Below are 144,179 nucleotides of genomic sequence, written 5' to 3'. Positions count from 1 at the left end.
AGTTATGGACTGAGATCGTAAAATAGACACTTAAAAGAAAAACCAAATAGGACCCCTGACCCTTCTCAAGAGAAAACCTATGGATTTCTAACAAGTTTTAACGCACACCAGTATTAAAAATCAAGTTCGCTTACGGTCACCCAATTGTTTACAATTTAGTTCCTTTATACGAAATCCTACCTTACAGCGCGGAAATCAAAGGCAATTTAATATATCGAATTGATTCAATAGACAATAATTAAATAATCAAACCTAGACGGACTCCTTACGAAGAACTAAATCTAGCAAGATCAAATAATAAAGATCTATCGATAACCTAGCACCTTACAGCTATTTAGGTTAGCAGCACACTTGGGTTTATATGATTAAATAGTATTATTCCTATGATCTTATTCGAAATCAATCACAAAATAATCAAAAACACAAAGTAATTGACCTAATAGCAACCTATCATAATGACAAACAATAATCAAGGCAACTATGGAATAATAACAATTAATCCTAAATATCCATACACATCAATTTAATATAAGTAAACCTTTTACTAAACCATAAAAACCATAACGCAAATAAATTCCAAATCAAACAAACGTCAACAAAGGTTCATCATAAGCCTAGGTAATCTATAATGTTTAGCCTAGCATCTTAAAATCAAACAAAACAATAATAGACGAAATCATGACGAAAATAAATAAGAACGGAAGATTAAAGGCGATAAAACCCGTGGTCTTCGTTCTTGAATGATAAGCACTTCGCCGGCTGATTCGTAGCCTTCAAACCCTCGGAAATATCCTCTCTTGAGCTCTCAAATTCGTCCAAATCGACCAGGGTATTCAGGTTATCTTTAAGGTTGAGTTTAGAGGTGTTTAAATAGGTTTTCTGGGCCCAAAACAGGTAAAAATTGAAGTTTCTGGACTCAAATCGCCAATGCGCCGCACGACGGGGAGCCTAATGTTGGCCACGCAGCGCTTTGGCAAAGTAGGAGGGGCCGGTCTGACCAGTTCGGTTCAATTCTGATGCGGTGCGGTTCAATTCTCATGCTCCGGTTCACCGGTTTGGCTTGTTTTAGCTCTTTTTTCGCCCTTTTTAACCATGAACAAGTCTCGAAACCTAAATTATTCAAGTATGTTAGTAATATACAAATTCTAATAAAAACCAAACAGAAACTAATAAAATATTATATTAAATATACAAGGGATTTATATATATTAAGCATTATATCAATATTAGAAACCATATCCTTCATTTTATGCAATTCCCTGGCTATCTCTGGGGATATCCCCTTATCCTGCATAGATCCACGGTTAGCGAATAAATTTGCATTAGATATATTGTTACCGAGATCATGGTTAAGCCTTTGGTATCCTGAGCATTGACGACTAGTGTCTCCGTTGAGGGTATCCTCAGGATAAGGTGATGCCTACATAGGGATATCATCCCCGATGTGCACTTTAGAGGATACCATGGGAGATCCTGACGAGACTATGCCGGCTGGCATGGTTGAATGAGGCTGCATGTTGATGAAGTCTGGCCTCGTAGGTTTGGGTAACTCCGAGGATACCGGAGGGTAGGTTCCCCAGTATCCTGACTGCTGCAGAGACGGAATCCTTGCTGATTGTGTCCCCAAGGATCCGGGATTCTAAAGGAAGGATGATCCTGGAGAATCATAATCAAGGACCCTGGGCATGATTGGAGTAGCGTCCTGCCCGGGTTTCTTCTTGATCCCTTCAATCTCCTTAAATAGCCTTGAGTTGTTCTTCTCTTGCTGCTCCATGTGAGTTTTAACCTGTTTTATCAATGCAAAAATATCACTGCTAGAAATAACCAGATCTACCCGTGTAAAGTTTCCCTGGTGTTGGGACCAGGATCTTTGATCCTCGAAATTCAAGTATCGTTGGCAACTGTTAGCAGGACTAAGGATCCTCAGTGGTTCAAGGATCCTCAACAGTCAATTTCAGTCATATTCTAATCTATTTTTTGCAGGTATAACACGTGCTTACCAGAATACCTATTATTACGGACGAAGTATTTTACCCAGTCTTCCCTTCTCGTCCACGCTCCTGAAACGTTCAAGTTGAAGAAGTAAACAAACGTGGCCGAGATTATAGCATTATTAGTTACTAGCCGTTATACTTACTTGTATATAAATATCGAATACTAGCTGATTAACACACAACACTTTAGCATTGAGAATTCATAGCAAACACTTGTACTCACGATCAGCTATTATTCCACCATTTGTAACCTTTTAAAGCTTAATATAATTGGTAGTGATAGTTTTCACTACCCGAGGTTTTTGTGCCGGCGGGATACTAGTTACCAAGGGCTTTTCCTCGTATAAATCTTTGTGTTCATCGTTTATAACTGTTACTTTCATCACATTAATCCATATTAGCACCAATCCTCACTTACGAATTTGGTTCATTGATCCTTAGACCGATTTTTAACCAAAACAAATTTGGCGCCCACCGTGGGGCCATTGGTGCTTTAATCACAAAATCCCTTACCTCTATTTGATCCTTACTTTCACTCACTCAATGGCCTCTCAAGGAAAAGCTATTCCCACAACTACTGCTTCAAGTGTCCCGGCTCAAATGACTTTGCCACCGCTACCCGGTTCGACGAAGCCACAAAAGCCTATAACTATTGCTCAGAAGAAGGAGACTGCTGTTTTCTCCGGACCAAAATCCACTACCATCTCCCAACCGGTAACTGCTAACAATGATGTTTCTGTTTTGTGTTCACAGATGAAGAGCTATATGGAGCAGCAGAACAAGACCAACCAAAGGATCCTCCATGAGATCGAGGAAATTAGGAGAACTAAAAAGACTGTTGAAGACGCAAGCCCCATCATGCCGAAAATGCTTGACTTTGGCACTCCGGATTTCCCAGGCCAGAGGTATCCAACATCCTCTTACCCTCAACAAGGATCCTCGGACCTCTTATAGAAAAAATACTTTGACCAGTACTCTCAAGGATCATCTATCCTTCAACAAGGATCATTAGGTCAACCCTTGAGATCCTCCAATCACCATTCGCAAGGATCCTCAGCCTTCTAATCCGGACCCTCTGGATTTCACCAAGGATCCTTCATCCACCAGCTCCAAGGATCCTCAATCTTTCAACCAGGATCCTTGGGTTTTCAAACAGAATCCATCATCCATCGGCATCCAGACTCCTACTATCCTTATCGGAAAGAACCCCGATCCAGACCATTGGAGGTCCATGAAGGCGATTTCATACCCATGCAAACTACTGCTCCTACTAGACCAACTGCTGATGCCGAAACAATATATACCGGACGCAGCTATGGAGCTAGATCTTTTAATCACGTAAAAGGTAACATTTATGATAATCCGTCTTTTGGCACTAACCATGCTAGTATGCAGGATACTGGGATCAACCAAACCGTAGCCCGTGAGCTACAAAAGCTCAAGGATATGATATCGAGTGTGCCTGGAGTCATCAAACCTATTCCCGAAGTACCTGCAGGAAGCCACAACATATCCAGGTTTGCTCCACCGATTTGCGATGCCGAGATACCAAAGCGCTTCATTGCTCCTAGTGTGAAACTATACGATGGATCCATGGATCCTGAGGAACATGTGGCCTTATATCGTGAGAGAATGGAAATCAACCCGATTCTAGAAAGATTGAAGGAGGTTTGCTTGTGTAAGGGCTTTGGCTCAACCCTCACTGGATCCGCCCTTAAATGGCTGCTAAGTCTTCCTCCTTATTCTATTACCTCATTTTCTCATTTAATCAATCTATTTAATAGTCAATTTTCATGCAGTAGATCTTTCGAAAAATTAACTAGTGATTTATATAGAGTTCTCCAACCTCGTGGGGAACCCCTTAGGCAGTTCCTTACAAGGTTCGGAAGAGAGGCCTTGGAAATTCCAAATTTGGCTGTCTCGACAGCTGTTGAGGCATTCAAAATGGGGTTACAAAAGGACTATCCATTTTATCAAGATCTTGTGATGACCCCTTGCAGGAACTTAGATGAAGTCCGAAACAGAGCTTTAAGATTCATTAGGTTGGAGGAGGATCAAAGAATACAAGATCAATTGAGCACTCCGGTGAAAAATGAATCTCAAGACAAGAAACAAGGATCCTACTTTAGGAACAGCAACTCTAAGCCATACAATAAACCAAATGGCCAGAAGATCAATGTTGTAGAACAGGAGGAGGACGATGAAGATTGTCCAAGAATATCTGATTATTGCTTTTCCGTAGATATGGGAGGAGTGATGCTTGCTGTTAGGAACTTGGGCGACAAAGCAAGATGGCCAAGAAAAAATGAGAAGGCACCGCTCCCCAAAGACAAAACGAAATGGTGTGCCTTTCACGAAGATTTCGGCCACAGAAGATTGCATAGCCTTGAGAAAGGAGATAAGCTACCTCCTCAGCAAGGGTCACCTTAAGGAGCTGTTTGGAAGAAAAAAGCCCAGAAACCAGGATCCTGAACCAGTTCCGGAAAAGGCTGCTCCACCTCCCCCAGACACTCAAGTTATCAACTTGATCTTTGGAGGATCCGATATATGCGGAACCTCTTACTCGGCTGCAAAGAAGTACGCCAAAGAATGCAAACTGGAGAATGGTGAAAGGCCAATCAAGACTTCTACAACAGCCGAGCAAAGAATTATCTCCTTTGATGAGGATGATCGAGTCAATGTTCAGGATCCTCATCATGACGGTTTAGTCATTACTTTATTTATTTCTAACCATTATGTACGCAGGATACTCATTGATGGAGGAAGTTCAGTTAACATTATCCAACTAGAAGTACTTCGAAGGATGAATATCCCGGAGTCAGAAATTGTCCCGCGATCCTCAGTTCTTGTAGGGTTCAGTGGGGAAACGAAGAATACATTAGGGGACATCAAACTACCTATATATATAGAGGGAGTAAATTCTATTCAAAAATTTTGTGTTATCGATTCCTAGTCTTGTTGCAATGTTACTCTTGGCAGGCCATGGATACACAAGATGAAGGCGGTCCCCTCCACTTATCATCAATGCGTGAAGCTACCTACCCCATGGGGGATAGCGAAGATCGAAAGTGATCAGCAAGATGCTAAGGATTGCTACACTTCCTCAATGAAGTCTACAAAAAGTTGAGGGAAGCGTAGCAATTACAGTAAACACGGAGAAATGTCATGGAGACTAGGGAACAAGACTCTAAGGAAGTGGTCTTGCATCCTGAGGATCCTGATGGTAAAGTCCTAAAAGGTGTAGAAATACAAGAGTCCATTGAGAAGGATATTATATCCTCCTTACAACGAAGAAAGTCAACCTTTGCATGGAAGCACGAAGATATGACAGGTATTTCTAAATATGTTATAACACATAAACTTGGAATTGATCCTTCTTTCAGGCCCATTCATCAAAAAAGAAGGAAATTTGCCCCAGAAAGAAATGCGATCATCCAAGAAGAGGTACAGAAACTACTAAAGGCAGGTATGATTAGAGAAGTAAAATATCCAAAATGGTTAGCCAATGTGGTTGTAGTTCAAAAGAAAAATGGAAAGTGGAGGGTATGTGTCGATTTTACTGACTTAAATAAGGTATGTCCCAAGGATCCTTTCCCTCTTCCCCACATTGACTCCATGGTGGATGCTACCGCAGGGCATGAAATGTTGACCTTTATGGATGCTTCCTCAGGATTTGAACAAATCCAGAATGAACCATCTGATCAAGAGGATACAGCGTTTATAACCCCTACGGGCATATATTGTTATATTGCTATGCCGTTTGGTCTTAGAAATGCAGGTGCTACATATCAAAGACTAGTCAATATGATGTTCAAGGAACAGTTGGGAGATACCATGGAAGTCTACATCGATGAAATGGTGGTGAAATCAAAGAAGGCAGAGGATCACCTTAAGGATCTGGAAGTAGCATTTGACATCCTCGACAAATACAACATGAAGATAAATCCTGCTAAATGTGTATTTGGTGTCAAAGCCGGAAAATTCCTAGGCTATTTGGTAACCAAAAGGGGGATAGAGGCCAGTCCAGAGCAAATCCAAGCCATCTTAAATCTCAAGTCTCCAACAAACGTCAAAGAGGTACAAAGATTAACAAGAAGGGTGGCAGCACTTAACAGGTTCATATCAAAATCCTCGGAAAGATGTAAAGATTTTTATGACATCCTGAGGAAAAACAAAAAATTCGAGTGGACGGAGAAACATGAAGCTGTTCTCACCGCTCTGAAGGATTATTTATCCTCAGCCCCCGCTTTGATGAAACCTATTGATGGAGAATCATTGATCCTCTATCTAGCCGTCTCCCTCACTGCCTTGAGCACGATCTTGGTAAAAGATCACGAAGGTAATCAACATCCAATTTACTATGTAAGTAAAAGTCTCCTCGATGCCGAATCCAGGTACTCTCAGCTAGAAAAACTTATTCTTGCTCTAATTATGGCTTCAACTAAGTTAAGACATTATTTCGAAACTCATACTATCGTTGTAAAAGCTAATTATCCCATAAAAAATGTCCTTAGAAAACCAGAAATGTCGGGTAGAATGGCCAAATGGGCTGTAAAATTGAGTGCATATGATATTAAATATGAGCCTAGGAATGCAATTAAGTCACAGGCACTAGCGGACTTTGTGGCTGATTTCAGTAGCGGTTTAGAAGAACAAGCCAATCTTGAAATTCAACAACTTGAAGAAACCAAGGATCCTTGGACACTCTTCACTGATGGAGCCTCAAATGTCAAAGGAACAGGATTGGGAGTACTACTGAAATCGCCACAGGGGGACATACTACCTCATTCGATAGCTTGTGAATTCCAAGCCACTAACAACGAGGCAGATTATGAGGCACTTATCGCAGGTATACAACTAGCCAAAGGTATGAAAATCAGGTATCTTCAAATATTTGTAGATTCATTATTAATTGCTAATCACTTTAATGGCTCATACGTAGTCAAACGTGAGAAACTAAGTAAATATTTAGATTTAGTAAAGGATCTTGCAGGATCCTTCGATTATTTTACAATTACGCAGGTACTAAGAGAAGAAAATGCTAGGGCCGACGCCTTAGCAAACCTAGCTTCAGCTTTAAAGCTCCCAGAGAATATAAAAATCCCTATCATCCATGCCCTATCCCCTGCAATTGAGGAATGCCAAGCAATGGAAATAGATGGGAGTCAGGACACGGATCCTAAGGATCGTTCACTCGATCGTTCATCCTGGATCCTTCCAATAATGAAGTATATTCAATATGGAGAAATCCCAAAAGAAGAGAACCCCAAAGCTTTTAGGGCCAAGGTATCACAATATACTATTGTACATAATATGCTATATAAGAAATCCCTTGCATGCCCATATTTAAGATGCATCAAAGGATCCGAGATCCAAGAAGTACTGAAGGATTTCCATGAGGAGATTGTGGCAACCATACAAGGGGTAGAGCATTATTCTCAAGGATTCTAAGAACCGGATACTGCTGGCCTACAATGAAGAAGGATGCTATGGAATATTCCAGGAAGTGTGATGCTTGTCAGAGGCACGGCAACATTCTCCATCAACCGGCAGAACCCTTATATCCTATTGTCTCTTCGTGGCCATTCATGAAATGGGGAATGGACATAGTGGGTAAACTTCCCACAGCTCCAGGAGGAAAAGTCTTCATGTTAGCAATGACAGACTATTTCTCTAAATGGATTGAAGCTGAGGCTTTCCCTCAAGTTAGGGAAAAGGAAGTTATATCCTTTATCAAACATAACATTATAACTAGATTTGGAATTCCTTCTGAAATTATTTGTGATAATGGTTCCCAATTTATTGGGAAAAGAACTACTAACTTTTGTGACAGTTGGGGAATCAAAATGATCACTTTAACACCAGTCCATCCACAAGCAAACGGCCAAGCAGAATCAAGCAACAAAGTCATCTTCAACAACCTTAAGAAAAATCTTGGAGCAAAGAAAGGCAAATGGGTTGAGGAACTACCCTATGTGCTCTGGGCAAATAGGACAAATCCAAAGAATGCCACGGTACAGACGCCGTTCTCATTAGTCTTTGGAGCTGAGCCAGTGATCCCCACTGAAATGGTGTACCCAACACCCAGAACAAGCATCCGTGATCCTCAGACAAATGACGAGAATTTTGTCCAAGATCTAGATACTGTGGAAGAACTCAGAGATCAAGCAAGATTTAGGATGGTAGCCTACCAACAAAATATGGCTGGCACATGCAACAAGAATATCAGAATTAGAAGATTTAAAGTTGGAGACTTAGTCCTTCGAAAGGCGTTCCAAAACACAACTAATCCCGCCGACGGGAAGCTGGCACCCAAATGGGAGGGTCCTTATCTGATTGAAGCCGAAGCAGGAAAGGGGGGCATATCGTTTAATGAATATGCAAGGTGACATGCTCCCAAGGGCTTGGAATGCAATCCATCTAAAAAAGTATTTTTGTTGATCAGGATCCTGGATCCTAATCAATTGCTCCAGTCCGATACTTGGTAAAATATTACTTTATGTTTATATTTTCACATTATATTCTTGTTTTGTCAAATGTGTCAAGTTGCAGAAATGCCGAGTAATAGGGCCCTCAAGTGGAAAAAACGGGTTGGCCATCTCTCTCCAAAGTTTAATCGGCCTTGTCGCCAGGTTTATAAGGTCTTCACATTATCTCCCGAATTAGGGTTTCTACACCCTCGCCTGGAGCGCACGATTATCCGGGTATAATTGGAGGCTGTGGGACCAGTGCACTAAACGTGGCTGACAATTTCATGGCTAAAAATTATATCTTGGATCCTACGAATTAAATGGTAGACGTACCATATACACAAGTTAAGGTCAACGCCGAGTTAGGCTCGTCACCGCGTACAATTGGGCCAACGCCAAGGATCGGCTCGTCGCTCGTATTTATTGGGCTTGTACCCACGTTTTATTGGGCTTGTCCCCGCGATTTGTTGGGCTTGTCCCCAAGATAGTTGGAATTTAATCCAGCTTTTCTAACAATTATATCCTCTTTTGATGATTTGTTTTGCCAGGAAAAAGTTCTATGGATTGAGAATCCTCTATCCTAGTGACACAGGTTATAAAGCAGAAATCAAAAGAATTATATTATAATATGCAAGATAAAAAGGCGATCCGGGCTTCACCAGCAAAACGTGGACCATCCACCCGAATCAAACTACGTCAAAGTTCATGCAGAAATTTAAAAGATAAAGGCGGTTAAGGCTTCATCCCCATAAAGCTAAGGATCCCTCCACCCTAACCACCTTTGAAAATTGTCTTATGGATCACAGATCCTAAGGATTGCCACTACCATTGTCCATACAAACCATAAACAAAAACCATTAAAACATCATAAAAAATGGGCTCCGACCTTGTCTTCATATCCATCATCGCCCATTGCACCAGCTACTCCTTAGCCACATCACCTTCACCATCACCCGCCTCCTTGACCTCCAATGCGTCATCCTTGATCCCGCTCGTCCCAGCATCCTCGATCCTTCTCTCAGCCCGTGCATCCTCACTCTCTTCACCGAAACCAGCCAAGGCCTTCTCCCACATAGCCACATTCCATATGGACCTGTCGAAGTTGGGATCTTCAGATTCGGCAGCCATCTTGATTCTGGCTGTGAGCACCGCTTTACCGGCCCATACCTTGGCTTGCTCTGTGACCTCAACCACCTGCTCTTGAGCCCGGATATCCACGAGGGCCAGCTTGTTCTCCAACACCTCCTTCTCTGCCTGAAGTGCTGTGTTGAGCTTATCTTTCAGGTTGATACCAACGCGGTATTTGGCCAGTTCCCTTTCCGTGTTGGTAACATTCTCATCATATAGGCTCTTGAAGCTGTCCACGGCCTAAAGAAAGAAGGAGAATTAATAAAGTAGTCAAACTACCTGTACCTATGGATAAAGGGTCCTTACCTCCGAAAGCTGATCAAACACATCCTGGGCACTGTGGATCTCCACGTCAGGATCTCTTTTCCTTTTCATGCTGGCCTTGGAATGGGTGGTCATGGTCTTTGGCAGCGCGAGGATAGAGCTCTTCATGGGCTTCTTCTCAGAGGAGCGAGAAGAGATGAGGCTATCAACATCCTCCAACTGGAACTGACCCAACAAGTTTTTGGACGGCTTAGATGAGGACTTCTGTGCACCTGCCCGAAAAAAGATAAGTTATTATCTGTTATCTTTTCCTATTTAGTAAATTTACAATTAAATGATGGATTCTAACTTACTTGACATTGTTTCCGAGGAGCTGGAGGTCTTCTTGTCTGAATCCTCTGCTTCTTCAATGATAGCTTTGAAGGTCCTATCAAAAGGATCCAGAAACAGGAACACCTTTGCCTTTTCAATACCTTCCAGGTCAGCGGCAAGATAAGAAAAATTGGATACTGCACAAAAAACAACTAACCCACAGTTAGCCAATTAGTAGAACAAGCATCACCTATCCTCTGGTTCCACTATCCTACCCTTCAGGATCCAACGAGACGGTAAGGAATTCCCTTTGGGGATACTATCTCTTAAAACGAAAAAGAACTGGTTCTTCCAACTTTGGTCGTTATGAGTAGTCTTGTTGATTGGCAAAGGCTGGAAGGGTTTACTCTTGAAGAGAAATCTGCTAGAATAATGAGTTACGAGGCTGTACAAGTAAGAAAAGGCTGGAAGATTGAAGTCGAGATCCTGCTCTGCAATCAGTCTCTCGAAGGTATGCAAAGTCCTCCACATCATCGGCATAGCTTCAATAAAGCTAAGACCGGTGAAGGAAAAGAAGGTAGTTGTAAGGTCGGGAAACGGATACGAGAGGCCGAGAAAGATATAGGAGATAATAGAAAAAAGAAAGGAGGATACCTGGTGGTTATGCCGGAACTATGCTTATAATCCGATGAAGAAGGAAGATATAAGGGTTTGAGCCTATTAAGTAGGCGCAATTATTTGATGGCAGGCGACGGTCACATCCACTTTTAATCGACGGTTACGGTGCACTCTTCTCGGGATAAACATGACAGCTGTTCCCCTTTCAATCCTATCATGTTTGGGGGCAATTGTTGGGACCAGGATCTTTGATCCTCAAAATTCAAGTATCGTTGGCAACTGTTAGCAGAACTAAGGATCCTCAGTGGTTCAAGGATCCTCAACAATCAATTTCAGTTATATTCTAATTTATTTTTTGCAGGTATAACACGTGCTTACCAGAATTCCTATTATTACGGACGAAGTATTTTACCCAGTCTTCCCTTCTCGTCCACGCTCCTGAAACGTTCAAGTTGAAGAAGTAAACAAACGTGGCCGAGATTACAGCATAATTAGTTACTAGCCGTTATACTTACTTGTATATAAATATCGAATACTAGCTGATTAACACAGAACACTTTAGCATTGAGAGTTCATAGTAAACACTTGTACTCACGATCAACTAGTATTCCACCATTTGTAACCTTTTTAAGCTTAATATAATTGGTAGTGATAGTTTTCACTACCCAAGGTTTTTGTGCCGGCGGGATACTAGTTACCAAGGGCTTTTCCTCGTATAAATCTCTGTGTTCATCGTTTGTAACTGTTACTTTCATCACATTAATCCATACTAGCACCAATCCTCACTTACGAATTTGGTTCATTGATCCTTAGACCGATTTTTAACCAAAACACCTGGTATGGTGGAAGTTCTCCTCTGGGCTGAGTGTTCTTCTTCGGAACTGGTGGAGGTCCAGGGTTGGCACTTGAAGCAGTGGTGACCATCGGAGAAAAAACAGAATTGGTTTTTGGTTGTGAGGCCATAATGAAGGGATGAAGGTGATGAAATAAACGATTTTGAAGGATTATAGCACCGTTAGCCCACGGTGGGCGCCAAATTGTTTTGGTCAAAAATTAATAAAGGTGATTTTATAACCAAATTAGTAAATGGGACTAGGTGCTTGCTTAAATGAATGTGAAAATGCTAGAACACGGAGATTTGTTGCGAGGAAAAAATCCGTTATCCTAAGGATAACAAGAAAAAAAAACCCCGGATGATGAAAACTATCACCACCAGTTTATTAATAACGAAATCGATTACAAGTAGTGGAGCTCAAACTAGATCGTGATTACAGTGTGCGAGTACTATTAAGTCTCATGTGCTAAGTGTGTGTGTGTGTGTTATGATCTGAGTGTTGCTCTATTTATAACAAAAAGGAGCTAACAATAATGCCTATAATTTAGGAAATAAAAGACTAAATCCAATTAGCCGTTAATTCCCCCATTAAGCACGTTTTCCTTTTTGGCCACGTCCTATTAACAGCAAGTCTGATCTTGATTAGTCTCTTGACCTGGTAAACAAAGAAAGACAGCGGACAATAAATTAATTATACAATATATTTAGGATACCTGTTACCTTGGAGGATACCATATCCTGAAGTTATCCTAAACATAATGTTTGCTTAGGATACCGAAAATCCGAGCCCTAACATATATATATATATATATATATATATATATATATATATATATATATATATATATATATATATATATATATATATATATATATATCTTACGTATATGTTTTCTGGGTATGAATAAAAATGAATTAAAAGTCGCCCAACCATATATCTTTATGTGGAACATACTTGATTATCTTCTGAATATTAGTTATGATGGGAAGTATTTGATATCAGCAGTTGAATATTATTTTACTAGTGTTTCAGTATCAATGCGTTTAGATTACTTGTGGGTGTTACCTAGCACTTCTTGTTATTTAGCATATTATGATGCTATATGGATGATTTATTAACCACACCCGTAAATGTTGATGGGAAAGATTGCATATGCAAGGTTTATGAAAAATATTGTATAATCATTCTCGATAATTGCATATGTACATGAATATGTTGTTTGTAGGCAATATAATTTGTACATTTTGGATAAGTTGTTTAATATATGATATGATGCATATATGCGTGTTTGTATTATTTAATTTGCTGAGGTATGAGTTACCTTTTAACTAATGGTTTTATTGTATGAATTACCATTTCAAAGATCATGTGAATTCCATTATCCTCATTTAGCGGAAGATCAGTTATCTTCCCTTCCAACATAAATAAATAAATTAAAATTATTTATTAAGTTAAAATATTGATCACTAGTGTAAGGTTAAAACCCTATTTAAAAAATAATAATAATTTAGCCTTTATAGGCTTTTGAAACTTATGAGATTATTTTAAAATTAATAATTAATGTTAGTAATCATTTGGATAAGCTTTGACCATAAAATGTTAATATCAAATTTTCGATGAGCATCCCAATTCAAAAGAATCACCACATCTTCCGTCGTTTGACGGTTATATTTGGTGGTTTCAATTTTTTTTTATTTCATTTAAATTTATGTTTCGAATTTCATAAATTTTGGATTTCATTTTGATTTCTGTTATGATTTTCTTGTCATTAGAGAAGTGGCACAGACGTTTCTCTAAAATAGTTTTATAATTTCAACAATTGCGAATGACTGATTCTAAAATTTACTTTCTGACGTTATGATTTCGCTGCTGAATTTTCGTCACAAGGATGTGTTTGCTGTCTTTATTCCGTGCTTCTTGGATCGGAAAACTTCGAATTTGGTGATGTTGTGTATTAATGATCAGTAACAAAGTTTTGGATTTCGGTTTGAAGATATTAATTAAATGATTCAATCTTTCCTTAATTTTGATTTCAGATTGAAAACCAATATTTTTGTTTCTGTGATTGTTTGGATTTTGGTTCAAAATTAGGCAATTTTTCAAAATTTGCCATATGATTTGATATCTATTTGATTTTGTAATGGCATACTAATGTAGATAAACAAATAGTGTTTGATCTGTAGTACCCGGATTGAAGAACGTGATGATCTTGAGTGATATCGTGCTGATAACGTAAAATGAACCAGAGAATCTAGAGAGAATTTGTGTAGAATCTTATTTATGATCTAGTCATTCATACTAAACATAATGTACGCGTATATATACATGTAAAATATAAAACTAACCGTCAAATACATTTATGTGGGGTATTGTATATCTGGCATATAACAGAAACAAATTTATAATAAAGAAAATAAACGGGTAATGGGTATTACCAAACCCATATAACTTTTAAACCGGATTATAACATATCATTTATTTGTGAAACCATTTCATCATCAAAACTCAAGTATATTAATTATTAATTTTCTTATAATAAATAAAATTAAAATCCAAATATACATATATAAATATTAAAAACGAATAATGTACAGCAACCCCCGTAATACGGAGAATAAAATCTGGTGTAAGATGTGCCAATAAAGAAAAATTCTAAATGATCATTAATAATGAATTAATGTATACGCGTAGAGTAATGCTGCAAATTAATATATACACATAATAGTTTGTTAATTAATACAAATACAAATTCTATTTTCTTTAAGTAAAGAAGCTGCTTAGCACCATCGTAACTCTTATCACTCCTATATAACAACCACCATCTCTAGAGGCTTTTTCCCACTTCATTTCACCATGTTTACCCCTGGCGGCAACAAACGAAACTCAAACGCCATTCGCATCAAAGAAGAAGAAGAAAACACTGAAGAAATCCATTTGGAACAAACACCTGATCCTCTACTTACCGAAATTAACGGCCATGGATTTTAGCTGCCTCAACATCTAACGAATCATGACGCTTTAAGCCGTTAATTTCGGTAAGTAGAGCATCAGGTGTTTGTTTCATAATACTATTGTCAGCTTATTCTTTAACTACTTCTTCTACATTGTTGAAGTGGGGAGCTGTACGGATTTGTTCCGCAGTAGCTTTTTGGTCGATGATGGGTATTTGCTGCTTGTTGGATCATATTCCGGCTGGCCGGGAAAGGTTCCTAACGATTACAAGAATGGGATCGGTGTAAAGTGTGTGGTGTGAAGTATGTATTGTATGTTGTGAATGAATGAATACAAGTGTTATGCTTTCCCTATTTATAGACAAGAACATATATATACATGATCTTATGGTTTATTGCATCCGGCCAAGTCCTTTGGTCCGATCTTGTTTCCTGCGGGCCTTGCTTCCTTCGCAGATCTTTACCTCCTGGTTCTTGCCTCTTATCCCGGGACATGCGTGCCTCGGGCCACCAACCGGATCAGACGTGTTGCATGAGTTTCCCCCGTAAACCATCTTCCCTCCAAACCATCTTCTAGAACTTCTTATGTTATTGGGGTTGCCTTTATTGAGCCTTGCTTGGATTATTTGGCTAGGGGCCTGTCCATGAGCCCGTCTCATGGGTAGGCTCTTCACTGCTCCATATAATAATCAGCAGCTACTACTTGTTCTTGATCTTTGGTATCTTTGGTGGGTGTCATTTCTTCCATAATAATAATATTACTGTCACCCACTCACACCTTCCCGTGAGCAAACTTCACAGTCAGTTTTTTATTTGTTTTGAAACCCAGATCTGAACAAAAACACCCAAATCTTCCATCAATAAAAACCTAAATTAATCGGATATCAAAGGTAAATGTAGATTAGAAATTCTCTTACCGGCGTGCGTATGATGATCGGAATCGGTTTATGTGTTGCAACTGAAATCGGATCTGTATATGAAACTATGTTAATGAGTTTAGGATTCAACGGACGATCTAAATAAAGTTGTGCGTTCATTGTTGGTGGTGGTTTGGTTTGGTTTGGTTTGGTTTGGTGGTAATGGTTGGCTAGACTGTTAAATGTTAATTTATTTTTGAGAATGGAAGGAGAAGAGAGATGGAGAGATATAGAGACTTTTTATAATTTACTAGTGAGAGGTATGGGGTTTAAAACTCACTATCACCAATTTATATGGGAGATATAAGGGATGACCCTGGCTTGCAACGGTTCGAGTCCTGATCTCACCCGGTTTACCGGCTCCTCGCTGTCCTGCCGTTTGGCGGGCGTCGGGGTCGGGTTTTATCCGGGGAATCTCTCAATAGGTGGATCTCTATGGGCTCCATCCGTCCGGACTCGTGACCGGCTTGGGCTACCTTTAGCTAATGGGGGCCGCGTACGAAGCACCCGACGTTACTTAGTTGGTCGTTCCAAAAAAAAAAAAAAACCCGTGTGTGTATTACACGGGTTTGAAAAATCAAATCTTATTCATTATTTTATTATATGATTTTGGTTCTTCAAGTTGCAGTAAACATATACAAAAAAACACATCAAAAGTCTTGAAAAATCACAAGAGCTCAAAAATGCTAACAAACTGCTTCTAAGTATATTGTTGTGTTAGTTTCAATATATTTTGTATTGAACTAACAACTGCAAGAGTTTCTATTGGAAAAAGAAAATTTACCAAAGAATTCAAATTGAGGGTTTAATGATATTAAATTATTAACAATCCATAACCAATAAAAAAATAAACTTGTGTAGCTTACTTTATGTTTTTTTTATTTAATTCATGCCTTAGGTTATAAAATTAGAAGCAAGGGCAGTGCATATTTGGTAATATCGGTAAAAAAAGTGTAATACTAATAAAGTTATAGGCATTTTATTACAATATTTTTTTTGTTTCAAACATATCATCTTACTAAACGTTTAATTTTAGATGATCTTGACACATTTTGCTCAACTCTAACATACAAGAAACTAAACATTTATAGTGAGTTTTATATTTGTTTTAATTAATTATTAGATAAAATTTGTAAAATTACAAAACTATCTTTTTTGTGTTTTGCACATGATTAAATTTAACAAGAAAATTTAACTTGGGTATGATCAAAGAACATAACAAGATATGATTTTTAAACATAAAGGATGTTTTCTGTCATTAAGTTTTGTTAAAAGACAAGAATTAAAAAACATGTGCATACAAAAAGGGCTAGTTTTACTGTTTTGTCTATTTTAAAAGAACTTAAAGTGAATTAATGCTATGATATCTTGACATTGAAATTTATTTGCCAGACATCGTGATTGAAGACATTAGTTTTTTTTTTTTTGTTTTTTCTTTTTTACAACGATTTTATTAAAAAGTAAAGCAAAACAACAAGAAGCTACAAGCATAAGTCATCTAATACAAAGAAAGAAAGAAAGAAAGAAAGAAAGAAAGAAAGACACTTAAAAGAATATTTTACACCACTTGAAATAGCCTAAAGAGAGAAATTTACCTTATATTTAACCCATTAGTTGAAAACAGTAGTTGATTATTGCTTTTAGCGTGTCATTAATTGCTTTCATCGTTACCAATTTGTAAATCAAACAATATGATAAAGTATGATAAATGCAAAACACAAATATCCATAAATCAATGTTGTATGAGAGTTAACATAGAATTAATATAACTTTATTATTTTAGAAGTTAGAACAACGACTTTTTTATGTGCTAAACGTCTTACTTTTTAATTTGAAGAGTTCTGTTGGCTCACTATGGTAAAACTATATTGTCCTAACCAGGCCCACATTAGCTTCAGAGTTTGATTTGGACGTTCACTCGAGAAACTATATCGCAAACTACCACTTGACAGTCGTTTTGCCACAATAAGAGCATAACTCTTTGGCGTAACACACAGTTGAACTAAAACCCGGGTGGGCTCGGAATTCAAACTGACAACCTCACAAGGTCTGACTCAAATATTTCATCGCCAATATCCAAGATATAGCACGTCCCCTTTCTTTTTTACTATATGAAATCCACACTTTGACACCTGAGATTCCGTAACGAGTAGATACTTCCGCAGGAGCATAATCTATTTTCACAGGTGAGGATCAAACTTGGGTCTCTATTGAATATTATTATTAGATTTTTTTTAGAATGAAAGCAAAATATATAAATATTATTAAACAAAAAAACTTGAAAATATCTCTTAGTGCCAAGATCCTCTAAACATCCATGCCGGATCATTTTCCGGTTTATCTTCTTTTGACAAGTAATACCCATTGGGTTTCAGTAGCCAATAAACATGTGTGCTCGCCTAAAGATCATGACCAATAATTTTTCCTATTTTACTGTCAAAGACATGAAAATGCGCTAACTTAAGACCCATGAACAAAATCTCCTCCAAAAAGAGTAGTTCTAAAATAGTTTTGACAGAAACCAAAATTATAATCTTGATTAACTGTGAGGTTGTTATGCCCTAGATCATCATCTCTTGATCTCACATGAAGATCAATTATTGATCCACATGAAAGCAATTAAATATATGAACGGTATATAAAAGCAAGTTAATATAATGAAAATGAAAAGGAGGTTTTTTTGTTGCAAACATACTCATTTTCACGTTCCTTAAATAAGAATGTCTTTATGGCATGCATTTATATCAACAACCCAACCCAACCCAACCCAACCCAACCCAACATTTTAATAAAAAACTAATTTCTCTCTCTTTCATATACACAACCCAATCTAACCCAATTTTTCACTTTCATTCACAACTCAATCCAACCCAATTATTTTAATACAATCTTTATCAAAAAAATCTAACAAATCAATAGAGTGTGGACAAATGGCAATCAGATAAAATCATAATTATGTAAAAAAAACTTTAATTTTTACAAGTAACAAAAATAATTTTACATATAATAATATTATAAAAAAATACATGTTTTTAAAAGTGCTCCATTTTTAACAAAATTTATATCGAAATGTTCATAAAATTAAACTAAACAAGACTGGGTTTTTAAAATTTTTAATTAAGTTAAATAATATAATTATTAAAGAAAAGCAAATTATATAGAAACGATATTGTTTAAAAGAAAAGAAGAAAAAATGAATATTTAAGTAAAATGTGGGTTGTGACCCAGGTTGTTTGCCCAACCGGGTCGTGAAACTACAAGAATTTTTAATATTGTTTTTTTTTTTGTCTGAACAACGTAACCCTTATGTTGGTGATAAAAATGGTCTTATAGGCACACATCCGAAAGGATGCATATCTCATTAGGGGGGGCCTTGTAAAAGCATTAATTAATTAAAATCTTATTAATATATAAATTTATGATGTTTGATTTATTTATATTGAACATTAAATTTTCCTCTGTTTTAATTTAGTTACTCTCTCAATCCATCATATATATTTAAAAAAAACAAGAAAAGGAAAGAAAGAAATTAAATATACATCACCTATTTTGAAAGCAACTTAATTTTGATAGTGGTCAGCTTAATCACAAATCTTTGACCCAAAAACTACATATCTATATCTATGTATATATATACTAATAGGGACCCGTGTGATATGGCCGTGGCGACAATTTTACACGCAATATTAAGTTATGTTAGTTTATCAATTCCCTCTCGATATATTATATAACACATCTGTTACTTTTCTTATTCGTATAAACGGTGCAAAGAGTTAGTTGTTTTGAACATAACCACTTACCAAGCTACCCATTAACGTATCTTTTTTTTTAAACCAAAACATGTTACCAACACACACACAACACGAATAAAAACTGCATGAAATGACATCTTGCCGGGAAACTTAACATTTAACATCACTTTTTTTTTTGTAACCATATACAATCACAATCGAGTACACTCACACCAACACACCCGTTAAAATACTCCCATACTTATTTAATGCTCTCTACACAACCCTAAAGCTAGCATTACTAACATGATTATCTATCGCCTGTAAAAGACCACACCTAATAGTTATAAATTAACCTCATTCATGGCATGAACACACCTAATGAAGTAGAATATTTCAACAATCATCACATCTAAACTTTAAATTTACGGACCCAAACCAAATTAATAGTATTTTTGAAATGACTTATTTTGACCCGAATTGATTTCACACGGAACCCATTGAGTCAGGCGTGACCATTTTTAATAAAAGGTCAATCTGATTCAGGTTAGAACAGACCATTTTTAAAAAATTGTCAATTTGTTTGGGTCAATAGACCATTAAAAAAAGGTCAATTTGTTTGGGTTAGAAAGAATTTGAACCAAAATAAGTATGGGTTGAAATAATACAAATTGTAAACAGAATTTAATAACCTATAAACTAACAAATAACTTTAAAATGAATCTCCTTGGTTCTAGTCAAACGGGCCAAATAAAACTTTTTAGCCAATCAACTCAATTCAAACTTTTTAACCAAATGAGCCAAATTCAACTTTTTTTGCCAAACAGGTGGAATACAAGATTTGAAATGAGGCTTTTAAACATATTTAATTAAAGGAGTCAAGCTCAACTTAGATCAATCTAATTATACCTGTTATAAACACAAGATTGAGCAACATGCCAACTTAAAGGCATATTGGATTACAAAAGTACCTCGGCACCACTCTCGACAGTTGCAGTAAACATTTTATCAATCACACCACCACCATTGAAATAAAAGTGACATCAAAACACCATGTCACCATTCAAAAAAATATTACACCATATATCCGTAAAATTATTTTACTAGCTACAAAAAACCGCATAGCAGTACAAATGTTTCTTTCTAATGTAAAGTGGAATTCATTTACAAATGTTAAACTAAAACATTAAAAATGAAAAATACATCCAAATATTTTTATACACAAATCCTTCCCCTGTATAATATAAGTTTGACGTACATGAAACACATCCACACCTGATGGTTTCCCAATGTTAACAAAGTCAGCTCTCATACCACCCTTCCGAATGCTCCAACCTCCATCCATACAGGATTGCTCCACCGAAACGCCTTGGCACAATCCTTGCCAAATCACCTGGCAGACAGATCACCATGCACTTTCTCCACGAATGATCTATTGCGCTTGACTAAGCAGCATATCAAAGTCAAAGACACCCTAAGCTGGTAATAACCGAACATGGTTCCAGCAACATTCAATGTGTTCTTTACCCATTCTGCAAGTAACAAAAAGACATAAATAAATGTAACACAACACAAATCAATGTTTAAATATCTAAAAAGAAAACATATCTTTTTGAGCATTTGTCACCATTTATTCAAAATCATAAAAAATAAATTTAAAAAACATATATTAAAAAAATACAGTCATACTTGACTCTTTTTATCCCAAATCAATTACCGTAACTCAAGACTGAAGATAAAATATTTAAAAGTCGAAAAATGGCACATATTTCTGTTTGAAGGCAGTTTAACTCGTCATATTTTATAAAAACAGGTGACTGCATGATTTTTTAGCCACAATCTTGCTTGTATTGATATTTTCTGTTGATGATATAAAAATAAACTTCATGTTCTACAACTTGAAACAAAAATAAACTTTTTTTTTTGTTAAATTACATACCTACCTGTATTTTACCTACCAAAAGACATTGTCTCAATGCTGCAGAGTTCCAAGAACAATAACCTTCCATGTTTTCTTGGACCTGCTTCAACTTTGATCCTGAGAACCTATGACACAAATAACCATCCATGTTTACTTTTCACAACAAAACTTGACACAAAGAACCACCCATGTTTTCTTTTCACAACAAAACTAAAAACCTCAACACATTAGATCTATAGCCAAAGGCAAAGTCCTCTTAAGTTAAAGTTCATTATTAAAAAAAAGATAAAATTTGTAAAATTCCAAAACTGCCCTCTTGTTTCTTACGCATGATCAAATTTAATAAGAAAATTTAACTGGGATGTTTTCTGTCATTAAGTTTGCTAAAGGACAAGCATTGAAAAAACTAGGACTGTTTAAAGGGTAAGACCCTACCCTTTTACCTAATACCCTGTCCGGACCATTTACCCTTTTAGGAAGAAATGTGAACCCGAGACCCTACCCTCTAAACAATATAAGGGTCGGGTATAAATAAGGGTTTCAAGGGTCCAACCCTTTACCTTTTAAAGCAGTAATCGCAGCTTCTTTTCTGCATTTACTAGTCGCATATCTCATATATGACTTTAATATATGAATCCTAAAACAATTATACTTTCATTTAATAACACAGTAAACTCTAACTTCGAAAGTTTATCAACCATTTGAACCGATGCAAATAATATTCACATTCACAAATTACATGTAGAGAAAAATTCAATGATTTTCATACATATATGTTTCCAATTAGCAGTATGGCCTTTTATTTTTATTTTTCTTAGTAGTTGGGAAATTTATGATGAATCATATATAAAAATACAAGCCTCTCCTACATTTCAGATTAATCGCGAATCTGATGTATATCTATCTAGAAACTAGTAAACGAGTCAAGAGTTTGAAAAAGGGTCGGATCCTTGAAACCCTTTTACCCTTTAAGGTGAAATTTAAATACCGTTTACCCGACCCATATTATATATACGAGTCTATTTAAGGGTTTTACGAGTCAGGTAAAAGGGTTTCAGTGGTCTGACCCTTATCTTGCTCACCCCTAATATTTTGTTAAGTTTTAAGTTGCATTTTCTAAAACAAGTTTATAATCAATATATATTATCAAATTTATTAGCACGCACAAAAGGTTATAAATAGTCTATGTCATCACTATTTCTGTTGTTGTTCCTTTCATGCGGTTTCCTTTTCTAGCTGTTCTTAATTTCATTTGTGTTTCAAAAATCAAAATGGTAATGGACAACATGTGACTAATTTCAAAAACTCACTGTATTATTGAGCATCTTCTCTAAAATTAAAATGGTTCTATTTATAACAACTGACAACACTATAACACATAATGTATTTTTGTGTAAGATGAGTATCATCATTAATTATGAAAAGTTTCATTTAGTTAATTTACATATTATTTGACCATTATAATTTTTTCTACACCACTAATTAACACTACCAGTTGTTTTTTATTCATTTGCACGTATATTAACTAACCAACTTTAATCTAAACTTTAAATATAATAAGCTTTATAATTACAAGAACAAATAAAAGCTGCCTACATGTTAGGCAAGATATCTCTCACTTGTGGCCTAGTGATAAGAGGCTTGGGTTCTCCAGTGGATACTCAAGTTCGAATCCCACTTGTGTCATATTTGGGTGGATATTGGCAATGAAGGATTTGAGCTAGGCCTTGTTCAAAGGTTGTCAGTTTGAATCCTGAGCCTACCCGGGTTTTCGTCCCACCGTGTGTTACGCCAGAGAGTTCTGCTCTTGTGGTGGCACAACGGCTGTCAAGTGGCAGTCGGCGGTATGGTTTCCCAAGGGAACGCCCAAGCCAAACTCTGAAGCCAGCGTGGGCCCGGTTAAGACAACATAGTCTGGCCAGAGTGGGGTATCGGGGCTCTCCAAATTTGAAGAGCACAATATTCTAAATATAAGAAAGTCGCCGTTCTAAAAAAAAACATGTTGGCAAGATGAATGTGACACAAGCCATTTATCTAAACATTTAACATGAAACAAGTGCTTACACTTTGGCCAAATTTTCATCTTCTCACATTCACTAAATTCTCCTAGGCAAATAGGACAATCTGCTGCCGAACTTAATTTCATCTCCAACCGACGTACCACCCCCGGAATTTTACCCTGCTTTGGGACACTCGAGGCCATTCGGGATGCGGTTTTTCTATTAATAAATGCTCGGCTGCAACGCAGGAAAAATAATGAAGAATAACATGACCGGCTATAATGCTTGTCCTGACCCAGTCTCCCATGAGGCTCATGCCTTTAAAAAAAGGGGGGGGGGGGTTATCTCACAATTTAGTAACTAGTTTTCAGAAGCATCCCAATTAAATCGATAGTGTAAATTTTTGTTTGAATTATGTCACTTAACTTTTATTTTATATTTCAATCATAGGTATTTTACCTGAATAGCAGGTAGAGGTGATGAATTCATGGTTCTAAACTGCCAGAACTGAGGAACCGAACCCGAACCGTATTGTTGTATTTCGGGTTCGGTTCTAAAATTTGGGTGAAAATCGTTCCCGGTTCGGTTCTGGTTAAAGAACTTCTAGAACGGCAACACCATCTTACTACCTGCTAGTTTATTAACTTCTAGAACCGTATTAGATTAGTTTTTCAACTTTAGAAGATCTTCTTGCTTTCGGGCTTTGCTCTATTGATGGGTAATCCATCTTACTATCTGGGTCCGGGTGGTTAGATAATGGATCAAAACAGGTATTTTTTGTATGGGTGGAGTTGGGTTGACTCGAAATTTTGTTTATCTTCTTTAGATCTTTCACAAACAAATTTGTGTCAACATGATTAAGAAAAACAATGTTACTTTAATACTATTCTAGTATTTGAAAAAGGATTAAATAGGTTTCATGCATTAAATATTTTTTTTACTCATAAAAGATAAAACATAATCCAATTTTACTATATCCCGTATATTACTCTTTTATAGCTTTGTCCAAAAGTTTGAAAATTTCAATAAATAGTTTGGTTCAAAAAATTTAAAAGTAATATTTTTTCAACAAATTGTGATTTTTTTAATGAAATGTTGTAAAAGGTTTTATGCATTATAAAAAACTAGGTGACTTACCTGGCGCGTTGCGTCGAGTAATGATGTTTGGCTGTTTATATGCGCGTTGCGGCAGTAAGTCAATGTGAATTCGGTGAGTATAGTGTTACATAACCGGAACTAAACAAAAAAAATAATTCGTCAATACCTAGATACATCAAATTAACATATTAAAAAACACACACACACATGCGTTGTGGCGGAGATCCGACGTGAATATAGTATAATAGCGCACTCATATAGCTTATGATACTGAAAACAACATAATGTGGAACGGCTTTTAAGTGGTCAGTAAAGCACGAACGTTGCGGCAGCGAATCAACGCGAATTCGATATGTATCGAATAGACTCGTTATAGTATCGGAAATAAACATAGATAATAATTTAAAACAACAAATAAAATAAAAAATCCAAAAAATATTCAAAGAAAGGTCTCCACATAACCCAAAATAAATTATCAAAAAATTGCTAGAGATGTGTCTTGAACTTGCACACTCTCCTTCTAAATTTCTAAACACTAACAACTCAACAACAATCAGCATGCCAAGTTATAAGAATTGGTTAAATGACAAAGTGATTTACATAAAAGTAAAACTAAACTAATAAAATATTAAAAAAACTTTTGTGTTACCAAACTTCTCAATTATACTAATTAGATAATTGCTCTTTCGACATGTTAGAAAGAAAATGATATTCATGTTTTATTACAAACTATGAATTGAGAAACAATGAAATTCTAATAAAGCATTTTTCTATGTATCTATTAATTTTTTCTTTATGTGCCAGATACGTAGCGATTGCATATTTCCCGGGCCGAAGACAAAAGGCGATAAAGTAAAAAGAACTGCTGGTAACTTAGCGCGTAAACCTGAAGAAGCAATTCAAAAAGATCTATTAGAGACGACCAAAAGTCTTGAAAATTATGTAAAGTCTTTGGGTAAGCCATATCAAGAAGTGGCTCAAAGCAAATTAGATGAACTTGTGATGATTCGAAATGAGCATACAAAAATGGAGGAAAGAATAAAAACATTACAGACTAATGTTCAAAATCTCCATTTGTCATCTTAATAGGTTGAAATTATAGTAACTTTATGACATGTATTTTTAGATCAACATATTGTATGATCAATTATTGTGTAATTTGAACTTTGGTATAGGTAATAATTTTGATTGATTTTTTGTAAGTGAAAATTGAAAATATGTTGGTTATAGACATATTTAAATATTTATGCCATTGATTAAAGTGCGAGAGAGCTTCCAGATTCCGATGCAATTGCTCGTACGTATGATGTCTTGCCTCGGCATTGTTACTTCTTAGCAACGTAACACCATATCTAGCTACGAAATGAACGGTTTTCTCATATAAAACTAGAAATTGCAAGGCCAACAGCCCATCCTCACTTCTTTGTTATGCCAGGTTTATAGTAAAGGATTACTTGCTAGATCGGTCCGGTCACATTGTCATACGGTTTTATAAGTGTCTTCATATCACAGTCAAAAATCACTCTTCTATCACTAACACAACAATTCCAACTTTTCTTTATCTTAATCTTGATTCCACCGTCTTATTTAGAAGATCTTTTCTCTCTCTTCTTTTTTTGTTCCTTCAACGTTGTGCCATTATTTTTGGTCTTGTATATGGCTTTAGCACGTACTTATATTGGTCACTTTGATGGAACATATTACGACTTCGACTATCCAAAACAATAAGTACTAGATATAGAACTCTCATTTTTATGCATTTTACATGTGCATTTTTTAAGTGGCTCGGGTTGTAGAACGTTCATCAAATTTTTAGTAGTTTTTTTTCATAAATAAATAAGTGTGTTTTCAGTTAGTACAATGTCATGTTTTTATATAACTATTATGTAATGATTAATTATTTTATAACAGTTAAAAGTTCTATTTTTTATTTAAAAAATAAAGATGGTGCAGATGATGCAGCAGTTTCACACGTATGAAGAGTGAAACTGTATCCTTACATGTGGTTCTATATGAAAGTAGTGGGAAATTTATTACAAGAAATATTTAACACCTCTATAATCATTTAATTATTTTAAAAGAACTTAAGCCAATTAATACTATGATATCTTGCCATTGAATTTTATTTGCCCGACATCGAGATTGAATACATTAGTTTTTCTTTTTACAACAATTTCATTAAAAGGTAAAGCAAAGTAGCAAGAAGCTACAAGCACAAGCCACCCAATACACAGAAAGAAAGACACTTAGGAAAAAAATTTACACCACTCAACCCATTTTAAAAGGCAATTTTACCCCTATATTTAACCCATAAGAAACTTAAGCTTTTTATGTCATTAGTTGATTATTGCTTTTAGCGTGTGTCAACGATTGCTTTCATCATTCTCCCATTTATAAATCAAACAATATGATAAGTATAATAAATGCAAAACACAAATAACCATAAATTAATGTTGTATGAGAGTTAACAAACATAGAATTAATATAACTTTATGTTATTAGAACGACGACTGTTTTTGTGTGTTAGGCCATCGTATCCTATAATTTTGAGAGCTCTGTTGTCTCACTATGTTGCCTCACTATGGCCAGGCTATATTATCTTAACTGGACTCACACTGGCTTCATAGCTTGTCTTGGACGTTCCCCCGAGAAACTATACCGCCGGCAGCCACTTGACAATCATTGTGACACCACAAGAGCATTATTCTTTGACGTAACACAAGGTAAGACTAAAACCCACCTGGGTGGGCTTGAGATTCAAACTGACAACCTCGCAAGGCCTAGCTCAAATATTTCATTGTCAATATCCACCAAAAATGATAGAAGTGCATATCGAACTTGAGTCTCCATTGAATATTATTATCAGATTTTTTTTATAATGGAAACAAAATATATAAAATATTATTAAATAGAAAACTTGAAAATATCTTTTACCGCCAAGATCCTCTAAACATCCTTGCCAGATCATTTTCCGATTTATTTTCTTTTGACAAGTAATAGCCATCGGGCTTTAATAGCCAATAAACATGTGTGCTTGCCTGAAGATCGTGACCAACAATTTTTCCTATTTTAATGTCAAAGACATGAAAATGCGCAGCTTCGATGCACCAAAACGCCGATGGAAGTGGAGTCCCCGTCCCGGGGACGCGCCTGGGACGGAAACGCCGGCGAAACGCCGCCGAAACGTTTCCCGGCCGTTTCCGTAAAAAGGGGACGGGAGGTAATACGATTTCGGGATTTGGGGACGGTATGTTCAGAGTTTCCAAAACGTTTCGTTATAAGATCTAGGGTTTTTTTTTATTAAACTGTTCAACTTCCAAAGATAATATTATAAATATTGAAGTTTGACGGCAGAAAACTTAAAACCCTTTCATTCTTTTTTATCAACTGTGACTTCCTTGTCGCAAAGAATATTATATCATCTTTATTCTTCACGTTGATGTTTTATTTTTTTTGGATATTGCACTTTATATAATATAAATCTCCTTTGGACTTTTTTTTAATATATTTGTAATTTTTTATATTTTTATTTGCCGTACCCGTATTTTGAATTTTTAATATTTTGCCGTTTCCCGTACCCGTAACGTCCCCGTATCCTGATCCCGTACCCGTTCCCGGGCTACATAGGTTAGTAGTACAGGGTGTGCAAGAAACCGAAAAATCAATCCGAAACCGAGAAAACAGGAAAAAACCGAACTGAAACAAAAAACGACGGTTTGGTTTTATATTTTTGTAAAAACCAAACCAACGGTTAGGTTTTGGTTTTGCATGTGATAAAAACCGAACAAATCGAACCGAATTTCTAGATTTTTGTTTTCTTGTCTTTTATTTTAAATTAAGTAATTTATAAGAATTTAATAAATATGTAACTTAAATACTTTTGGCCAAATGTATAATAGTGTATTAGTTAACAATTAACACAATTATTTATACCTAAGTTCATTATTTTCGGAACATTCTTTTCGAACTAAAATTTTCAAGCTCAAATGGCAAAAACCGAAACCGATCCGAAATCAAAACAAAAACCGAAACCGAACGGTTTCAAAAATCTAAAACCAAAGCTTTGGTTTTTGGTTTGGTTTCAACCTAAAACCGTACGACAAACACCATTAGTTATTACATATTAATTAATAAATTACATTTTCTTGACTTTTTGATATAATATTATTGCTAATGATATATTTGTGTAAACTAAGGATTGGGGAGTTATACTAAGACTTGCGTTCCAAAGTATCGGGGTGGTCTATGGGGACCTCGGGACATCACCATTGTACGTGTTCTCAAGCACCTTTACTAATGGGATCAAACACCAAGATGACATCTTGGGTGTTTTGTCTTTGATCTTCTACACCATCACACTAATTTCGGTTATTAAGTTTGTGACAATTGTTTTGCATGCCAATGATAAAGGTGACGGTAGGCATTTATTCTTGATTAATTCTGGTGTTTTTGTTGATGGTATCAAATTAGCACTTATTTGAATTGAAAATCGTGCAATTAATTTTGTGTTATTGTTGATAATATCAAATTAGCACTTAATGCTCTTTAATATTTACCTATGAATTTAGAAAACATCTCAAAGCATTCATTAAATAATATCTAAGCATTTAAAGCTCTTTAACCACTACTTGGTTATTAAGTATTGCTAGTTAATACAAATTTATATTTTGTTTAACGAGTATTAGTACACAATTATATGTATGTATCCAGAATTTGAGTTTTAAAATAAATAATTAGGCGTCATATTAAAGCCTACTAAGACGGTTTGTTGTGTGGACTAATAAGGCATTAAATAGGGTTTTCATTCAATTTTTTAATATATATTTAACCGGCATCATCACCATTCAATCCTTTAATCCATCAATATCAAAATCATATAAACACAAATTATAATAAAATATACCAGACAAAGAACAATTTTATAAATAGCTTAAAAGGCTAAATCATCCATATTGACCTATTGGTCTAAAGAATTCACTAACATACAAAAATTATCCAAACATTCACTTTAACCTAAATACAAACAACCATCCAAAAACCTTCCATGACTTCGTACAGCCTCCTTTATCCACCACAATAGACACAAGCTCTGAGGTTAACTAGAATCCTTTTGCCACTTATCAATACACATTAAAAAATTCTCAATTAGCTACCATTAAGCATTAAAATAAAGCAAAATCCACCTCTAGAATCATGGAGGAAATTTAAACTAGAATCAACATTAATACCTTTAGGGTGCGTTCATTTTACAGAATTCATAGGAATTAAAAGGAATTGGAAATAAAATCCAATGACATGACATGTTCGTTTCGTTGGAATTGGAATCTTAATTTCCTTTTGGTGCCTTCTGTTGTCAAGGAATTGGAATAGGAATTCAATTCCTTTAAATCAAGGGATTCTAAATCCTTCCAAAATGTGGAGGATTTCAAGTAAATTCGTTGGCATCTTTTCTCGAGGTTTTTTTTTTAACGAGAACAACGAATAAAACATTTTAGTTTTATTTTTTTTTGTTTTCGATATATATTTTGAGTTATGAATTTTTTATTATTATTTTTGAATATTTTTTTGAGGGGTTTTTATTTTTTATTATTATTTTTGAATATCTTTTTGAGGGGTTTTTAAAACCCCTCAAAAAATATTCAAAAGTAATAATAAAAAATTCATAACTCAAAACATAAATCGAAAACAAAAAAAATGAAAAACTAAAATGTTTTATTCGTTGTTCTCATTAAAAAAAACCGATTCCAATTCATTTGTCAAACGAACACATCAAGAAAAATCGTGCAATTAATTTTGTGTTACTGTTGATAATATCAAATTAGCACTTAATGCTCTTTAATATTTACCTATGAATTTAGAAAACATCTCAAAGCATTCATTAAATAATATCTAAGCATTTAAAGCTCTTTAACCACTACTTGGTTATTAAGTATTGCTAGTTAATACAAATTTATATTTTGTTTAACGAGTATTAGTACACAATTATATGTATGTATCCAGAATTTGAGTTTTAAAATAAATAATTAGGCTTCATATTAAAGCCTACTAAGACGGTTTGTTGTGTGGACTAATAAGGCATTAAATAGGGTTTTCATTCAATTTTTTAATATATATTTAACCGGCATCATCACCATTCAATCCTTTAATCCATCAATATCAAAATCATATAAACACAAATTATAATAAAATATACCAGACAAAGAACAATTTTATAAATAGCTTAAAAGGCTAAATCATCCATATTGACCTATTGGTCTAAAGAATTCACTAACATACAAAAATTATCCAAACATTCACTTTAACCCAAATACAAACAACCATCCAAAAACCTTTCATGACTTCGTACAGCCTCCTTTATCCACCACAATAGACACAATCTCTGAGGTTAACTAGAATCCTTTTGCCACTTATCAATACACATTGAAAAATTCTCAATTAGCTACCATTAAGCATTAAAATAAAGCAAAATCCACCTCTAGAATCATGGAGGAAATTTAAACTAGAATCAACATTAATACCTTTAGGGTGCGTTCATTTTACAGAATTCATAGGAATTAAAAGGAATTGGAAATAAAATCCAATGACATGACATGTTCGTTTCGTTGGAATTGGAATCTTAATTTCCTTTTGGTGCCTTCTGTTGTCAAAGAATTGGAATAGGAATTCAATTCCTTTAAATCAAGGGATTCTAAATCCTTCCAAAATGTGGAGGATTTCAAGTAAATTCGTTGGCATCTTTTCTCGAGGTTTTTTTTTTTAACGAGAACAACGAATAAAACATTTTAGTTTTATTTTTTTTTTTGTTTTCGATATATATTTTGAGTTATGAATTTTTTATTATTATTTTTGAATATTTTTTTGAGGGGTTTTAAAAACCCCTCAAAAATATTCAAAAGTAATAATAAAAAATTCATAACTCAAAACATAAATCGAAAACAAAAAAAATGAAAAACTAAAATGTTTTATTCGTTGTTCTCATTAAAAAAAACCGATTCCAATTCATTTGTCAAACGAACACATCAAGAAAAATCGTGCAATTAATTTTGTGTTACTGTTGATAATATCAAATTAGCACTTAATGCTCTTTAATATTTACCTATGAATTTAGAAAACATCTCAAAGCATTCATTAAATAATATCTAAGCATTTAAAGCTCTTTAACCACTACTTGGTTATTAAGTATTGCTAGTTAATACAAATTTATATTTTGTTTAACGAGTATTAGTACACAATTATATGTATGTATCCAGAATTTGAGTTTTAAAATAAATAATTAGGCGTCATATTAAAGCCTACTAAGACGGTTTGTTGTGTGGACTAATAAGGCATTAAATAGGGTTTTCATTCAATTTTTTAATATATATTTAACCGGTATCATCACCATTCAATCCTTTAATCCATCAATATCAAAATCATATAAACACAAATTATAATAAAATATACCAGACAAAGAACAATTTTATAAATAGCTTAAAAGGCTAAATCATCCATATTGACCTATTGGTCTAAAGAATTCACTAACATACAAAAATTATCCAAACATTCACTTTAACCCAAATACAAACAACCATCCAAAAACCTTCCATGACTTCGTACAGCCTCCTTTATCCACCACAATAGACACAAGCTCTGAGGTTAACTAGAATCCTTTTGCCACTTATCAATACACATTGAAAAATTCTCAATTAGCTACCATTAAGCATTAAAATAAAGCAAAATCCACCTCTAGAATCATGGAGGAAATTTAAACTAGAATCAACATTAATACCTTTAGGGTGCGTTCATTTTACAGAATTCATAGGAATTAAAAGGAATTGGAAATAAAATCCAATGACATGACATGTTCGTTTCGTTGGAATTGGAATCTTAATTTCCTTTTGGTGCCTTCTGTTGTCAAAGAATTGGAATAGGAATTCAATTCCTTTAAATCAAGGGATTCTAAATCCTTCCAAAATGTGGAGGATTTCAAGTAAATTCGTTGGCATCTTTTCTCGAGGTTTTTTTTTTAACGAGAACAACGAATAAAACATTTTAGTTTTATTTTTTTTTTGTTTTCGATATATATTTTGAGTTATGAATTTTTTATTATTATTTTTGAATATTTTTTTGAGGGGTTTTTATTTTTTATTATTATTTTTGAAAATCTTTTTGAGGGGTTTTTAAAACCCCTCAAAAAATATTCAAAAGTAATAATAAAAAATTCATAACTCAAAACATAAATCGAAAACAAAAAAAATGAAAAACTAAAATGTTTTATTCGTTGTTCTCATTAAAAAAAAACCGATTCCAATTCATTTGTCAAACGAACACATCAAGAAAAATCGTGCAATTAATTTTGTGTTACTGTTGATAATATCAAATTAGCACTTAATGCTCTTTAATATTTACCTATGAATTTAGAAAACATCTCAAAGCATTCATTAAATAATATCTAAGCATTTAAAGCTCTTTAACCACTACTTGGTTATTAAGTATTGCTAGTTAATACAAATTTATATTTTGTTTAACGAGTATTAGTACACAATTATATGTATGTATCCAGAATTTGAGTTTTAAAATAAATAATTAGGCTTCATATTAAAGCCTACTAAGACGGTTTGTTGTGTGGACTAATAAGGCATTAAATAGGGTTTTCATTCAATTTTTTAATATATATTTAACCGGCATCATCACCATTCAATCCTTTAATCCATCAATATCAAAATCATATAAACACAAATTATAATAAAATATACCAGACAAAGAACAATTTTATAAATAGCTTAAAAGGCTAAATCATCCATATTGACCTATTGGTCTAAAGAATTCACTAACATACAAAAATTATCCAAACATTCACTTTAACCCAAATACAAACAACCATCCAAAAACCTTCCATGACTTCGTACAGCCTCCTTTATCCACCACAATAGACACAATCTCTGAGGTTAACTAGAATCCTTTTGCCACTTATCAATACACATTGAAAAATTCTCAATTAGCTACCATTAAGCATTAAAATAAAGCAAAATCCACCTCTAGAATCATGGAGGAAATTTAAACTAGAATCAACATTAATACCTTTAGGGTGCGTTCATTTTACAGAATTCATAGGAATTAAAAGGAATTGGAAATAAAATCCAATGACATGACATGTTCGTTTCGTTGGAATTGGAATCTTAATTTCCTTTTGGTGCCTTCTGTTGTCAAAGAATTGGAATAGGAATTCAATTCCTTTAAATCAAGGGATTCTAAATCCTTCCAAAATGTGGAGGATTTCAAGTAAATTCATTGGCATCTTTTCTCGAGGTTTTTTTTTTTAACGAGAACAACGAATAAAACATTTTAGTTTTATTTTTTTTTTTGTTTTCGATATATATTTTGAGTTATGAATTTTTTATTATTATTTTTGAATATTTTTTTGAGGGGTTTTAAAAACCCCTCAAAAATATTCAAAAGTAATAATAAAAAATTCATAACTCAAAACATAAATCGAAAACAAAAAAAATGAAAAACTAAAATGTTTTATTCGTTGTTCTCATTAAAAAAACCGATTCCAATTCATTTGTCAAACGAACACATCAAGAAAAATCGTGCAATTAATTTTGTGTTACTGTTGATAATATCAAATTAGCACTTAATGCTCTTTAATATTTACCTATGAATTTAGAAAACATCTCAAAGCATTCATTAAATAATATCTAAGCATTTAAAGCTCTTTAACCACTACTTGGTTATTAAGTATTGCTAGTTAATACAAATTTATATTTTGTTTAACGAGTATTAGTACACAATTATATGTATGTATCCAGAATTTGAGTTTTAAAATAAATAATTAGGCGTCATATTAAAGCCTACTAAGACGGTTTGTTGTGTGGACTAATAAGGCATTAAATAGGGTTTTCATTCAATTTTTTAATATATATTTAACCGGTATCATCACCATTCAATCCTTTAATCCATCAATATCAAAATCATATAAACACAAATTATAATAAAATATACCAGACAAAGAACAATTTTATAAATAGCTTAAAAGGCTAAATCATCCATATTGACCTATTGGTCTAAAGAATTCACTAACATACAAAAATTATCCAAACATTCACTTTAACCCAAATACAAACAACCATCCAAAAACCTTCCATGACTTCGTACAGCCTCCTTTATCCACCACAATAGACACAAGCTCTGAGGTTAACTAGAATCCTTTTGCCACTTATCAATACACATTGAAAAATTCTCAATTAGCTACCATTAAGCATTAAAATAAAGCAAAATCCACCTCTAGAATCATGGAGGAAATTTAAACTAGAATCAACATTAATACCTTTAGGGTGCGTTCATTTTACAGAATTCATAGGAATTAAAAGGAATTGGAAATAAAATCCAATGACATGACATGTTCGTTTCGTTGGAATTGGAATCTTAATTTCCTTTTGGTGCCTTCTGTTGTCAAAGAATTGGAATAGGAATTCAATTCCTTTAAATCAAGGGATTCTAAATCCTTCCAAAATGTGGAGGATTTCAAGTAAATTCGTTGGCATCTTTTCTCGAGGTTTTTTTTTAACGAGAACAACGAATAAAACATTTTAGTTTTATTTTTTTTTTGTTTTCGATATATATTTTGAGTTATGAATTTTTTATTATTATTTTTGAATATTTTTTTGAGGGGTTTTTATTTTTTATTATTATTTTTGAATATCTTTTTGAGGGGTTTTTAAAACCCCTCAAAAAATATTCAAAAGTAATAATAAAAAATTCATAACTCAAAACATAAATCGAAAACAAAAAAAATGAAAAACTAAAATGTTTTATTCGTTATTCTCATTAAAAAAAACCGATTCCAATTCATTTGTCAAACGAACACATCAAGAAAAATCGTGCAATTAATTTTGTGTTACTGTTGATAATATCAAATTAGCACTTAATGCTCTTTAATATTTACCTATGAATTTAGAAAACATCTCAAAGCATTCATTAAATAATATCTAAGCATTTAAAGCTCTTTAACCACTACTTGGTTATTAAGTATTGCTAGTTAATACAAATTTATATTTTGTTTAACGAGTATTAGTACACAATTATATGTATGTATCCAGAATTTGAGTTTTAAAATAAATAATTAGGCGTCATATTAAAGCCTACTAAGACGGTTTGTTGTGTGGACTAATAAGGCATTAAATAGGGTTTTCATTCAATTTTTTAATATATATTTAACCGGCATCATCACCATTCAATCCTTTAATCCATCAATATCAAAATCATATAAACACAAATTATAATAAAATATACCAGACAAAGAACAATTTTATAAATAGCTTAAAAGGCTAAATCATCCATATTGACCTATTGGTCTAAAGAATTCACTAACATACAAAAATTATCCAAACATTCACTTTAACCTAAATACAAACAACCATCCAAAAACCTTCCATGACTTCGTACAGCCTCCTTTATCCACCACAATAGACACAAGCTCTGAGGTTAACTAGAATCCTTTTGCCACTTATCAATACACATTAAAAAATTCTCAATTAGCTACCATTAAGCATTAAAATAAAGCAAAATCCACCTCTAGAATCATGGAGGAAATTTAAACTAGAATCAACATTAATACCTTTAGGGTGCGTTCATTTTACAGAATTCATAGGAATTAAAAGGAATTGGAAATAAAATCCAATGACATGACATGTTCGTTTCGTTGGAATTGGAATCTTAATTTCCTTTTGGTGCCTTCTGTTGTCAAGGAATTGGAATAGGAATTCAATTCCTTTAAATCAAGGGATTCTAAATCCTTCCAAAATGTGGAGGATTTCAAGTAAATTCGTTGGCATCTTTTCTCGAGGTTTTTTTTTTAACGAGAACAACGAATAAAACATTTTAGTTTTATTTTTTTTTTGTTTTCGATATATATTTTGAGTTATGAATTTTTTATTATTATTTTTGAATATTTTTTTGAGGGGTTTTTATTTTTTATTATTATTTTTGAATATCTTTTTGAGGGGTTTTTAAAACCCCTCAAAAAATATTCAAAAGTAATAATAAAAAATTCATAACTCAAAACATAAATCGAAAACAAAAAAAATGAAAAACTAAAATGTTTTATTCGTTGTTCTCATTAAAAAAAACCGATTCCAATTCATTTGTCAAACGAACACATCAAGAATGTAATGGGATTTCAAATCCTTCAAATTCCAATTCCTATAGGAATGTTTAGATTCCAAATCCGATTCCTTCAAATTCCAAATCCTATACAAATTCCAATTCCATTCCATTCCGTGAAACGAACGCGCCCTTAGGTGTAACATCTCGGATTTTTCATATTTGTTTAAATCGATTCGAGAATGTAATTCGGATCTTTTGAAATGATTAAAACTTGTATTTAACTTATTTTATAATTCCATAACTTTCAATCATGCCAAATAATCCTTTGAAACTCTTAAAATTGCTTAAAACGGCTAAAAATCGCATTTTCGGGAACTAAATGGACTAATTTTGTCAATTCTTTCCTATTTTCGATTAAATTAACGAAACTTAAAATCCAAGAAATGTTATAGTTGGTCCAATTTTGTTTTCTTGGTGTCCAAGCCAAATTTTGTTAGTTATTGTACTAGATTTCCTCAATAAATAGTTTATTTTATTTCCTAATTTATTTTTAACATCCAAATCGCTTATTTTTGGCATAAATCAAGTAAATTAAGGTTCAAGAAAATGATTATAACTAAAATACAAGTCCATATTCATAATTGCTGATCATTCACGAAATCTACAACTTATTTCATTGATTTGGTCATTAATATCGTATCTAGCTACTTAAACGAGTAAATCTTCCAAATATGGTTCGTTTTTTTATATTCTTATAAAAACAAGACTCATAACCTCTGCCACAAACCTTTATCCAAACCCTATAAAGACCATCCAGTCGTCACCTACCTCCAACCTTCATCATCTTCTTCGGTTTTTGATTTATTGTTGAAGAAACAAGCTCGTTCGTTTAACTTTGCATGCGTGTGGACCGTTGACTCGTCATATCTCTTTGTTCTTTCGTTTTCCGGGTAAGTTGTAAACATAGGAATCATTCATATATATTCCCTAGTCAATAAACTTCAATCAATTTCGGTGGTTGAAGGGTGTTGACTGGTCAAATCGTTTAAAACCCGTTAAAGGGCAAAACAATCTCAAGTTTGACTTTACGTTTTCTCATACTTCTGTTCGGATTCAACGTTTGGTCCAGAAGATTTTTATTCCCGTAACATAATTTTAAGGCTACTGACCAAAATCCGACTTCCGAATCACTGTTTGGATTCTGGTCAGTACCAGCTCGCTTAAATCTTAAAATAAACATAACTTGAATTCTAAATGTCCGTTTGGATTGATTCCAGCGGCAACGAGTTCGTTTTTATTTATATTATCATATCCTAAATTCTCATATTCTGAATTGTCTATATCGTTTGACATGTAGTGGACGACTCGCTTATTCGTTAGCTCGCTTATTCGTATTTATATTCGTTTGTCGTTAATCTAAGGTGAGTTTGATCATTCCCCTTTTTAAACACTGTTTTCAAAATTTTTTGGGACATATGCGTACTTACTCATATTTTCTATCTTATATATATACACAAACTCGCAAACATAATCATTGTGTGAATATCAGTTGAATGCTATTTCCTAATTGCTACATGTTTAATTGTTTACTTGACAACATTTGGAGACGTTCAACATATCCCCTTGTTTAGGGTTCTCATTAGTATGATCATACGACCGTTTTAGTAACCGGAGCCCAATTCGCTTGGCGAAGGTAAAACGACAAACTTTAGTCATCGTAATCAATGCCCGATTCGCTTGGCCATGATTCATTGGCACACCAGCAAGTCTTGGGTTAGTCTTTGGTTGTGTTTATGGTTGATATATTTTTGTTATGATTTGATTGATTATTACCACATAGATTGGTTTGGGCTTTTAACACTTATCATTTATTATCTATTTACTATATAACTATTTGTTGTGTTAAAATTGGTGATCATCTCACTCAACATGTGTTGTTGACAAACTCCATTTTCTACGCATATGCAGGTTGCTTGTATTGAAGATTAAAGTTGGACACTTAGACAAGACCTTAGGATATAAACAATATAATCATTATTTGAGCTTACATTCATGTATTTAAATTGTTTGTTCTATTTGGATATTGTGTGTATTCTGTTGATAAAATAATTAATTAGATATTGTCACCTTTTATGTATGATAGTATCTTCGAGCTGTGAGAAATCGGATTATGCACCAGCATTTCCGCCTTAGGTTGGGGTGTGACTGATTGGTATCTGAGCCGAAGGTTATAAGATAGGTCGTTAGTAATTGTCCTAGACATATGCATAGGACCCTATACGTGCTTACCTAAATTGTCTTATGTGCTATTTAAATTGTTTACAGCTTAATTAGATTAATTATTTTATTATGCTTTGTCTTATCTATTTATTGCACACACATACAAATTCCGAGGCTATGCCTCACATTCAAAATATTTTCAAAATCTCTTATTTTGGTAGATTATTTTTTTTATTGTGAGAAATTGCTTAAGAATTCTCGTGTTTTGTTTTGCTCCTTCACCTTGAAGCATGGGGGTATGACAAATATCGTACAACTATAACTTTAAGTGGTACCCGTAATCGGCTAAACGGTTGCGTGGTAAACATAACCGGCTAAACGGTTACTTCCAAATTGTGTTTTTAAATTATTTTAAATGCTTAGTTGGGTGAAAAATCCATGGGCACTCCAATTATCCATTTTTAAACCATTTTCGATTTGATTTTTGGGTTGGAACATATCGTGCGGGGTGGTTCGCGAGATACACCAACTACTTATATTTGATTCGTTGATTCGATATTTAGTTGGGTCGGTTAAATACCGTGTAACGCTCATGGTCCGAACAACTCCATTGATTCGATAATTCGTTAATTAGTTGGGTCAGTTAAATGCCATGTACACGCTCATGGGCTGACCAACTCAATTGTTATTTACTCGTTATTTGAATTGGGTCAACAAATTGCCATGGAACGCTCATGGAAGGCCAATTCTCAAACTTTATGTTGCTTTATTTAGTTGGGCCATTCAAATTGCCTTGGAAAGCTCATGGGAGGTCAACTCGTTTGATATGCTTGGTTATTTTACTCTTGGGAAAATTTTATAAACATTATTCATTTACTTAAATGCTTCAAACTTATGCATATTATTTTAAATCCCGACTCTTCCTCGAGTCTTCACTAGCACTAAGTCATATACATACATATACGTATACATACGCATCCCTATTATTCCACATTGACTCATTCCCACAACTTACCCATCATCTTATAAAGCTTCATCTTTGGTCCTCATAGAATGTATTTCCTAAGCATCTATCATCGTAATCAATGTTGTTCACCTGCTACTTGTGATTGTTGTTCGACTACCAGAATCGACAATGAGTTTGCTGCTACTAGAATCGACAAGGAGTTTGCGACCACTAGAATCGACAAAGAGTTTGCTGATGTATTCCGTTAACCAAAACGACCACCTATCTCGATAAAACTAAAATACACCAAACAAGAAATCTTACACTAACTCATATCCGTTAAAATATTATTTAAACCATCTTGTTTATAAATTATCAAGTTATCAAGTTATTTTCAATCATTACCCTCCACTTTAAACTACAAATATTTTATTACCTCTTGTTTTTCCTCATGTTACTTTTCACAACTTACTTTCCATTTTATAAATCTTTATTATTAAAATTCAATTATGGTAAATTTTATTATTAGTAAACTAAATTTTGCATCCTTTAAATTTAATTCTCATATTTAAATTAAAAATCTATCATTAATTTATTTAACTTTCATCATTAAATTGACTTTTTGATTGAATCCTCATAGAAATCCATTTAGTAATTAAGTTTTGTTATTTAGTTGAAATTAAACGATGGTTCCTAAATACTTCAACTCCCCACTTTGATTTTTGATTTATTGAAAATTTTGAACGTTTTAATGATGAATTCGTAGTTGTTAGAATAGTTATGGTGGTTCATGCATTTCTAGCCTCGCGTTTGTCTTATATACTTCGCATCTTATTTTTTGGAATCACGGTTAATTTAAAATTTGTTATTTACTTGAATTTCCATTATAAAACATCCATAACTCAATTTACCTATTTCCTATTATTTATAACGATGTTGTAAAAAAATCCACAAATTCCCAATTTAATCTAATTACCTACTTTATATTTTATCTAATTTTAAAGATTTAATTGGAATAGGACTATCTCGCTGATTCGGGAATATCCGCTTTCGAGTTTAATCTATTAACAATTTAATTCTAATATGTATATTTTCGCATTATTATTAATATTTAAATTATTAATTACTAACTATTATAATATTTTAAGAATATCTTAATCGAATTAATCTAATCTCAAAATCACCAACTTGAAAAGCTATGACTTTATATTAACTTCTCTTTAATGTCATAAGTACTCAACTAATTAAACTCGACTCATCAAAAATTTTGTTAACTATGTTTAAACTTATACTCTCGATCTTAAGAACTTCATTCCTAAAAAATACGATCTTTAAAGATTCCGCATGCTATTAACTATTTAAAGATCTGTTATAAATTAACTTTTGTGCATTTTATCACCTGAATAAAATTCCTTTCATCAAGTTAGACTTACTAGAATCTTGTACCTCTACCTTAATTCCTTATTCTGGATCATCATAATTTATAATAACATCTATTCCAAGAAATTCGTTTCCTTTCAATCTCCAAGACTTGTCAAACATAAGCAAAAGATATTTTAGAACTTACATTATTTTAATCAAACTCGAATGTTTATTAAGTATCTCTTGAATTTATATTTAAAATTAACAAAATGTTTGTTCCTTTCAAAATGATTGTTTTAAATGTTTTATAACCCACATGATGAAACGAGTTATACGGACCATCCGACGATAAGAGTAATTATGATCCGGAACATAAATATTCAAGTCCTCGCATGGGAATCATAATACGTAAAATTGTGTGTCATGATTTAGAACCTAAGTTAGCTTGGATAACGGTACAAAGGATGAGATGATAAGGACATGGTGGATACGCCGCTGGTAGATCCTATATATAAGTGGCCTTATCGGATTGTCATTTAAAGCGTTGCTTCTGTAACATCTGTTATTTTTCAAACTCGATACCCGGCACATTTTGGAATCGGGTATTTTATGAATAAAAGATCTCGCACTCGTTTAAACTTTTTTATTATTTGTTTTTAAATTTAAATTGTTAACATCTATCAAGTATTACCAAAAACCCCCCGTGACTAAGTTTTACCCAATTACGCACCCAACCCAATTGTTTAGGACTAGTTTGCAAATAATAATTAACAAAAAAAAAATCCATCCTTTCCCTCCCCTTTCCCCACCGATGCCGACAGCCCCCCCTTCCTTGCTCCTCAATTCACGGATTAAACAAGGTAATTGACAATCCAAATCATTATTTGGTCACAAATGCGTCACAGCAACGCCTCAAACATGGAAATCATATCAATTGACAGCAAAAGAATTAAAATCTTGTATTAACACCCATTCACGGCTGAACCGTCCTCATTACGCTATAAATACAAGCTTATAATACAATTAAATGATACCACATGCTCCTTACAACATCAAGAATCAAAACCCTAACTTAATTTAACCTTCAAAGCCATCGCGATCTGTTTCGAGTTCGGGTTAGGACGCATGGTTCATCATTCTCTAGCTATTTGGCCTCCTAAGTGGTAATTGATTTACGATTTCAGTTCGTTTTTAACAAGTAATCGATAACCCCAAACTAATCTTGATTAACAGCGAACAAGTAAACCAAATCGGATTCTAGGGTTTACTTTTGATTTGGGGAAGACAAGACCATGTGTATTTATTAAACTCTTATCAGATTATAACCAAGTAAAGTTGCTGGCCTGATGGCCAGCGCATGTTATCGTAAAACTTAGAACCGGCCTGTGGCGCGGTTTCGAACCCCCAAGCCCGGTTTTGAATGTTTTATTTATTCTTTTTTAGCATTTTTTTGGTATTATATCCTCCAAGAAACTTTATTTTAACGAAACCGAACCTCGGATTTATGTTTTTCTTGTCTTGGACTCTTGTTTTCTTAATTAACTTTTAATATATATACACACACAGACACAAAATATAAGTCTTATACAAAATATATCTTACATAAATAAAAATGTTATAAATAAATATGCTAATAATATTTTACCATTCGCTTAACGAACCGAATTATCTTAGATGTCAATAATAATTTTTCTTTTAAACCTTCCCGTTAATATATATGCATGTGGTATACTTATCTACTTTTCAATAATTAATATTCTTATTTATAAATACCAAATAATAACACTATTAATAATAATAATAGTAATAGTAATAGTAATAATAATAATTATAATAATAATAATAACAATAATAAACCACTAAAAGTATAAAAGTATGATAAATAAACTAATAATATTCTATTATAAGTTACTTAATACCCGATCAAATCCCAAAGCGATCGTAAGTCTTGTTATTATTTCATCATAATTAATTAATATTATTGTTAACAATTAGGGACTTTTATCGACGTATCCTGAGGAACTCAAACGTTTTTATCTAAATTTCATCGTCATCTCATATTCATTAACCCACTTGTCAAGGTGAGTTTACATACCCCCCCCCCTTTCCATCTTTTATATTTTGAGGGTAGCATGTATACCTTATTAACTTACATATGTTTTATTTCCTCATCTATTCAAAACACAATTCGATTTATGTTTATGTGTGATTGTTGCATGCTTTATGATTATGCTCTATGTGCTTAAGTGTTTATTTTATGTTTGGTGGTTGGAATCTCATCCTCATCTATTCTCATCTAGTATGATCATACATTTACCCAAGTACATTGATTTTGTATCAATAGGAACGGGTCCACATCTATTTAGTTGTTTACATTTTCATAAGTGTTGTAATGCTCACCATTTACATATGAATTGTGATTACCTATATATATATACAACTAAAACTTACGTATTCTCACCAACATTCGTGTTGACAAACTCTATTTTTATACATGTTACAGGTTCAAGAATTTGATATATTCAAGATCGAAGATAGTTAGTTGACCTTAGGATATTTATTCAAATTACAAATTATGATGTATTTACTTATTGAATTTGTGTACTTGTTTAATGTTAATGAAGTTAAATAATTATTGTCGCTTTAATTAGTGTCTTTTGAGCTACGGTTCAATCAATACGATACGCCCCGGCAAATTCCGCCTTTGGCCGGGGTGTGACAGCTTCGGTTATTAGAAGTTCTATGTTATGATATTTTCCTTAAAAATTATAAATTATTTTCAAAACAATTATGTTTTATTTTTCTTTAATTTCGGGATGAAATTCCCTTAAGTAGGGGAGACTGTAACATCTCGGATTTTTTGTATTTGTTTAAACCGATTCGAGAATGTAATTCGGATCTTGTGAACTGATTAAAACTTGTATTTGACTTGGTTTAACTTATTTTATATTCCATAACTTTCAATCATGCCAAATAATTCTTAGAAACTCTTAAAATCGCTTAAAACGGCTAAAAATCGCATTTTCGGGAAATACAGGGACTAATTTTGTCAATTATTTCCTATTTTCGATTAAATTAACGAAACTTAAACTCAAGAAATGTTATAGCTGGTCCAATTTCATTTTTTCTTGGTGTCCAAGCCAAATTTTGTTAGTTATTGTACTAGATGTAACGCCCGTTAATTCCGGTTTCAAGAACTAAAGCTTTTAGAGTATGTATAACACTCGGGACTTAACCGACGTTTCTCGGGAGCCTGTACGTCATCCCCGCTACGTTAAAACACTTAACCTTCCTTACAAGTCGCCAAATCTTGCAAATTCTAGGGACTTGGATGAAACATATTTGTAATATATCAATAAACAAAAAAAAGAAACCCTAGCAGCTGCAGCAGGGATCGGCGCAAGAGACCAGCCCCCCCCTTCCTTGCTTCGACTTTTTGATCGCTTCCAAGCTCCTAGAAGTAGTTCAAGGTATGTACTACAATCCCCAACACTCTTTTTGTTCACCCCTAATGGTTTTGATGCTCAATTTTGCCGAAACTTTTCGTTGGACAGATTTTCGGCCAAGGTGTAATTGACCCACTTCCCGTGGATAAAAAATTAGAGTTTCCGGTGTAGAAAGATCCCCGGGTATGGCATTTACATCATATTAAAATTTCGTGGTCATTGGAGGTGTTTAGGTCGGTCAATCGATTTTAGTTCGAAAACTAGGGTTTATCGGGTGTAGATTTGCAAATTGTTGAGTTTGATGCGTTAATTGATCGGGTGACCGACCGAATCAGTTTGTACATCCCTAGGGGGGTTTAAGGTCTGTGGAAAAATTATTTTTTTGATGCTCGGGGCTGGTTTGGTTAGTGCTTCGTCAATCGAGTCGGCGGTGCGCGAATTTTCGTTTAAATGTTAAAGTGAGAGTTGTAAAAAGGAACCGTCAACCCCATCAACTCGGGTGACATAATCTTGATGAATGAAAAGATTTAAAATGGAATTTGGTCCATTTGGGGCTGATTCGTTAACAAATGGTTTTAAGGTTTATTACACGCGCATTCGACCCGATATGATTACCCTTGGGCCTTGGGCCAAGTTGCTGGGCCTTGGGCCAAAGTGTTGGTCTTGAACGGCCCATTAGGCAAGAGTGTTCTTACGGTCTAGTTTAGTAACGCATTGTGTATAATTTACAGGCCCTTGCTTGTGATTGTGCACTTAGGGATTTCCTAGCTCGTTGCAGGTGTTCGATTGATTTCAGGTGAGTTCTTGATGCCCCTTTTTTTAACTCTTTTCAAGTTTTGGGCTAGCATGCACACCTAAGTGTATTCTTACATGATGAAATGTTTTAAGCGATTTTATATAGGCTTGATAGTATATGGTAGGCCTTGGGATATTAAATATATATACATATATATACACTATTGCTTCGCCTATATTTGGCAATGTTGTAGTCGTTTCGACTACTGATGTTGTGTATGCCTACTTTGTGTTTGCATGCACTGATGTTACGTGTTTGGGTTGTACGTTTGCTCGACCCTGATGTTATACGTTGTAAGGCCCCGAATCCGGTGACCCTACTTTAGCGTCGGATTTACTCATAAACACAGTTCTTCAAATCAGAGTTTATTAAAACTTTTCGCGGAATATAAAACATCAATCATTTGTTACATAACATTAAATCTTTTCTTTGATACCATAACACAAAACTTTATATTTAAAACATCTTTACTTCTTTCTTCAGATGCCAGCCGTTCAATCCATGCCGTGTGTCATCCTCATGCTAACTCTATAATCAGCTCACCTGCGTGCATACTAAAAGTCAGCTACGCTGAGTGAGTTCTAGTTAATCGAACGCCATACAATACATACACATACATACATATCCGTAGATACATATCCATACTTCACTAGTTACCCTTCTGTTCTACATACATACTTGCTACCATACATACATACATATCTACAATCACTAACCTCAGTCTACCGAGAGTACTTTCATAGTTCACCGTCTATACCTGTACTCAAGGTCGTGAACACGTACAAGGTTCGCAGTCCTTACCTATGTTCACCATTTGTGGTACGTACAAGGATCGCGGTCCTTCCCTATACCATAGTACATTCACAACACGTACAAGGTTCACAGTCCTTCCCTATGTTGCAACCTAATTCATAGCACGTACGAGGTTCGCAGTCCTCCCCTATGCTACAAAATCAGCACGTATAAGGTTCACAGTCCTTTCCTATGCTGAAATACATCCACAACACGTACAAGGTTCGCAGTCCTTCCCTATGTTGCAACCTAATTCATAGCACGTACGAGGTTCGCAGTCCTCCCCTATGCTACAAAATCAGCACGCATAAGGTTCACAGTCCTTTCCTATGCTGAAATACATCCACAACACGTACAAGGTTCGCAGTCCTTCCCTATGTTGCAACCTAATTCATAGCACGTACGAGGTTCGCAGTCCTCCCCTATGCTACAAATACAGCACGTATAAGGTTCACAGTCCTTTCCTATGCTGACGCCTATCTACATTACGTATAAGGTTCGCAGTTCTTATCTACGTTTACATATATCATCTACTTCACGTATAAGGCTCGCAGTCCTTAACTACGCCATCACCAGCCGAGTCTATGTCCGACTGAAGCTAGAGGGATTTGCCATCCTAACTTACTATGTCGAACGTAGAACTCACATGCCATTCGTGTACCTATATACACATACTTACATTATAACATAAGAACACTCTAGGCATTCCTTACCACATTCATTTAACAACCATACCCCTTGACGTTACGTGCAATATCCGAAGATCGTTAACGCCCCGACAAGTATTCATTTGAAATATTCACACATCTTCGATATATAATATTCGTACCTTTATTTTTAACCTGACAGTACGCGTAATATCCGAAGATCGTTCGCGTACCGACAAACAATCATTCATATCTATCACACATATCACATATGACATACACTTATCACTTAAGATAAATGTATTAACAACACATCGAGTATGCACACAGCCCCGAAAACATAACAAAGAATGGGGCTAGAAACTCACCTGAACACGGTTACGTTCACCGTTAATCGTAATCCCTTTCTTCAGCTGTGCACGGCTGACTGTATAACAAGTACACGTATCAAACAACTATCACTACTCATATCATCTTTCCAGTCTTAACTACTACCCACAACGAACGGGGGTCCGGGGGCAGCGCCCCTGGCAGCGGGGTCTAGGGGCGGCAGCCCCTAGCAGGGTCCAAGGGGCAGAGCCCCTGGCTGGGGTCGAGCTGCAAGGTCAGCTTGGAAAAATTTTATTTACATTAACTGTCTTAACACATTTTCCATTAGGTTTTTAATTTATTTTCTAAGCGAACTTGGCTTTAGGCGAAGTTAAACCTTATGCAAACTTAGCTTTAGGCGAAGTTAAACCTTAGGCGAACTTAGCTTTAGGCGAAGTTGTCATCAGGCGAACTTGGCTTTAGGCGAAGTTGTCATCAGGCGAACTTGGCCTCAGGCGAAGTTATCATCAGGCGAACTTAGCTTGCAGGCGAAGTTCATCAGGCGAACTTAGCTTGCAGGCGAAGTTCGTTGCTTTGAAGGCGAAGTTGCCCAGATGAAGGCGAAGTTGCCCAGACAGCCGCTGTTTTAGCTTCTGATCGGCATTTCGAGCGATTTTAACACCCTTGCTATGGTTCAATATCACCCACTACGCTACCCGGCCATTTTCGGTCGTTTATACACTAAGAAGCTTGGATCTTTAAACTTCAAAGATCAAGAACCATACCTTTTTGGGCTTGTTTGGATCTCGTTTACTTGCTTAATCACAACCAACCGCTCTCTCTTTCTCGGACCTCGCTCCCCCTCTCCTCGGCTGCCGCCGGTGGTTGTAGGTGGTGTGTATGTTATGGAGTGTTTTTAGGAAAATGATGGAAATGAAGGTATTTTGGGGTTTTGGGGGTATTTATATCCCTGAAATCTCATTCTCATTTAACCCATCTCAATTAATCTAACACTAGCCCGACTCATACCAACTCCTACTCTATTATTTATTTCCCGAACCCGAGTCAACTTTCCCTCTATTATTAAGTAATATAATTAATATCATTTTGGAAATTTCGGGATGTTACATACGTGGATGTTTTATATATATATAATGTTATATATATATAGGGATGTAATTGAAAGGATGTTTACATATACATTTTGTATACGTATGTATGAGGATTTTTAGTTTTCGGTAATGATGATTTGATGGATGCACCCTTTTACTTTTTTTTAAACTTTCGGTATGACTATCATAATTATTACTACTGATATTATTTACTTAAAACTTGAACTCACTCAGCTCAAGCTGACTTTGTGTGCATGTTAGTGTGAGTTTCAGGTGAGGAGGAGGATGTCTTATCTCTTGTACATGCACGAAGCTACTTGGACGGTGAAGGGCATACTTGGATGGAAGATTTTATTTTTGAACATTTTATTTTAAAAAGCTTTATAAAGTACATTTAAATTGGTTTGGGCATAATTTCCCGGGGTTTAGGGAACTTATTTTATTATCTATGTTTTCCGTTGAATTATACTCTGAATTGGTTATTTTTACGAAATGAATTATTTCAAGTTTAAATATTTTTATAAGTGTTTTGTATGAATACCAACTGTAGGGTTCCCGGGATTCAGGGCCTTACAAGTTGGTATCAGAGCCTTGGTTCGAGGGATTCTAGCATCCCCGAATACTTGGACTCGAACTGTAAGAAAAGAGACCGTATGCCCACCGCGAATAGCTGCACGCCAAGAGGTAACTTTTAATTATTTAGTCATTCCTTTAAATTTAAAACTTCCCGGTATGTGATTAACTATTTAAGTGTTAGACGGAAGGCTAACGAGGTTAGGGGCAGGGGGTGGTTAGGACGGGCGGGTATAGTAAACGACGAATTACACTTAATCAACGTCATTAGCAGTTTACCCTTACCTTACATGTTCTAATTACCACTTGTACTTGACCATGTTAAAATTCTGTCTCTGTAGGGATAAGTCATGGTTAATACTCGAGCAGCTAAGAGAGGTGGTTCTAGTGTTCGTGGTCGTGGTCGTAAGCCACGTGCCGAAGCCGAGAGTGAGATTCCTACTTTCCAGCAGGACACCCCGATTCATGAGGGGGGGGGATAACCCCGCCTTAGATCCTGCTATGCGCGTGGCTATCGCGGATGAGGTATACCAGGTGCTCCATAGCGCCATTCCCGAGATCGTTGCTGAGGCCGTTAGGGCCATGGAGGAGTCGCTGGTTGGTAAAGGTTCGGATAAGGGAGGGAAGGGTAAGGAGGTGCAGGTAGAAGAGGAAGAGGAAGTGTATGTGCCGAGTGGGGATGAAGATAAGGTGCGGACTATTAGTGTATATACTCGGGGTTGCTCGTATGGTGACTTTAAGAAGTGTGACCCCCCTTCTTTCGATGGTACTAAAGATGCATTGGCAGCACATCAGTGGGTGAGAGAGATGGAGGCTATTCTGAGGGTTAGTAAGTGCAAGAGGGATGACATGGTGACTTATGCTACTACCTCGTTTCGTTCTGAGGCACTATGTTGGTGGGATAACTTGGCGCAAGTTATGGGTGATCGTTCGATTAGGAGGATGACGTGGGATGAGTTGAATAAATTGGTTCTCGATCAGTTTTCTCCTCCGCATGAATTGGATAAGATAGAACATGAATTCTTGACCTTGGAGGCTGGTACTATGTCGCATCGGGAGTATACCACCAAGTTTAACAAGATGGCTCGTTTATGCCCCGATTTGGTTACTCCCGAAACCAATAGGATTAAGAAGTACGTGAAGGGGTTTCCGGTGGATATTCGTAGGGGTGTGTTGACTACCGACATGAACTCTTTTCACTCGGTGGTCACTCTAGCAGGTACGCTGTATGATCAGAGGGAGAAGTTACCGCCCGCCTGAGAATAGGAAGGCATGGAACTCAAATTCGTACGATAAGCGGCCCGGGGGAAGCAATTTTAATCCGTTTGAGAAAAGGGTAAAGAATGAGACTTCTGAGTTTAAAAGGGGTGCGGAGTTCGGTAATTGCAAGAAGTGCGGGAAGCCGCACAAGAGGGAATGTAGGATTGGGTCTGGCACTTGTTTTCATTGTGATAAGGCAGGACACCCCCATTTCGAGTGTCCGACATTGACCTGTTTCCGCTGTAAGGGTTCGGGTAACTTGGCATCAAACTGTCCTTCCAGTAAGGCGGGGGGGTCCGGGCAGGGGACTTCCTCGAGGGGGAAGATGGATGAGAAGCCGAAGGCCAGGGCGAGGGCATTCAATATCTCCAAGAAGGAAGTGAAGGAGGATGCGGATGTCGTTTCATGTATTTTTCCTTATTTAGCTTTCATCCCACCGTTATAATTTCTTATTCCTTTGAAATCGTATGTGTTGATCGTGTAGCTAAGCAGTAGTATAATATTGTCCTAGGTACCTTTCTACTTGATGAATTACAGGCGTCATTCTTATTTGATTCGGGCGCCAGTAGAAGTTTCGTGTCTACCGCTTTCTGTTCCTCGTTGAATAAATCACCCGAGTGCATAGTCGATGTGTTTGAGGTTGAGGTCGTCGTAGGAAAATCCATGTCCGTGTCTAGGGCTATTCAGGGTTGTTCCATCGAGTTGTCTGGGTATAGATTTCCGGTGCGGTTGTATTTGATGCCGCCTGGCTGTTTCGATGTGGTGCTCGGGATGGATTGGCTCGCGAATGTTGATGCGCAGATCATTTGTGGTCAGAAACTCGTTCGTCTAAGGGCCTCGGATGGGACTCAAATCACGGTCTTCGGTGATCGGAATGTTGCGACGCCACATATTATATCCATGCTTAAGGCGGGAAAGTTGATGCAGTGGGGGTGCGGGGCGTATCTGGCGTATGCCATAAACGTAAATACCGAGGTGGCTACCGTCAGTGATGTTCCTATTGTTCAGGATTTCCCGGATGTATTTCCAGATGATTTGTCAGATGTGCCGCCGGATCGCGTGGTCGAGTCCAGATAGACCTTGTATCGGGCGCCAAACCCGTTGCCCGAGCTCCCTACCGCCTAACGCCGAATGAAATGAAGGAGCTTATGGCTCAGTTGGAAGACTTGCTCGATAAGGGCTTTATTCGACCGAGCATCTCGCCTTGGGGTGCCCCGGTCTTGTTCGTTAAGAAGAAGGACGGTAGCATGCGTATGTGCATTGACTACCGTGAGTTGAATAAGCTTACTGTTAAAAATCGGTACCCGCTCCCGAGGATCGACGACTTATTTGATCAGCTCTAAGGAGCTAGTTGGTTCTCGAATATCGACCTTAGGTCCGGGTATCATCAGTTGAAGATTCGGGAGGAAGATATTCCCAAGACTGCCTTCCGCGCTCGTTATGGACATTATGAATTTCTTGTGATGTCTTTCGGTCTGACCAACGCACCGGCTGCATTCATGGATCTTATGAACCGGGTGTGTAGGCCGATGCTCGATCGTTCGGTTATTGTGTTCATCGACGACATTCTTGTGTACTCTACAAGTGAATCCGATCACGCCGGTCATCTCAGGGAAGTGTTGGAGGCTCTGCGGAAGAACAAACTGTATGCGAAATTTTCTAAGTGTTCCTTCTGGTTGCGTGAGGTTCAATTCTTGGGTCATGTTATTAACCCGAGTGGTATTCTGGTTGACCCTGCAAAGGTGGAAGCCGTGAATGAATGGGAGTATCCTAAGTCTCCATCTGAAATCCGTAGCTTTCTGGGTTTGGCGGGGTATTACCGCCGCTTTATCCCCGATTTTTCGAAAATCGCTTCTTCACTGACCAGGTTGACTAAGAAGAGTGTTAAGTTCGTTTGGGGTACTGAGCAGGAGGAGGCCTTTCGCGAGTTGAAGAACAGGTTGACGCATGCCCCGATTTTAGCTTTACCTGACGGCACCGATGATTTGGTGGTGTATTCTGATGCCTCTTATCAGGGGCTTGGGTGTGTTTTGATGCAGCGAGGTTGGGTCATCACTTATGCCTCGCGGCAATTAAAGCCTCACGAGGCAAATTATCCTACCCACGATTTAGAACTGGCAGCGGTTGTGTTTGCGCTTAAGTTGTGGAGGCACTATTTGTACGGTGTTCCTTGCGTTATTTATACCGATCATAAGAGCTTAAAGTATTTCTTCGAGCAAAAAGAACTGAATATGCGGCAGCATCGATGGTTGGAATTGATTAAGGACTACGACCTGGAGATCATGTACCATCCGGGTAAGTCTAACGTGGTGGCCGACGCGTTAAGCCGGAAGGAGAGACCAAAACCTATTCATGTGAAATCCTACCAGCTTATTCTCAAACCTGACATTTTGAAACAAATAGCCAACGTCCAGAATGAAGCGTTGCAGGTGGAATGGATTATGTCAGAGCGTATTTGGGGTCAGGAAAAGTTGTTGGAAGACGTAAGTGATGGGGTGAAGTATAAGGATGGGCATTTATGGTTACCGAGGTATGGAGATTTCAGAGGTAAAATTTTAGATGAGGCGCACAAGTCGCACTATTCCATTCATCCGGACGCAACCAAGATGTACCAAGACTTGAAAAATAATTATTGTTGGCCTGCGATGAAGTTTGAGGTGGCTCAGTGTGTAAGTAAGTGTTTGACATGTCTGCAAGTTAAGGCAGAGCATCAGGAGCCGTTTGGGAAACTTCAGCCTTTGGAAATACCTGAGTGGAAATGGGAGCATCTTACTATGGATTTCATGACTAAACTGCCTCGTACTCCTAGGGGTAATTATGACACCATTTGGGTAGTCATGGATAGACTGACCAAGAGTGCTCACTTCTTGCCGATTCGAGAGAATTTTAATTCTGAGCAGCTGGCCGATGCGTTTATTCGTGAGATCGTCTCTAGGCACGGAGTTCCGGTATCTATTGTTTCGGATAGGGATACGCGTTTCACCTCCAGGTTTTGGAAAAGGTTTCACGAGGAGATGGGCACCAAACTCCTCATCAGTACTGCTTATCACCCGCAGACGGATGGTCAGTCCGAGAGGACCATTCAGACTCTCGAGGATATGTTGCGGGCTTGTGTTATAGACTTTGGTGGTAGTTGGGACCGTCACTTACCGTTGGTAGAGTTCTCCTATAATAACAGTTATCACGCTACGATTGGGATGCCACCGTTTGAGATGTTTTATGGTAGGAGGTGTAGGACTCCAGTCTGTTGGGGTTCCATTGGTCAGAAGCAGTTGGGTAGTTTGGAGGTGGTCGAGGCTACGACTGAGAAACTCGACAAGATTAAAGCATTTATGAAGGCCGCACAGGATAGTCAGAAGTCTTATGCAAATAAAAGGCGAATGCCTATTGTGTTTGAGGCTAGGGATCGGGTTATGATAAAAGTTTCTCCCTGGAAGGGCATTATTCGTTTTCGTAAGAGGGGGAAGCTCAGTCCGAGGTTTATTGGCCCGTTCCGTATATTGGCCCGAGTCGGTGAGGTAGCATATAGGCTGGAGTTGTCCGAGGAGCTCACGGAAATTCATCCTACTTTTCACGTGTCCCATCTGAGGAAATGCTTAGCGGATGAAGAGGCCCATGTGCCTCTCGATGATATTGAACTCGATAGTAAGCTGAACTACGTTGAACAACCGATTGCTAATCTTGACCGTCAGGAGAGGCGTTTGAGGAATAAGGTGGTTAGACAGGTGAAGGTGCAGTGGAAACACCGTAGGGGTTCCGATGCCACTTGGAAGACCGAAGACGAGATGATGAAGCATTATCCGCAGTTGTTCCTGTCGCATCGGGATTCCGGGACGAATCCCTTTGTAAGGGGGTGGACTTGTAACACCCGTTAATTCCGGTTTCAAGAACTAAAGCTTGTAGAGTATGTATAACTCTTGGGACTTAACCGACGTTTCTCGGGAGCCTGTACGTCATCCCCGCTACGTTAAAACACTTAACCTTCCGTACAAGTCGCCAAATCTTGCAAATTCGAGGGACTTGGATGAAACATATTTGTAATATATTAATAAACAAAAAAAAAAAGAAACCCTAGCAGCTGCAGCAGGGATCGGCGCAAGAGACCAGCCCCCCCTTCCTTGCTTCGACTTTTTGATCGCTTCCAAGCTCCTAGAAGTAGTTCAAGGTATGTATTACAATCCCCAACACTCTTTTTGTTCACCCCTAACCGTTTTGATGCTCAATTTTTCCGAAACTTTTCGTTGGACAGATTTTCGGCCAAGGTTTAATTGACCCACTACCCGTTGATAAAAATTAGAGTTTCCGGTGTAGAAATATCCCCGGGTATGGCATTTACATCATATTAAAATTTCGTGGTCATTGGAGGTGTTTAGGTCGGTCAATCGATTTTAGTTCGAAAACTATGGTTTATCGGGTGTAGATTTGCAAATTGTTGAGTTTGATGCGTTAATTGATCGGGTGACCGACCGAATCAGTTTGTACAGCCCTAGGGGGGTTTAAGGGTTGTGGAAAAATTATTTTTTTGATGCTCGGGGATGGTTTGGTTAGTGCTTCGTCAATCGAGTCGGCGGTGTGCGAATTTTCGTTTAAATGTTAAAGTGAGAGTTGTAAAAAGGAACCGTCAACCCCATCAACTCGGGTGACATAATCTTGATGAATGAAAAGATTTAAAATGGAATTTGGTCCATTTGGGACTGATTCGTTTAACAAATGGTTTCAAGGTTTATTACACGCGCATTCGACCCGATTTGATTACCCTTGGGCCTTGGGCCAAGTTGTTGGGCCTTGGGCCAAGTGTTGGGCCTTGAGCTAAGTTGTTGGGCCTTGGGCCAAGCGTTGGGCCTTAGGGCCAAGTTTTTGGGCCTTGGGCCAAGTGTTGGGCCTTGGGCCAAGTTCTTGGGCCTTGGGCCAAAGTGTTGGGCTTGAACGGCCCATTAGGCAAGAGTGTTCTTACGGTCTAGTTTAGTAACGCGTTGTGTATAATTTACAGGCCCTTGCTTGTGATTGTGCACTTAGGGATTTCCTAGCTCGTTGCAGGTGTTCGATTGATTTCAGGTGAGTTCATGATGCCCCTTTTTTTAACTTTTTTTTAGTTTTGGGCTAGCATGCACACCCAAGTGTTTTCTTACATGATGAAATGTTTTAAACGATTTTATATAGGCTTGCTAGTATATGGTAGGCCTTGGGATGTTAAATATATATACATATATATACACTATTGCTTAGCCTATATTTGGCGATGTTGTAGTCGTTTCGGCTACTGATGTTGTGTATGCCTACTTTGTGTTTGTATGCACTGATGTTACGTGTTTGGGTCGTACGTTTGCTCGACCCTGATATTATACGTGGATGTTATATATATATATATATATATATATAAACATCCTCATACATACATATACAAAATGTATATGTAATCATCCTTTCAATTACATCCCTATATATATAACAGCATATATATATATATATATATATATATGCTGTTATATATATAGGGATGTAATTGAAAGGATGATTACATATACATTTTGTATATGTATGTATGAGGATGTTTAGTTTTCGGTAATGATGATTTGATGGATGTACCCTTTTACTTTTTTTTAAACTTTTGGTATGACTATCATAATTGTTACTACTGAAATTATTTACTTAAAACTTGAACTCACTCAGCTCAAGCTGACTTTATGTGCATGTTAGTGTGAGTTTCAGGTTAGGAGGGGATGTCTTATCGCTTGGACATGCACGAAGCTACTTGGACGGTGAAGGGCATACGTGGATGGAAGATTTTATTTTGAACATTTTATTTTAAAAGGCTTTATAAAATACATTTAAATTGGTTTGTGCATAATTTCCCGAGGTTTAGGGAACTTATTTTATTAACTATGTTTTCCGCTGAATTATACTCTGAATTGGTTATTTTGACGAAATGAATTATTTCAAGTTTAAATATCTTTACAAGTGTCTTGTATGAATACCAACTGTAGGGTTCCCGGGGTTCGGGGCCTTACACTAGATTTCCTCATTAAATAACTTATTTTATTTCCTAATTTGTTTTTAGCATCCAAATCGCTTATTTTTGGCATAAATCGAGTAAATTAAGGTTCAAGAAAATGATTATAACTAAAATACAAGTCAATATTCATAATTGTTGATCATTCACGAAATCTACAACTTATTTCATTGATTTGGTCGTTAATATCGTATCTAGCTACTTAAACGAGTAAATCTTCCAAATATGGTTCATTTTTTATTTTCTTGTATAAACAATACTCATAATCTCTGCCACAAACCTTTATCCCAACCCTAGAAAGACCCTCCAGTCGTCACCTACCTCCAACCTTCATCATCTTCTTCGGTTTTTGATTTATTGTTGAAGATACAAGCTCGTTCGTTTGACTTTGCATGCGTGTGGACCGTTGACTCGTCATATCTCTTTGTTCTTTCGCTTTCCGGGTAAGTTGTAAACATAGGAATCATTCATATATAGTCCCTATTCAATAAACTTCAATCAATTTCGGTGGTTGAAGGGTGTTGACTGGTCAAATCATTTAAAACCCGTTAAAGGGCAAAACAGTCACAAGTTTGACTTTACGTTTTCTCATACTTCTGGTCGGATTCAACATTCGGTCCAGAAGACTTTTATTCTCGTAACGTAATTTTAAAGCTACTGACCAAAACCCGACTTCCGAATAGCTGTTTGGATTCTGGTCAGTACCAGCTCGCTTAAATCTTAAAATAAACATAACTTGAATTCTAAACGTCCGTTTGTATTGATTCCAGCGGCAACAAGTTCTTTTTTATTTATATTATCATATCCTAAAATATCATATTCTGAATTGTCTATTTCGTTTGAAATGTAGTGGACGACTCGCTTATTCGTTAGCTCGCTTATTCGTATTTATATTCGTTTTTCGTTAATCTAAGGTGAGTTTGATCATTCCCCTTTTTACACACTGTTTTCAAAAATTTTTGGGACATATGCGTACTTACTCATATTTTCTATCTTATATATTTACACAAACTCGCAAACATAATCATTGTGTGAATATCAGTTGAATGCTATTTGTTAATTGCCACATGTTTAATTGTTTACTTGACAACATTTGGAGAAGTCCAACATATCCCCTTGTTTAGGGTTGTCATTAGTATGATCATACGACCGCCTTAGTAACCGGAGCCCAATTCGCTTGGCGAAGGTAAAACGACAAACTTTAGTCATCGTAATTAATGCCCGATTCGCTTGGCCACGATTCATTGGCACACCAGCAAGTCTTGGGTTAGTCTTTGGTTGTGTTTATGGTTGATATATTTTTGTTATGATTTGATTGATTATTACCACATAAATTGGTTTGCGCTTTTAACACTTATCATTTATTATCTATTTACTATATAACTATTTGTTGTGTCAAAATTGGTGATCATCTCACTCAACATGTGTTGTTGACAAACTCCATTTTTTACGCATATGCAGGTTGCTTGTATTGAAGATTAAAGTTGGACACTTAGACAAGACCTTAGGATATAAACAATATAATCATTATTTGAGCTTACATTCATGTATTTAAATTGTTTGTTCTATTTGGATATTGTGTGTATTCTGTTGATAAAATAATTAATTAGATATTGTCACATTTTATGTATGATAGTATCTTCGAGCTGCGAGCAATCGAATCATGCACCAGCATTTCCGCCTTAGGTTGGGGTGCGACATTAGGACTCCTGGAAACACCTAACATTATATGTGATCTCTGTTGTTAAAAATCCCTTTAGAGCGCATAGGCCTGGGGTCAAATGGACGACATGTCAAAGTGGGCTAACGGGCCTAAATAACGCAGCCATCCGTGCAATGAACTCTCAATATAATGAATAAAAAGATTGTGTTCCGAGACTCACTCAATTGCTCTAAACAGTTATTTTAAAAAAACACAAAAACAAAAACAAAAACTATAAAAAGAGATAACATACTGACCTTCATTCATCCTCCTGATCCTCACAGTCGGCAAATAATGTTGGAAACACCTTTAAAGTACGCTTTACAAATTTATTAATTTCACCTTGACCAACCATTCTTGTATTATTTACCAGCTAAAACAAAAAGATATATACAAGTTTGATTACGTTTTAATATACACTATAGTTAAACATATATAAAATATAAATGGAAGTGTATAAAATATGCTTGCCCAGTTATCAACAATAATTAAAAATAAATAAACATGTGAGTTAACTGGTTAAAGTAGTGCGAGTCTCAATTTTTTTAGTAAGTAAATGCATTAATTGTTGGACAACTAAACACACTCATAAGAGGTTTTGTACATGAAGGACATGCATCTATATAAACTATTAAGACAATATGTTTTGCTTGTTTTCTATTGGTCCATTTGATTAACTTCCATATATACAATTCATACTTAGAATTTGTTGATAATAAAACAATTCAAACATAAATTACATTCAACATAACATAATTGAATTCTCTAGACTCTTTAAATTTAAAAAAAATGTTTGGCATTGATAACAATAATAATTACATAAATTATAGGTTTCAACTCTCACATTTTTATTGCATCTTTATGAAATCACTTTTACATTAAAAACCGTTTGACCATTAATTACAATATTAATTAGATTAATTATAGGTTTCAACTTTCCTATTTTTGTTGCATATTTCAAATTTCAAATTTATGTGCAAACCGGTTACCTTGAATGAAATTGAGAATAACATTTAGTTTTAAAGTAACTAACAAAAAATATTTATGTTATTACCCCTCTATATACTTTAGTTTTACACAAGAAATTTCTCATCACGTCTTTTCATCTATCAAATTCTGCAATTTTGCATTTCTTTGTAAGGTTCATTTGTATTACTCAAATTATTTCATTCATTCATATTATTGATACTATTTATATATTTTAATTATTATCAATTTACTACTTTGTTTGTATTCTTACTATTTTCTTACAAACAACACAATGGAGCTAAAAAAAACCATGTTTAATGAGTTGGATATGCTTAAGAATGATTGTTTTCTCAATGTTCGTATATTGAAGTTATTGCGTTAAAGGCCAATAACAAATCCGATGAATGTTGATGAAGGAGTGATGTTTGGCACATCAAAGGTTGATATGTGATGGACGTTGGTGGCTCAAAATAAATGCAACGTTTGAAATTTTTTTTTTTTGCCTTTCAGTTTGAGTGTTTTTTGTTTTCTAAGACAATTTCTTCATGTTTCCAATTTGATTTGATTTGTGTTGGATTTTTATATATCATATGAATTTATGGTTCGTTTTTTAATTTGGTATTTTATATTCTAAGGCAATATGTCAATATCTAAGTCGTTAGCATACCTGGTGTTTGGAAAGTAAATGTTTTTTTGAATTTGTTACACGTAATTGTTTTAATTCTCTTACTTTTTAAAGCATACTTTTATAACATTTGCATTTTGTTGTTTTTTTATGCGTTAAAAATTAGATCATTTACCCATGGTATATGATTTTCCAAATCATTAATAATATTAAACATTTTATTGAAGTTAATATAGTGATCACCTTGATAATTTATACTTAACATGTTATCTACTATATATTAATAATCAACAAAAAAAATTTTTATAATCACAAAAACCATGAGTAACGAAAATGAATTGTTTATCAACTATAAGGTGTGATGTTCATAACAATTTTTTAATTCATGTTGTCTATTGGGCCTTAGTCAATTTTCTTGTTAACCGTATCTTTGATTTCCTGATTAAATATGAATATGAACTTATGATAGACACATACCATTGCTTTACGCTAACTACACACTTATTTATTTATGAATTTTAAATTTTTAACTTTTAATAACGTTTCTAAACATTGTACTTTGTAGCTTATTTTGGTTTATTTTTATATTTGACAATTATTTATTTTCGTACCGGTATTATTTACAACTAAATATCATATTGTCGTCCCAGAAAACATATTACAAATTACAATATAATATAAAATTATATATGTTTGTTAGACGATTTCTATACGTCTTCCCGTGTCGTGCACGGGTCAATAACCTAGTGTATAACAAAGATAGTAAAAATTGAATAAAGCATGACTTACAGAATAGAAATTTTTGCGCGCTCACATTTGTCATCATAATGTAGCGAATATAAAATGCTTTTAATTTTTGATCAAGATTGATTTGCTATATATTTATCATATATCAATTGAATTCTTGGTCTTGTGCTACATCATGACATAGAATCAAAATCAACAAGATAAGAATGATCAGCAGCCTACAGTGTTATTCATGCCATGACATTATAGAACCTCAAAATTAGATCTTTTATGCAAATTCTACTATATTGCATAATAATAAAGTAAATGGCAGATGTTTATAGTTTAAGAAAATATTACATATTTCTAAAACAAATTAAACAACTGCTGTAACTAGTTTAAAAGGATTTCCATGAATAGTTGGGACTAATGGATGATCTTACAACTGAATTTTAAAGTTTTCATACATTAAGCACATTTTTGGGTCCTTAAGCACACTATCATATAACTAGAAATATATTTCAAGGCATTTGCAATGTTATCTTCCCAATAGCAGTGCATACTAGAAAAAAAATAGATAGTCCTTTGAAAATAAATACACCACACATAAACTTGAAAACAATATCCTAATGCTGAATCATAAAAACCTACCCACCCTATATATGGTCTAATGGAAACTTGAATTCCAAAACATTATTCAGTAATGAATTATCATAAAGACACGTGCTTCAAACCAATAGGTGTATTGTCCAGGGTCAGCGTGTCTTGAAAATATAACATACTATAAATCAAGCAAAGGTACTCGCAGTAGACATTTTCACAAACACATGGTGTGCAACATTATTAACGTTTTTGTGACATTCGTCATTTCTGATTCACACATGTACTTGTTTTTGTATTCTAAAACTGACCCGTTTTGGCTTTCGGATCATTGGATATTAATAAATCAATGAATTTTATGTTACAATCATGTTTCATACTTTTCGTTTCGTTCCAAAGTCTTTAGCAGTGTTTAAAACGTTTATTTCGTGCTCAAAACGACCTAAAACGAACTATAGGGACTAAAATTACCAAAAAGAAAACTACGGCCAAGAACCGCCTCACGTGACGTGTAAAGAGGGTCGCAACCTGCTGCTGTGCGCAGCAGCAGCAACCCGTAACAGTTTTTTTAACGTTTTCGGCTCGTTTAAGGCCCGAACTCGTGTTGTAACCATCCAAACCAACCAAGACTCAACCCATAATTATTCTAGAACCCTCCAAACTTGTTTTTATCCCTGGTCATAATTTATTCAAATCAAAACTCATTTTTAAATAAAGAATCGAAGTGTACCGGTTATCCATTGGATAAAGCTTTTACCCAATCCTTCAAACCCTAATCTTTCCCTATAAATACCCACCCATCTCAGCCATTTTTCCCTGCACATTTTCACTCTTCTCTCTCAAATTGTTTGAACTTCAAAGTTGTTCTAGCTAGTTTTGCTTAAGTTTGACTTTGAAAGTCAACGGAACCAAATCTTGCATTTCAAACCTTCTTGGGTATATGTTTATGATAATTTCAGTTTTTATAAGTTAATTTATGTTAAGAAAACCATTTTCATCTTTGTTTAAGGTTTTCGGACCTTCAAACACGTATTTATGCATTTTAGGCCCGCTTGGGTCGTTTTCGGGAAGTTTACTCATTTAACTTTCTTGTTTGAGTTTAGATCTGGAAATTTTACATTATTTTAGTTCTATGGTTTTGGATATGTGGTATCCATCCTCGCTCTCATACCGAGTCAAGGACCGAACCAAAACCGAACACTCGTTTAAGCACTTTAATTAACTTTTAAGCAACCATATTGCATCAAACACTTTAGATCTGAGTTTTTCTTCATATTTTAGTCATTATATGGTTGATATGGAAGTGTAGACAAAACTTGGCTTGAACCCAAGTTTCGGATAGAAACCGAGTAAAACCGAACGCTTGTTTTAACAAGTTAGTTAATGTTCAAACCACCAAAAGTTCAACTTATCTTTTTAGTTATGTTTTATTTTATATTACTCATGTTACTTAAGAACAAATCTTGGCTTAAACCAAGTTTTGGGTAAAAACCGAGTAAAAGTCAAACTACTCGTCTTAACGAGCTAGTCACCGTTCAAACCACCAAAAATGTTTCCAAACCTTTTTAACTCATGTTGCACTTTATATTATTTATATTTCTAATATTTTGGTGTGTTGGAACCAAACTTGGTTTTATACCAGGATCGGGCCGACTTACACTCGCTTAAACCCGAGTTTGGGACTTTAATTGATAAAAATCCTCAAACTTGTTTAAGCTACTGGTTTTATTGAAGTTATTCATATATTTAAAATGTTTGGTAAGTTGGATTTGGATTTGCTACTTTATTAAGTCCCGAACCGACTAAACCCAACAAATCTTAAAAGTCGGATCTTGATACTTACATTAGCGAGATCATGCACATTAGCACTAAACCAACTCCCCTATGTAAAACTTAACAAAGGTTGAGTAAAACTAAACATCAAAGACCCGGTTTCATGTAAAACCCATTTTATGCTATACTAAATTTATTTAACCGCATTTTGTAAAATATAACTTAAACTCCCGAAAACCCAAGCCTTGTCTTTATGCATTTTTATGTCATTTATACTCCATCTTCAAGACTCAATATTAACTCAAGATCTTTTAATCTAAGACATGCACGTTAAAGCGTCGGCTCGCTTTCTTGAAGATTATTATTATCATTCTAAATTTTCTTCATCGACATCACTATTTTCCAAGTGAGTAATTTCATCTCCGTTTTCGCTTTTATACTTTGGGGTAGCTTGCTTGCTTACTTAAACAAAAACGATTTAAGACTCGAATTCTCAAACCGCAAACTCTAGTTATGTGTTACTTAGAATAATTGTCCGATTATGTGTTATATGCCTCATATGATTATTTGGTAAATGTTTATTGCTTTCGTTGGTTGGCCTCATCCTCATCCTCAATAAGTATTTTCATACGCTCCTCCTTGTAATTTGGTAATTTTACCTACTAGAAAGGAGCCTCATTTATATATGATTTATATACCGTGGTTGTTGTTATTATTTACGGTTTTGCATAAGAGTTATGGATTTTGCCTCATACTATATATACACAAAAATCATGGAATTCCTCACCAACATTCGTGTTGAAAAAATATATTTTATGCAATGTTACAGGTTTGATTATTGGTTGATTGAAGATTGAAGACGTTATTTTCATTTTGGACCATTAGGATTATTAGTAAAATGAAAATTTTATTTTTCTTGTATTTGTATGAACAAGTTGCGTTGTGGTTGTTTAATGTTAAATGAAATGAATTTGTTGTTTAAATATTGACATTTTAATAGTGTCGTGTGCATTGAAACAATCTCGTCGCGCCCCGGCATGTTCTGCCGCTTTTGGTTGGGGTGTGACAGTTTTAAAGGAAAAACAATAAAATAAACATCAATTTCTATAGATTTTAGTGTGCAATAACAATAACAAATAACTAGAACTGAGATGACCTGCATATTGGAGTGCTGTGTGTGGCAAAGTTATTTTAAATATTTACTTATTATTATATTAAATAAAACTTACATAAATAATGAACTTAGAATTTATTGAGATAATTGTATTTCAACCCCCCTTTCAATTTTAATTCTGCCTAAATGCCTTCCCTCCATATATATATATATATATATATTATGTTATATGGAAAAAGTTAAAATACAAAAGGAGGGAGACAAAAATGAGAATTGTGATAATGATTTATGACCAAAAGAAAATAAAAAAAAATCGTAACTCAAAATATAAATAAAACGTTTCTCCTGTCATTCTCGTTCCAAAAAAACGGCGAAAAGCACAATGCCTAAATAAAATGACACAATAACGAAAATTAACAAAATACACAATTATAAATAAAAATGACAAAACAAATCACATAATATAACACAATACCGAACAAAATATAACATAATGCTGAGTCTTGTAATATTCGGTCATTCACACCACCAATATTGTCCACTCCGCTTTACCCACGAAGAGCTCATGGATTTGTTTTTGGTTACCCAAGTGGAGACTTCCCAGGAGGTCACTCATCTTGCTATTACTTCCACATGAGCACGCTTAACTATGGAGCTCTCCTCTCATCCACTATCATTAAGCCCAAAACGCGTTGATGATTTAAGAGGCGGTGTATTTATTTATCAACCAAGAATATCTCTTGTCCTCGGCCGATATAGGATTCGCCTAGGATGTTACACCCCCCCCCCCCAATTTGAACTCATCATCCTCAATGAGGTTTGCCCCACCATCCCACTCAGAATGTGAAATCAATACTTGATCTTTGCATATACAAATGCATTTAGGAGTGGATATTAGTAGTTGATTTGAACCATTTTGGGAATATCAAGAAATGATTTTCGGTCTCGAATATGTTATGTTCATAACAAAGACTGAATATCCGTCACATATACATTTGCACCATTAATCATTACAGGGGAATGCCTATGGGACTGAAATTTAGTCGCTAATAACTTTCACTTCAAAACGTTATATGGTGCACACATATTTGTGACTGAAATTTAGTCTTAAACAAGGTATGTGTATATTAGCGACTGATTATTAGTCGCCAAAATATGATGCGAAATATAGTCCATAATACTACATAGTTGAAAATAGTCCCGGATACTACGTATTTGAGATTGAAATATCAGTCCTTGAGTATTTAGTCCCTACTGTTCACTTATTATTATTTTTTTTTGTTAGTGAGAGTTTAAAATTAAGAAAACAAATTCAACGATTTCATTAATATATAATTAAACCCAATACTAATGGTAGAGCACTCACTTTACTAGTGAGAGATAGGGGGTTAAAACCTCACTATCACCAATTTATATGGGAGATATGAGGGATGACCCTGGCTTGTCAGGGTTCGAGTCCTTATCTCACCCGGTTTTACCGGCTCTTCGCTGTCCTGCCGTTTGGCGGGCGTGGGGGTCAGATTTTATCTGGGGAATACCTCAATAGGTGGACCGCTTGGGGCTCTGTCTGTCCGGACTCGTGGCCGGCTCGGGCTACCTTTATCCAATGGGGGCCACGTACGGAGTACCCGGCGTTACTTAGTTGGTCGTTCCAAAAAAAGAAACAAATTGCAATGCATCAAATACCGACGGCATGAGTAAATATTTATGAAAACAATGGACACCTTGGTCAACATCGAGGAGATGATTGAAAAAAATACAAATATCCATCAACATGTATCTAGCAAAAACCAATATATATATATATATATATATATATATATATATATATATAGGGGAGGGATCTTTTGAGAACCATGTTAAGTTTTAAGAACTTAAGAACTCCAATCTAGGCCACATATTTAATTAAATTGATTGGAATATATGGTTGAGATTAAATCTGACAAAAAAGTCAAAGTAGGAGAAAGAATAACTATGTATAGTGATTACACAACTTTAAACGTCCGTTACACATATGTAATAAGTAGACTCGGTGCCTAAAAAATTCTGTAACTTTTTTACGTATATGTAACCTACATATATTACGTATGTGTAAAAAAAATTCGAAAAAAAATTTTGTTACACTGAGTTCTTTCGGGTTCTTAAAACTCAAAAGGGGTTCTCATTTGAAATCTCCCATATATATATATACTAGATTTTATCACCCGTATTACGGGGGTTGTTTTACATTATTCGTTATATATATATATATAGAGAGCAAAATTATAATAAGAAGTAGATTTTTCCTAAGAAGTGTAGGAAATAACATTAACCATTGGATGAAAACTAACACATAGAAGTAGGATGGTCAAGAATGATTTTTTTTTAATTTAGAAATTAATTTATTTATTAATAGAGATCATACTTTTAGGAAATTGCTAAGTAATTTAATTATCCAGTGTATCATCACTCTTTGATATCCATGAGCTCTCTTCAAATAAGATCCATAAACTCTTTTCAAATCAAAATAAAAAAAACCCTAACTTCAATCCTCTTTCAATTTTGTTGAAACCATCTATGAACAGCCACCACCTTCGTTCAACAAGCCCACCGCCACCTGCCACCAAGCCGCTCCGGCACCAGCAACCACCACCCAACAACCGCCATCGCCACCTTGCCACCAAGCTGCTCCAGCACCAGCAACCGCCACCGCCACCAAGCCACTCCGGCACCAACAACCGCTACTCCTAATCACTTTCTTCGTGCAAAAGTCGCATCACTTTTAGCCATGTCCGATGAAGAGCATCAGTTTTCAGTCAAAGGCCGATGCCGGAGCATCAATAACCTAAGTACAGCAAGGCGGTACCATCAAGAAGAACGGTTACCTACATCAATTTTAGAAGCTTTAGAAAAATGGGTGTTGTTCCGAATTTGGAAACGTATAATGTTATGATTAAGGGTTTGTGTAAACGGAAGGAGTTTGTGTGGGCGAAGGAGACGGTGGATTGGATGTTTCGGAAAGGGATGCTACTGGATAAGTTTACTTATGGGACTTTGATTAATTGGTTGGTGAAGAACGGTGAGACGGGTCGTGCACGCCAGGTGTTCGATGAAATGTCCGAGAGAGGAGTGACGAAGGACGTGATGTGTTATAATATGTTAATTGTATTTTCTTCGGGACGAAAAACAGTAAGTTCTGTTATGAATGTATCAAAACTTTAATTGTATTTTCTATATCAGTTTTTTATTTGGTTTTTATGTGTATTACGTGTTGCATAGCAAATCTTGCCTTACAGGAGGTATGCTTCAGACCAAGTAAGTAATTTATTTATTGTATGTTTCAATTTATTTTTTTGGAAACATTGAGTAAGTAATTTATTTATTGTATGTTTCAATTTATTTTTTGGAAACATTGAGATGGAATTCAGACACTCAAATGTTGAATTTATTTGCAGGGTAACTTCTGCACAATCTCTGCCGGTAACTACAAACTCATTTGGGATAATTCATTTTCTACGTTCTTCAGAAAGGTTCGAACACTTGTTAAAGATTCAGTGTGTTACTTACGTGGTGGCGGTGGTAGTGGTGATAGGCGGTGAATACCCCGGTGATGATGGTTGCCGGAGGTCGGTGGCGGTTGGTGATGTGGAGGTGGGTGGTGACAATGGTGGTGGGTTTGATGGGAGATAGAGAGAGAGTGTGTGTGTGTTTTTATGGGTATATATATAAGTGTGTTTTTGTTCTTGGTGTTCTTAATGTTGTGTTAAAAATATGTATTAATATTTGGTGTCGTGTTTTAAAACACACTGTAATATAGATTACGATGTGTTTTTGGTGTTGATATTTTATTTTGTTACCATATATAATATAACACACTGGACGAATATGCCCTTAGAGTGTTATAAAACAAAAATTAAAAAAAAACACACCGCCTAAAAACCATACTTTCCATCTAGACCATCAGATCATCAAATCTAATGCACCAGATTACTTCTTACACTTCTTAGACACACTCCACTTCTTATTATAACTCCACCCTATATATATATATATATATATATATTTGGATTTTATGAAAACAGTGGACACCTTGGTCAACATCGAGGAGATGATTGAAAAAAATACAAATATCCATCAACATGTATCTAGCAAAACTAATATATATATATATATATATAGGGGAGGGATCTTTTAAGAGCCATGTTAAGTTTTAAGAACTTAAGAACTCCAATCTAGGCCACATATTTAATTAAATTGATTGGAATATATGGTTGAGATTAAATCTGACAAAAAAGTCAAAGTAGGAGAAAGAATAATTATGTATAGTGATTACACAACTTTAAACGTCCGTTACACATATGTATAGTGATTTTAATTTTATTTAATGTAAGAAAGTTAATAATTAATATATTTGAGGTTTGATGATAAAATTGTTTCACAAATAAGTGATATGTTATAATCCGGTTTAAAAGCTATCTGAGTTTGGTGATACCCATTACTTGTTTATTTTCTTTATTATAAAATTGTTTCTTAATTATAAATAATATCTTTTTTTAAATAAAATAAGATATTAATTTTTAGTATATCCCTATTTTATAGGATTTTCATATCAAATATTTAATAAGATTAATTTTTAATATAATGAGATGTTATAACTCGTTTAAGAGTTATCTGAGTTTGATGAGACATTTACCCGTGAATTCGGGTCATGCGTGAGAAGCCTTCATTTAAATATAAAGCAATCTGATGACTTGAGGAAATGGTTGTTTTACATTTTTCGTTTTTTAATACTTATTTTTTGGATTTTAATTTTCATTATTGTAAGAAAGTGAATAATATACTTAGGGTTTGATGATGAAAGAGTTTCATAAATAAATGATATGTTATAACCCATTTAAAAGCTATATGGAGTTGATGACCCACGACCCACTTATGTTTTTTACTATAAAATTGTTTATTAATTATAAATAATATCTTTCTCTTTTTAAATTGTATATTAAATTTTAGTATATCCCTATTTTATAGGATTTTCATATCAAATAATTTGTAAGATTTATTTTTAATTTAATGAGATGTTATAACCCGTTTAAGAGCTATCTGGTTTTGGTAAGACCCATACCCATTAATTTAGGTTAAATCAATAAGAGGTCTCCATTTAAAAATCAAGCAATCTGGTGGCTTCCATAAAAGGGGGGAGCGACCATATCGCGACACGCAGAATTTTATGGTTTTCATTTATATTATAAATATATAGGGTAAGGATCCTAAGAAAACCATTGACAAATTGAGAACTTTGAGAACCATTTTGGACCATTAAAAAAACCTCTAAAAAATATTTAAAAAATTATAAAACAAAAAAAAAACGAAAATTTTAAAAAAGTAAAAAGCCAAAATTCTTATATTTTATTCCGGTTTCATAAAAAAAACCGAATTTTTTTTTCTTTTTAATTCGTATTATACATATACACGTAAGTATACTTTCATTTAATATCTAGTTACGTAATGTACACATATGTAGATTATCATTTACCTTTAATTATACATATGTGTATAGGAAAAAACATGTGTGTACATATTATACATATATGTATAATAAAAAAAACAGATTTTTTTTAATTCATATTATACCTATACACATATGTATACTTTAATTTAATCTCTAGTTACGTAATGTACACATATGTACATTATCATTTACCTTAAATTATACATATGTGTATAGGAAAAAAAACATGTGTGTACATATATGTACAATTTAGCTAAACCGAGAATTTTTTTTTTACGTTTTTCTTTTTTTAGAAACCGGGATGATAAATAAGGACTTTGGTTTTTTTAGTTTTTTTACTTTTGTGTTTTTTTATGATTTTTTTTATTTTTGGATTTTTTTTGTTGTCCAAAATGGTTCTCAATTCTCAAAAAGTTTTCTCTCTCTCTCTCACACACACATACACACTTAAGTTGTGAAAACTCTAGAAACCCATTCTCAATCACATGTTTTTAATTAAAGTTTGAAACTTGTGATCCACAATTAAAGTTAATAAAAAATGTAAATATAAATATAACTTTTCATCTGTCCTAAAAACATATAAAAATTAGTAAAAAAATGTTAAAAAATAGCAAAACAATTTTTTTTAGTTTCGATGTTTTGTATTAAATGTTACAATATATATTATATGTGTAAAAAAATGGTGTTACATAGGGTTTTCACAACTCAAGTGGGTTTTCATTTTATACTTTCTCTACACACACACACACACACACACACACACACACACATATAGGGGTGGGATCTAGAGAGAACTCCTCTAAATGAGAGAACTAGAGAACTAATACAAAATTATTTTAACTTTTTTTAAACAAATATTTTGTGATTTTTTTTCTTTCATCTTTCTAATAAGATAATATTGATCCTAAAAAAAACGCTCGATGTAGTGCATATGTGCACTAATGTGTATTGCAAATATACAATAGTGTTTTGTTGCATATAATACAATACAATTGCATTATACAATATACACTACAGAATACATGCAAATACAACACTAACAATTGTATGCAATACACACTATCGCATATACGTTATACAACACTAATGCAGTAATGCACATATGCACTGTAGGTCCTCTAAATGGATCTCACAACTTGACTCGGATTAATCCGTGTTGTTGGTTAGCGGAAATCACCAACGACACTCGAATCTCGGATCTTAGTTTGTTAAAGTAAAAGAGAGAAAACGCGGAGATAGAGAGAGAGAAACTTTATTTCTTGTATTATGAAATAGTTGGAGTTGTTTGGAGAAATAGGTAAGTGACCCCATTTATAGGGTCCCCATTTCTCCAATACTTACAATATAAATGTACCGAGTACGTACTACACCGACTAAAAGCAAACTAAAACGACATACACAATCCTAAAAACAATATAGAATATTGGCCTTACAATCTCCCTCTAGGATGGAGTATGTCGAGAAACCTTCATCGAGTTCTTTGCTTCATCTTTATTTCTTAAACTTAGTACTTGTCTTGATTCAGTAGCTTGAACGAGATTGGATCTTGGACAAATCTTTATTTTCCGGTCTTGCAGACTTGAATTTCCATCTTATTTCTGGGAAGGATCGGCAACAGCAAATTTTAGAAACATCAGATGCAGGAGGCTTGACATCTAATTTTCTTTTGTTGACTTTCTTGAGCCGACTGGTTTCATTTCTTTTCTTCAGGCACAATCAGTTCATATTTAGGTTCAATCACCAACTTTCACGTTCTCGTTTTCTTTTAAGCGCTTCAGCACCTGCAACTCCAAGCAGACTTGATCTTGATCTACCTGTCCATGTACACCTGCACAAAACTTAGAACGAATAAGTTTCGTTCACAGACCCTCTTGAGGGTCAAAGAAGAATTCGTTCGTAGGCCCTCCCAATTTCAGTCCCTCAACTTGTAAATGATTTGTTTAAGTCCCAAATTTCCAACAAACTTTGCATGAACGACCTTGACAACAAAACTCATGATTTTGAATAAAACAGGGTTTAACAAATATATGTACGAACATAATAAAAACTTAAAATCTTTTTGGCATTTTCATATATTTTAAAATAACGAAAATATATACATAATATTTTGAAGTTGAAACATAAAATAAAACAAAAAAAAATAAAAATATTTACCTAAAAGTTTACTAAACTATTTTTGTGAGAAAGATCACAACATGGAATCACATTATCTGTTAACGTTCTAGATCACACTTCTATTTTGGACATTATTATGCCAAGAACCCAAAGTCGATTGTAGATATAATTTGTCCACTTTAAACTTAACAAGTATTTGGATGCCAACGTGATATGTTAAGGTATGTATTAGGCACAATGCTTATGTGATCCCCATTTAATCCGACAAATTACCGATTCCATCATACCTTAGGCCTAGTTTGTGTTAACATGTCACCTCAACTTGACTTAAACATTTCTTATTTGATCACAATACTCTTATTAACACACTTGACTCTTTATTTTTGTACACTTGACTCGATCTAGAAACATTAAAATAAAACAGAAGTTCAGGGCCTTAACAATCAAAGTTGTTGATCGATGGCTTTAGTGAAAAGGTCAGCAAAGTTGTTGTAGATGGACTATCTTAAGCATGCATTATCACATTGTATAACAAAGTTGAAGAGATTCAAACCGAGACCCAACAGCTGATGCTGGATCCATCACTTGAGAGAAGCAGTTGGACGAGGCTAGTTTGAGAAACGCTCGATAAGTTGTTGTTGAACCATTTAAACAAGGCTTCCATTCTTTGAAGTTTGTCCTCTCATGTCTCTCATGAAAGACTCGAATCCGCCATCGAATAATTAAGCATCAAATAGCAAGGGTTCGTCTCCCATCATATGCCGGGTGCAATTACTATCTAAGTACCTAATACTATTGATAGTCCTCATTGATTGACCCTACATGCACCAAGCGTTTAAATAGACATGGGTTCCCGTGATACTTTTGTCCATGGAATGTCAACCATAAACCGACAAACTTAATTTTATTTCCTAAAAACATTTTGTTTTTTGTTGGAGCCTCACTTTACTCGAAAAATTCAACTCAATAAAGGAAAGCTTAGATTATTTTTTTTTAATACTCGAATGGTTTGGATTTGGATGGAAGGATTCAGATGAAATAAAAAATATACAAATAAATAACTTTAATATGACTTTAACTGCAGTTTGACATCAAGAACCACACCAGTCTTTAATTCGTTTATGGGATTCAGCTGTTTTTCCTTTTTTTTTTTTTTTAATTAACTAAAGATATAAAATCATATAAGTTTCGACAACATCAACTACAAACCCCCTAACTTCCACCAACCAAACAATCTAAGAGCTTGTAAACTTGGTCACAGCCTTGGTACCCTCCGAAGAGTGAGGAAGTTTGTTAGAATAAATCCTAGCTCCGGCGACGGTGGTAATATTATCCGGATGCAGTGGTGAATTGAATCAATGGGTTCGATTCGAATTATACTCGAGTGAAATTGGGACTCGGGTGGAATTCGGATCGACTGGAATGGTAATGATTGAAGGATTCGACTCGAATGGGATGGGGATTCGGGTGAGGTTTGAATGGAATGGAAGATGGATGCGAATTGTAACAAATGTGGATTTGCTAATAAAAGTATGCGAATTTTTTTTAGATGTTTCTCTTTGAACACCAACCCACTCAGAAGATACAAAACAACAAAAATCCCATCAATCCATAATTTAAAAACATTGTAAATTGAGATCTGAGAAGCTAACACCCAAACAAAACATAAATTACCCAACTTTAATCCAAAACACCACCAAATCATTGTAGATACAAACAAAATCTGAACCGGACCAAGAACACCAAAAACACATATATGACGTTTTTCGAGTAGATCTAAGCTCTAAAATACTCCAAAAGTAGTGAGTAACCCGAAAAACAACCTCAAATCCAACAAAAATTAAGATCAAAATTTGAAAAGTTTGACCCGAAAACCACAAAAAGTTGAGCCGAAAGCTCTGATACCAATTGTAGGTCCTCTAAATGGATCTCACAACTTGACTCGAATCAATCCGTGTTGTTGGTTAGCGGAAATCACCAACGACACTCGGATCTTAGTTTGTTAAAGTAAAAGAGAGAAAAAGTAGAGATGGAGAGAGAGAGAGAAACTTTATTTCTTGTATTATGAAAGAGTTGGAGTTGTTTGGAGAAATGGGTAAGTGAGCCTTTTATAGGGTTTCGATTTCTCCAATATTTACAAAATAAAAGTACCGAGTACTTACTACACCAACTAAAAGCAAATTAAAACGACATACACAATCCTAAAAATAATATAGAATATTGGCCTTACATGCACTATATCAATTTTTTTTATTTTTGTATATAGAATAACACTATTGCATTAATACAATACAAATAATTACATATAAACACTATTGCACATATTAAAATACACAATAGTGCACATATGCAATAAAAAAAGTCGATGTATTACATATGTGCACTACTACGAGTTTTTTTTATATTTTTTTTAATTTTATATTTTTTTCTAGTGAAGATAACAACATAAAAGAAGGATGAAAGAAAAAAAAAATTAAAAATATTTTTTTAATTAAATTAAAAATATTTGTTTATTAGTTCTCTCTTTAAGAAAGAGTTATCTCTTGATCCTCTTCAATAAATAAAGTCGGTTTAATTTCGTCAATCAAATGAGACGGTTATATCAAAGTATCAGATAAGGCGATTCCATTAAATAAGACGGTTCCAATAATTTATTTAATTTAAAAAATTGGTTTAAGTCTCAAATATGACGGTTTACTGTCAATAATTAAATGAGACGGTCATATCAAATTATCAAATAAGGCGATCCCAGCAAATAAGGCGTTCTAATAAATTATTTAATTTTAAATATTGGTTTAAACCTCAAATATTACGGTTTTCATCAAAGCCGCCTTAAAAGGTTTTCCCACACCGTCTTATTTGATGTTTTTTGTACTAGTGATGCATATTCAAAGCAACTTAAAAATATAAAAAGAAAATTGAACATGGAAGATAAACAACTACAGGGGCTGTCTTTGCAAACTTTGAATTCAATATGCACACACAAACTATTATTGTAGCATTCAGTTTCCCTTTATGTATACTATATGATAATGTGAAGAAATATGAAATTGTAGATTGACTTGTTACACTCAATTTTTCCCCAATACTAATTAAATTGCATAAAATCAGCTAATTTGTTGCGGAGTCTTGTTTTTGAAACAATCGTATTTTCTTGTTTTTGGACTATCTATATATGAATCATAAGTCTTTTTGTAACACATGGTGGCCAAAATAGTCCTAATGAATTTCTTTTGAATATATAACAGGGGGTACTTTTGGGTTTTATTTGAAACTGTGCAGATATGCAAAGGTAGGTTTAATCCCGAGCGAGCAACCAGAGGACCGAGAGGTCTCAAATTATCAACTTGAGTTGCCAAATAATCGTAACAAATATCATCAAAGATAAAGAAGAGTCTCGAGCAAAGCAACTTTGCTAAGTTTGCACTTCTTTTTGTTGCTATGCTCGGGACTTCTATGGTCGTTGGTGATGGCATCCTCACTCCTTCCATCTCCGGTGATTACTTTTACTCTTTCTTATTGTTCTCATGCACTTTCAATAATTTCTAATGTATCTAATTCTCTTTATAGTATTGTCAGCGGTATCGGGACTTAAGGAAACAACTGATTCCATGACAGAAGGTAACTCTCTATTGTTATAGGTCAGTTTCCTTACAATTGTCATAGAAAGAAAAAAAAGACTAATATTTATACTTTTTTTAGTGAATGTTTCTAATTTTCATACCTTTCAAGAAATGAAGCATAGGAAACATGCAGTTAAATAACGAATCGCAAATAACCTTTCTATCTTTCGTGAAAATGGGTAGATATGTATATGGTCAAGTCATAAGTTATGAAATGATCATTAAATTTATAATCATTAATTATGGTTACTATGGGGCTAGCTAACTCACCCAGTATTTTGTTCTTGCATATTAGTGATGAACCTGAGTTTTAACACAGGTAAAGGATGTAGTGATGTAAACATATATAGGAGTATTCTAACTTACCTATTGGGCTATTTAAAAAATTATTATTATTATTATTTATGATATACTAGGTTATGTATCCGTGTGATACACGGGTTGGATAAATTATATTGTAAAAAAGTCAATGAATATTCAAGTCTACACATTTTTCAACTTTGCACGGTTGTCACAAAGTGTTGGTTTTCTTATGATTAAAGACTCCTCTCTTAAAAAAGACCTAAACTTTGGCAATCATTTCTTGGGACATATTGCTTGCATTAAAGTACCCTACAATAAGAAAATTAAAACAAATATAAAATACAACATTTAAAATTCCATATTACTAAATTTCACCATAAAAAATGATATATATCATTTTTGCATTCATACCTCCTCCGCTCCTCGTCAACAACAATCAGTTCAATGGCATAAACCTCGTTGGGTTTATACAAATTAGGCTTGTTCCAAAGCCGTGCAATCCGAACTCTTATGGTGTAATCATCTTCTAAGACACTAAGGTCCTTAACATAGTTGCCTTAGTTGCATCCAACACAAATCTGGAAAAAAGTAAATTTATCTTAGTAGAATAAATATAATGTTAAAACAGAAATTAGAACAAAATGAGAAAAAGATAATAACAATACCTTTGCTCTTTGCCTGTTGAAAACTAACACTTAGAGTGAATGAATGAAGTAATACCACTGATGATTATTAGTATTTATAACAATGAAACAGAAGATGTATATCGATTTTGTAAGGAAAGTTAATAAATATAATTATAATAAAAAGATGGAAAGATTAGTGAAGTTGTTGGCGATATTGAAATTCAAAAAGTTATTTTGAGTATGAACAAATTTTATGGTAACTAATAGCTACTTTATATTAGTTGTCTACATAATTAGTAGTACGTAAATTAAGGGAAATCATTAATTATTAATTGATAATAAAAATTTGTTTCCATGGAAGAAAGAAGTCAAAACAATATAATTGTGGATGCTTGGTAAGTTTAGGAATTCACTAATTATAAGTGACTACTAATTTTATATATAAATATTTAAAAATTGTGGATTAGATTTAGTTGTGTATAAGAGACGCAAAATAATATATATTTGATTCTTAATTCTTAATTTTTACTTAATTGACATACTTATTAAAATGTGGTTTACATAATATATTCTAAACTAATTGTTTTGACTTACAAAATTAAATCCAGAAACCAATTTCATGCATATATTGGAGATGCCTTTACATAATATATTCTTAATTATTTATTAATATAATAAAAATACTTTTACTTTATATTAAAATTATAATAATACATAATTCTTACACTTTGGAACATTTTAATAAGGATTAGTAATTTAATATATGTAAATAGGCAATTCTTATATACTTATTGATTTTCTAGTATCTGATTATTTAATGGTATATTATAAAACTACTAAACACATAGAATATATATTCAAATTTTGATTATATTAGGGATTCCAAAAGTATGTTTTTTTTCCCGTGTGTCACGTCCAAGAATTAAATCTACAATAAAAATATATTATGGGATATACAACGAATACGGATTTTTAAAACTATTCAAGAATAGGTAATTGTCTGATGTAAATGGAAGATTTGAAATTCAAGTCGGTGCATAATTAGGGGATAACTGATAAGGCAAGATAGGAATGTTTTCAATCTTTATTTAATTTTAATTTTGAAGCTAAAATCTAAAATTTTAAAATTAAAAAATATTAGAAATTAGATGAGAGTGCCACTTGGCAAATTATTAGGCCAGCTAAGGGGATTGTGAGTGAACCACATTTTCATATATTATAATAGTAGATATTTATGCCTATTAATTATCTATATATAAGTTTTCTTTTTAAGAAGATCTTATAGATTTCTTGGGTTTTATAGAAGTTTCTTAATCATACGTTGCACCAATTTTAAGGTTGAACTTAGATAGTTTACAATCGAATCAGCTTCGATCGAGAATTTTTGAGTGAGCTTCGAGCTATTTGAAAAGTCCCTAACTCAACATGGTCTTTGATTGAAACTCGGGTTTAATTTAAAGATTAAAAACAAGTCGAGCTGAGATAGGGTTAAGCTTGAACTCGAATTGTTTACAAACCCAGCCGGCTTGTTTACAGTCGATTTCAAACGAGGTTTGAGGTATTTAAATAGAATTATTCAAACCCAACTTGTTGTATGTCCTCATAAAGAAAGAAAGCACAATGTTCTCACATCTTGGATATTGATCTATGCAGGGAGGATCGCCATTTTAGCTGTAATAATCTTGATAAATTTATTCATGGTCCAAAGATTCGTAACTGACAAAGTTGGCTACGCTTTTGCTCCCATCCTTTGTGTCTGGTTCTTGCTCATTACTGGTATTGGTGTATACAATTTCATCAAGTTCGACCCTTTAGTTGTCAAAGCCATAAATCCTAAATACATTGTCGATTATTTCAAACTTGGAAGTGACTTATAAAACGTGTCTGCAACTTGATCGCTATTGTTTCTTAGCCACGCAGCCTGGCCGCCATAGGCTGTGATTACAGCCGGATAAACCACACAACCCACGCTTATTTGTATCGATTTGACAGTAAAGTGGCCAAGATCCGCAAACATAGCCTCGGTTCCTATTACAAAAAGTTTAAAGTCGTAACAAAACAAAAATCATTATTACCAAGTTGTACCTGTAATGGAAAGAATTACTCCACCAAGCGAAATCCATGCATCTTTTCCATTTCGTTTGAAATAATCGACAATGTATTTAGGATTTATGGCTTTGACAACTAAAGGGTCGAACTTGATGAAATTGTATACACCAATACCAGTAATGAGCAAGAACCAGACACAAAGGATGGGAGCAAAAGCGTAGCCAACTTTGTCAGTTACGAATCTTTGGACCATGAATAAATTTATCAAGATTATTACAGCTAAAATGGCGATCCTCCCTGCATAGATCAATATCCAAGATGTGAGAACATTGTGCTTTCTTTCTTTATGAGGACATACAACAAGTTGGGTTTGAATAATTCTATTTAAATACCTCAAACCTCGTTTGAAATCGACTGTAAACAAGCCGGCTGGGTTTGTAAACAATTCGAGTTCAAGCTTAACCCTATCTCAGCTCGGCTTGTTTTTACACTTTAAATTAAACCCGAGTTTCAATGTTTTATGTTCTAGTTTCTTTTATCATAATTTACTGATTTGGTTGTCTTTCTTTGTAGTTTGTTGAATCTTGGTGTATATATAATTATGCATTGTGTTGACTGTTGAGCTATATTTATTCCAAGTTTAATTATGCTACGCATTTGATAGCATATTTTGTTTGTTTTAATCTTGAAATATTAATGGAACTTGTAGAGTTTTATATTTATAAATGGAAACAAGACTTCAATCAAAGACCATGTTGAGTTAGGGACTTTTCAAATAGCTCGAAGCTCACTCAAAAATTCTCGATCGAAGCTGATTTGATTGTAAACTATCTAAGTTCAACCTTAAAATTGGCGCAACGTATGATTAAGAAACTTTTATAAAACCCAAGAAATCTATAAGATCTTCGTAAAAAGAAAACTTATATATAGATAATTAATAGGCATAAATATATATCATAAACTAGCTTTCGACCCCGTGTATTACACGGGATTTGTTAAATAATGTACGTTTTTTTGAAAGAAATAAACAAAATTAAAGGTAAGAAGAAAATAAAATATATACTACAAATAATAAGAAGTTCATAATCTTAAATTTATAAATTAGAATGAGATGAACTATTACAAGTTTACAACAATATATAACATTTGTTAATATTGTTTTGACTCATTACCTATGGATAACTATAATGAATGAGATGAGATATTAGAAAATTAGAATGGAAATTATAACCCATTTGTCAAAATTATTTTGACTCATGGCCCATGGATATGTAGGATAAATAAGATGAGGAATTAGAGAATTATAAAGGAAATTATGACCCTTTTGCCAAAATTATTTTGACCCATAAATAGATAGGATGAATTAGATGAAGGATTAAAAAGGAAATTATAACCCATCTAACAAAATAGTCTTGCCCATAACCCATGGATAGGTAGAATGAATAAGAAGAGAGATTAGACCAAAAATGAATGTGAGATTGCCACATCATCCTCATTATTTTCTTTTATTAGTAAAGTTAGATAATAATTTTTTAAATATCCCAATAGGTAAGTTAGAATACTCCTATATATGTTTACATCACTACATCCTTTACCTGTGTTAAAACTCAGGTTCATCACTAATATGCAAGAACAAAAGACTGGGTGAGTTAGCTAGCCCCATAGTAACCATAATTAATGATTATAAATTTAATGATCATTTTAAAACTTATGACTTGACATATATATATCCACCCATTTTCACCAAAGATTGAAAGATTATTTGCGATTCGTTATTTAACTGCATGTTTCCTATGCTTCATTTCTTGAAAGGTATGGAAATTAAAAACATGCACTAAAAAAAGTATAAATATTAGTCTTTTTGTTTTCTATGACAATTGTAAGGAAACTGACGTATAACAATAGCGAGTTACCTTCTGTCATGGAATCAGTTGCTTCCTTAAGTCCCGATACCGCTGACAATACTATAAAGAGAATTAGATACATTAGAAATTATTGAAAGTGCATGAGAACAATAAGAAAGAGTAAAAGTAATCACCGGAGATGGAAGGAGTGAGGATGCCATCACCAACGACCATAGAAGTCCCGAGCATAGCAACAAAAAGAAGTGCAAACTTAGCAAAGTTGCTTTGCTCGAGACTCTTCTTGATCTTTGATGATATTTTGTTACGATTATTTGGCAACTCAAGTTGATAATTTGAGACTTCTGGTTGCTCACTCGGGATTAAACCTACCTCTGCATATCCGCACAATTTCGAATACAACGCAAAAGTACCCCTGTTATATATTCAAAAGAAATTCATTAGGACTATTTTGGCCACCATGTGTTACAAAAAGACTTATGATTCATATATAGATTAGTCTAAAAACAAGAAAATACGATTGTTTCAAAAACAAGACACTGCAACAAATTAGCTGATTTTATGCAATTTAGTATTGGGGAAAAATTGAGTGTAACAAGTCAATCTACAATTTCATATTTCTTCACATTATACTAAATATTAAAGAAGAAACACTGCTACAGTGTTTCCTTTAATGTAATATTTCGGGTTTTTATCATATTCGTTTATTTCATTTTATCATTGTACGGACTTATTTCGGATCCTAATCCTTAATAATACTTTGCATTTATGAGTTATTAGTTTTCTTTTATTCACTTTTAGCCCTCAAAGTTTTATATATTAGTTATTCATTAGTTATAATAAACAAGTTCCTAAATCGATCAACTTATCAAACTTGAGGGACCATTTTTGCACAAAAGTAAAACACCCCCGCCGGAGGCCGGAGCGCTGCGCGACGGCATGCCCCAAGGCCGCCGCGCGGCGCGGTGGATGGTCTGCACAGTCAGCTCGTATTATATTGTTTCCTAAACTCGTTTAAGGCATAAAATCGCGTATCTTCGGCATATTAGAGAGAATTAAGGGCCAAGTAAATGTATTATAGTCAAGATACAAGTCCTAGATCGTTATTTACTGCCCAAGGACAAATCTTTATGATTATATTCAGAGATTTCATCATAAAATTCATATCTACTTGCTTAACGGGCCAAAAAAGCCTTTAATTAGTTCGTTTAGGCTTTTCTTATATAAACTAACCATAAACCCATGCCACAAAACTTTCAACAACCCTAGGCATCACCTCTCAGCCGTCATACCTGATGCCCGTCTCAGATTTGCTCGGTTTTTGGTGTTTTTGTTGAAGAACCGTTCATTAAACGGTTGACTTTGCAACACTAAGGACCTTTGACTCGTTATAACTTGTTGTTCGTTCACATTCCGGGTAAGTTGTAAACTGAGTTTTCATTCATAAACATTCCCTAGTCAATAACCTTCAATCAATTTCTGAAAATAGGGCAAAATAGTCAATCTGTTTGACTTCTCGTTTTCTCATACTTCTGGTTGGATTCGACTTTTCTTCTTGTAATTAAATTTTAAGGGTTCTGACCAAAACCCGACTCCCGACTCGAAGTTCGGATTCTGGTCAGACTCGACTCGTTTAAACGTTAAAATTGACATAACTTGAGTTATACTTATCCGTTTGATTGATTCCAACGGCATTAGATTCGCTTTTACTTATATCATTAGGTTTTAGGTTCTGTTGGTTTTCATCGTTCGGCGCGTTAATCGGAAGACTCGTCATTCTTTTTCGTATTTATTATTAACTCGCTTGTTTTAAGGTGAGTTTTGTCATTTCCCCGTTTTCACATTCAAACGTTTTGGGGGCGTATACGTACTTATAGTATTTTATATTATACATATCTCAATCATTAGCAAAAGTTATATAGTGTGTGAATTGCTAGATATAAATGCTATTTGATTACTTGTTTAATTTGCGCATTCGGAGAGGTCCACCATATTCTCATTATATTATGATCATACGACCGTCTAGTTTTAACCGGCGCCTGATTCGCTTGGCAATGGTTCGCTTGACACTTTAATTGCTCATTAGTTTGGTTTATTTACCGCTTTATTTACGTTTTGCTACTTTTCATGTTATATATTATTGAAAAAATTAATTGACTTGCTCACTCAACATATTTGTTGACAAAAACTATTGTATTTTCTACGTATATGCAGGTTATCGTTTAAACTGAAGACTGGAGTTTTGGATGATTAGTCGAGACTTTAGGAATATTTATCAAGAACAATTTAATTTATGTATTTGGATTATTTCTATTCTTGTTATGATTTATTTGTTTGGATTATTTGGTTATTTATGGATATTGTGATTGGAATTTAATGAATTTAATTATTAGATATTGTCACAATTATTGCATGATAGTTACCTAGAGCTATGAGCAATCATGCTCACGCCCCGGCAGTTAAAATGCCATGTAACGCTCATAGGCTGACCCACTCCATTGAATTGTTAATTCGTTAATTAGTTGGGTCAGTTAAAATGCCATGTAACGCTCATGGGCCGACCAACTCAAATTGTTTGTTAATCGTTATTTAATTGGGCCAATAAAATGCCATGGAACGCTCATGGGAAGCCCAATTCTCAATATATAAGTCCCGTTATGTAATTGGGGTCATTTAAACTACCATGGAACGCTCATGGGAGACCCACTACACGAAGCTTGGTTTTACAATTTAGTTGGGCCATTCAACTTGCCATGGAAAACTCATGGGAGACCAACTCACTAAATTTGATTTGTTGTCTATTTTTGGTTATTTTTCATCTAAATTGGAAGAAACATATTAAACACTTAAACATTATTCACATTATTTTAAATCGCGACTTGTCCTCAAGTCATGGCAAATCACTAACACACATTAGTCATATTTTGTCTTTCATTGACTCATTTACACAACTTACCCAGTCCTTATAATATTTCACGTTTGTTCCCCGCAGAATGTCTTCTCAACTTCGTCGTCGTAGCAACCGCCGTCCATCGGCTGCTCATGATCGCCGTTTGGCTGCTCGCATCACGAAGGAATTCACCGCTGCTTTGCCCAAGGTGGTGGCTCAACTACAAAACATCAACTCGAATAGATCTACTACTTCGAATGCACCAAACAACTACCACTACAAGAATTTCACGAGTACCAAACCTCCTCTTTACCCTGGCGAGGAGAATGCTACTAAACTCCTCCGCTGGTTTGAGAGGACGGAAAACATCTTTATCCATAGCGAGTGTCCGGATGACAAACGAACTCGTTTTGCCACCAACGTTTTCGAGGAACATGCCCTTACTTGGTGGACCACGTTCAAGGACCTCCAAGGTGTTGATGAAGCATTAGCCATGCCTTGGGAGGAGTTTAAGGAAGCGATGAAGAGAGAGTTTTGTCCTGAGCATGAACTGCAACGACTCGAGACGGAGTTTTGGGAGCTGAAGCAAATTGGTGGTGATAACTCTACCTGCCCAAAACAACTCTAACCGCTACCAAAAGAACAACAATAACCAAAAACGCAAGACTCATCACCAAAATAATGCCGTAAACCAACCCAAAAACCAAGCCCCAAACCAAAATGCACCCAACAAGAAGCCGTACAATGGACCGCACCCTCTATGTTCGATCTGTAACCGTCATCATCCCGCATCAACCACTTGCTGTCTTTGCACCTCGTGTAACCGTTATGAGCATCTTGCTAATACTTGTCGTGCACCTCCAAATGCACGAGTCGCTCCACAACAACCCGCACCATTTGCTCCTCGAGCTGCTAATAACCCCCAAGATCAAGCCGGTGTTCCAAATACCCGTGCTTGCTACCATTGTGGAGATCCTAGTCATCTCCGCAATATGTGCCCATTGCTAGCCCGTGCCAATCAAGCCCATGTGATGCCTCCACCGTATTATGCTCATCAAGCCCAAGTTGTTCCCGCACCATACTACACTAGCCAAGCCTACCAAGTCCAAACTTACCAACCCCCGATCCCTCAAAGCTTTTGCACCTCACACCTATGCTCCTCAAGTCCCGCAACTTATGGCTCCGCCAACTGCTACTGCTCAAGCCCCTCCAACCAATCAAGCTGCACCAACTCCTCAAGGTCCGAATGGTCGTGCCTTCATGATGAATGTGAATCAAGCCCAAAGCTCAATTGATGTGGTGAATGATACGTTCTCTATTAATAACCATTCTGCTTCCGTGTTATTCGATACTGGTGCCGATAAGAGCTTTATTTCATTAGACTTTGCATACATTATTGATAAGCCTTGGGATAGGTTGTCTAAGCCTTTTACTATAGAAGTAGCTAATGGGAATTCGATTACTATCGATTCGGTTATTCGGGATTGTGTCATGATTCTTAATAAGGTCAAGTTCCTTATAGATCATATTCCGATGCAAATGGGTAGTTTTGATGTCATAGTTGGGATGGATTGGTTAACTTTGAATCACGTCGAGGTCGTTTGTTTTGATAAGTTCCTTCGTATACCTCTTCAAGATGGTCGTATCCTTAAAGTATTCGGTAATACGCATGCCTCTAAGCTTAATCTCATGTCGTACTTTCAAGCTCAACGTTACTTGCGTAAGAAGTATGTTGCCTTTTTGGCGCTCATGGTAGAAAAAGATAAGGAGAAGAAGAATATTCAAGATATTCCCATTGTGCGTGATTTTCCCGACGTCTTTCCCGATGATGTTGTTGGACTTCCTCCTATTCGTCAAGTCGAGTTTCGCATTAATCTCGTACCTGGAGCTAATCCCGTTGCTAAAGCACCTTATCGTCTTGCACCTTCCGAAATGCAAGAGCTTTCGAGCCAATTGCAATAACTCTCCGATAAGGGTTTCATTCGCCCGAGTTTTTCTCTTTGGGGCGCACCTGTTTTATTTGTGAAGAAGAAGGATGGATCGTTTCGCATGTGCATCGACTACCGTGAACTCAACAAGCTTACTGTCAAGAACCGTTACCCGCTCCCTCGTATCAATGATCTTTTCGATCAACTTTAAGGTGCCGCTTGCTTCTCGAAGATCGATCTCTGTTCGGATTATCATCAACTTCGCATTAATGAAGATGACATACCCAAGACTGCTTTCCGTACTCGATATGGGCATTTCGAATTTTGTGTTATGCCTTTTGGGCTAACCAACGCACCCGCGGTGTTCGTGGATCTCATGAACCGTGTGTGTAAACCCTACTTGGACAAATTCGTAATTTTTTTCATCGATGACATTTTGATCTACTCAAAATTCGAAAACGATCACAAAGAGCATCTACATGCTATCCTTGACCTCCTACGGAAGGAACAATTTTATGCCAAGTTTTCGAAGTGTGAGTTTTGGCTTAAGGAAGTTCAATTTTTGGGCCACATTGTTAACGACAAAGGTATCCATGTCGATCCCGCAAAGATTGAAGCCGTCAGGAATTGGAAGACACCGACGTCTCCCACCGAAGTTCGTTCTTTTCTTGGTTTGGCGGGATATTACCGTCGTTTCATTCGTAACTTCTCGAAGATTGCATTGCCCCTCACTGCTTTTACACATAAGGGTAAACCTTACGAGTGGGGGTCAAAGCAAGAGGAAGCGTTTCAAACTTTAAAGGACATGCTTTGCAATGCTCCTATTCTTGCTCTTCCCAAAGGTAGTGAAGATTTCATCGTATTCTGTGATGCTTCTAACCAAGGCCTAGGTTTTGTTCTTATGTAACGAAGCAAGGTTGTCGCGTATGCTTCGAGACAACTCAAGGTACACGAAAAGAATTATATGACGCATGATCTCGAGCTTGGTGCCTTCGTATTCGCATTGAAGATTTAGAAAATATAATCTATATGGTACTAAATGCGTAGTATTTACCGATCATAAGAGTCTCCAACACATTTTCGATCAAAAGGAACTCAACATGAGACAACGTCGTTGGTGGGAGTTGCTTAGCGACTATGATTGCGAGATTCGCTACCATCCCGGTAAAGCGAATGTCATGGCCGACGCTCTTCGCCGTAAGAAACAAGTCAAATCCGTGTTGCTTACGTGTGTTCTCATTCAAAATGATCTCGAAGAGCGTGTTCTTAACGCGCAACACGAATCCGTCACCGAAGGCAATATGTATGACGAGATGTCGTGTGGTGCAGAATCTCAATTGGAAATCAAGCCCAATAGTTTACTTTTTTTTTCCTCAATCGTTTATGGATTCCCTATCGTGATGACCTTCACGCATTAATAATGGACGAGGCTGATAAGTCACGATATTCCGTACATCTCGGTGCTAATAAAATGTACGCTGATCTTCGTTCCATCTTTTGGTGGCCTGATATGAAGAAAGACATCGCTCTCTATGTTGCGAAATGTCTCACTTGCTCTAAAGTCAAAGACGAGCATCATCGACCTTATGGTTTGCTCGAGCAACCTCCCGTTCCCGTATGGAAGTGGGAAGATATTGATATGGACTTTATTACTAAGCTTCCTTCTACCCGAAAGCAACATGATAGTATTTGGGTAATCATCGATCGTCTGACAAAGTCTGCTCATTTCATTCCAATCAAGGAAACGTATTCGGTTGATCGATTGGCGCATATCTACGTTGAAATGATTGTTTGTCATCATGGAACTCCATTAACCATTATCTCCGATAGAGATGGTCGTTTCACTTCTCGTTTTGGAAGTCTCTCCAATCCGCTTTGGGAACTCGTTTGGATCTTATCACTGCTTATCATCCGCAATCTGATGGTCAATCTGAGCGCACGATTCAAACTCTAAAAGATATGCTTCGCTCTTGTGTCCTCGATTTTGGGGACAATTGGGATATTCATCTACTGCTTATTGAGTTTTCGTATAACAATAGCTTTCACTCTAGCATTGGTATGGCACCTTTCGAAGCTCTTTATGGCCGCAAATGTCGTTCTCCTATTTGTTGGAATGAAGCTGGTGAATCTCAAGTTACTGGTCCGGAGTTAGTTCAAGAAATGACTGATCGTATTGCTCAAATCCGCCAAAATTTACTCGCTGAACGTAGTCGTCAAAAGAGTTATGCGGATAAGCGTAGGAAACCCTTGAGTTTAATGTTGGTGATCGTGTTCAACTCAAAGTATCTCAATGAAAAGGTGTTGTGAGATTTAGAAAGAAAGGGAAGTCATCTCCTCGTTTCGTTGGTCCTTTTGAAATCATTGAGCGTATAGGTCCTGTTGCTTATAGACTTGATCTTCCATCTGAACTCTCAAATATTCATCCGGTATTTCATGTTTCGAATTTGAATAAGTGTCTTGCCGAGGGTAATTTCCAAATACCTCTCGATGAAGTTCGTATTGAGGAAACCATGCATTTCGTTGAAACATGTTGAGATTATGGACCATAAAGATAAAGTTACTAAGCGTAGTCGTATACCGTTAGTCAAGGTGTGTTTGTGATGGCAGTGAAGGAGGCGATCATAGCTAGTTAGGCAATGATTTCCAGGACGTTCTCAAATCAAAATCAATATGTTGCATTGTAATGCTTTTCGCAAGTCAATGTGGTGCATACTTTCGACAAGCATGAAGGACAAGTTTATATCCCCATAATGAACTATCTTCTAATGATCGGCTGTATTGTGGTAATGGCTACATTCAAAAATGCTGAAAAGATCGTCACTTCTGAAGATAGAGTTACCATAACAACTGATCATTAGATGATAGTTTGTTATGGGGATATAAACTTGTCCTTCATGCTTGTCGAAAGTATGCACCACCTTGACTTGCGAAAAGCATCCCAATGCAACATTGGTTTATGATTGAGAACGTCCCCGAAATCATAGCCTGACTGACTATGATTGCTGGCATCACAAAGAGTCAAAGACGTGCCAATATAGCACTTGGGAGCGATTTGTAGAATGTATCTGCCACATCATTTCCATGCGTTCTAAGCCAAGATGCCTAACCAATGTACGTTGTGACTATGGACGGATAAACGACACACCCGATACTGATCTGTATGGACCGGATAGTAAAGTGTTAAGATCAGCAAACATGGCTTCGATTCCTAATACAATCCAAAAAATTATATTATATAATCTGAAACTCTAAAACTGTAAGAAAATCATAACTATTTTGATTGCAAGAACCACACCTCCAAGTGAAACCCAAACATTTTTCCCATTGGGTTTGAAATACTCAATTATGTATATGGGGTTGATTGCTTTGGCGACTGATGGGTCGTACTTGATGAAGTTGTATGCCCCAATGCTAACGATCATTGATAGCCAAAGAGATATAATGAGGGCAAAAGCGTAGCCAACTTTACCGGTCCCAAATCATTGGACCAAGAACAAAGCTATCAGGATTGAGACTCATATAATGGCGATCAACCTTGCATAGATCCATTTCAAAGATGTTAGAAAACTGGTTAACATGGCAATTTGGGATGAGAAATATGTGGTTTGACTTTTTTCTGGTAACTCTTGACTGTTTTTTGTGTCAATTTAAGATTTTGGTCAACTTTGACTTTTCTGCTTAAAGTTGACTCTTTCACCTTGTTGACCTTATCTGGGTCAACCAGTGGGGTCACATTACCAAAATAAATATTTCTCTTGTGGTATTTGTTATGGTCAATTGGAATTCATAGCACACTAGCACACGTTCTCTTTATTGAAGCCATTTTATTGATGGATGCTATTATAATTGTAGATAAATATCAAAGCTTGGTGTTTGTGTCACTAAGCTTTTTAGGACTTTTTTTTGACCTTTTTAAGTAAATTAATCATTCTATTAAAATTGTACATTTTTTGGTATGATGGTTAAAGGAGATTTATGAATCCTTTACGTGTGATCGAGTCCTCGTTAATCAAGATGAAATTGTAGTGTCCATGATGGAAGAGCGATGGGAGGCTATCTGGAATAAACATTTTTGATCGAGATATGAAAATGTTTATAGAACCATATGACAATGTTACCGGACTGATCTTGCAAGTAATCCTTTAGGGGTATAGACAATAATTGTTGGAAACAGACTGCTTAACATCTTATAATCTATTTATAACCAGCATACTTTCAATTTCACTTATAAAAAATCAATAAAAATTATTACCTACACCAAAGTTCAAATTACACAATAATTTGATCATACAACACACATTTTCAACACAAACCTCATCATTCAAGAACATATAAATGCTCTTTATAAAGGTACTATAATTTCAACCTATTAAGATGACAAATGAAGATTTTGAACATCAATCTGTAATCTTTTTATTCTTTCCTCCATTTTTGTAAGTTCATTTTGAATCATCACAAGTTCATCTAATTTGCTTTGAGCCACTTCTTGATAAGGCTTACCCACAAACTTAACATAATTTTCAAGACTATCGGTCGTCTATAATAGATCTTTTTGCATTGCTTCTTCAAGCTTACGCGCTAAATTGTCAGCCATGCGTTTTACTTTATCAACCACCTTTTGTCTTCGGTCCGGGAAATTTGCAATCGCTATGTATCTGTCACATAGAAAAAGATTTGATTGAATACCTAAACACAGTTTGTTATAAAACAATAATATCATTTTCAAGAATTTAAAACAATAATAAGAATTTAAATATGGAAGATAGTATATGTAGCAGTTCAGGATGGTTTTGTTTTCTTTTCAACATGTCAAAAGGGTAAATAAATTTTATAAAAAACAAAAAAGTAGCTTTATTTATAATGAATTAAACCTTTTACAGCATTTTATTAAAAAAAAATTTATTAATAGTTTTGTTGAAAACTTGAAATAATATCACTTTTGGAAAAAAACATTCAAAATATTAATATATGGGATACAGTTAAATTGGATTATGATTTATCTATCTATAACAGGTCAACAAGATTTTTATTGCATGAAATCTTGTAAATCATTATATAAAAAATCTAGAATATTATTGAAATAATATCATTTTCATAATCATGCTGACAGAAATTTTTGTAAAAAAGCCAAAAACACAAGAACATAATTTGTTTCGGGTCAAACCAACTCCCCCGGTACAAAAGCTATCCGTTTTGACCCATGACCCAACTGGCCCCACCCAAAAGGCGGTAAGTAAGATGGGTTACCCACCAGCAGAGCAGAGCAAAGGCCGAGAGCAAGAAGATCTTCTAAAGTTGTCGGTAGCACCGATGCCAGAAGTGAAGCTAATAAACTAGTGGTTCCTATTCCACCAAAGGTCCCTAAAAAGCGTAACAAATTTTAAAACAGCGCTAAACACATTTGTAACAAATTAAATATAATAAAGCTCACCAACTCACGAATTTCTTGATCAAATAACTTGGCGACACTGAAATCCTCAATTACTTTCTTTGATAATAAATTCATTTTCTTTCTCGACCAACTTACGCGTTTCTGAAGAAATAAACCGCTTGCCAGAGTCCATAACCGAAGCCCACTTTTTCTCAAATGTTACCTCATAAAGTTTTACTTCGTGTGCATTATTTGATTTAAGACATTTCACATATTCCCCTAGTAATCACTGCATATTTAAGAAAATTCATGATAAAAACAAGAAAGCGTGCAAAACGCGATTCCTAAAACATGGTTGCCATGTGTGCACACGTGGTTGGACACGTGGCACGCTGTCTTCGTGACTACTTCGCCTAGTGCGATATAGGAATTTGTAGGTTCTTCGCCTAACGCGGCACCGCTCATTCTTGGGTTTTGGGTTCCTTCCTTCGCGTATCGCAAAGGGCTTGATTCAGATTTGTCGCGTAGCGCGACGGGTCCAAATTTTCAGAATCTTCATTTTTAATCCCTTGTCTTTTATATTTGACATATGTGGCCTGAACATTTAGAGATGTTACAATTATTGTGGAACAATTTACGCCCACCAACTGTCACACCCCGACCAAAGACGGTGAAACATGCCGTGGCGTAACTTATTGATCGGACGGTAGCAATAGTTATTCAATTCATTTATATAATAACAAGTCCACAATTACAATAACTGAATCAATTATATCACACGCTTATATTTATTTAATAAATACCCTAAGGCCAAACTAACTATCTTCAATCTCGATAGCATCAAACACTTGAACCTGAGGAGGAGAAGGAACCTACTCATGACATGGCGCGCCATCACTTAGACATTGAGGCCGGAGGTCACCATGATACAAAGGTCTCTTGATTAATGACCTTTTATTTTATTTTATAAAACTGTATATTGACAAAAATATCATGTGTAAATTAAATATGAAGGAGAATTGGAGGGTTATACTGGCACTCGCCTTCCAATGTATCGGGGTGGTCTTAGGTGACCTCGGGACATGACCACTCTATGTGTTCTCCGGCACATTTTCAAATGGGATCAAACACGATGGCACTTAATCGATAATTTTACGGGGTCATTTATCGTACAATTTATTTGGAGGGCTAGTTAATATTTTATTAATTTTATTAACAATTTTTTAGTTTTTTATTATTTTATTAATGTTTATGTTTTAACGAACACTTGGTTAATATTATGATATAATAATTATTTTATTGGCAAAGATATGAGGCTTGCACGTTCGAAAAACTTGAACTAAAGTTTACAAATCGAATTTATAATTAATGTTTTAACGAAAAGATTTTTAACGACTTAAAGCTCGCATGATTTTTAATTACGATTTACGAAACCAACATTTGGTTTTAAAGTGAAAAAAGATGAAATATATTATAAATTTTTTTATTTAGTTTATAATGATTTGTAATATTTTATTATGATTTTAAACTTATATTACAAAAAAGAAAAGAAAAGAAAAGAAAAGAAGATCAAACCCAGGTCTCAGTGTTACAAGCTCATAGTGCTAACCGGTTGATGTAGAGATATTATTTATTAAAAGCATAGGTTTAATATTATATATATTAATTGTTTAGGTTATTAATAACAACAAAACTGGATGCCCGGGTCTAGCGCGTAACCAGACCACAGCTTAACCACTGATAAAATTCGGTTTAAACTTGGAATCGATTATATATAACAACAAGAATATCATCTTCTTCACTGAGAAACCCTAGGGTTTTAATTGAAAGAAACTGGTCCATGTACGAAGCCATAAGTTGAGCAGTTTTGATCATTGCTTGAAAATTGTTATAATACATAATTTAATAAGCTGAAATCGTTCGGAAAACGGAACCAAGAGCTTCATTACGGCCAAGATAGAGAGATTAAGAGTTGTAGGGGTATGGTACTAAAACCCGGTTCTACGACCCTAAATCTATTATGTTTCATTACATGGACTAATACAATGTTATTGGGCTGAGGGGGTCTTGTGGAGGTAACCCTAACTGGGCTAGGCCCATTAGGGTACCATGATGGTGGCCATGAGACTCTATATAAGGAGGTCTCCACCTCCTTATCAAGGGGGTCATGCTCAATAAGAGCCACCACCATTTTTTGTGTCTGTGAATAAGAAAATCCTCAGGATATCTTAGCAGTCACCTCCACACCCCCGAAACCATTGCAGGTCTCAACATTGCAGGTCACAGGCGCAGCTGAAGAAGATGATCAAGACGTGGTTCGTTCATCTCAAAATCCGTGAAAACATCGTCATGGATCAGGTATGATTCATTTCATGATTCGACATTGGCGCCATCCGTGGGACGGCAACGAACTGCCCTTCGATCTTCATCTCGGCTGTCAGATCTCTCCCAAGAAAAACACAGATCTGGAAGTTTAAAGAAAAAGGCTTCAAAGCTTGTTCTATTAAAGCTCAAAAAGATCCATAAGATCTAAAAAGAGGCTTCCAGATCTGGGCAAGAAGAAACGGCCTGATTCGAATGATCAGATCTCCGAATCTGTGATGGTTTTAAATCTGCTCCGGGCTTCAGATCTGTCCAGATCTGATACACAGATCTAGGTCTAGATTACAGACCTGGATTTTAGGTCTAAAGTTGCAGATCTGACTCTAAAATTGCAGATCCAGAAATTACCAGACTTCCGCCGCCAAGTACACACGCCCGTGGGTTCTCACTCCGCAGCCGTGCATGTGCCGCCGCGGAAACCACCATCGGGGTTTTGCGCAAGAGACCTCCGCCATGCACGCGCACTCACGAGTCACCACTCTATCGCCGTGCATGCGCGCATCAGGCTACGCGCCAAACTTCAAGGTTGGGAATCCTCATAATATCCCATATGGCTACGCGCCAAGGATGGGAATCCTCCTAATATCCCATATGGCTACGCGCCAAACTCCAAGGTTGGGAATCCTCCTAATATCCCATATGGCTACGCGCCAAGGTTGGGAATCCTCCTAATATCCCATATGGCTACGCGCCAAACTTCAAGGTTGGGAATCCTCCTAATATCCCATATGGCTACGCGCCAAACTTCAAGGTTGGGAATCCTCATAATATCCCATATGGCTACGCGCCAAGGTTGGGAATCCTCCTAATATCCCATATGGCTACGCGCCAAGGTTGGGAATCCTCCTAATATCCCATATGGCTACGCGCCAAACTTCAAGGTTGGGAATCCTCCTAATATCCCATATGGCTACGCGCCAAACTTCAAGGTTGGGAATCCTCATAATATCCCATATGGCTACGCGCCAAGGATGGGAATCCTCATAATATCCCATATGGCTACGAGCCAAACTTAAGGGTTGGGATTCCTCATACCATATGCTCACGCATCACATATGCTCACGCATATTACACATGCTTACGCATCGCATGCTCACACATGTCACAGTCTACACGCACGCGCACGCAACATCTGCGCGTGGCGCATAACACAAAACCAAAGTCTACGCGCACGCGCATGCAACATCTGCACGTGGCGCGGGACATAAAGTAGCTCGTAAGCCGCCTCACGCGCAAGCTCCACTATTATTACAGCTCATAAGACGCCTCGCGCGCAAGCTGTTATTATTCTTACAGCTCGTAAGTCGTCTCACGCGCAGGCTTTTATTATTCACACAGCTCATAAGACGCCTCGCGCGCAAGCTGTTATTATTCTTACAGCCCGTAAGTCGCCTCACGCGCAGGCTTTTATTATTCACACAGCTCATAAGACGCCTCGCGCGCAAGCTGTTATTATTCTTACAGCCCGTAAGTCGCCTCACGCGCAGGCTTTTATTATTCACACAGCTCGTAAGCCGCCTCACGCGCCAGCTCAGTTATTATTCTTATAGCTCATAAGACGCCTCTCGCGCGCAAGCTTTATTACTTTCACAGCTCGTAAGTCGCCTCACGCGCCAGCTCAATTATTATTCTTATAGCTCATAAGACGCCTCTCGCGCAAGCTTTATTACTTTCACAGCTCGTAAGTCGCCTCACGCGCCAGCTCAATTATTATTCTTAGCTCGTAAGTCGCCTCTCGCGCGCAGGCATTATTATTCTCAAAGCTCATAAGACGCCTCTCGCGCGCAGGCTTTTATTATTCTTAGCTCGTAAGACGCCTCATGCGCAAGCTTTATTATGCTACAGCTCGTAAGACGCCCCTCGCGCGCAGGTTTTACTATTCTCATAGCTCGTAAGGCGCCTCACGCGCAGGCTATATCATTCTCAGCTCGTAAGACGCCTCTCGCGCGCAGGCATTATTATTATTATAGCTCGTAAGTCGCGTCTCGCGCCAGCTTCATTATTATTTTAGCCCGTAAGTCGCCTCTCGCGCTAGCTTCATTATTATTATTATAGCTCGTAAGTCGCTTCTCGCGTCAGCTTCATTATTATTTTAGCTCGTAAGTCGCTTCTCGCGCCAGCTTCATTATTATTACTGCTCATAAGTCGCCATGCGCGCAAGCTTCGTTATTATTATAGCTCGTAAGTCGCCTCACGCGCAAGCTTCATTATTATTATAGCTCGTAAGTCGCCTCGCGCGCAGGCTTTTATTACAACATGTCACCATCATGAAGAAAACCTCTCAAAACTCAAAAGACAATAAAGACAAGGCCAAAGAAAAGGGAAAAAACCGCCTCACACCTTATAAAGTCCAGCGCTCCACCTAGACGCTTGCGCGCCCAGGAGCAACACTGGACTTGGGGGGCTTGTAGGGGTATGGTACTAAAACCCGGTTCTACGACCCTAAATCTATTATGTTTCATTACATGGACTAATACAATGTTATTGGGCTGAGGGGGTCTTGTGGAGGTAACCCTAACTGGGCTAGGCCCATTAGGGTACAATGATGGTGGCCATGAGACTCTATATAAGGAGGTCTCCACCTCCTTATCAAGGGGGTCATGCTCAATAAGAGCCACCACCACTTTTTGTGTCTGTGAACAAGAAAATCCTCAGGATATCTTAGCAGTCACCTCCACACACCCGAAACCATTACAGGTCTCAACATTGCAGGTCACAGGCGCAGCTGAAGAAGATGATCAAGACGTGGTTCGTTCATCTCAAAATCCGTGGAAACATCGTCATGGATCAGGTATGATTCATTTCATGATTCGACAAGAGTGATACAAGGATGTGAGCGAGTTGAAGAGGTTGTGTAAGGTCCTGTTTATAGGTGAATTGCAACAAGTTAATTTGTGTTTATTAGTTAGGCCGATTTTCCGGCTATTGTTATGGGATTTAATGACGATTCTAGGCCGTTATATTACAATTAATCTGTTGGTTAACGTATAATATTGAAGTCTAAAGTCGTTGGGCACGGGTCAAATAGACGAAGATGGAGGGGTTTGGAGGTGGCCGGAAAAACGGGCGGCAACGCTTCACTGCCAAGCAAGCAACATATCGGAGTCATGCACACATCAGCTTGACCTAATATTATCATAGTAAAAATTATTATTAACTTATAATGAGAACTTAAATCTCCAAAAAGAAGTATATACATTTCCAATTATTAGCTTAGCTTTTCTCCATATGCCGCAAAAGGAATGAGCCCACACTTTATTTCTGGCTTTCAATGACAGGCTAGTTTTATCTATTCAGCTTTTTCTGTAATAATCAAATACCAAAAACAAAGCAGACTCATCAAGGTATCTAGCCGACCAGTAACACAACCTTAAATCAGGATATGAACTAGCCATGTTGGACTACCAGATGAAACAAGCGCATTGGTCCTTTGCATGAAGTTCACACGACTCGAGCTTCTTACCAACAATTAAGTTCCCAGCTTTGACATTGAATAATCCAACAAGAAAACCTGCACAAACAAAAATGTATACGTATATGTGTATCAAATGTTATGTTGGCTCAGATGTATAATTATCAATTAATCATTAGTTAACAACAAGATTTAGGCTAAAATTCATTATTTTGGGCCGACCCAATAATTCCAAGGACAAATGATAAAACCAAAAGAAAATGAATAACTAAAACCAAAACCAAAAGCAAACGGTTTTTCAGAAACTCAAAAACCGACTTTTCGGTTTTGGCCCAAATCAAAAACCGCCTTTTCAGTTTTAGCCCCAAACCAACCCCTGCAAATGGGTAAATACTAAATAGTGTGTATTTTTTTATGCATAGAGGCTTCTAAGCAAAGGCGGCCCAATAGTTAAGCTAGGGCTTTAGGCCTCCAAAGAAACAAGGGTCCCGTTTAAAAATTTGTTAATATTATATATAAAAAACGCATATTAATAAGCAAAGAATTGGTTTTTAGACCGGTTCTTTGAGTCTTCTCAGTGGTTGACACACATGTTTTCCAATCCGTTTGATTTTTCCTCACCCGAGTTCGATTCTCAAATGTTGTATAGATTTTATTCTAATTGCCTATCATTTTCTGTAACACCTGTTCGATTCTCTTATGACGCCTATTTTGCTACTTTTCCCAACAAACATATTCTCCTTTCCATCTTAAGTTGTATTTTTCCCTGCAAACATCACATGGATTTCGTAGTATAAATTAATAACACTTAATTTTATTATTTGGATTGTAATATATATGAATCTAATTCCTTTAGATAAAAAAATTGTTGATATTTATATATGGAACACGACAAAAAATCAAGTAGTATAAATTTTATTATTTCATCTCTCTCTAACTCTTAGTAAGTAAGACTAATTTACGATCAAGTTACACTAATAAATCTATATAGCATCTCTAATTTATCTTACAAATTTAGAACCGGTTATCAGTGTTCACTTAAAATAACACCCTTGATTTAGGATGATTTGTTAGTAAAACACATGACTTAGGTTTTTTTGTTATACGACTTCAACAACTATAATGAGAGATATACTTCTATGAAGTTGGTAGCTACGAATACATAGCAGAAGGACGCTTCACTAGTCATATAATACTGCATTTGTTTTATAAAAAGCTTATTATTGTCAGTCTCAAACTCGAAAATGAGTAGCGTTTGTAACAACGGAATCTGAAAGAGGCCTCGAGTTTTTTTTCGCTTTAGGCCTCCAAAAGATTGGGCCGCCACTGCTTCTATGTCGTTTTATTAGAAAATTAGATACTTATTGTAACAATAAAGCTTTTGTAGTAATATTATTATTGCATTAATTATCTATTAGAAAACTACAAAAAGAACACAAAATATCTAAAATGGTTAAAACAAGAACAATAAATATATAAAATCGAAAGAACAAAAAACATGACCCAACTCATCAAACCCACCCATTTTGCCAACTCTACCAATCATGTATTCATTGCATAAAAATGGTTAAAAATTAAAACACCTTAGCCATAGTGACAATATATCAGGAATGGCATCTTGGGTTTGAAACCCTTAAATTAGCAAACTTGTCACGTCCAAAACCGGAAAAAAAAAAAAAAACCCTTAAATCCACTTGTATGTTTGTCGTATTTCGATTCTACAAGTGACAAAAGCTTTATATTAAAGGGCAATTATGCTGTTTCACAATTTCATTTTCTCTGAAATCGACATAAACGAACGAAAATGTTAGTTAAACGGTCTCTAAACTTGTTTTGATAGTTGAATGAGCTTAATCAAAACTTTTAAATATATGTCGGTGGCCTATGTGTACGATATTAACAGGGTTCTTGGTTTCACAATTTAGATTTGAGGGTAAATTAGTAACTTACTTTAGTTTGAGGAAACCGATCACTTAGCTTACCGGCCTTGTGAACATCATCATTAGGCCCATCAATTTCTGCAGCCATAGCTTTTGTTTCCTCCTCAATGTATGCAGCAGCATCAACAACATCTCTGTAAGATATTAGTGACAAGATGCGCAAACTTGTTGGTACAACTGGCGCACTCTTTGGATCCTGCTCACGGCACTCTTTGGATCCTGCTTACATTAATATGTAAGTTAATCTTAAAATAAATCACCTCAGAAGTATCGTCGAGTGCGTATTCAGTGCCAGCTGCCAAAAGGCGGTCTATGCTTTCACTTTCACGCACAGCAAGCTGCAACCGCCACCGCTAGCAGAACTGTAGAGTAAACTACAACTCCTCCCCAAACCAGGACTCTACTCCTCTGTATGTGAACATTCGAGAAATAATTAAAAATTGAAAACCAAATCGTTAGACCTCAAAAGTCAAATACGCATCTAATTTGGAGTTCATAAAACAAATACAGTTCATACGTGATTTAGAACATTAGACATAAACACCATATCAAGATTTAAAGAAAATACCGATCACGCACTGCATGCATGTTTAATATTTATTTTTCGATTATGACTGTTGAAAGCATACTTGTTTAAAAATTCTAATAGGGTTAAAAACATAACATACCTGAGGGGCAAAATGGTCATAAACTTACCTGTGGTGTTTGGCAGCAGAGGCTTCTGTCATAAACACGTATTCGTATTGTTTCGATAACCTTTGTAGCATGTATCTGCACAGCGAGAAAACGCTTGTTATTTGTAGAAGTTCAAAACACTATTAAAAAAAACCATCCAACTTTTAGACATACCTCGACATAGATAGATATGTTGGAAAATAACAACACCTAAAGCTTAAAGACGTTTACAAAAATCAAGTTCAAGCATGCACTTCTCTACAAAACACTATTAAAAAAACACCATTTTTTTTTAATCTATCTGTTTCTAACTTTTTTTTTTTGGCAGAGACACACACACACATTATACTATTATATAAAATAAAATAAACTATTTATTTTCGTTTTATTTGTATTATACACGTAAATCAAATTCCGTTTTTACAACAAAATTGAAAACATTGTATTTTCACATACGAAGTTGGTAAATTTTAAAATAAACATTATTGTAAGCTCTATAATAATCTTGAATAAATAAAGGTTATAATAAGTTGTATAATCTTGTGTTGGTAACTCTTATGGCTGTGTCTGTTTGGAAGGTTTGATGATCGTACGAATGTATTGTATTGAAATGAAATGTAGGTTTGTTCAAATTAACCAACCTAATTCTGTCTGGTATTTATTTAGTAATTGTAAACAAATTAACATAATAATTCAATTGGTGAACTTGATATTATATATAAATGCAGGATGGATTGATTGATTGATTAAGATCAAAACACAAGCAAAGCAATTACAACAACACACAATCAAAGCAATTCATCGACAAGACAGGCAAGGCATCTTTCTTTCTTACTTTAGTTTGGTGAAACACTTGATGACTAGATTCTAATGGAAGCAATTCTATATTCTTCTTGCTCCTCCTCCTTTGGAAAGAAAGAAGCAGCATCAGCAGCAGCTTGAGGAACAACTAAGAAAACAACAGAACAGAACAGAACAAAAGCCTTAGTTTGGTGAAAAGAACACAACACTTTTGAGTAGGGATAGCCATGATTGATTGATTGATTTCCTCCTAAAACTTGTGTGTGAATAATCATTAAGTAAAAACCACAGCCATCACATTTTCATTATAATAAACTGATTGCATACATACAATCCTTTATTATTTTACAAACAAGCACACACCTACTGATGTTCGGGTATTTTGTATATATATTAGTATGTTAATTATGTAGTTTTGTTTAGTATATTGTTAGAACTTTGGTACTTCATACGTGCTTTGTATTTCAGCTCATTGATCGTTTAAGATGCTAAATTGGAGACTTGTACGAGCATGGAATGATATCTCGGGAATACCGGAGCATAAATTGAAGTCTTAGGAAGTGTTAGAAGGATTCGGGAGGAGTTTGGATGAGAAACCTAAAGCCGATGCTAAAACAGAACAAGATGGGTTCACAAAAGGCGACCATGAAGTAAAACGAACATATCCTGAGCTAGAAAATGAGTTACGGAACCCATAATATATGAATTTTGGGTTGCTCGACGAGAGGACTCCAAAAATGAGGCTACCTACCATCGCGTAGCGCGATGGGATGGTCATATGACCATCGCGCTACGCGATGGTCCGCATAGACGGGAAAGTTAGGGTTTTTATGTTATATTCGTTTTGACGACCCTAGAGGCCAGAATTCACCATGCAGACGATTTTTAGAGCAGCAAGGAGGAGAACCATTGATCCCAATCATCTCAAGGCCCCGTACAAGATCTTATCCATCATAATCGAAGCCCGAGAGATGCCGAGACGCGGCTAGATCCTTCAAGTCATACCCGGGATGTATAGTTTGTAATCTTTCAGTTTATTTCTCATGTACTAGAACAACTAATTGTAATTGTTTTGATGTTAATCTATAAGTATTGATGTTTAGTATGTCCGTGCATTCAGTCGGTTTAGGTTTTTGTCGATCAGAACGATTAGGTTGTCGATTGCTATAATAATTGCTCGTAGGATTGTCTTAACCTATTAATTGCAAGAAAGCATATGTTTGCCCTTAGTTGAGTCACACTAGCAGGGACCGTTTGATAACCAGTGCCGTGTGTTAGTGAGCGTGGATGCCTAAGGTTTAACCGGTTAATCAGTCTATAGTTGACACAAGATAGTTTACTTGTTAAGTTGCATGAGTTTGCTGTTAGATTACTTACTTGGATTCCCGGGTGTGATTTGCTTTGTTTGACTGATAGAATACTTGATTAATTGTTCGATTAGTATAAAACCCAAATCCATTGGCTAGTGTGATCAGCACTGTTAACTAAGTTACTTCATAAGTTTAGGAATTGATTTCACTTCACGCTGACCACATACTCCTCGTGGTTCAACACCCTACTTACCCTAACTAGTTTAAGGTGATTAGGACACTGATTTAATAGTTTTGACTAGATAGCGACAGTCTAGCATCACCTACATACTACTTTATTACTTTATTATTATTATTATTATTATTATTATTATTATTATAACAATCGTCAAAGTTGATCAACTAGTTATTATTACTATTTCAAAGAGCGGGCTTTGATCCTACCGTCCTCTTTCACCCAAAGTGCCTGTGGCATTTCGTTTTTTACCATTTTTATCTTGACGCAATCTTCGGTGACCTCCTTGATCAACTTATACTTAGGCGCGCCATTTTCGTACATTGTTGGCGCTAGGGGGGGCACTGTGTCTTTGTTTTCTCGTTTGATGAAGAGCTCATTGTTGTTTTCATTCTAATTAAGATGAAGAAAATACAATATTTAGTTTTCACTCAAACAACTTAAACATGAAAACAAACAAACAAAAAAATACATGTTTAATTGGATCTCTTATGTAACAACTTAAACATGAAAACAAACAAAAAAAGAAGAAGAAGAAAAATCATCATTCAATCATAAACATTAAACATATAAAGTATTTGTATATTTCAAATGGACTAGCTAAGTGATTACTAAACCATCCATGCATGCATATATGACCACAAACAATTATTTGAAGAAAAATACATGTTTAATTGGATGGATGCTTATCATTTGTTGAAGAAGAAGTAATATTTAAACAATACACATATGATTAGAAACAATAGCAAAGCTAAAAGTATAAGAAAAATATCTTAGTTAACTTGATAATACAAATGAAGAACAAGTACAAGAAGACTAATGATGTAGAATAGTCTTAGCACACATACATGCATTTATAAAGAAGTGGGTTGGAGCTTTTCAAGGGCATCTTGCATTTCTTATAGAATATAATTTATTTACTTAACAAAGCACCACTTGGTTATGGTTATTCTCACTTGGTTTGGTAAAAATAAGTTGATGTTAGCAAACATCAATTATGGGTAACATATATAGCCAAAAACAAAGCCTCAAACAATAGGATTGAGTAAAACATGTATCTATAACACTCAAGTATTTACGCTTTTAATCTGCACAAAATATAGAGGAGTTTCAAAGAGTGTTTGGATATGCATTATAAAGTGATTCGATAATAAGATGTTTGATTATCTAGCGATTTCTGATTATTAATTGTTAAAATGGGAGAAAATAAAAATTTTGGTGAACTTAGTACATAACACTATCATAGCTTATAAGATAACCATATCTACAAGGAAAATGCTCAAAGATTAACAATAACACGGGGACGAACTTTCATATCAATAACAACCCCGAGGCTTAAAGAGGTTATTGTCCACAATTACTTTGTAGATCTCTTCCAAATCACCCAAAAAGCCAGACATAATTAGACAAAATGCCATCCTAGAATAGAATCATAGATTAGTTTAGTTATTGTATCATAAGTCTACCTAACTTTTGTACCAAACATAATCAAATCAACACAAACGTACACTATTCAGTGTGTGATTTTGTAAGTGTGAAATAAAGAAAGTTTTATAGAAACACGAATCAGCATACAAAGAGCTGCATCAGAACATGTAAATGAACAAATGAACTCAAATACTAAAAAAAATAAAAAAACAGTATATATTGTAAATTGATGTGTTCATTTTTTTCGAAAATAATTGTATACTATGCATTATTTGTATCGTTTTATCTATATCGTTTGACGCATTATTATTTATTACTATCAATATACATCACCATCATATCATCATTTGTAGTTGCAAAAGAAAAAGAAAAGCACACCACTTGTATCATCTGACTTAAAAAAGTCAGCTGAACCACTTGAAACTAAACTATACGCACAGAATTTGATAAGCCACACAAACTTGTTTACAAACAATCGTTCAACCCAACAAAACAGTCGTTTCAACACCACTTGTAACATCTGACTTAAAAAAAGCTAGCTAAACCACTTGAAACTAACTTGCATGCACAGAACTTGATAAACCATACAAGGTTGTTTGCAAACAATCATGCAACCCAACATAGCTCAAAACACCTAATGAGTAACATCGTTTCTTAAATTAAAAGACCCTTACGAGCACAACATAGCAAGTGAAGCACGACACTAACTAAGGGGGTGTTTGGCCTAACTTTTATTTTTTGGCTTATACTTATATTTTAAAGTGGCTTCTAGCTTATTTTCTATTATTTGATAAGCTTCTTTTAAGTGTTTGGATTAGCTTATATTCTACAAGTTGATAATAAGTTAATCCATCATTCTTTAATTTTTTATAGCAATAAGTTGCTTTAATAATTATTAATCCACCATCATTTGAGGGCAAATGACTAACTTACACCCTACACAAATAAGCTTCTTCAAATAAGCTAAAAAAACCATCTTCAAATAAGCTTCTTCAAATTAGCTTATATAAGCTTATAAGCATAAGCTTGAAAAGCTAAAACAAACACCAAACTAAGCTTATTTTGTAAAAAAAAAAAAGCTACAAAAGCTATAAGCATGGTTAAATAAGCTAGGCCAAACACACCCTAAGAATATCTAACATAACTTACTCATATGAAGACTAAACAACAACATGCGCATGTCAAAATATGCCACTAGTTTGCATTCTGACTCTACAAAACAGTGATAAAAATGTTGAAATGCTAAATCTTAATCATTCATATCAAATTATCTAAAGATCCGATCCAATTGGTTATCAAGTTTACGGTTTTTAAATAAAGTTGACGGAAGATAAACTTTATTTAATATCCTTAAATAATTTATGAAACAATAGGATTGAGTAAAACATGAGCTAAAACTTAATATCCTTAAAGAAAAAACATTTGACAATTACTATAGGCAATTCTATCAATATTTAAGGAATCCTTTTGCAAACATATCTTCCATTTTGGGCATTCGTTGGTTATTATTAACATGATTAATAAGGTAAAAATAATTACTTTCTATAATTTAGCTCGATCCGTATTAAAAAGCAACCACTCTGCCTCAAAATCGGGTTATGACAATAGGCACCAAAACGCATATTCAACCTGAACTTTTTAAAACATAACACTTCCCCAACCTAAATCCACACATGGTCAAGAAGCATAAAGGCATCAACCTAAAACCACTCTGCTGTTTCCCATCGTTTTTTTAATGTCCTGAAACACAAAGAACAAACCAAAATATGAAATTATTAGATTTTGAACACACAAAATGCCAAATATTATGAAAAATGGCTTAAAATTAAACCTTGATGACCACTTCAATACCAGCTTCACGAAACCTTAGCAATTCCAGAGCATAGCTAGAAATAAACAAAATGCCATGTTACTGATAACACCAACCACTTCAATAATATGGCCTCTTTCCCATTGCCATCTAACACTGCAAGATACAAGTAAACACAGTGAGGTATGTCTTTAAATTGTAATTATTATGATACTTTTAATACTTAGGTAGTTGAGAGTGCATTTCCCTCTGGTATTAGAAGACAATAATAATAATAATAATATTTACAAAAGTTTAGAACACAATACCTTAAAAAGCTCTGACAACAAAGGTGAAAGTGGCAGGAAATCGAAACGGTTGATCTGCTGAAATAGCCAGTAAATCCTCCACTGAAATAAATATATAGCTATTCAACATAACTGCAACTAAACAAAAAAAGTAAAATAAAAAATGCAATAACCGATATCACGGTACATGGAAAAAGCATGTTAAATCTGCTATACCAATACCATCAAATAAATACGTCATTTGCCAAAATAACATAGTGTGAGATTAGATAGATAAAATAGTCAATACCAATTGCAGCCAAACGCTCTTTTTTCTTCTCTAGGTTTTCCTCTTTGGTCAACGGTTTCTTAAATCCAAGTTCTGCAGTTGCCAATTCTCTTTCTCTTCTTCGTGCCGCAAGGCGTTCTTCAAAGCTGTAAATATGTAGGTTATATTGACATGGGTGATCAAAAATAACCGAAATCTATATTTATATTTATATTTATATTTATATTTATATTTATATTTATATTTATATTACAGGCTGAGGATAACTTATTAAGGAAGAAATGTGCAGTTCTTCTGACAGCTGTCATGTCTCCGGTTGGCACAAGAACGCCCATTTGAACCATTGCTTGAATAACCGGCATCATAAATCATAAAATTATTATAAAGAAGTAAGTGTTAATATTTATTTCTTACCAAAAATACAAAAAAATTAATCAATGCAGCAAAGAGAATAAATCAAAGAGAACCATCTACCTTATTTGGATCTTTCTCATAAACTCCATAAAAAACTTCCAACAAACCTTCCCTTATGTTTGGGCTTATGCTGCAAAACTCCAAGGTCAGTATTTTAAAGAAAATAGTTTGTGAAGTTTTCTCAAAAAATTAAAATTGGTTAATCACTACCTCCCCATGATTCCAAAATCATAAAATATAAGCCTTCCATCATTCACATAATCAACAGCTATATTACCAGGATGCTGAATCAAACAAGGAGATCGTTTTAACCATACTCTGCATGTGCATTGTATGTATGCCACCAGGCATCGAAATCCAGAAGAATATACAGAAAACTTACAGGGTCAGCATAGAAGAAACTGTGAGACAGTATCTGTTCCGGATATTACCGAAACAGATTCAACAGCTTACCTGCCCAGCCTGTGGAACATACATATTACCGAACATGTTTAGATGATTAAATCATGTTTAGATGAGAACATTTTTATTTTTTGTTGTTTTCTGTTAACCTATACATATGATGTCTATAATGGTACACTTAGCGTTTAACATAACCAAGGCACTTTTTAGTTTTTGCTATAGCAAATATGCATAGAAATGTTTTTGAAGCACTTAACTCACGCAATTTTTATTTAAAACTCACTTATACTTACTTTTTACGATCAACGCCTACTTGATCTAAAGCTTGTATCCTATTGATCTTGATTCCCGGGACATACTCCATTGTAAGAACCTACAGTTGGATCAACATAATAAGCTAAAGAAAATAATAAAGTTATGATCATATTTGGGATCAATGTATGTATGTACAGAACTATTTACCTGTGGAGTTGTGTATTCCCAATATATGTTCGGGACTTTTACATTGTTTAATTCCTTAAAGTTACTTGCAAATAATTCTGCATTTGCAGCTTCTTTTGTATAATCAATTTCCTGAAAGATGCACAAAATAACACTCGTTAAAATAAAACTTATAGCACAACTGTCACCATTTTAAAATAATGTGGGGTAGAAAAGAGTCACCTGGTACAAGACATTAGCACACTTGTTAAAAAGAGCAACCCAATCCCTTTTTGCACCATCAGATTTCAGGCCAAGTTCCTGAAGATTTTATGCTATTACCTGAAAAAAATTTAATACGCGATTTTGATAACATAAATTTAAATTAAGAATTGACTAACCCTTAGATTTTTAAGATCAATATCCTTGAGGCCTGGTCGTTCCTTTAATCTTGCTCGATGTACTTGACCTGCATTACATATAAGTGAAACGGAGACTATGGCCATATATTGGTCGATTAACATAGATTTTTCAATGGCATTTAAATCGAGACTGGCAGCAGCTACTGGCTCAAAATCAAAGTAATCAAATATTTCGGAGCTCCAAACAGATGGAAATGGAGGGAGTTGATCGGTCGGTCCTATATGCATAGAGTGAGTTAGTTGATATGGAAAAATGTTAGATTCAAATAAGCATTAGTAGGCAGAAAGTAGTGCTTGTGAATCTCATAATTCATATCTTTACAATTACATACATACTCTAAGCAATCGAATAACAACTGAGATTTAACAATCAATGAGATAACATACATACATATACCTGAAGTGAGTTCTGATAATTGATCCAACATATTCCACCTCCCACCAGATAGATACCTACAAAAGCATAACATTTCCCCCAATCAATCAAACTCCCATTACCATCCTCCAATCACTTCTTCTGTTGGATGATTAAACATGACTCTTGGGATATCAGAAATATTGGGTTTGACTTTTTTGTGTCAATCTAAATTTTGGTCTGTCAAAGTTGACTCTTTGACCTTGTGGGTCAATCATTACCAAGAGAGTTAAAGTGCCATTTTCGTCCTTTTGGTTTGGCAAATAATGCGAATTTAGTCCAAAAAGTTTATTTTTTGCATATGGACCCTCCACGTTTCTCAATTCTTGCCAATTACATCCAAATCACTAACCTCGCTAAATTTAATCGTTAAGTCAGGGGTAGACATGTCTTTTCACTATTTCTTTATTATATGAGTAAAGTGCCAAAATCGTCCCTGATGTTTGGTCATATTTGCGAATTCCGTCCAAAAATATTTTTTTTCGCAAGTAGACCCTCGATTTTTCCCAACCGTTACCAATTTCGTCCAAATTGTTAACTCGGTCTAAATTCAACGTTAACTTATGGGTGTTACTGCCCTTTTACATGTTTGTTTACATTATTGTTATTATGTGTTTGTTTGATGACATATATAACATTTCACGATTCCTATGTTTAAATCCAATATATTATCAGTTTGTTTATTCTTCTTTATTTGTAGTCATATAAGGGGTTTAGCTCAGAGTAATAATAATAACAATGTAAACAAATATGTAAAAGGACAATAACACCCCTGAGTTAACGTTAAATTTAAACCAGGTTAACAAATTGGACGAAATTGGCAATAGTTGGGAAACATCGAGGGTATAATTGCGAAAAAAAATATTTTTGGACGAAATTAGCAAATGTGACCAAACTTTAGGGACGATTTTGGCACTGTACTCATGTAATAAGGAAAGAGTGAAAAGACATGTCTACCCCTGATTTAACGATTCAATTTAACGGAGTTAGTGATTTGGATGTAATTGGCAAGAATTGGGAAACGTGGAGGGTCCATATGCAAAAAATAAACTTTTTGGACTAAATTCGCATTATTTGTCAAACCACAAGGACGAAAATGACAATTTACTCTTACCAAAATAAATATTTCTCTTATGGTATGGTCAGTTGGAATTCATAGCACACATTCTCTCTAATTGAAGCCATTTTATTGATGGATGTTATTACTCCCTCCGTCCTGCTCAGTCCTGGTTAAAGTGTCTTGGTTTGAAAAACACAAAGTTTAAGGTGAATTGAATGATTACTTTTTTTGCTAACCAAATAACAATAATGCCCTTGGAAAATGGGTCCACCATATTGTTTATTAATGCTAGTTGTGTATGCTTGAGGGTAAACTTGGAAATTGTCTAATAAATTTTGAAAGTGGACATTTGTAATTGGACAAATAAAAAGGAAAATATAGACACTTTTAATGGGACGGAGGGAGTATAATTGTAGATAAATATCAAAACTTGGTGTCAGTGTGACAGATTTTTAGGACTTTTTGGAAATTTTCTAAAATAGCCTTTTTTAGAGAGAGTCCTCAAAATAGCTCTTTTTTTCCTTAAAATTTTTTAGAATTTGGACTGTTAAGACGTCTTGGTAAAAGATAAAAATAAAGAAAGTCAGGCTGGAGACGAGATTTGGGGAAATAATGAAGGTAAAGTCCAAATTTTTTTGTAATCTTTCTATGTTTCCTACCTTTCCCGTCCATATTTTCAAATTCTTGAAAATATATATTTTTTACAATTATACCCCTGAACCACCACCACCATCACCAACGCCGTCGGCCCCGCCCCATCACCACCACCGAATGAGGATCGGTGAGCCACTGAATGAGGATCTGCATTCTAAGAATCCAGAAACATACCCAAGATCATCAATTTGGTAACATCAGAATCAGTTTTTTTTTAAACAAGAGCTTACCTTGATAAGAAAACTGGGCTCAAACCAAGACAAAATCTCATGTATCCTGAATGAGCAACAGTAATCACGGATTCAACGCCAGAAAATTGAGGCAGCAACAACGAAAGTTAACGCAGACAGCAAACCTTGGACACCAACAGTAGAAACTTGACAGGCACTTTGCCACCACCACTAGAGCAGCAGTGAGCTACACTCCATAACAGAAACCGCAACGGAAGGTAATTGATTGGTGGTGATGGGTTTGTTGGGTTTATTATTATTATTAATACGGTGATGGTGGTGGTGGGTTATTGAAGGAGGTTTAGGAGGGAGGCGACGGCGGAGATCCATGAAATGGTGGTGGCAGTTGACGGTGGTGGTGATGGGGTGGGGCCGACGGCGTCGGTTATGGTGGTGGTTCAAGGTGGTGGTGGTTCAGGAGTATAATTGTAAAAAATATATTTTTTCAAGAATTTGAAAATATGGACGGGAAAGTTAGGAATTACAAAAAAATTTGGATTTTACCTTTATTATTTTCCCAAATCTCGTCTCCTACCTGACTTTCTTTCGAAATTTGGCATGCTCCCTCTTTATTTTTGTCTTTTACCAACGCGTCTTATCAGTCCAAATTCTAAAAAATTTTGAGAAAAAAAATGCTATTTTGGGGACTCTCTCAAACAAGGGTTATTTTAAAATTTTTCCCTAAATTTAATCATTCAATTAAATTGTACACTTTTTAGGACTTTTTTAACCTTTTAAGTAAATTTAATCATTCAATTAAATTGTACACTTTTGGTATGATGGTTAAAGGTGATTTATGAATCCTTTACATGTGATCGAGTCCTCGTTAATCAAGATGAAATTGTAGTGTGCATGATGGAAGAGCGACGGGAGGCTATCCGAAATAAACATTTTTGATCAAGATATGAAAACGTTTATAAAACCATGACAATGTTACCGGACCGATCTTGTAAGTAATCCACTAATCCATTAGGGGTATAGACAATAATAATTGGAAACAGGATTTGATACTCCTGCTAGAATTACACTTTAATCAACTGCTTAACATCTTAAAATCTATTTATAACCAGCATACTTTCAATTTCACTTATAAAAAATCAATAAAAACTATTACACAATAATTTGATCATACAACACACATTTTCAACACAAACCTCATCATTCAAGAACATATAAATGCTCTTCATAAAAGTACTATAATTTCAACCTATTAAGATGACAAATGGAGATTTTGAACATCAATCTGTAATCTTTTTATTCTTTCCTCCATTTTTGTAAGTTCGTTTTGAATCATCACAAGTTCATCTAATTTGCTTTGAGCAACTTCTTGATAAGGCTTACCCACAAACTTAACATAATTTTCAAGACTATCGGTCGTCTCTAATAGATCTTTTTGCATTGCTTCTTCAAGCTTGCGCGCTAAATTATCAGCCATGCGTTTTACTTTATCAACCACCTTTTGTCTTCGGCCCGGGAAATTTGCAATCGCTATGTATCTGTCACATAGAAAAAGATTTGATTGAATACCTAAAACACAATTTGTTATAAAACAATAATATCATTTTCAAGAATTTAGACATCAATTATTATTAAATGGAAGATAGTATATGTAGCAGTTCAGGATGGTTTTGTTTTCTTTTCAACATGTCAAAAGGGTAAATAAATTTTATAAAAAAAAGTAGTTTTATTTATAATGCATTAAACCTTTTACAACATTTTATTAATAAAAAATATATTCATAGTTTTGTTGAAAACTTGAAATAATATTATACTCGAATTATATTTGACACAAAAACTATTTATAGAAAATTTCAATTTTTTGGACAAAAACATTCAAAATATTAATATATGGGATACGGTTAAATTCGATTATGTTTTATTTATGACGTGTCAAAAAAGATTTTTATTGCATGAGACCTTTCAAATCATTTTATAAAAAAACTAGAATGTTATTGAAATAATATCATTTTCATAATCATGCTGACACAAAATTTTTGTAAAAAAACCAAAAAAACAAGAACATAATTTGTTTCGGGTCAAACCAACTCCACCCGTACAAAAACTATCCGTTTTGACCCATGACCCAACTGGCCCCGCCCAAAAGGCGGTAAGTAAGATGGGTTACCCGCCAGCAGAGCAAAGCCCGAGAGCAAGAAGATCTTCTAAAGTTGTTGGTAGGACCGACGTCAAGAGTGAAGCTAATAAACTAGCGGTTCCTATTCCACCAAAGGTCCCTAAAAACTGTAACAAATGAAAAAACAGACTAATAAGCACTAAACAACTTTGTAACAAATTAAATATAGCATACATATATAATAAAATAAAGCTCGCTCACCACTTCACGAATTTCTTGATCAAATAACTTGGAAGCGGCAGCAGCACTGAAATCCTCTACTACTTTGATACTAAATTCATTTTCTTTCTCGACCAACTTACGCGTTTCTGAAGACATAAACCGGTTTCCAGAGTCCGTAACCAAAGCCCATTTTCTCTCAAATGTTTCCTCGTAAAGTTCTACTCCGCGTGCATTATTTGATTTAAGCCATTTCACATATTCCCCTAGTAATCTCTGCATATTTAAGAAAATTCATGATAAAAAAAGAAAGCGCGCAAAACGCGATTCCTAAAAATGTTATTAAGATCAAATATTATTTATTACTTACCTGCGATTCCAATAATGCTGGACCAAGGACATCGTTTCTAACACTTGAAACCGCAGGCATTGGAGATTTATTACCTCTAAAAACATATGACACCACGATATCAAGATTTGATAACCGTAGAGTTGAAACAATAAGATCCACAATCTGTGCTTGTGTTTTATCTATCTGCATTGAACAAATTTTAAAACAAAGTCTGTTATAAATCCAAAACATTTTCCTTAAAAAATTAAACTTTTTTTCATTAAAGCCGAACATATCGAAACTACATTACAGGCACAAAATGCCCTTTAATATTCAAAAAAAGACAACAAATTTAAACTGCAACATGTTGATACCTCATCAAGGTACTTTCGTCATTTGCAAAAAGTCACACCAGATGAAAAAAGCAGTGTTTTTTTTTTTTGAGAAAGCAACAAATTTTACAAATAACATATTGAGATATCATGAAAGGTACTTTTTGTATTTTCAAATCTATAAGGGCAATTTCGTCATTTAAGTTAAACCAGATGGCAAATGCTGGTAACTTTTTAAGAAAGGCAACATATTTTAACCAATAACATATGATATCAAGAAATGAACTTCCTAAATATTTCAAAATTTAAGGGTCGTTTTGTTTTTCATCCCGCAAAATATGCCAAATGACAAAAATGACCTTAAATTGATTCCTAAAAATGCTAGTGACATATCATACCAGTGACAAAGATTGTTTCTTCCATGATATGCTTTCGATTTCCATCTTGAATTTATAACTTTTAACACTGCTTATAAGCTCTTTTATTGAATTCAAATCTTTTTTGGCCCGTTGCAAATCTTGTTCCACGAGCTTTTGAGATGCAGAAAGCAGTTGTTCTGCAATCGCAATAGGTGTTTCAAGTTTAAGTTTCATTCTTTCGGTTCCTGTACTTGTGGACCTGTCTAAAAAGCTATATAAATAGTTCTCAAGATCATAAAAGCTTGTTGTTTCCCAATAAGAATCGGCCCCGGTCAACTCCTCGTGCGTTTCTTCAACATTGGCTGTTAGTTTTCTTTTAAGGGCAGATCTGGCGGATACGGGGAATAATATTACTTCGTTGTTTAACAGCTTTTGTGTGTTCTCTTTGATAAATCCAATTGCTTCCTCAAGCTGTGCGTTTATCAATGTTGAAAACATGTTTAGATAAGCCTTAAATAGTGGCGGAAAATGGACGTGTTTGGTAACGGGTCAAAACGGGTTGGTTTGACCCGCAAACATGTTTTGGTCCATCTTTATAGAAAAATATATACAGGTAGTTAGTGTGCACTTATGAATAGGAAAATAATATTATTACAACAATAATCTAATTTTTTGTGTGGTTATATGCATCAAAAATGGGCTATCAAACTGTATGACCCGTACCATAGTAGCTAAAGTTTCTGATTTGACCCGTTTGAGATAATACAACCCAAATAAGCAGTGGCGAATCTTGAACACATAATATGGGTGGGCCAGAGGATTTTGAACAATAATTTGGATGGGTGGACTCAATACATATAATTTTTTTTTTTTTTGGAAAAATTACACCACGACGAAAAGCAGGGTCGGCCGTGGCCCGCCTTGGCCCACACTAAGATCCGCCAATGCAAATAAGCAAATGGGTCAAAACTATCTAAGGGGGTGTCTGGATGTTCATTCTCAAAGTGATTATTGTGATTTCAAAAACTATACAGTTTATTGAAGTTAGAAATAGTTGGTAATATATAATATATCCTCAAAAATCAATTTTTATGGAAGTGGTCCGAATCTAGTTATTTCGACCTCAAAATAATCAGAAGCAGATGACAGATGATATAAAACTGAATAATCACTCAAGTAACACATCCAAACAGCCCCTAAACAAGATTGAAGGGAAGTATATACAAACCTCAGTGGGAGTTTGGTATATATCAGATTTATTCAGTACAAACACAACTTTTTTCTTCCATTGTTGCGTGTAACGCAAAAAAGCAACCTGAAAATCACCAAACAAGATTAATAATCAGCACTAGAATAAAAAAAATGCATCACAAAACATGTAAAGGTGGCATTTTGACTGGTCGACGGGTCGTTGGTTCTCTCTCTAAAGGGACAAATTGGTAAATTTTTAACAAGATGGCTAAAGTGAGAACCGGTTGAACAGATCAAGAAAGTCAAATAGGTCAAAGACACCCCAAAGTGTGATCAAAATAGTATTTTATTTCAGAAAATAGTTCATATAATATAGATTTTTTAACGACAACTAACACATTTTTATACCTCGCTTTCGGTTAACGGGCGATCAGCAGAAATAACAAAAAGTAGCAAATCTGCTCGGGGCACAAACTCTTCAGTCAAACGTTGTTGTCTTTGAAGAATCACATTGGTTCCTGGTGTATCAACAATGATCATCTGTTTTACCAAAAATAAATAAATAAGTAGTTGCAATGAACAATAAATAATACAATTATTAATTACTCACATGCTCAAGTATCGGTGCAGATATATAACATATATATTGGCCATCCGGATGTCTTTCACAGCGTTGTTGTTCATTAGATTCAAGCTCAGAATACCTTAAAAAGGTTATTTCATTTGTTGTAGGAATAACTCCATCTTTAAGGTATTTTCTCCCAAGAAGAGCATTTATGAAAGTCGATTTTCCAGAATTAAATTCACCCTGCAAGCTTAATTTCATTAGAAGATCATGATTAACTAAAAAAACGAAAAAGAAACTCCCCGGGAATCTTAGCAATAGATAAGAAGTCAAAATAAAAGAAATTGGCTAAATATAAATTAAAAAAGATTAAAAAAAATACTTTTCAACCTAAATTGTTTTACTAAAAAAATCAAAATTTCAACACAAGTATTTGTAAACATGTATATAATACATTACTATTTGTGATTAAAAAATAAAGAGATGAGCAAAAATATAGCGGTGGGTCAACCCAATATGCTTTGACTTTTGACCCACCTTATAACTTATTAGCTTAACCAATTTTGACCTATTATTACCCGACCCGCCAACTTTTTCACACAAACCAACTTGGTTTCATATCAAATTTATGCCCTGGTGATCAGTTTCATAATATTGATTATAAATAAATGCAAAATATGTCACAGAACTCTGAGGTTAACCATTAACCAACAGAAAAAAAGTCAAAAAAACAACTCTTAACAAATTGCTAATCCTAATGTTACTATTACCTATATACACGCTTTTAAACTAGTGTTAATGTCAGTACCAAATGTGAGTTGAATGTTGTTTTGTAACAAATATTAAATAAAAACCATTTGAAATTAAGAGCTAATACCAACTTACACCCGCGCAACCAGAATTTGTTGAAGTTCAGCGCTCAATTACCACTATAACCAATAAGAACGGTTCACTGAGGTGTGAAACTGCATCATTCAGAAGTGAAATTTCCTCCATCTGAAATAATAATCCATCCAAATAACTAACTTTAATGCAAGTAAATAAAAATTACAACTTAAACCATATATAGCAAGATTGAAAGATCACCATAGGCGAAGCTCGCTGTAAAACTTTAATTGTTTCAAGCAGCAACGATCTCTCGGCTTGTATCAACTGCTTTTCTCTGTCCACCAAATTCACAAAACCCGCGAACCCCTTTCCACTCGGCAGCCCGTTTGACCGGTCAAACTCCGGCCCGTTACTTAAAGCTTCCATCTTTTTATCCGATGCATACATGCTATAAATCTTGTTCATAGCATCATTTTCCAACAACTTCAATCCTTCCAATGAAACAACCAGACCACTTGCTCCAGATTGTAACAAAAACGACATCTCGTTTAATAATTTATCTTTGTTACTTGACACAACGGATACGAATATTGGAATCTTGATTTGATTGATTGCAGAAATTGATGATTCGTCCGCGACTTGTTCTTGACTGTTGTCATAGATTATAAAATCAGAACCTTCAAAACTAGAGCCATTAATGGCGGCGTTTAAAGTTTGCACTTCTCTTCCGATTAGTGGAAGAAACACAGAGTCGGATTTCGAATCCATGATTGTATTTCTTGCAACAATGGCAGGTAAACCTGTTTCAAATTATGTAAAATTACATAAGCAGACTCTTATTTGGACCAGTTGGACAGGGAAAAACAAACTTCAAACGGGCATAACTTGGGCTATGATCGGAGATACGGGGCCCATAACCAGCAGACGGAAAGGTCGATGAATCAGATCATGTGGCTTAGCTGTCAAACCCGAATTCCTTTGATTTAAAGCCCCGATTTCGTCAATCAAATTTTATTGGTCACTTTACACGTAAACCGCATAATTTAGGCGTCTGTTTATTGTTTTAATTTCAAATTTTATTAGCCAATTTTTATTTTAAGAAGTTGGCAAACCTGCCAAATTTAGAAAATCCCTATAAAATATTCCCTGGTAACGTTTGCGCTTACAGCCTTACAGGTATGCATGAAACCGAAAAAATCGATCCAAAACCGAAAAAGCCAAACCGAAACAAAAACTGACGGTTTGGCTTTATGTTTTTGTAACAACCGAACTTACAATTCGGGTTTGGTTTTGCATGTAATAAAAACCCCAAATTCCGAACCAAATTTTCTATATTTTCATTTTTACTTTTAAGTAACATGTATGAATTTAAGTTAAATATGTAACTCATATATTTTAGCCCAACTGTGTAATAATCAGTTAGTTATTAATCAACAAAATGAATTAGGCCTAAATTCATTATTTTGGGTTAAAAAAATTTCTCAGCCCAAAATTTTAAGCTTAAATGGCAAAACCGAAAAGACCAAAACCAAACGGTTTTCAATAATCCAAAGGCCAAAGTTTCGGTTTTTGGTTTGGTTTTAACCAAAATCCGGCCCAAACCGAACTGTGCACACCCCTAGTTTGTGCTTCCGGTTTACGTCATATCAGAAAGGCATAATTAAAGAACCTAATTACATTAACCAATTAACATAATGCCTCAACATATGCATAATTTAAAACTTTGGGCAAAATCAGCTAACTTCAAAAGCAAAAAATTTCTAACCTTGATCAGAAACCACCACACCACTAGCACTAACAGCAGTTGCAATATCAACCCTCTCAGAAACCAACAAATAAGCCCTATCCTTAATAACCGCTTTCAACAAACACGCAGCATCATACAACACCCTCCCACTCCCATCTCCACAACTTAAAACCACCACCCCAACTATCCCCGAAACCGCTTGATCGACAACGTCAATAACCGCCTTCCCGCCAGATATCACTTGTTCAGGGTTTAGTTGAAGCACCACATTAGGGATTTTGATCTCCGGGCGCTTGTACCCGCCCGGGAACAATGTTCTTTGGGGTTGTTGGTTTTGGTTGGTGTTTGAGATGAAGGAACCTATTAAACACAATGTATTGGTAGAATGTTAAGAGTTAGCTTTATGTAAATATGGATTCAATATGTAACCTCACATCTTGTGAAACCATAACGGATTCGGTACGAACCTTGGTACCCACTTTTCCAAAAAGTCGGTATTGGTTGCTATCTCGAGACAAGCATTTTGTAACAAGTGTGGGTACCGTTCGGTTAGGGTGAGCAATAGCCAAACCGTTAACCAAAAACCAAACCGAAATTATGCGAAAACCGAACTAACCAAAAATTGGTTATTGGTTTTTTTGTGTACCCTTGGTTAGCAGAAACTAGAAATATATAAAAATATGAATGGTTTGTTTGGTTTCTGTTAACCAAGGGTACACAGAAAAACCAATAACTGGTTTTTGGTTAGTTCGATTTATTTCTAGTTTTTGTACCTCTGTTTCATGTATTACGGCTCCATTTAATGTGATTCTAAGCAAAAATTTTAGCCAAGTTTGGTTTTGGTTATTGACCGAAAACCAACAAATTAACCAAATTAACCGAACCAATATCAGTTTCGTTGGATACTTTGTAAAACCAAATTTTGGTTTTTAGTTACGTGGAGCGGAATAACCGAACTGATATATGCCCACCCAATAAAGTACTTGGCACCACTTTTCCATAAATACGGTATCTGTATTTTCGGTACCAGTATGGTACCGCACGATTGGTATACTGCAATACTCACTACCCATTCTTCCACAAGTTTGATTACAATTCTAATTTATTAAAATAAAAAATTAAAAAAAAAATCATTAATAAAAAAAGTTAGTAGCGGTATTTTTTGGTGCCGGAATCGGTAATGGTATTTGGTACCCACTTTTCCATAAATTCGGTATCGGTAACTTTGGTGCATGGGTACCCGTTTTTCCGGAAATTAGGCATTAGGGGGTGTTTGGGATTCCTTATTTTACCTCCTTATAACTTTTCCCATAAGTTATAAGTTACAACACAATAACCCACCTTCCCAAACACCTTTTAACTTTTTCAAAAATTATTAGTCACTTAAAATAAGCAATCCCCGAGTACTAATATCATCCATCCCCATCCCTATCCCTATCCCTAGCCCTAGCTTATTCTCCCTAACTACAAATACAATTTATTTACTAACCATTCTTGTGTATGCAGGTAGTGATGGAGATGGTGGTGCGGCGGTGGTGGAGGTTGAACAGTGACGGAGGACGGTGGTGGGTGAAGAGTGGACGGTGGGTAAGGGTAATTGAGTGGTGGAGTAATGAGACCATTAGTGTGTGTTGAGTGTTTGTGTGACTGTGTGTTTGTTATCTTGAGATTGATTTATTATGTGTAGGTGATGATGATCCCAGATTTCAAAATTATTATTCTTAAACTTACTTTTGTTGGTAGCTGTAAACCGGCAACTGTTTTTTATTCACGTGGATATTTTTTTTATAAAGGCAACTATATTTTTCTGTTTGGGTTATCTAATTTGAAGAGTTTAATCGGGGCTTACACTGCCTTCAGAGTTCGGCTTGGGCGTTCATCCGACTGCTGATTGTCACTTGACAATTGTTTTGCCATCACAAGAGCAAAACTAGCAAAACTCTCTAGTGTAACACACGGTAAGACGAAAACCCGGATGGCCTCGGTATCCAAACTGATAACCTCATAAAGCCTGACTCAAATTTGTCATTGTTAATATACATCGAACGTGGCACAAGTAAGGATTAAATTTGGGTCTCGGTTGAAAAAACCAAAATTTTCTTACCAATAAAACCACATTTTGAGGATATTATTCACGTGGGTATTATTTTAGAATACAATGTATAAATGTTGTTACTGTATTCTCTTTTTATTATAATGATAAAGCACAAAAATTGTTTTTAACTTTTACCTAAAATGTAACAATATTATGCGGTCTATAGGTGGATTTATTGTGCGATCTAAAGCACAAAAATGTTGTTAGTTTTTACTAAAACACAAAAATATTGTTAGTTTTTACTAAAATGTAAGAATGTTTCACCGTCTCTATCTCTATCCCTAACTTTATAATTATACTAAAATACACGGTATTTTTTTTTGTTCAATTAAATAATACTTTCTTATGCATTTTTTATTACAGATTTCTCTTTCATTTACAACCAACAAATGCAACAAATATTTAAAAAAATAATTAGAGCCAAACAAAATTTTTCCAAATTTACAAAAAATCACTACATTTTATCTCTTCACCCTATAATTTACACTCACAACCCCACCTCATAATTTACAACTTCTCCTCACATAATTTTAGGGGATGGTTGAGAATGCTCTTAGTTCAACGTTGATTTTTGAACGCTGGATGAGGAATGAGATGTTGGTGTAAATGTGTACTCAATTGTGGGGTAGGCTTAGCTAATGTATTGCGCCGGCTCGTTGAGTTGTTGACGTATCGTGACCATTTGTTTAAGTCTTAGGCGTAATGTGCCTACATGGTGGTGTATTTTAAGTGGTTTTACATTGGTGTGTTATTGGCTTATTGTGTCTTGTATGTCGATTTATGTCAAGTGTCAAGTTGATATCTTTTAAATGTTAATTATATATATACTAGAATTATGCCCCTCACGTTGCGGTGGGGACGTAAAATCATATCAAGTAGCATTTATGTCACACCACCGCAACGACAACCAACACTGGAAAAAACTCGTATAAAGAAATAGATAAAAAAACAAAAAGGTTAAACCAAATGACAGGAGACGTAGAACATTGAACCACACACGCGAAACGTAAAACATAAGAAACAATAACTAAGTCGATCTAGGAGCTGCATGTTACGACGGGCTCGTGAAACGGGAAAAAATAAACGTAACAACGTTGAATCATACATACGCGTTGCAACGTGTTAACTCGTAAAGTGTAAACCGAAACGTAAAACGTAAAATGTGTAAAATATGAAAAGTTTAGTGGACCAAAGTTGAAAGTGAAAAGTGTTAGGATTAAATTGTAAAAGATGTTGAAGTATTGGGTTAAAACTAAAGTATTACATACAAAAAAAATGAAAAAGAACAACTAAAAGTGGGTACAACAAATTAAAGCCCATGATACAAACCATGATGCATACTAAAGTTGCTAATTGTGTGTGTGTGTATATATATATATAAACAAGTAATATATTTTATTACATGTAACAACATATATTGCATGTAACAAAAAAAAATTATGTTACATAGGGTTTTCGTGGGTTTTCACAACTCAAATGGGTTTTCATTTTAATATATATATATACACTTTTCTTGCATTAAACCGTTGTATCTCACATTGTCTGACTTGTAACCTAGCTGATGAGGTTTGGTGGTTTCACTAACTGGCATGTAGGTCCCTCCTCTATTTTAGTTTTAAGTTTTCTTTTAGGCTTGTTTTGTGTATACACAAGTGTATTTACTTTTTAATGTATGATTCACTAACTGGCATGTGAATTCACTTTTGTAGCATTATAGTTGCTTTTAAAATTTTAGCTTGTCTGTCTGTGTTTGATTATATTTTTATGGGTCCAACGCAACGCTCAGGTTCTTAAATGTTTGGCGCCCCCGCCGCAATGCGGGGTGCCAATACTTGTGTCAACAATGTTGTTCACCCACTTAAGTATCCAATAACTTGTGTCTTTTTTGGTCACCTCTCCACCCTTATCTCGAGTAATTCACTCTACAAACAAGTCCCGATGCTCGAAAATGTTGCTCTTTGACCTACTCACCCAACTCGAATGGGTTCGAGCAGAACGCCCGCCCGCCTGATGTAAGATTATTATTCGTGTACATGGTTTCAATTGAGAGTTTGAGACTGATTTATGAACTCTTCATAAATCTTACCGACTTTATATTGTTAATAGCAAATTATTAATGCATTAAATGTACTATTTACTCGACTAGGCTAATTAGCCCTTGTATATTGAACACACATGAGATAAATTTTACCTAATTGAATCTTGAGTGAGTTTGCCTATAAACCTAACAATTTCAATTTCAATAACTTCTAATAAACTCGCACATTAATTATGATGTGATTACCATTCAACTTATAAACTCGACGAGGATCAACTTGATCGAGCTCACAAAAGTAAAAGAGCTCGATTGAATATTGAGTGAGTTTCCATTATCAACCAAACAATTTCAATTTCAATAACTTCTAATAAACTCGCACTTTGATTATGATGTGATTACCATTCAACTTAAACTCGACGAGGATCAACTTGATCGAGCTCACAAAAGTAAAAGAGCTCGATTGAATCTTGAGTGAGTTTCCATTATCAACCAAACAATTTCAATTTCAATAACTTCTAATAAACTCGCACTTTGATTATGATGTGATTACCGTTCCAACTTAAACTCGACAAGGATCAACTTGATCGAGCCCACAAAAGTAAAAGAGCTCCCAAAGCTCTTTTTTTCAGTTACAACTTACAACAATAAATACCAAAACTTATGCGTTTTGGTCATTGCTACACGCACCAACGACCTCCGGTATCCTTGGTGGTGGGGATGAGAAGTCCAAACACATGCCCCTAATCACCCTTTCATAATAATCTTCCTCCACCTCTTCCTCCTCCTCGTGCTGAGAAGTAAGTTGATGATACTCTACAAGTTGTCGCAGACACTGGTTTTCACGCGTTAAGTTTGCGTTATCGTTTGCTAATCTTGATTTTTCGGCCAATAATGCCTCCAATTGAAGCCTCACCTATACAAATCAAAGTTAACAAAATTATTTACTTACCCAATATTTTATTTTAACAATAAAACACATCTATTGCGTTAAGTTTGCGTTATCGTTTGCTAATCTTGATTTTTCGGCCAATAATGCCTCCAATTGAAGCCTCACCTATACAAATCAAAGTTAACAAAATTATTTACTTACCCAATATTTTATTTTAACAATAAAACACATCTATTGCAGTGTAACTCCTTTTTAATCAGTTTGAATTTCAAACGGGTCAATAAAATATATTACTTGTTTATAAAATAAAAATGAACATTTTATTTCTTTAACTAGAAAATAAAAGTATATCACACTATTTACTTAGATCAGACCAACAGGTTGAATGTTAACGGGTCAAATAAAATATGAACAAAAATTGTTGTGGGCCAACCCGACCCGCAACATGTTATTTTTTTTTTTAACTAAAAAACACCATAACTTAAAAGCATACCAGATCATCTTCCTCTGGTGGAACTCCTTTCACAAACCCGTCCCGAAGCCGTCGGTTTTCCTCCTCAAGAATGCTGCATCTTTCTTGCATAAAACAAAGATCGGATTTCATCGATTTCATTTCTCGAGCTAAAAATCCTGCCCTTTTCGCCATCGATACAGCAATCTTAAATTTAAAAACAAATTCAAAATAAAAGCAATCAGAAAATTGAAAACCTTGTGTTAAACTTAGCTTTACTGAAGAATAAATAATCTACTCACATTTTTCGCTCTGTTGAGCTTCCCGAACTCTTTCGGGTTATCACACATTTCTTCAGAAGATTCTTCGGGTTCCAGCTTTCTTTTTGTTCCTCTTTTGTTGGACTCCAAATTCTGTGCTTCTTCTTGTTCTTCTTCATTTGATAAAATTTGATCTGTTTTTGCTTGTTGTAATGAACTATGAAGAACATCAGATAATGTTGGTGCTCTAGCTAAATCCTTTGCTCCCTACATAAACGTCAATTTAGAAATTAAGTATTGATGATGGTCTCATGAACTACTCAAGATCGCACTTATAAAAGCTTAAATCGAGCCGAGCTCCAAAGAGCTCAAGCTAGCTTAGAATTTAGCTTGTTTAATAGCCAAGCACAAGCTTTATTTGTCGAGCATGAACCGACTTGCACTCATAAACAAGTTTATTACTCGTCTAATTTTAATTTAATATATTAAATATATATTTTTTTATAATTCTTATTATACATAAAAATTGATATAAATAAGTAAATAATATGCATATTATTTACTAAATAAATAAACAAGTCAAGCCGGAGCCGAGCTCGAGCTTAAAAACCAACTCACGAGCCAAGCCTGAGCTTGAAAAACTAGTCATGAGTCAAGCCCGAGCCAAACTCGAGCATGAAAAACTACTCATTGGCCGAGCTTGAGCTTGAAAAACTAGTCAGGGGTCAAGCCCGAGCCAAGCTCAAGGTTGAAAAACTACTCATGAGCCAAACTCGACTCTTAAAAACTACACTAAACACAAGCCAAGCTGGAGCTTGAAAAACTACAAGAGCCAAAAGCCTAGAGGAGCTCGGCCCGACTCATTTACCCCCTAAAATTAGCATTAGCAATAAGTTAATAAGTTACCTGAAGAGCATTATCAAGATTATTCGAAAGCTGCGAAAGCGAGTTGGCAACCGAATCGAACCCCCTCAACAACAGCAACGAGTCCTCCTTCAATCGTTTCGCCCGATTCCTCCCCTCATAATCCTACACACCAAAACCCCCAAATTCAAAACCCTAAAAAATCACAAAATCAATCAGATTAAACATAAATTCAAAATTACCAGACTCTGATCCTTCTGGTTCTCAAGAAGCGTATCGATCCGGTTACGCAGAACGCTCCAGAACCGCTTATCGGAAACCGGACTCGATCCCTGCAATTTGAACAACAATTGACGTTAGTAAGGTGATATTGTGAGGTATTATGCGATGATTTGAGTGAATTGACCTTGAATTTGGGGTCTGGAGATGGTGATTCCATTGATGCAGTTGCTGCGAACAGGGGAGTTGAGTAACGGCTAGTTTTGAGAAATTAAAATAAAATGAGAAATTTAAGTGTTTAAATAACAAGTGAGGCAAGTAACGTTATTATTAATGGAAGATAGGTGTTGGTTTTTTCAACGAATCTAACGGCTCTATATTGCATCTCGTTTTGGATTTTTATTTGTTAATTAGTGGAATGGAATTCAATAGCGCGTTGTATACGGAAATTCACTCGGTGTAGGTTTTGGTTCGTTACAACGGACATAGGCCCATAATTCTTAAAAAAGGTGTCCCCGCCGTGTAGCTCAGCTGGTTAAAGAGGCGTAAGACTTGGAACAATAACCTAGAGGTTATGGGTTCGAAACCTCACGTGTTTGCGTGTCCGGAACAACACGTTTTGGAACAATAATTGTTAAAAAAGTGTTTACAAAATGGCTCATTAGTTGAATGGAAAAAGAGTGCTAGAGTATGAAATTAATGGTTATGGGTTTAATTCTCAAAAGTGTTGTTCTTTTTTTATATATATAGAAAATAACTTTTATTTGTGTTTTGTATGTCATTTTAAAAACCTTTTTATCATTATTATTATTATTATTATTATTATTTGTTTTGGTCTGTGTTTGAGCTTTTGAAATGTAACTCTATTGGTAAAATTGTCGAATTATCTAATCGAGAACGTGATTTTAGGGGCCTGTTTTTTTACTCGTCTCAGATCCCAAAATTTTAAATGATTCATGTGGACGGCCCTAGGTGCAGTGCCGGTACAATACAGCACGCAATATAGCAGCCGAGGAGAATACCCAAAATGAAAGTCGAAATATTACCAAAAAGACATCTACGCATGTTCAGTTTGTTACGACGGCTCAATTTACATATCAACATAAATGAGAAAACACGTGGTGACGGTATATTAAGAAATTATGAAATAGTTACATCTAATATAAAAGTGTGTTAAGGGCGGCATATCTCAATTTATTATAACCAGTGGTTTGAAAGTTGTACTGTATGCAACAAAATATTAAATAGTGTGAGTGGATCACTTTTGGTTTTTAATATATATATAATTTTAGAAATGTTTTGATACTTTTTATGATTAAAAAGGCTTTTCAAGTTTTCGTTTTTCGGTTTTTATAATGGGTTTTTAGTTTTAATTCGGATTTTTTTTTTTTGTATTTGGGTTTGAAATTTTTGGACTGAAAAAATGGTCCAAAACAATGCATTCCTCCGTGTTTTTTTACTTTTGTCACTTTCATCTAAATAAGTAAAAAACTATAAATGCTCATGGCTTAATTAGAGAGTAGACGGAGTTGGAAAAATAGACGAAAATGACAACATTCATAAACCTTAAGGAGCCAGATGCTAGAAATAAAGATTTTTGAACTAAAATTACTACGTAAATAACCAAATGTTAGCGAAGGCTTGCTCGTTGCCTGCCTTGTTTACAACCAAACCGATCGGCTGAAGTTCGAACCGAGCCAAAATTAAAACGAGCCAAAATCGAATTGAGCATTTTTCGATCGAACATCAAGCGATTTTCGAGCATTATTTATTTCTTTCTCGCTTTAAAATTTTCAATAAGAAACAAGTTTGAATGTTGTAAATATTATTTTTTGTAAACAAATTAGTAGTTATTAGATGCAAGTGTAATAAGTTGTAAATTTTTATTAAAAAAAAAGTTTGAAGTGAGATATAATGGACATTTAAACAAACTTCTAGTATTTAGAAAATTTGAAGCGAACAAAAAACTATAAAATTGACGGAGTAGGAAAAATTTAAAAGGGTTAAAAAATCGTATACTTATATTTATGTGTGTTGTCTATATATTTATATATATTTGTTATACAATTATATATAAAATATATAAAAAAAATTCGAGCCGAACTGAACGGAACAGACCATTGCTCATTGCTTGGCTCGTTTACAAACCGAACCGAGCAGAGCGGCTCGTTTACAACTGAGCGAAGAAATGAGCGAACATTTTCTGAACAATTTCTGAACAAACAGCGAGTGAGCGTGAGCGAAGAGCGATTTGAACGGTCATACTTACAAAAGGGACACGTTACTCTATAAAAAGTATCAAAAGGTCAACCAAGTCCACCACGAATGTATCCAACACAATTTGAACCAGCCCAATATAGTCTTGGTCTAGCCCAAAACCCAAAGGACAGACTGACAGACAACCCAATGCGACAAAGCAGTTCCGTTAATGGGCTGATATTTTTATTTTTATTTATTTATTTTTAACAACATTTGAAAGTAGAGGTGCAAAAAACCCGAACCCGGAATCGGACCCCAAAAAAATACCCGGAACCGGATTTTAATACCCAGGGTTTTAATACCCGAACCCGTACCCGACCGGCCGACCCTACCCGTAGGGTACAGATAGGGTATGCATTTCAGTACCAAAAACCTTACCCAAAACCGGACCCGATTTATACCCGGTAATACCCGAAAACCGGAACCGGTTCCATACCCGGAACCGGGTTTTTCCAATACCCGAAACTGGGTTTTTCCAATACCCGAAATTACCGAAAATACCCCTAAAAATTGTAACCCCTTAAAAAAATCCAATCTATACCCGAAAAAGCCCCCAAAAAACCCAAAAATAGAGTTTTTTCAACACCCGAAAATAGGGTATTCGAATAGCCGGTTTGATACCCAACCCGAACCCGACGCATAGGGTATGGTTTTTAGAGAGAATACCCGAACCCGAACCGACCCGGGTATTGCCAATACCCGAATTTCCAATACCCAGTCATACCCGAACCCAGTTCCATACCCGAACCAGGGTATTTGAAAAACCCGATTTGTGCACCTCTATTTGAAACCACCCCCAGTAATCGGGTGAGTCTTCCTGAGATAGATATCAATCGTCCATACTGATTTTGACGTTTCAGACCTGACTCACCAAGAACACCTAAACCCATCACTGTGGGGAAACCTCCTTGAGTCTGATTTCAGACTTTTCTAACTCTTAACTATCACTCACGTACCATTAGACCACAATGCCAAGCAAGGCTGATTTTATTTATTTATTTTTTAATTCTTGTTGGGCCAATTGATTGACAGCCCATGAGCAAGAAGTATTAATTTTCTATTAGTTGGCCTTTTGTTCTTTGCAAGACGAAGTCACAAGCCATAACAAAAGGAGTATAGTATACCCCACACAAAAATGGGATTTATTAAAATCATAAGACCACCGACGGTCCGACACACACCGGCTTCCATGTTGATCATCTATCCACCTATGACCCACCCCCTTCACTTACATCATGTTATCCCATTATTGCAACCCAACAAATCTTTAATGTGAATGAATCTAAAAGACAACCACTAGGAGAGAGACTATTATCAAACATGTAACAAGATAAAAAGGAGTTTATGCTTGCTTCAAGTAAAGGGTATCTCATGCATCACCATCATCATCATCTATAATTCATTCATACATATATAAAACATGAAGATGGATGATGATGATACAAGAACCTCATATGTATGTTTCTTGCAACACATTCTTGAATCTTGATTTGATCATGTATGTTGGTTTTGCTTTTAATGGTTGTTGTTTGTTGCTATTCTTGAATGTTGATGTGCTTATATATGTGGGTTTGCATTTGTAATCATCAATTATTCAAGTTTTGTTTTTTGAAATCTGGGTTTGGTTAATATTGGTTTCTTTATATGTGATTTTAGAAAAGATGGTTCATTTGTTGTCATAAAGTTTGGATCTTGAATGTGGTAATGGTTAATTGAGTAAGGTTACATAATACTAGTAATGTTTACTATTTTTTTTTCTCTTGCGGCCTTGCTTGGATACCAAAGGTTTAACACTCAAAAACGAGATCTCTAACTCGAAGATTTACCTTAAACTCGGTCTCAAGGGGCGAACTAACCAGCATCATGAAAATCCTAAAGTTCTTTCCTTACTTTCTTCACTTCTTCAAAAACATGTGGAAACGAACGAGAAATTGTTGCAAACAACTCAAATTAAAGATGTCCCAACGGTTTTTCATGGCTCAAGAGCACCTACACTAACCATTCAACAATCCATTGACCGCATCTACAAATACTCGCGCTGCAGCCCATCTTGCTTTGTGGGTGCACATATATACATTGACAGATTAATTCAATCTCAAAGTATCATTTTGACTTCCCTAAATGTTCATCGCCTTCTAATCACGAGCATAATGTTAGCTGCAAAGTTCATCGATGATGCGTAAGTCTTCTTCCCAATTCCCATGCCAGGCAATTGGTTTGCTCTTTGGAATTGATTAGTGATTATCTAACTATTACAACTTCCAAAGTGCAAATTTAAAAATTTACACATTTATAAACAAATCTAAGAAACTTTTACTCGTGTATATACTGCCATTTTACACAGATTATTGCAACTTTAAACATAAGACACTTTCAAATACTACATGCACACGCATTTCAACTTATTTATATTCTAATTATTCAGTATCATATAACACTTTCGGCTTTGAAAGATACGAAACTATGAACACTTTCAACATTGATATTCTTTGTTGCAGATTTTTCAACAACACATATTATGCAAAAGTGGGAGGAATAACAAGAGCGGAAATGAATAGACTGGAGTTGAAATTCCTATTTGGGATCGATTTTCAGTTGTATGTAAGCCTTTCTACATTTGAAAAGTATTGTCTGGAGTTGATGAGTGAAGGTTCAAGAGATAAGACACATAACAAATCAAGACCCACACACACAATTCATGTTGCGCGCAGAATCACAGACAACCGGTCCATGAATCACGATGATCACACTATCAAAATCCCAATCCAATAAGTGGGATCATGAGTGATAAATTGTTCTTTGAAAGGTTTGGAAAACTGTTTTGAACCTACTTGTGTTTTGAAAGTAAGATTTCCGATCATTATATCAAAAAAATTAAACCGCTTAATCCTTAAAGTTCATAACTACCAACATAAGTGTCCTCTTACCATTTCGATAATGACTAATCACTTTCTAATTTCTATACATCTTCTCTTGTATGTCAATGTCGTTTTTCACTTCTTGGTAAGTCTCTTCACAAAACAAGTTCTTATCTCGGGTAAAATCCGCTGCACCATACTACCATACCTGGTAAATTCCATAAATCGAATTAGCTTACAATGTATTATCACAAAGTAAAGTTAGATTTGACATAACAAAGAAAACATACCATGGTGGTGAATCTAATGTTTGGAAGTGTTCCAATATAAACAGAATGCAAGCATTCCTTAATGACACAGCATTGAAGGACTCGGATAAGTCATACATGAGTTCTACATTGTCGGCTGTTATATCCTATAATATTAAAATTCAAAACCCGTTACATGTTAACGCTATCTTATGAGTGTGTGTGTGTGTGTGTGTGTGTGTGTGTGTGGTGTAGTGTAGAATTTGCAACTAACCTGTGCAATGGTGTACTCGCAACAACGCTTTAACCCTTCTAGAAGATATTGATCAGCGGCTTTAAGAAGATCATGTGCTACTCTTGAACTTATTTCTACCGATCCGGTGTATATGTACCTGTAAGTTTTAGAATATGTATATAATGAAATTACAGATGAAATGAAAGCGTAAGATGAGGGATACATGATTACACACACCTCATCATTAACTCAAATGTTTCCCAACTTATATTTGGAATCTTAATGTCTTTAGCATCTTTCTCCTAACAAAATATTCATTCAAAAAGTCAACAATAATGAATAAAAAAGAAACGTAAGGCATGTTCATAATTTGATGAAAGTTCATTGTGACTAACCCTGTAACCACCATCGAACATGGCCCGAAATGCATCAGAAGAAGCAAGAAGACAGATTCTATGAGCATAGAACCGTTTGCCTGATTAAATAAATGCATAATGTTAACCATAATTTTAAATAAAATGACAAACAAAACTGTTTTCGGTTAAAAGAAAGTTTCACACCTTCAACTACAAAAGTTACATCAGAAAGTGTAGGATTGTTCACATATTTCTCACCCAAATATACCTGCAACAAAAGTTACTTCAGATGAATTGCCTCTTAATTAAAAAATAATAATAATAAGGTAAGAAAACGAACCTGGGATGTTGGAGATGAGGGTCCTGCATCAACAGAAGAAAGTGAGGTGGTCTTTTCAGCCAATTTACACAAAGCAACGGAAGCATATCCTCGAAGCCTTGAATGGATTGATTGTAAAAGCTCCATAAGTAAATCAATTCCTGAAATATTCATCAAATATATCAAACAATGAACATAATATATCAGGTTTAGGTATAAACCAAAAATTTAACTTGATTTACCATTGTTATCAACAAATACTGCCTTCAGGTCACCAGGAGAACAAAGATGAGCAAGAGCTAAAGAAACCCGTCTTTGAATAATTTTATCAGCATTAAACATTAGGTACAACAAGCGCCTCAATACCTGAAAGAAAATGATCAAACTGATTTATTACTCAGCTAATTGGTAGCAGAATTTAACAATATGACAGTAAGAATTAGTTAATTACCCTTCCTTGAGTCTTCTCCTCCAATCTTTTCAACATCTTCGCTACACAATCCCGAGTTGGCTGCATATTATCACAAAATTTTAAATTTGGTAAATCAAGTCTTAGATGGCTCTAGAAATACAGCAAAATCAGTTATAAGATTAGTAAGTACTTGAAGAATAAATTCACCATCCAGCAGTTTTTGAATTCCACCAACCCTTACAAAATCAGCAACATTATCCTACAAACATTTTCTATAAGTCAAAAGTGATACATACAAATATTATAATATTATCATTATACTGTTTGTTTACAAGGTTACCTCATTATCTGCAAGACCATATAAAGCGAATGCACCATTATGTTGTAAAGTGCCATTTTTTGAATCAAGAAGTTTTAACAATGGAGTAATGCCACCACCATAGGCAATACCAGCTTGGTTGTGAGTGTCCTGAAAGATATGAAATATTTAAAAGGTTAAAAAAAACTCAAAACACAAGTGCTTAGTAATATAATATAGTAAAAGTATAATAAATATTTGAGTACCTGTGCCAACCTCCCGATCGCAAAGGCTGACATTTCTTTTAGTTGAGCCTCTGGAGACTGCAACATCTTGATTAGCGGACCAGCAGCGCCTCTTTGAACTATGTGTACCTGTAAGTAAGAGTATTGTATTTAGTTATATGGCTTATGGTAGACAACCATTTTTATGATATGGTTACGAAAAAAATGATATAGGTGGACAACGAATAACAGTCTGGGCATACCTTGCAATCAGTATCAGCAGCGGCAAATTGTCCAATAAGTAAGGCAGCTTCTCTTTGGCTCTCGATACAAGTCGAACTATTGACAGAAGATAGAGACATCAGTTATTTCTGAAATCTAATCATAAAACTCAAAGTTGTTTGCAATAATCATTGCAAGCAAAAAAAGAATTTATGGTACCTAAGCAATTCAATTACAGGTTGCAATGCTCCAGCAAGAAGAACCTCCTTCTTTATATCTGGTGATGAGTGAACAAGATTGCCAATTGCACCAACCTAAGAAACCACTCAAAAATTATTGCTCGCCACAAACAAGTTGAAACATACTAAAATATCTAGCAAGATAAATGACTCACTGCTTCATAATGTATGTGGACATTTTCTGACTGAAGCATTAGAACAAGTGTCGGTAGAGCATTACAACCTACTATCTGTAGAAAAGTTAGTAACTTGTTATTAAAATTTAGTTATAATTAGCCCTCAAAACAAGTGAAATAATTGTTATAAGCGTAAACCTGCGCTTTGTTTTCATCATTTTTGAAAGCTAGTGTGCGTAATGCTCCAGCTGCGGACCTTTGCACTTTCATGTCAGAGGATTCTAGTAACTCAACAAGAGGAGGGATGCCACCTTCAACCCTAAGCATGAAGATGTGGTGAGATTAACAGTATAAGATACATTAACTGCTGGTACAAAACATGTGTTGAAACTAACCTAACAAGGGTCTTTATGTTGCTGTTTTCATGAGCAAGGTTTGTGATTGAATCAGCTGCTTTTCTTATGGCACTGTTGACTGCTCTAGAACTTTGACCATTTTTGTGTCTCTTTAGCATAGCAACAAGATGAGGAAGGGCTCCAGCATCAACTATGCGTTGTTGATGCTCGGGCTGTTAAACAACGGAAAACAAAAAAGTAATTCAGAATAAATTGTTGAATATATAGAAATTACAGTTTATAACTTTAACACTATGATGATTTATCAATTCATATCACTTCAAAGAATACAGTTAAATAGTCCAATTGGAATGTAATTATGCATCAAAAGGCATGTCACATAGATGTTGAGAAGAATAACTACCTTTATTGCAAGGAGTCCAAGAGTAATAGCACTTTCTTTCTCCACCTCAAGCTCATATGGCCTCAAACCACTAGCAGCCTCATTTGGCAACAGTCCTGGCTCTTGAAGATATTTCACCAGCACAGGAATCGCACCCAAATCAACAATCAAGTTCACATTTTCCTCTGCCACATGAAAGGCTTAATCAGTAACAAACAAAAGCATACCTCATACCAACTAAGCCCCATTAACACAAAGCATCAGCAGGTATACACCAAGGGGATGTTAAAAGGTGATAGCTATAAACTAACAAAATTTAATACATATGTACCACAAATGAAACAGTAGGGTTTAAAGTCAGTGTGGTAGAACTTAAATTTGTTACTGACTATATTTCACCAGCTTCTAATCTAATTAGATTTCATCAGCATAATGTTCAACTTTTGGTGTGAGCACACCATCAAAAGCTATGCAGTAAAATTAAACAAAAAAACACTAGATCAAAATTTACGAAAGTCAGTGTTGTAGAACTCACTAAGCGCTACTGCGCTAGTCAGATTGAAAACTTTCTATAGTTTTCAAATATACATACACACACACCATTTTATATATAATTTTGTTAATATAAGTACAGTTTTGTAAGTACCTCAAGATATTGACCAATTTTAGGGGCTGGATAGGTGAAATCAAATCAATAGCCATCCAATATTAATCGCCTAACCACAATTTCTACAATACTATAGAATATAGATCAACAAAATTACATACCTAGATGGCTAGACAAATCACAGAAAGTGAAAAATGAATATAAAAACAAAAAACAAGACAGCGTGCAATGAATAAATCAGGAATACACCAGCACAATAACATAAACATATAAAACTACATACTGGAGCAACAATTTAAACATGAACTAAACAAATTAAACACAAAACCTATACAAAATCACAATACACAGCGTGTAACTGAATAACAGCATAGCAATAAAGCAGAGTGGATAAACGAAATCAGATGCCTAGATGTAGAAAAATGAAACCTAAAAGCGAAAAATTAAGACAACATGAAATGAATACATCAGGAATTCACCAGCACAATAGCATAAACATACAAAATGCTGGAGCAACACAAAACCGACACGAAATCATAATACTCAGTGTAATCCACAAATTACATGCTTAGACGTATCACAGGAAATTAGAAAACAAAACCTAATAACAAAAACTAAGACAACATCAATGAATATATCAGCAAATTACATACTATAACAACAATTTAAACACAAACTGCAGAAATTACACACAAAAATAGCCGAAACCGATTACACAACATGTAATTGAATAGCATCACATAATATATTAGAAAACTTCACCGGCAAAGTAACATAAACACAGAAAATTAGGTACTAGAGCATCAATTTTAAACACGAACTACAAAAACTACACACAAAACCTAGCAAAATCGATTACACAACAATATAACAAAAAAATCATACCGTCACAATAACATAACCACATGAAAAGGTACTAGAGCATCAATTTTAAACACAAATTACAGTAATCACACAAAAAACCTAACGAAATCGATTATGCAACAATAAAACAAAAAATTCATACCGTCAAAATAACATATACACAAAATATTAGATACTAGAGTCTAGAGCAACAATTTAAACACGAATTACCATAATTACACACATAACATAACCTAACGAAATCAATTACGCGTCATAAATTTGAATAAACTATACATAATAATAATAATATAAATTCATACCGTCACAATAACATATACACAAAATATTAGATACTAGAGTCTAAAGCAACAATTTAAACACGAATTACCGTAATTACACACATAACATAACCTAACGAAATCAATTACGCATCATGAATTCAAATAAACAATACATAATAATATAAATTCATACCGTCGCAATGGCAGTAGCATATACACGGAAAATAATAAAACAAATCGAACAAACGATACATAATAATAACACAAACTCATACCGTCCTTTGCAAAATTAGCCAATTTCTGAACAGAGCGTCTCGCTAACGCACGATCTACACGAGCCACGTATAAATTAGCCTTCAGTTCTTCAACACAGGCGTTAATTACAGTCACTAGATCTGGCTGCGTGACGTCATCCGACGAAAGGAATCGGAACGGATCATCGGCGGTGAACTCGACGTGTAGCTTCCGTTTCAGGCTTCGTCTGCCGGAGTTTGTTACTTGTTCGTCTGGTCTCCGGTTGTTGTCCGCCATCGGAAGGGTAATTTGGGAATTTGGAAATTACGGTTGCAGAAGTGACTCAGTGAGTGTGTGAAAGTGGTGAGGGTAAATTGGGAAAGAAGTGTGTTTGAGAGTTAAATAATAAGTGGAATTAAAAAATTAAACGCCCGCGTTAAAGGTTTAATTATTTTGTTTTACCTCTCTTTTTTTTTGTTTTTTTTTAGATTTTTGGTGCTAACATGCGCTCCCGCGCTAATTTTGGTTTTAACAAGATGCTTTATTTGTGTGCACTTTTCTCTTTTTCTTTTATCACCGTTGGGACGAAACTTATTATTATAGATGAAAAAATAATGGGGTGCGTATTTAATTAGTTTTGTGAACGAATCGAACGAACACGAGCACTTACTCAAACTGATATTTGTTTATGTTCATTGTTTAAAACCTATACGAACATAAATGAGCATAACTTAACAAAGATAAATAAGCATATATATATATATGTGAACAAAGGTAAATAAACACAAACATAAATCAACACACTTAAATGAACACAAACGAGCATGCATAAAAACATTCACTCGTATAATATTTAATTATATTTTCTTAATATGTAAGCAAACGTAAATAATTGGACATAAACGAACGAACGAAACATATGCTCATGTTCGGTCGTTTAATATAACAGACACATTTTTTTTTTGTTCCTGGTCATTCGTTTATTAAAGAAACAAACATAGAAGAACTTTCCGTCGAACAGTTCACTAAACGTACGATTCGTTTACAGGTCTTTATTGCTCGTGTGGCCGCGTCAGTGTAATGAGCAAGGGCATATTATTTTTTTTAAAGAACTTTACAATCATCAAATTCATAATTTCTGTATGGATCCATCAACATGCTATTTTAATCTCTTAGCATATGCACTTTTACATGTTTATAATTATAATAATTATACTATGTTGGCATAGTCTTAAGTATAATTCGTATAATCAAAATATTATATGTTTTAGTTCTAATATTTCGTGCTTGTTCTGTTAATGAGGGTTGGTTAATAGGCTTGGAGTTTTTCTTGCCGTCTAGTAGCTAATCTGATAGACTTATAGTCGATGGGCTTGAATAGCTGTTAGGCTTAAAGTTAGAGTTGTCATGTGGAGAATAGTTTGCATTTATATGGCTTTATCTTCATAAGTTATAAGTCATAATATAAATCGCTACTCATTTTTCTCACCACTCATAACTTGCAAGCCCTGATTATTGTCATACGATTGAGTTCATCTCTTTAATCTTGCTGAACTCGTATTTTCTTGTATGATCATCATTGTTGTCATCATGTTGATGATAGCTGTGTAGGTGTTTGCGACATACACGAATAATCTACACTTTATAACTCTAATTTCCTGCTAATCCTGACAAGAGTCTATACATCCTTGATGGTTTATTTAACTTTAAGCGAACATTGTTTGAACTCAATTAGGATATCATCCATTGTTATATTAGGTGTTGAGACCCCACCAACTTCTAATACATCTATATTGTTCATTTGTTTGTTAGGATACAAGTTATCAACATATTGATATGTATATAATGGTCAATAGAATATGAATAACGAGAACTTATTGGAAGATGGTTGGTTCAATTTACTGGTGATTTGTAGTGGTATGCTTTCCCACACTCTAATCACGAATTAGGGTGTGCACAATATTTAATCAGATGTCACGTCTTGCCACACTTACGGCAAGTGTTGGTCGTGCATGTTGTTGAGTAGAGTGGTATTTGTTACACCTAGGTTTCCCATTATTGAAGCTCTTATTCTAGGTTCCACGTATGAGTTTCCCTCGGTGTAACCACCTTGACTACATTCCTACTTACTATCCATTCCGCTACCCTTCTCTTTGTTTCCACCTTTATCATTTCGGGTTACAACTAAATCCACAGCAGACTGTGACGTTTTATTTCTTTTTGGTTTCCTTAATCTTTGGTGTCAATCGCCAAATATACCTTACAGTCCTTTTAGTATCAGGGGTGGTCAAGTGAGGAGCTAATCCTTATAACTCACGGAAACGATTGGTGTACTATCGATGACCAGTTATCATCATTTTCAAAGTTAATAACTCAAACTACGATTTCTCTATATCATGCTTTGGATATGATTTTTCCAACATTAATTCTCTGAGTTCATCCCAAATCAATTCATTAGCGTCGTGTTTTCATCGATTTCATACAATTGACTTCTACCAGTTGTGGGCTTCTCATTTGAACGAATGGGTCAAGAAACACACCTTGTCTTCGTTCTTATAATCATTGATACTGAGCAACGACTCGATCGCCTTGACCATTTTCGGACTACATTAATAACTTACTAGTAGAGTGTCCGCTCGTTGCTGCGATAGAGGCAAATTGCAACACCATACTTGTTTATGTTGGTTCATAAAACAGCTCGTGATATGTTGTATAATAGTACTTCGGTTAGTTTTGTTATTGGCATTATATTTCACGAAACTTTATTATATAATTGTATTTACTATTATTGCAGTTTCAATTTGTAGCATAAACCACAAAATAAGAGTTTCCAATAAAAATGAAAGGTAAATAAAAAGACTGGAATAAACATCAACTCAAACACTGTAACAAATGCATGATATATGCACATGAAAATAAAATCCAAGAGAAATCATAGTGTCAATGTAGATTGCACCTTGCTTGAATTGACTACAAAAGGAAGAAAATTTATAAGCGAGGTGATCGAACTGTAAATCAGCTTCAAACACTTGTTCCCACTCTATGATCACAAGACATAAGCCACTTAAATTGTATCACTGGCAATATAATACACACGATATAGCTATAATATAATAACTCCATCAACGCGCCGTTAGTTAGCTTTCACAAACTCCATACTTTGTTAATCCGGGAAAAACAAGCATATGGAGTTAGGATTTTATATCAACCAAAACACCCAAATTTCTTAGACCTTAGACCAGAGACATCCGGAAAGCGTAATTCAGAAAATTCCATCGTGTTTACATCAAAACAAAGTATCATTTTTTTACTCGAATGCCAGTACTGGGCAACCGTAAAGTATAAAACCATCATCACATAAAGTTCCACGCGACCAACTGTAGCTGTCATTACGGTAGGGACAATTTTTTAGGAAACACACAGTCCTCTAGGAGCTTAATCGCATTGAATAGAGTCATAGACATAAATGGCCATAGTACCCCCGTCTATGTTTTATGTGTACAATATTGTAAGCATATGAGAAGTTAATACATAAGCCAACTGTATCAATCGTATGCGTGTATAAACCTTGTGAATTAGAGTTTGACAAAAAAATTTTAACACAGTTGTTAATGAATTCCAAACAACCAATTTGCGTGTGTTATTAGACAAACACATAACATGCGTCTAAACTTGCTAAAAATAACAAATTATTCGGCCACACATTAAATGTAACACTAATGTTGGTGGTCAAGAAATGGCTCACGCCTTTAGTTTGGAAAATAGTGTAGTTTAGAAAAAGACAATATCATGTTTAGTTTAGCATGTAAAGATTATTGAATAAAAAAAATACAGAAATATATTTAGTGATTATAAAAATCAAAATATTAGCAAATTCTATGAATTTAATATATGGACGTAAGTGGAACTTACACTTGATTATATGTGCGTAAATGAAAAATGCCATAGTAATATAGATTTAAAAGTTTTCGATAAACTATTATATTTTTTTATTAATTTACCAAAACTGATACATCTTAGTAAAGCTACTTGGTAAGAAAAGAAAAATATAGCTGAGTTTGGACATTTGAATTAGGGAAAAACTGCAAAATTAGGTAACCGAATTAAGGGGAAAATTGTAAAATTAGAATAATGAAGTGTTGTAATTTTATGCTTTAAAGACTTTTAAATAGACACAATTTTGACATGTACATTATAATTTGCGTCTCTGTTTTAAATAAAATTTATATTAAAACATAGATAAATATAATAATGCTGCAATGGTATGCTTGAACTTTTTTTAAAACATTATACTCAAGGATATAAGAGAAATAAAAAAAATAAAAAAATACGAGGAATGTATGGACAAAGATGAGGGGATGAAAAAGTAATTATTGCTTAAATTTATAAAAAAATAATGACAAAGATGGAGGAAAAAAATATGTAATTACATATTAACAAATCATGCTACAAGAGCTGCACTTAAAGCAATAAGTTTGGCGGGCTAAGTTATTCTGTAAAGGGGAACAAAAATGAAAATGATGAGAATGATTTGTAACAACACAAAAAAAACATTTTAAAAAATAAAAAAGAAATTAATAAAAAAAGACATAACTCAAAATTTAATAAAAAAACAAAAGAGGTAAAAACACAAAAATGTTTCCATCGTCTTCCTCGTTTAAAAAAAAAACAAAGTTGAGGGAAAAGATCACTATGTCTTTTTGTTTATCATTGTATTTTGTGTTTATTTTCGTCATTAATTGTGTCTTTTTTTTTATATTGTGTTATATTTTGCAATTTATTCTGTCTGTTTTTAGTTATAATTGTGTCTTTTATTTATTTTCGTCGTGCATTTTTTTCGGTATTGTGTCTTTTTGGCTTTTTTTTTTAAACAGGAATGGTGGGGAAACATTTTAGTTTTTTTTATTTTTTTCATCTTTTATTTACATTTTGAGTTATGATTTTTTTAGAGATTTCACAAACCTTTCTCATTTTTGTATCTTTTGTATTTAACTTTTCCCTAAGTTAAGAACCTCTTCAAAGTTCTATATACCGTAGAGATTCTCCATTCAAATTACCCAGTGTAGTACAATTATTTGTCTCTTTCTTCACCTTATGGTTTATAATTTTTTACCTTGACCACGTTAGTGTTGCTGCTCCCTCAGTGTCGCTATGTTAATCAAAAATGTACTCTTTATTCAATTCACGCGACTTGCTCCCCTTGGATTTCTCTACATGGCCCTTTGCCTTTCTCACACCAACTATGATATATAGCGAGCATGACATTGGCTATTCCATTAGTTATCATTTTCTGTTTTGGAGATTGTCTTGTTGGAGCATGGCATATGGGCTAGAATCAATAACAATCACCTTATTTCTTCTTTGAGTGTGAATCGAAGGTCCACCATGATCGAGGTCGAGACGCCTTGTTGCCTTTCTTAGTCTGATCATTCAACATGATATGAAGCAGGTGAATCATAAGGCATAAGCATCAATCAACATAACAAGCCTTACTAGCACGTGCGTGTACTTGTAAATTCACAATTATGTTGTACACTCGTATTGATGAACTTACCTTACACAATCACACTAGTATCCTCACTCGTTGCATCATAATGTATGTCTATACCCAAGGGCAAGAGAATAGCTTAATTAGCTATAAGTAAACTCTAGCATGCACTTTCATAAGAGCCTCTCGGTTAAAGCTTAGGTGATACCTCATTCGTTAAAACCTACGATTTTGATGCCAGCCCGTCACACCCCACCTTACGCCATGGGCTACATGTGATTGATTGATACCAAAAAAATAAGCATGCAACAAAAAGTAAACTTTTATATGTAAATAACAGGCTTGAAACTCAAATGTCATAGTTGTTTAAGATTCGAGCTCGAGCACATGCTCGAAAATACACGACACATTTTGATTTGGCTCGTCTTGGAATTACAAGTACCATCAAGTTTCAAATAACATAATGTTGTTGGATAAAGAAACAATAAAAAGGAGTTGCAATAAAGCATATATCAGTAAGTCCAATACTAACAAATGCCACATACATAAAATACTAAATGCCATTAAAACAAATGAAGATTCTCACAATCATTACAATATCAGAATACATGCATTTTAGTATTTTATTGCAATTTAGCATTTTTAAGCATGACCAAGAAACAAAATCGCAATACCACTTATGACCATACCAAGGGTGCTCATAAGCAACCACTTTGGATCTTGTGTTGCCGCGCCACTTTGAGCTGGGCTAGGCGCTGGTGCTTTCGACTCCTCGGGTGCAGCTGCTGAGACACTCGGGCTAGGGCTAGTGGCTGGACTTGGTGGCGGGGGTGGCAGGCGTTGGAGATGATTTTAGGACTCTCACATCAAGTTTTTGACCGCCGTGGCAGTGACCAGCAATATTGCTAGTAAAATAGAAATGACCTCCTGACTTGATAGTGAACGAGTCATTGCCAGAGTTGTACGTTTTCAATGGAGCCGAGGTATTGCATGATCGGAAGTTAGCTAGGGTCACAAGTATCACATTGTCGTTGGTGGCGTTATACTCGAACACTGTTCATCACAAACCAAAAGTAAATTTGTTATAAAATTTATTTTGATAATTTAATGACTAGTAAACAAAAAGTTAAATAGATGCAAATTGAAGTAATGATAATGAATAATATTTTCAAAGCCGGTATGATTAGCCAAGTTATAAAATCAGATAACGTCATAAATAATTATAAATGCTATCCTTGTAAAGCAAAATCCATAATTTCTTTAATTTTTAACAAGAAATTTTAATGCTAACAAAAATGTGAAAGTTTATAGTAGTAAATAGATCAGTAAATGAAATTTGATATATTTTTCCTTTTTCCTTCTTTTTTTAAAAAAGTTTTGAATATCCAATAGTATATGATCCAACAACCAGTATGGTACCCGTTCAACCAAACTAACTGAAAGAAAAAAAAAAAAACCGTTTGATTCAAGGAGAGATGGTTAAAAAAAATACCCAATCCAACCGGTTATATAACATTTTTTGCTTATGAGAACATTGCTAATAATTATTTAAACAACGAGAGTAATAATGGAAATACTCACAAAGAACATCGTTGACATGAAAGGTCTTGGAAGACGCCCAATCTACATAACTAGATTTGGGATCAGCAGTCCACCCAGCCGAGTCACCAACCTTGTACACCTCTCCAGTAACCATCATGACCGACGAAGCTATGTTGATTATCAACAACATAAACAACATGATTTTGTTTGTCGTTAATTTTTCCGAGAAGAAACCCATCGTTACTCTAAGTGTCGAGAGGATTTGGATGAAATGTTTGAAGAAAATGATGAGTTTGATGAGAAGGAAGACCGGACACCACTATTTATGTGACTATGTTGTCACATTGTTTACATTTTTGTGACATGTGGTTTGTACTTATGTCTTTGAATTCATGAGTTATTGTCATTTGAGTCATTTATGAGCTGTTTTTTACCACATCTTTGCATTTTCACATGATATTTCACAAATTATATCTGTAACGGTTCATTCTTTTCTTTTCCTTTTTCTTTTTTCAAATTAATATAAATTCATTTAATGCAAGATATCATTTTTCAGAAAATATATTATTGCATATCTAAAACATGCTTTATTGTAATTCTACGGAAATTATTGAAAAGGATCACATGTAAGTTCTGGAATTTTCCTGAGATCTAAAAATGAATTTTCTAAAAATGAATTTTGTTAAAATAAAATAGAATACGTATGATCTATCAACTTAGGCTGATAGTATACACTAGCGTGAGAAGAATGGTGGGTAACACAACCTTACTGAGCAATTGAAATAAGAAATAAACATACTATGTTTATAATAAAACTATAGTGTAACTTTTCTTATTTTTATTTTTTTTGGCTCTTTTGTATTTTAACTTAGGAAGGCAATATTAGTAAAAAAAAAGATTAAGGTTAATTTTTCATGTTATTTATTATTATTCTTTTTAACGACTAATTTGGATCACTCACAGACCACTAGAGTATCATCGTGCCATCAGTGGTACCACGCTATCATATCCACCACCAAGCCACCAATTCAGGAGGAAACTCAATATTTGAGAAAAACCCCTCTTGTGAGATTCAAACCCAGAACCTTATGGTCACTAAGTCTTATCCCACCACCAAAATACCATTGGACTTGAAGTCAGTTAGTTTCTCGTAACTTAGGGAGGCAAAGTGATTTTATTAGATGGTCTTATCATTTATAAAAAAAAGTAAAAAGGGTGCTGTTAAATAATTAAATGCACAAATTGATGCAGCTTCCGTGTAACCAATTATTCTTTTTCCTTTTTGGTCTCTTGTAATTTGCTTTTTTTTTTCTTCGGATTTTTTATGAGGAAAATTTTCAAAATAGTCCTTTTTAGTGAGAGAATCCCCAAAATAGCCCTTTTTTTCTCAAAATTTTTAAGAATTTGAACTTGGTAGATGTATTGGGAAAAGATAATAATATATGGGTGGCAGGCCAAATTTCGAAAGAAAGTGTGGTAGGAGACGAGATTTGGAGAAATAATGAAGGGAAAGTCCAAATTTTTTGTAATCTTGGAGCAAAAGTTCAAATTTTTTCAAAACTTTTTTGTTCAAAAAACCGTCTTGAGAGACTGTTTTTTTATGTTCCCTACCTTTCCCATCCATATTTTCAAATTATTAAAAAAATATATTTTTGACAATTATACCTCTGAACCACCACCACCACCTTGAACCACCACACCAACCCACTCCTTCCACCACAGCCGCTTTATTATTATTATTACCTTTTTACCGCCGGTGCAAATGGAGGTGTTTACCGGTGACCACACCGACGTCGTTTTGTTCTCCGACACCCACTTCTCCCCGTACTCTTTACCCACCTCCGACTCCTTCTCCGATCACCACCAAATCTCAATCTCCACTGACCATTTTCAGCCGCCGCAAAAGGTCCGACCAATTAGGTGCAGCAACAACAACGTACGAAGCTTCTCCAACCGCTTCGACAAAAGCTCCGACCGCCGCAAAAGCTTCTCCGACCAATTAGGTGTAGCAACAAAAGCTCCGACCATGGGCAGTGGAGATTGAGATTTTGTGGTGATCGGAGAAGGAGTCGGAGGTGGGTAAAGAGTATGGGGAGAAGTGGGTGTAGGAAAACAAAACGACGTCGATGTGGTCGCCGGTAAACACCTCCATTTGCACCGGCTGTGAAAAGTTAATAATAATAATAAAGCGGCTGTGGTGGAAGGAGTGGGTTGGTGTGGTGGTTCAAGGTGGTGGTGGTGGTGGTTCAAGGGTATAATTGTCAAAAATATATTTTTTCAAGAATTTAAAAATATGGATGGGAAAGGTAGGGAACATAAAAAAAAGTCTCTTAAGACGGTTTTTTGAACAAAAAAGTTTTGAAAAAATCTGAACTTTTACTCAAAGATTACAAAAAATTTGAATTTTTTCTTCATTATTTCTCCAAATCTCGTCTCCTACCACACTTTCTCTCAAAATTTGGCCTGCTACCCCTATATTATTATCTTTTCCCAATGCGTCTACCAAGTCCAAATTCTAGAAAATTTTGAGGAAAAATGGCCTATTTTTGAGATTCTCTCACTAAAAAGGGCTATTTTAAGAATTTTCCATTTTTTATGTCATTATTAATGGGATATAATCCCTTAACACTTAGGAAGACAAAAACTTATTTAATATTTTGATACCACTGAATCAAAGACTTATGGTGTATTTTGGAATTAATGTTATTCTTATATTCCAAGCATAAATTCAAATACAAGTTAAAATTGTGAATATTTTTTACTATTGTTGTGGTTGTTGTTATATGTAAGAATAGTTTTTAAGGATGTAAACAAGGCGAGTTATCCCGGAGTTATTTGAGAACAAGTGTTTAATAAAGAGTGATTAGATAGTTAGATGAAGCAAACATAAGAAGACATTTTAAGAGATAAAAACATATCCTATTAAGGATTTTTTTGTATGTTTTTATTGAACAATTTAAAAAAGAACACGTAAAATTATAATATCCGGTTATATATATTTATATGAAAATAAGATAGAAAATTAATTTTGACATACTAACTTTAACTATGTATATATAAAAGAAAACATGGTTGGTGTGCAAAGTAACAAACTTAATCTTTTTATTGAACAAGTTTTTATAACCCTTCGTTGCGCAAAGTTTGTGACAAAAACAAAACCGTCAAAATATGAGAATCTTAATGTTACTCAAAACAAAAATGGAATGAAAATATATATATATATAACCAACTATAACATCAAACCCAACATTGGTAACCGAAAATAACATAGTTATTGCATACCAAAAACAACTCGAAATGTAAATCAAATTACCGGTGGCTCATATCTCTACTATGGTTGCAATATGGGTTGTCCCGACAAATAACAGAGCGTTATCATAGCCTAGGTTGAATATTTAAACAACAAACCCGTGAACAACATTAACAACCAGTCACCGCCACAGGTTGCCGGAGAAGAAATCTTACAATTAATAATTTAATATGCATGGGAATGTGGATTTTTTTTTTTACCAAATTAAGTAGGATGGATGAAAAAAATATTTACTAAAATGGATGATCTCAAAAGCATATACTAAAACAAGTTATTTTGTAAAAAGCATCAAACATTCTAATTTCTCGCTCGCAATCTTAGCGTAAATTTACTAACCTCAATTCAAAATGAGAAGCAACTCATCATTGGTAGCAAATGGTTATTTGGGTAAAGTTGAAATGCAAAGTGAGAAAAAAAATGAGAAGTGTGATAATGATTTGTGGCGATACAAAAAATTATTCAAAAAAAATTTTAAAAAAAGCAATAAAAAAATCATAATTCAAAATATAAATAAAAAACAAAAAATTTAAAAAACCAAAAATTTTTCCCCATCATTCTCGTTCCAAGAAAAATGACAAAAAGGCACAATGCCAAGAAAAAAGACACAATGTCGAAAATGAACAAACTACACAATGATATATATATATATATATATATATAAAGACTCATTATGTTGCAAAATATAACAAAATGCCAAACAAAATATAACACAATATTAAAGAAAAAATATACAATCAATGACGAAAATAAACAAAAAAC

At 34.9% G+C, this 144,179-nt stretch overlaps 5 protein-coding genes and 3 pseudogenes across 6 annotated transcripts; 2 read left to right on the top strand and 6 right to left on the bottom strand.

Moving 5' to 3' along the window:
• Positions 1–27,358: 27,358 nt before the first annotated feature.
• Positions 27,359–77,338, top strand: LOC143611786 (potassium transporter 5-like; annotated as a pseudogene).
• A 194-nt stretch (positions 77,339–77,532) lies between these two features.
• On the bottom strand, positions 77,533–81,149 carry LOC143611785 (potassium transporter 5-like). The gene is made up of 4 exons (XM_077085928.1): positions 81,040–81,149; positions 79,549–79,787; positions 79,424–79,474; positions 77,533–77,807 (listed from the first exon to the last, which is right to left on the bottom strand). Exons 1-4 carry the CDS (start codon positions 81,147–81,149, stop codon positions 77,533–77,535), a joined length of 675 nt encoding a protein of 224 aa, XP_076942043.1.
• A 22,714-nt stretch (positions 81,150–103,863) lies between these two features.
• On the bottom strand, positions 103,864–106,303 carry LOC143611784 (protein ACTIVITY OF BC1 COMPLEX KINASE 8, chloroplastic-like; annotated as a pseudogene).
• A 3,005-nt stretch (positions 106,304–109,308) lies between these two features.
• Positions 109,309–117,394, bottom strand: LOC143611787 (putative transmembrane GTPase FZO-like, chloroplastic). Its single transcript, XM_077085929.1, has 12 exons — positions 117,262–117,394; positions 115,791–116,132; positions 114,284–114,825; positions 114,125–114,193; positions 113,243–113,440; positions 113,041–113,172; positions 112,670–112,756; positions 111,481–111,912; positions 110,790–110,954; positions 110,462–110,695; positions 110,252–110,367; positions 109,309–109,622 (listed from the first exon to the last, which is right to left on the bottom strand). The coding sequence occupies exons 1-12, from the start codon at positions 117,392–117,394 to the stop codon at positions 109,337–109,339; spliced, it is 2,736 nt and encodes a 911-aa protein (XP_076942044.1). The 3' UTR covers positions 109,309–109,336.
• A 3,169-nt stretch (positions 117,395–120,563) lies between these two features.
• On the bottom strand, positions 120,564–122,814 carry LOC143611783 (uncharacterized). Its single transcript, XM_077085927.1, has 6 exons — positions 122,776–122,814; positions 122,612–122,701; positions 122,412–122,534; positions 121,548–121,772; positions 121,288–121,452; positions 120,564–120,818 (listed from the first exon to the last, which is right to left on the bottom strand). Exons 1-6 carry the CDS (start codon positions 122,806–122,808, stop codon positions 120,564–120,566), a joined length of 891 nt encoding a protein of 296 aa, XP_076942042.1. The 5' UTR covers positions 122,809–122,814.
• Positions 122,815–126,619: 3,805 nt separating this feature from the next.
• Positions 126,620–127,628, top strand: LOC143611789 (cyclin-P3-1-like; the record flags this gene model as incomplete). The annotated part of the gene is made up of 2 exons (XM_077085930.1): positions 126,620–127,026; positions 127,346–127,628. Coding segments are annotated over 2 exons (681 nt in total), but the record flags the coding sequence as incomplete, so codon positions are not given.
• A 101-nt stretch (positions 127,629–127,729) lies between these two features.
• LOC143611790 (ARM REPEAT PROTEIN INTERACTING WITH ABF2-like) lies at positions 127,730–133,397 on the bottom strand. The gene is made up of 19 exons (XM_077085931.1): positions 133,122–133,397; positions 131,134–131,297; positions 130,770–130,942; positions 130,573–130,693; positions 130,414–130,488; positions 130,239–130,333; positions 130,061–130,136; positions 129,840–129,947; positions 129,616–129,744; positions 129,466–129,534; positions 129,315–129,374; positions 129,106–129,229; positions 128,885–129,024; positions 128,749–128,812; positions 128,584–128,663; positions 128,426–128,490; positions 128,228–128,345; positions 127,996–128,120; positions 127,730–127,913 (listed from the first exon to the last, which is right to left on the bottom strand). The coding sequence occupies exons 1-19, from the start codon at positions 133,375–133,377 to the stop codon at positions 127,841–127,843; spliced, it is 2,115 nt and encodes a 704-aa protein (XP_076942046.1). The 5' UTR covers positions 133,378–133,397; the 3' UTR covers positions 127,730–127,840.
• Positions 133,398–139,373: 5,976 nt separating this feature from the next.
• On the bottom strand, positions 139,374–140,617 carry LOC143611782 (mavicyanin pseudogene; annotated as a pseudogene). Its single transcript, XR_013149832.1, has 2 exons — positions 140,150–140,617; positions 139,374–139,621 (listed from the first exon to the last, which is right to left on the bottom strand). The product of XR_013149832.1 is annotated as a mavicyanin pseudogene (transcript).
• Positions 140,618–144,179: the final 3,562 nt, after the last annotated feature.

This window comes from Bidens hawaiensis, unplaced genomic scaffold, assembly GCF_021521415.1.
Source record: "Bidens hawaiensis isolate Kalapana, Puna unplaced genomic scaffold, B.hawaiensis_p1.1 tig00032199_1, whole genome shotgun sequence".
NCBI classification, from domain to species: Eukaryota; Viridiplantae; Streptophyta; class Magnoliopsida; order Asterales; family Asteraceae; genus Bidens; species Bidens hawaiensis.
The sequence above is the reverse complement of the archived record's forward strand: the minus strand, read 5'-3'. Positions and strand labels throughout refer to the sequence as shown.

What these genes read in the sequence shown, in the direction of transcription:
- LOC143611790 (XM_077085931.1), bottom strand. Translation starts at nt 133,377, where the DNA reads ATGGCGGACAACAACCGGAGACCAGACGAACAAGTAACAAACTCCGGC. An exon ending in GGCTAATTTTGCAAAGGACG is followed by an intron (nt 131,298 to 133,121) that starts GTATGAGTTTGT and finishes TTCATGTGGCAG; the next exon opens with AGGAAAATGTGAACTTGATT. An exon ending in ATGGTGAATTTATTCTTCAA is followed by an intron (nt 129,375 to 129,465) that starts GTACTTACTAAT and finishes GATAATATGCAG; the next exon opens with CCAACTCGGGATTGTGTAGC.
- LOC143611785 (XM_077085928.1), bottom strand. Translation starts at nt 81,149, where the DNA reads ATGACGAGTCTTCCGATTAACGCGCCGAACGATGAAAACCAACAGAAC. An exon ending in GGAATCAATCAAACGGATAA is followed by an intron (nt 79,788 to 81,039) that starts GTATAACTCAAG and finishes AATATATAACAG; the next exon opens with GGGTACTTTTGCGTTGTATT. An exon ending in CCTCACTCCTTCCATCTCCG is followed by an intron (nt 79,475 to 79,548) that starts GTGATTACTTTT and finishes TTCTCTTTATAG; the next exon opens with TATTGTCAGCGGTATCGGGA.
- LOC143611783 (XM_077085927.1), bottom strand. Translation starts at nt 122,808, where the DNA reads ATGGAATCACCATCTCCAGACCCCAAATTCAAG. An exon ending in ACCAGAAGGATCAGAGTCTG is followed by an intron (nt 122,535 to 122,611) that starts GTAATTTTGAAT and finishes TTTGGTGTGTAG; the next exon opens with GATTATGAGGGGAGGAATCG. An exon ending in ATCTTGATAATGCTCTTCAG is followed by an intron (nt 121,773 to 122,411) that starts GTAACTTATTAA and finishes ACGTTTATGTAG; the next exon opens with GGAGCAAAGGATTTAGCTAG.
- LOC143611787 (XM_077085929.1), bottom strand. Translation starts at nt 117,394, where the DNA reads ATGGTCTCATTACTCCACCACTCAATTACCCTTACCCACCGTCCACTC. An exon ending in TACCTGCATACACAAGAATG is followed by an intron (nt 116,133 to 117,261) that starts GTTAGTAAATAA and finishes TGTGTTTAATAG; the next exon opens with GTTCCTTCATCTCAAACACC. An exon ending in CGTTCTTATTGGTTATAGTG is followed by an intron (nt 113,441 to 114,124) that starts GTAATTGAGCGC and finishes TTAAGCTTGCAG; the next exon opens with GGTGAATTTAATTCTGGAAA.